Source organism: Leopardus geoffroyi, chromosome C3, assembly GCF_018350155.1.
Source record: "Leopardus geoffroyi isolate Oge1 chromosome C3, O.geoffroyi_Oge1_pat1.0, whole genome shotgun sequence".
Lineage (NCBI taxonomy): Eukaryota > Metazoa > Chordata > Mammalia > Carnivora > Felidae > Leopardus > Leopardus geoffroyi.
This window is the reverse complement of record NC_059338.1, coordinates 105,484,315-105,615,549: the sequence shown is the minus strand read 5'-3', so window position 1 is coordinate 105,615,549 and position 131,235 is coordinate 105,484,315. Positions and strand designations below refer to the sequence as shown.

The following is a 131,235-nucleotide window of genomic DNA, read 5'->3' as shown; positions in this document are numbered from 1 at the left end:
AATGGAGATACCAAAGATGAGAACAATGGGTACGAAAAGCCCCCACATTCTAAATAGATAGACAATTCATGCAAGGCTTGCAAATTTAGTGGCCCCAAAATGATTCTTCCAGCCTTACCCACTAACTACCTGCAGTCTGAAGAATTCACTAAGGGATGGGGTGCCTGGCTGGCTCAGTCAGTAGAGCACACAACTCTTGAATTTGGGGTCATGAGTTCAAGCTCCATGTTGGGTGTAGAGATTATTCAAAATCTAAAAAAAAAAAAAGAATTAACTAGGGAGTTGAAGTGGCCTGTGTTGAGGATTGCTTTGGATAGAGTTAGCAGTGTTGTTTTCCACCACATCCCCAAGCCATGATGGGAGGACTCCTTCCACTCACCCTAAACTTAGTAAAGGGGATTTTAAGAGGATCCTCAGAGAGAATGTTAGGTCATCCCTGAAGTTTGAGGGGGCAGGTGCATACTTGGTGACTGACACTTGAAGAAAGCACAAAGGCCAGAAGCGGGCTGGAGTTCAGGACAAAGAGTCAAGGTTGGCCAGCATTTCTGGGGATTAGTAGAGCAAGGATGTGGTTTTCTGCAGGCCAGATTGGATTCTGTGGAAAAGAGCTGCCAATAGGTGGCTCTCAAAAGTTCCCCACCCAACAGTATCACATGGAAGGATAAAAAAACGACTCCAACAAAGAGTGAACAACCAGAAGCCAAGCGCCAACTGGCGAACTGTCAGTGTGGTCAAATGAGGCACTTTCCAGCTAAAACACCCCCAGAGATGGAGGTGCTCCCATGAGTCAGCCTCCTTCAGACCTTGAAGGAGGGTACTCATGCGAGATGACAATCCTACAGGCCAAGAGCTTTCCTACCCCTCCTTTCTAGCCTTTCCATGTCTACATCTAACCCTAGAGGAGCCAAGGGCAGCAGAGTGAGCCAGATGGAATGAAGAAATGTCAATCCTCTACCTAGGGTGGCCAGATTTAGCAAATAAAAGTACAGGATGCCCAATTAAATCTGAATTTGGATAAAAATGTTTCTTTCTTTTTCTTTCTTTCTTTCTTTCTTTCTTTCTTTCTTTCTTTCTTTCTTTCTTTCTTTCTTTCTTTTTTAGTATAAGTACAGCCTATGTAATATTTGGGACACAGTTCTCCTAAAAGTATCTGTTGCATTCTGGAATTTACATTTAGCTGGGCGTTTTGTGTTTGATTTGGCAGCCCTCCCCACCCTTCTTGCCCACTGCAAATTTCAAGGCTGCGTCAGCCCCAAGCTGTGGGAGAGGAGAAGTATAAACTGGATAAGAGCTTAGTGTTCTGATATAAGATTACATTGGACTTTGGATAACCTGAAAAAAATTGAGACTATTCGTTAATAACCTAAAAGTACTTAGAAAACTTACAGAAATTGTCTGATATTTCATCCATGGGGCTGAAAAACTGAGAAGGCAGAGGAGCCTTCCACGTCTGTCTTGTTCAACAAGCTACTTACAGGTATATTAAGTTCAGCATTTAGGTTATTATTTTTATATAAATATTATTTGTTGCTGAGCCACGTTGTGAAGTACGATTGCATTTCTTTGACAACGTTCTAGTTTTTCTTTGAGTTAATAATTGCCTACCTAAAGCATTTTTCCGATTTGAAAGCCATTTGTTTCTTTCTCCGTGAACTGTATGCTGATGTCCTCTGTTGAACTGTTGAGCTTTCTCTTATTAATTTAGAAAAGTTATTTATTATTATTTAACTAATAATATTATAATTATTATAAAATTATAATTAAATTAAATTAAAATTACTCTAAAGGTTATATTATTATTTATATATTAATAAAATTAACCCCAAAGAATGCTCTTCTAAGGGGAAATTGGAAATGGCAGTAACAGAGGATGAGTGGAACTTTTCCAACATTTGTGTTGGGAAGCTTAGATTTTCACTATGCCCTGTTGTTAATATCTGGTCTTGCCCTTCCAAAACAGTTTTTCTCAAATCAATAGTGTCTTTAAATATTCCTTTAATGCTTACATGCTCAATTCTTGGTTAAAATTTTCCCAAGGAGGATGTATATGATTAAGCCACAGCCTATCAGCATTTCTCCCCTTTAGACATGATCATTCATCCCTGGGATTTATTTCCAAGAAATTAACCCACAGCAGGAAAATAGCTGCAAATCACACCTCACAGAAATTCCAAGAAATTTCTCTTAAGATACTATTACTATGTGGCTGGAACACAGAACACAAAGATTAAAATCTCAAATTTGTTCCTTCCTCTGTTCATGATTTCATGATTCTAATCTCATAACAACCCTCATTATTACTTTCAGTTTCTCATTAGGAAATCAGGATCTTGCTGAGATTTAGTCTCTGAGCTATCTTTGAAGTACTGGGAATTGCATGATAAGGTAAATGTTACATTCCTGACTACTGCCACCGCATAGAAATTTCCATTGTAAATGGCTGCAAACCACTCAGCTAATTTTCACATGTAATTCTTTTCCAAGAACCCTTTTGTTCTTTAGGGTAATAAAACATTCCAAAAACAAATACGTTAAAATAGGAATACAAAAATGATTTTAGAAAACAATAGAGAGAAAAATTGCATTTCAGATTCGATGTCAATGAGCCCCACATTTATCAATAATTCCTCAGAAGAGCCCAGGATGAGCTCCATTTTCTTATTTTTATTTATAAATTCAATTTTAAGACTGCAAGGAGGCATGCTGATCTTCGTCTTTCTCTAATTAACTTACTTCTTTAGAATGAATGACATGGAGGAAGGGCTGGATTCCAGAATCCCTTGGCCCTGGAATAAAAAAAAAAACTCTTTGCATGTCTTGCAGATGCCAGCCCTGTTTAGTCTCAGCGATGCCATTCTTAGCATATGTCATATTCTGCATTCTTGTTCTGCTTTTCTCTCTTCAATGGGAAACTAGCTTCTTGGGAACCCCCGCCTTAAAAATTGACAAATATTTCCTTACTTTGTCCCTCGGCAGCACACAAGTTCATCTATCAGGTTTTGTGCTTATTTGACACAGTAACAAGATAAAAAATCCAATCATGCACAGATGAATCCGTCAATCAAATATAACGCAAGATAGCCAAAACATGGTAGAGAAAAAACATGAGTGCTTGCTGAGGGACCATTATCTTCCAGGCACATGTTAGGTGCCTTTGTTTTTGCAGTTTTCTTGAACTCTTGCAATGGCTTCCTCAAAGTAGAGAAGAAATCTGAAGGCCAGAGAGTCAGCTACTTGCTGAATGCCTCCCCCTGGTAAATGTCAAGGTGTTCCCACTGCTCCCTGCCTCACACCAAACACTCCAGCCATGCTGAACTGTAGGCAGTTCCTAAGCTGGTAATCATTGTCCAATGTCTCTGGTTCGGGATACAAAAATCACCATAATGGGAACAACCCCGATGCAGAGTTTCATGAAATTGATGCAAGGGATGTAGGAGAAATGCTAGAATACAGGCAAACACTGATAAATAAGAGTCTTTCAGAGTGAGACCAGTTAACAATTAAAGAGGAAGAAATGGACATACTAGAAACATTTGAAAATCATAGATTAAGGGAGGCAGCTGAAAAAAAATGAAGGACTTCAACATAGCCCTCAAATGAGCTACCAGACATGTTTTGTTTTATTTTTTAAAGCATACTCTCAAGCCATAAATCAACTAATTTTGTTTATTCTAAAAATTAGGACTGACCACAGCTATTACCTAACTTACATCAAATATATATAACAACATAGATTGTATTTATAATTTTTCTTTTCACTTTTCAATATCAAATTCTAATCAGTTTTTCACCTATCTTTTTTTTTTTTTTTAATGTTTATTTACTTTGAGAGAGAGAAAGAGACAGTACAAGCTGGAGAGGAGCAGAGAGAGAGAGTGAGAGAGAATCCCAAGCAGGTTCCACACTCAGCGTGAAGCTTAACACAGGGCTTGATCCCACAACCTTGGGATCATGATCAGAGCAGAAATCAGAAGTCAGATGTTCAACTGACTGAGCCACCCAGGCATCCCAATTTTTTCCCTATCTTACATGAAACTTTTGTGTTGGGTTCCATTCATATCTTCTGTAGACATTAACTATCTTTGTGAGACCTCCTGTGCTTTGTCTTGCTGTTCCATGCTCTGAGCCTTTGTCCATGGCATTCTATCTGCCTGCTAGACCTTTCTCTGTTCTGTAGGGAAACACTCTTCATTGCTCTCAACCCTTTTCAATGTCATCTCTTGTGCGAGAGTTTCCTCTAACCTTTCCTGCCCCATCAGCCAAATGAATGAATATAGGAAGAAACACACAATTTAACAGAAAAGGTAAATTACAAATGAAGTAATTATTTGGTGTCAGGAGATAGTTTTCCATGGTGGTTTAGGCAACAGATTTCCTGGATTGAAACCTGGGCACAAATAAAGAACATTTCTGCCATCATAGAAAGTTCTACTGGGAAGAACTGGAACATACTTGTGAAAACACAAGCAACAGATTAAAACAATAACAAAACACCAAAGACAGGAATTCTAGATTTCTTTTTAAGTAACGGTAGTATCACAGGAATGATTATGCGCTCTGGGACCATGTTGGAGGAGTCCTTACCAATGGGAGAGGCTGGATGTTTACGCTAAGATTTGAGTAGGAATTAACTAGGAATGTATGTTTAGGAGGGTGAGGGTGCTATGGATTGGTTTGGAAAGACAGTCCCAGGGATAGAGAACTCTGGACAGGGAGAACCTGAAGAGAGGGGGCACAGGACACCTTTGAAGTACACATATCCATCAGGCTCTAATTCTGCAAACAAATTCATGGGTGACATTGTACCTGTATTGAAAAATAAAAGAGGATGTCCTAAATGTGAATTAAGTGCCATAGGCAATAAACTCTCTTGGTTATACCAGGTCAGGATAATCAGAAAGGATGATGTGTCAGGAGGTTTCCTATTAATTCCTTATTTTCAGTATTTGTTCATTCCACACTTATCACATGTCAAATGGTGGTAAGAATTCTATTAAGAAACTCATTGAATGCCCCAAATAGACTAGAGATGTTACATAATGAATGGAAGTTCGTGATCTTTTTATCTTCAGAAGGCTTTTGTTCCAACTAAACTCACATCTTATTGATGGACGTAGTAATGACGAGTAGAATATCATATTTGGTTTCCAGGGCAGTGTGTCTAAAATGTGGCATTTCAGAAGCCCTTGTAGTGTTTATTAAAAACGCATATTCCCTTTTTTCCTGCCATCAACAAGATGGTCAGAGGCAGAGGCTCAGGTCCTTTCAAGATTTGGCTTCACCTGTAGGGCGCTGGGGTGGCTCAGTCACTTAAGTGTCCGACTTCAGCTCAGGTCATGAAATCATGGTTCATGGGTTTGAGCCCTGCATCGGGCTCTCTACTGTCAATGCAGAGCCTGCTTGGGAATCCTCTGTCCCCCTGTCTCTCTGCCCTGCCCCTGTCCTCTCTCTCTCAAAAATAAATAAACATTAAAAAAAAAAAAAAAAGATTTGGCTTCACCTGTGATGCACCATCATGATTACTGGCGGTGAAATGGCCAGTAATACTACCTTCTAAGAGGTACTGAGGACTGCCCTCTTCCGCTGTGTCCTGGCATGTGGAATTTGTGAAGCTGCCCATGTCTTAGCACCAAGACCATCTCCGTGTGCTTGCACCCAACTCTGAGTCTATGTATGTCAAATTGGTGGGGGTTCTTTGTAGCTGAACAACAACTTAACCTAATTAAGGTTCAAGACAACAAGAAACTAGGGGGATGGGCAGACTCTTGTAAAACTGACAGAGAGGGGAAACCCTGTAGAGTTGTGTGGTAAAGCACAAAGGTAGCAAAGAATTTCGAGGATGTTATGAAGAATGCTTCAAATGCAAAAACTAAACAAATAAAACACTTGGCGCTGGCTTAAGAATATGTATATCTCAAGCCCACTATGAAGCTACTTGGAATTTTTCTGCTGGGATCTATGGAGCTAAAAAGTTCCCTGGGTGATTCTACTGCAGACCAAAGTTTGAGAACTTCCGTCTATTGATGTGATTCTAAAGTACTTAATGGCAGCCTGGAGCCACGCTGGCTAAATAACAACTGCCTGGAGATTTGTTTTTGTTTTTAATTATTAAGTTAATTCTATACTTTATGTGGAGTTCACTCATTTTTCCTACTCCGGGATCCTATCCAGGATACCACATTACATTTTGTCATTGCGTTTTACAGTCTCTTCTGGTCTGTGATAGCTTCTTCGAGTTTCCTTGTTTTGTCATGACCTTGATAGTTTTGAAGAGTCCTGGCTAGGTATCTTGTAGAATGCTCAATTTGAGTTTGTCTGATGTTTTTCTCATGGTGAAACCAGGGTTATGGATTGGGGGAAGAATACCTCAGAGGAAGCATCCTTCTTATCACATCATATCAAAGGTATATATCCTCAGTAAGACTTATCACTGTTGACGCTAACCTTGATCACATGGCCAACATAGTGTTTGCCATGTTTCTCTACTAGAAGTTACTCTTCTACTCCAACACTGTAGTCTTTGGAATCGTAAAGCACAACCCACAGTCAAGGGGGAGGTGGGAATTCAGCTTCACTTCCTGGAGTGGAGAGGATCTACATAAATTATTTGGAATTCTTGAAATCTTTTTGTAAGGGAGATGTATCTCTTCTTCCCTATTTATTTATTTATTTATTTCATCATTTATGTTTACCAATATGGGCTCATAGATATTTATTGTATATCCTGGGTTATAATCTAATAGTATGTTATATATTTTGTGCTCAAATTTTCCAGCTTTGGCCATTGGGAGCTTTTTCAGATTGACTCCTGTGTCCCTTTGACATAGCCCCATCCTTTTGTTTTTTGAGCATGTTTGTTTGTTTGTTTTTATTTTTTATTTTTTGATGTTTTATTTATTTTTGAGAGTGGGAGAGACAGAGTATGAGTGGGGGAGGGGCAGAGAGAGAGGGAGACACAGAATCTGAAGCAGGCTCCAAGCTCTGAGCTGTCAGCACAGAGCCCGACGTGGGGCTTGAGCTCGTGAACTGTGACATGATGACTTGAGCTGAAGTCTGATGTTTAACCGACTGAGCCGCCCAGGTGCCCCTGTTTTTTGAGCATCTTAATGAGATACTCCAAGTTCGTCTTGTGTATTCCCTGTCTCAACTCTAGAATCAGCTATTTCTCCCAGTAGAGTTTTTCAAAATATAAATTCCTGCCTCTCAACCTCAGTGACTGAAATCCAGTTGGTCTTAGGAAGAGAGCCCAAGAATATGTTATATATTTTTTTAATGAAACAGAACATGCTTATACATTTTCATTCATGTGTTAAGATATCACTATGTTGAATTAGCAAGAGTGAAACACTGGGCCAAAGGGTATACGCCTGTAACATTTTCATAGATTGACAAACTGCCATCCAAAAAGGTTATGGTAACATATATTCCCACCAACAATGTACGAGAATGTTCCTTCTTCACACTTGACAATGAAGTATACTGTTAAAAATTTTTATCTTTGCCAGTCTGATAGGTGAAAAATGGTACCTCAATGTTCAAATGTTCACACTTTGTGATATCAATTATATTTTCATGTTAATATTAGAATTTTTGTATGTGTATGATCTTCCTATTCATACCTTTTGTCCTTTTTTTCTATTGTTATTAGTACTTTTCTTACGGATTTGCAAAGTTCTTTCTATATTAAGAAAATAAGGATACCTTTACTTTCTGTGTTGTATTTTTTTCAGCATACATATTTTTGTAGTTTCTGGGTGATTCTGAGGACAGCCACATTGGAACAACTGCTAGCAAATAGTGTATATATATGTATATACGTATTACATATGTATACATATGTATATATGTAGTATATATATATGTATATATATATTTTGAGAGAGAGAGAGAGAGAGAGAGAAAGAGCATGAGTAGGGGAGGGGCAGAGAGACAGGGAGAGAGAGAATCCCAAGCAGGCTCCATGCTGTCAGCACAGAGCCCGACGTGGGGCTTGATCCCACAAACCATGAAATCATGACCTGAGCCAAAACCAAGAATAGGATGCTTAACTGACTGAGCCACCCAGGCTCAGTATATTAATTAGGGTGAATATATTCCATGTGTCAGCCACCTCCAGTCATACGAAAAGGTAACTACTGCCTAGCAGGTGTGGTTTCAGGGTAATGAATATCCCTGTCTGAAATCACCTCAGCTAGTGAGAGTAGGGATTCCCGGTATTAAATCCACCCTTTGAGGGGTAAGGCAGCAATTACCATGGAGATCAGCAGCACACTGACCCATTGTTGTGCAATAGCAAGACTGCCCCTCCCCCTTCCTGGGATTGTCCCTAGGATTGGAAACAGTTCAGTCTAAGATAAGGGACACTCTTTTAGCGTATTACTCCAGGACATAACCGTGGCATTGTTAATCAGGCAGCATGAAAGTTCTGATTATCTTGTATACAACCTACCCTGAGGACAGAAGTCATGGAATGCCTCTTTTCCCCTTTTCCACCTTCCGTTCCCCAGGTCCTGAAGCCTTGTGATATCAAGATGGAAAGAAAGAACCAAATGTGATATCAAGATGGAAAGAAAGAATCAAGATGGGGCCAAGTGGGGAAAGGGGACAGGACAGGATGTCTGGAAGAAAAGGTTCTTCCTCCAAAGGGAGGGCACTGCCACCTGGGTGCCTGAGGGTCACAATGAGGTCCCTCTTTAGTGAGAGAGCCCCAAGAAGGGCAAGCTGGTGGAAATGAGCATGTGAGTCACTCCAGACTTGCTTTGCGGTCTCCAGAATGGATTAGAACTTCTGCTGAACGTAAAAGGGCTGTTTTTCACGTAACTTTGAACTCCGTGTCTGGCTAACCATATCTGCACTTCCAAGTTTGTGTAGAGAAAGGCTGTGTGTTGAGGGCTCCATTTTGGGATTGGAACCAAGCTGACGAATTAGGGGCACCTCAGATGAAAAGCACAGACCGGTGTTTCTCAAAGTGTGGTCCTAGGACCAGTAGCATCAACAACTAGGAACTCATGAGAAATGCAACTTTTGGCACCCCATCCCAGACCTACCAAATCAAAAACCTTGGGGATGGGGCCTAAGAGACTCTGTTCTAATAAGCCCTCCAGGTGATTCTAAAGCTAATGTTTGAGAACCACTGCTCTTGATAGGAGCCACTGACATTTGCCTTGGCATCCAAGTTAGCAGAATGGAGCCTGTAAGCAAAAAGAAGGCACCTTGCACAGTAGGGGCACCCAGGAGATTCTCTCTGGGTAGAGCCACACAGTGTATAACTGCCATCTGGATCCTAAAACTTCTGGGTGTTTGTTGGAAATAGATATTTTCCCCAGAGAACTGGTGCCAGTGCCGTGTGCATTTCCCAGATGGGTTTCTAAACAAGAGCCTCCTTGGGGCGCCTGGGTGGCTTAGTAGGTTAAACATCCAACTTCAGCTCAGGTCATGATCTCACGGTTCATGAGTTCGAGCCTCGCGTCAGGCTCTGTGCTGACAGCTCAGAGCTTGGAGCCTGCTTCGGATTCTATGTCTCCGTCTCTCTCTCTGCCCCTCCCTTGTTGATGCTCTGTCTCTCTTCTCTCTCTCTCTCAAAAGCAAATAAAAACATTAAAAATAAACAAATGAATAAATAAAAAATAAAAATAAAATAAACAAGAGCCTCCCACAGGAGGTTCCAGGGAAGGCTTGTCTACAGGCAAGGAATTCTTATGTCTGCCCCCCACCTGCAGAAGTGGGACTTTGAAGGAGAGCAGTAAGGCTGGGAGGCTCATTCTTCTGTTTCAACAAAAGCAGAGTGGGGGCTCATGCAGGTCACTTTGCCTCTCTGGATTTCAGAGTGGACAGACAAACTGGGCTTTATTCATCCAACCCGAAAACGTTTGCCTTGGCAACACGAAAGAACGAGATTTTATGCATAGATCTTGATAGATTTTTCATGGCTCCAAAAGAACTCTGGGCCTGGATCATTTTTTCAGTTGTCTCTGTCAGCAAGTAACCTTAATGAGTACCATCTTGTGATTTATTGCCAAGTCACATTTTTTGCAAATATTTTCCTATAAAATATTTAAGGCTACATCTGACTTTGAGTCTTTGGAAGAGATTAAGTTTCCCCTAAACGTCTAATGCATTCTCTCGTGTTTTGGCCACAGTACTGCCAGTGGGAACGCGACGGTCGGGAAGCTGCCCTCAGGACAGCTGGCAGCTTGTCACCCTCCCCTCAATGGACCTTCGCATCAACTGGAAAAGATGCAGCCTACCTAAAATTTTCAAACGATTTCTCAATTACATTCCTCTATTTTAACTCCTTTGCTGGGAGTCCAATTCAAAAATGCCAAATACCAAAATGATTCTTTAAAAAAATGTTCAGTTTCCAAAGACATCTTAGTCCCTGCCTGAGGTCAGAGGGCCAAAGGGGGCTGCGTGGACCCTGCATGGGGAGACTCTGTCTCATCAGGGACACTGGGTGAAAGCCTGAGGCTTCCAGCAAGGGGCGAAAGAGGCTGGCCATGCAGCAAGCTGGACACCGCATGGTCCTTGCGGGAACAGACTTCGTGGTTCTTCTGCGAGACCAAATGGGTCTCTCTAAACTTCCGGTTTCAGGGTGAGAGAAGCTAATTCCAAGGCTGGGCTGCTGGCATTTACACTGGCATCACACTTCAGGATGCAAACTAAGAGCTCTGGAGAAGCTGTGCTTAATTTTTTAGGGTTTCAGCAGCTTACACACACACACACACACACACACACACACACACACACACACACAGGCGTGCGCGCGCTCCCTCTCTCTCTCTCTCTCTCTCTCTCTCTCTCTCTCCCCCTCCTTCCCAACTTTCTGCACAGAGAGCACTGTATTTATATTTTATTTTAACAAGTCTCTCTGGTCTCTTTACCACGCGTTTCTAACAGCTGTTCTGGAGGTCAAAAAAAGCTAACCTCTGGATCCCCTGCAGTCGTGCAGGCTCAGCGGGAGGCCTACGGACCCTGTAACATTATCTGCCTGGTTGTGTGTATGGACATTTCCCCTCCCAGAATCAAGAGGACACAGCTTTCATCAGAGGGTCCAAAAGGTCCATTGGTATTTATGTTGTTCAAATTTAAATGCCATGACACTGATTAATTTCTCTTGCCTGCAGGTGGACATTCCTCGAGGACCGAGTGAAGGCCATTTACCAGCACCTCCTCCCCCAACACGGCCCAGCACAACACACACATATACCCCGAATCAGACTCAAAGCCATGCCTTTGTTTCTGAGAAGAATATTCTCCTTTAGAATAGAGTTCTTATACCTTCAGCCTCAATTCAGTTGTTAATATTTGTCCTTTAAGGCTTTTTTTTTTTTTTAATTAAAAGAGAAAAAACATTATAGATACAATTTAGGTCTTCTTTTTTTTTTTTTTTTTTGTTTGTTTTCAACGTTTATTTTATTTATTTTTGGGACAGAGAGAGACAGAGCATGAACGGGGGAGGGGCAGAGAGAGAGGGAGACACAGAACCGGAAACAGGCTCCAGGCTCCGAGCCATCAGCCCAGAGCCCGACGTGGGGCTCGAACTCCCAGACCGCGAGATCGTGACCTGGCTGAAGTCGGATGCTTAACCGACTGCGCCACCCAGGCGCCCCAAGGTCTTCTTGATTCTTGACCAAATTCCTCTTTATAAAAGTAACGACTATGATGAATTCAGCTTCTATCCCTTCAGCCCATTGTTTAAAGCTTATACAGGTATGTGTTCCTGAACAATCTATATATTGCTCTCATACATTTAAGTGGTAACATTCTGAATGCATTGTTCTGCAACTTGTTTTCTTCACTCAAAATTACACGTTTGGAGTCCATCCACAGTGATGTATAAAAACCTAGTTCACGCCTTTCCATTTGCTATTTTAATGTTTAAATGCACATTTCATGTATTCATCATTGATGGATGTTCAGGTTGCTTTAATTCCTGGACCTGATAAACATCTCCTTGAGCGAGTCTCCTTGTGCGAGCGTCTTCCTAGGGCAGAGACCTAGAAGCAGAACTGCTGGGCCATAGGGTATGTGCATCTTCATATTTAATAAATACAGCCAAATGGATCTCCAAAGTGGAGATCAGTTTTCACTCCTCCAGCAGTATCTGAGATGACTCGAATATTTTCCACTGGGGCTCAGATGGGAACGTACCTGATGGGAGACCTCCTGTCTCCTCCCACTTTCTGTGTTCAGACAGCCCCTTCCCCAAGCACTGAGATGAGCGCCCCCCACAGAAAGGCTTGGGAGGAGAATCTCTCCTAAACTGTGTTCAATCCATAAGGCACTAGTAACATGCTGTGGCCTACACTGGGGTTGTGCCCCAGCCTAATTGTTAAGACTCTTAGCTTTTATTTCTCCTGATCTGATAAAAACAAGTGGAAACTCTTCACCTGCTTATACCGGTGTTATAAACTGACCCCGCCCAGGGCCTTGATACTGACCAGGAAGGGGACGAGTAGCATCCTGGTTTGACCTTAGGTTAGCTGAGGTCAATATTGCTGCTTGGTTTGGCTTGTCCATTCATTGCACAAATATTTACTGAGCACCCGAGTAAGGGGGTGCAAAGCTAAAGAGGACAATACTGTAGTTGCCATCTGTGGAGGGCATGCACCAGCCACTTGGGTTCTGATCTCATCCAGTCCTTCCAACATGCCTATAAAGTAGGTACTATTATTATCTCCATTTTACAGGGCAGGGGACTGAGGCTTTGAGTTCAGGGTGATCTTGTTTTCCCAGGCAGAGCTAAGATTCCAGCCCACATCTCTGTCTTCAGACACCACATCTAAATAAATTACATATTTTAATGGGAAATGACTGTGGGAAGGGGTAGAGGATGCACAAAGACTCAAGGTGGGAAAGAGCAGAACGTGTAAAGGAAATTGTAGGAGTAGAGTAAGATATACAAACAGAAAAACAAGTTGGGGTTGGATCACACAGGGCCTTGAATGACAAGTAAGGGCATTTTAACGTGATTCAGTGGAGAGGATGAGTCATAGCAGGCTTTGGAGCTGTGGAGTGATAATAATCAGAGTCAGAAGCAATAAAGAGAATGGAAATTGTGGGCAAGAGCAGGGAAACTCGAAGTCTAGCCAGTTGGTGAGGGAGGCAGTGAGGACCGACGCGCTCAACATCCATTCTAACCTGTACCATGAAGGCTGGCAAGCTGGAAACTATAATTCACACACTTCTTTGTAGCTGGACTTCTGGACAAAGATCCATTTTTCTGACAGTTGGCGGTACAGAGGCAACAAGGTGCTGGGGTCGCTTGCTTCCTAATCTGAGGACCTTCTGTAGTGACAGGAGTCACTTGCCACTTTGTGACAGAGATAGTAGGATTCCAAGGGTTGTGGGTGGGTCTCGGAAGCTCTGTTTCAAATGCCCTCTCCAGATTTGTCAACAATTTGCTGGCGTTCCAAACCCGAGTTCTGATTAAACAAGCTCAAGTGGCTTCTAGTTTTGTAAAGGAACCCTAAAGCAAGGAGGAAACAGAAGGAGTAAAGACTCCAGAGTGGTTGGAAGCAACAGGCCTGGAAATGAGGAAGAATGGGTGTGTACGTTTCAAAAGCAGAAATATGCAGGATGAGGCAGAATTCGGGATGGAGGGTGGAGGAAATTGTCAGTTGATGCTGAGGTCTTACCCAGCAATGGCAATGATGCAGGGAGCGATGAGGTCATTAGTGGGCATAAACAACAGATTGTGAGAAGCTGGCTTTAATCTGGAACTTTAGGGAAGACCAAAATTTTGAGAAGGGGAAAGAAGAGTCAGTTATGATGCAATTTCTTGTTTATAAGCTTCTTTCCATTGGAAGCTGGAGCCCCATGAGGTCAAAACCTTTGCTAGCTTACTCACCATCACGAACTCTAGGCCTGGTTCAGTGCTTGGCATATTGCAGATACTCAAGAAATCTTTGCTGAGCAATAAAGCTAGGTGTGCCAGGTGCAGGAAGAATTATGAAAGGAAACGCATTTTTAGAGCCAGAGGGTAGGAAATAATGTAGGAGGGATAAAAGAGGCAAAAGGTAAGAAAAAGGCTATTAGGTATGACAATTGGTGGTGGATAGCCAGGGCATTGTAAAAGCTTTTCTAAAAATAAGCTTTAAAAAATTTTTGAAGTGAAACATACATACAAAAAGCCTAAGTCATACGTGTGTGGCTTAATGAATTATCAGAGGTTATAATCACCTTCCCGATCAAAACCCAGAATATGCCCAGTTCATCCAAAGCCTCCCTCATAACATCTCTCAGTCATCAACACCCACTACTAGAATGAGTAAAGGAAACCACTCTCCTGACTTCTAACATAATAGATTCACCCATTTTGAGCTTTATATAGAGTCTCGCACTGTATATTCAGTTCTGTCTGGCTTCTTTTGCTTAAAATTATGCTTGGGAAATTCATCCATGTTGTTGCATGAAACAGTAGTTTGTTCGTTTTCATTGCTGCATTCCACACATGCACCAAAATGTATTGATCTGCTCTTTTGTGCATGGAAATTTAGCTTGCTTCCTGGTTTTGATTATTAGTAAAGTAGTTATGGACATTCTTAGATAAATACATTGGTAAACCTACATACATCTTTATATTGGGTACATATCGAAAAGCAAAATTGCCGGAATATAGGGTGTGAATATAGTCAACATTCGTAGACGTCATCAAACAGTATTCTAAAGTGGATGAATTAATGTATACTCCATCCAACAACTGTACTTTATAATCGTTCTACATTTTCTCCAAAAAGAAGTGTATTTTCTCCACAAAGAAGTGCTTTTGGGTCTTATTTAGGAAATCTTACCCAATTGGGGTAATGTGTCATGGGAGTTAGTCTCCTATTTTATCTTTTAGCAGATTTGTTGTTATGTTTTAATGTTTATTTATTTATTTTTCGTGGGGGGGGGGGGACAGAGAGAGAGAGAGCAAACACGCAGGGGAGGGACAAAGACAGAATCCCAAGCAGGCTCTACGTTGTCAGCGCAGAGCCCAAAAAGGGGCTCAATCTCACCAACCGTGAGATCATGACCTGAGCCAAAATCGAGAGTCGGATGCTTAACTGATGCTTAACTGGGGAGCCACCCAAGCACCCCAGCAGATTTATTGTTTTATCTTCCACATTTAGATCTATAATGTGCTTAGAATTGATATTTATATATGCGGTGAGGTAGAAGGTCAAGATTACTATTTATTCCATTTGGACATCCAATTGACCCAGAACCATTTATCTGAAAAGACTATCTTTTCCCCACTGTTCTGTCGTATATTCTGTGTCTATATATGTGTGAGTTTGATTATGGACTGTCTGTTCTAAAATTTGACCCTGCCATTTACCCAGATCCTACAACTTTTCCCTCTTTGTTCTTTATTCTTTGTTCCAAGAAGTAGAAATTAGCCATCAGCCATTTTTCCAATTTGCAGTGAATACTGAGATTCATAATACATATTGTACTGGATTGTTCTACTGGGAGCTGTTTCCTAGAATTCATCTCTCTGTGTGACTCTGGGTTGAGCTGGCCATAAGTGAAGTGGTATGAAATTTAGAAAGCAGAAATGAAGCAGGTACCATTACAGTCGAAAGGCGGTCATTGGTAAGAGGTGGTGAGAAATGGGCAGACAGACATGCTGGCAGGTTCCAGTGTGCTTCATCCTTCCCGGTGCTGCCTCCAGCCCTCCTTCCCACCTGCTTGCTCTGCCAGCAGCAACCCCAGGCCTGCCAGCAGATGCTATGAACATACAGAAGCAGCCATCACGAAGAGCCAACCATCCCCCGGAGACCTCTACCCAGGCCCCCGCCCCCCTCCCAATTCTATTCCAGTGGCTGGATTTGCCTGGCTTCCACATTTCCCAATAAGCCAGGGCTGGTTAGTGACTTTTCTCTGATTCTTCAACTCCCCTTTCCAGGCCTTTGCTCCCCCATTTCTTCTCCAAATTATGTAAGGTCCATTTCCTATAATACATTCCCTATCCCATAACTCATAGTAGTTCTGCTTCCCTGATCAGGTCCTGACTGATAGACACATGTTGAAATAATCAACACAGTGTAACAGTGGCAAGCCCTAAAACTGCACCATGGTAAACTTTCCAACAGACGAAAACTTGACAGAAGAACTGCATAATGGTATTCAGGGCTGACAACACTGGCAACATGATCACATTGCTGACTTTGACCTTCAGACCCTGAAGCTGGCAAATGTACCTCTTTGCTTGTCCCTCCTCCACTCATTTGTAGCTTCCTTGCGTCATTCCCTTTCAATATGCCTACATCTTTCTTTCCCTCCAGACTGTAAATTCATTTCAAGGCTGGCCTTATGCATCTGAGCACTCCTCCTTGCCTGAAGGGAAGTGTAAACCCAGTGCCACAAGAATGCGTGGAGGGAGGGAGCTAGACTGATTAGCTCAGGCTGGGAAAGCTCACAGAAGTCTCCACGGGGGTGCTGGCACTTGATTTGCACCTTCATGTCTGAACAGGACCTCAGTGACCAGGAAGGGAGGGAGCTAGTAAGAATAGGTGACATTTTCTTGTGAATCCTGTATCAAGGACTGTGCTAAGGACTTTACACATTAACTTACTCATCCTCACATCCCTTCTATGAAGCACGTGCTGTCATATTCCCATTTTATAGATGGAGAAACTGGGAATCAGAGTAACTAGAAAGCTAAACCATCACCATATTGCCCTACTAATTAATATCCTGACAAAAACTAGGATGGCGGTTGATTTGTCTTAGAATTTAAGAAAAGCCTTTTCTTGGGGGTAGTAATTTTAAAACTTCAGTGTGTCCTTGAATATGTAAGGGAGGCCCAGAAAATGGGAAGAATTTGTGGGGAGTAGGGGTGATTTTTGTGTAGTTTTGTTTTCTCCTGAGAGAAACGAAAAGAAGCAAGGAGAAGGAAAGAAAATGGAGAGGAAGTGACATAACCTGGCCGAAGGCAGCAGAATTGGCAGAGGATGTTTTTAAGAACATGACCAAGGAGGGGCGCCTGGGTGGCGCAGTCGGTTAAGCGTCCGACTTCAGCCAGGTCACGATCTCGCGGTCCGTGAGTTCGAGCCCCGCGTCGGGCTCTGGGCTGATGGCTCAGAGCCTGGAGCCTGTTTCCAATTCTGTGTCTCCCTCTCTCTCTGCCCCTCCCCCGTTCATGCTCTGTCTCTCTCTGTCCCAAAATAAATAAACGTTGAAAAAAAAAAAAATTAAAAAAAAAAAAAAGAACATGACCAAGGAGGCTATAAAGAATGGGTAAAGTAGGGGCGCCTAGGTGGCTCAGTCGGTTAAGCACCTGACCCTTGATTTCAGCTCACGTCATGACTTCATGGTTCTTGAGTCCCACAATGGGGTCTACACTGACAGAGATTCCCCCTCTTTCTCTGCCCCTCCCCTTGAGACACTCTCTCAGTCTCTCTCAAGACAAATAGGTAAAATACAAAAAACAGACAAAAAAAGAATGAGTAAAAGCAACTTGTCTGATTTTCTGTGATACCCAGCCTTCCTTCTTCCTGAATTTTTAGCAAAAATTACAGTCTGCCATACACCCAAAGATATGGCCATGTGAGTTTATAGAAAATAAGGAAATAGTGGAGTCTCACGTTTGGGTTACCCAAAGCAGCAAGATACAACCTAAGTTGAACTAATTCACAGGAACAGCAGGTCAGCACAAGAGGTAAGCCAGAACTTAGGTCCCCCCCCCAGAATGTGCTTGGAGAAGGCACCAGGCTTTCCAAAGTCTGTGGAATGGGGTACTTGAGACAATTCCTTCTGTGTCTTAAGGGCTAAGAAGGCTCCAGCTGACGCCTCCACTATGTAAGGAGCTAGGCAAGTGCACTGAACCTGAAGGCAGGAGATATTCACTGCACTTGGAGAAGAGCCTAGCAGTTGAGGGAGGATGGGGCCAGAATGAACTGCTGTAGGGCTTGAGATGGGAAAAATATGGTTTCTTCTCATGGAATGCAACATCTATTTGAGGATCCTTGCAGATAAAAGTAAGAGAGGGTCATACAAGACAGTATCTCATTCAGCGGGTGATGGACTTCTTTCAAAATCTATTCATCGTTCAGTTATTTTGAAGGAACTTCAGCAGCAAAACTGTTGAAAACAGGCAAAAGGATGTCTTAAAACACTAATCTCAATGTGTGTACATACCATGGACAGATGCACCAACCCTATGCCATCTTGCCCCACATTCCCCCCAAATCCCACCCTGGGAACTGCCCCCTCTGCCTTCCTCTTGATCCAAATTAGTAAGGGACAAGGAAATTCATGACTTTGATCAAGGACTTCATTATTCCAAAGTATTTTTTACCTTTGGGAATTTTCTGGAACTAGATCCCAGTTAGTCTCTAAGTGTTAATAATCTCTTACGAATGCCCAAGTCAACAAATATTTGTAGTGTATAGACCGTGTCAGGCACTGGGGTTACAGGGAGAGTCAAGACCCTCCCTTGACGGGCATAGTGACTTATAAGAAAGAACCCAGGCATGAGTTTTAAATGTGTAATGACTTGGCCAAATAGAGTCTCGGAGGAATGTTCAACATTTGAACTTCATAATGCTCTCTCCTCCTATCAACCCTCTTTCCTTTGGAGACTTTCTTTGTCAAAGGGGTTTTTGTTAAATATTAAAATATCAGGGATGTTCTTTAAGAGATTTTTCAATAGGGCTTTATGTTTCTTGGCAGAAAAGAGATGTACAAATCCAGTAACTACATGAAACAGAATGACGGGGACTATAATGTTGACATCATGCCTGAAGTTGAACGACATTAAATTTCTTTTTCAGAGCTAATTAAGCCTGCAGCCCCTGAAATACCCCATCCCCAATCATTATAGAAGAGGGAAGCAAATGACTTGAAATAATGAAGAAAAAGCAAAACAGCATCTTAGGATTTTGTCAAAAACACTAAATCCTCCAAAGACCGTTAAGAGCAAACTTCACTCCAAAGAGTTGGTACCCATCCTCTCGTCTGAAAGCTGCTTTTGGAAATTAGGACGGGCTTCGCCCCTCCCAGGTGAAGCCCTCTTCTGTGCATTGTGTTTAGTAACAACTCCAGGACAGGGCCCGCCTAATTGCTTCTTACAATTCCTTCCCCTTCCAAGCTCATGGAAATGTCATTGCTTTTCTCAAGATTTCTGATAATTCCCAGGGGCCTTCTGGCCTCTAGCATCCGCTTCTGTAACACAGGGTAAATCTGCAAATGGGCTTTATTGTCCTCAAGTGTGGTCCCTGCTTAGACTCCATCAACGGAGACCTGAAACTCTGCCCATTTCATAACTGCCATTAAAAGCATCTCACACAAAGTGGTGTGTGTGTGTGTGTGTGTGTGTGTGTGTGTGTGTAGACAAGTTTATTGGGGGCGCCTGGGTGGCTCTGTCAGTTAAGCGTCTGACTCTTGATCTTAGCTCAGGTCACAATCTCATGTCGTGGGTTTGAGCCCCACATCAGGCTCAGGGCTAGCTCAGAGCCTGCTTGGGATTCTGCCTCTCCTTCTCTCTGTCCCTCCCCTGCTTGCGCTCTCTCTCTCTCAAAATAAATAACAAAAAAAGAAAGAAAGAAAGAAAGAAAAAAGAAAAGAAAAGAAAAGAAAAGAAAGTTTATTGGCTTGGCAAAATGAGAGGGGGTCAACATCAAACATATTAGCAAGATCGTGTTCTCACAAGTCTTTGCCAGGCTCATGCTCCCTCTCTTCACTTCCTTTCTTTCCTTCTTCCCTTCACTTGACCTATAGTTCAAATTCTTCTCACTTGTTTATGTGGAGCAATCGTGCTCTCCTCAGCCCCTGCTCCTGAACCTCTGCATAGCTAACTTGACTTAAAACACCAGATTAAGTTCTTCGATGAAGGCCATCTTCTTCTCATGGAGTGTGGGAGTTTCCAATATGTCCACAGATTCTCTGATCCTTCTTTCAAAGGGTGACACCAAATCCCCCTCTCCCTTAGCGTGGGCTGAATTTAGTGACTCACTTCCAACAAATACACGTGGCAGAAGTCATGTGTGACTTCCCAGGTGAGCACCTAAAAGGCGCTATGACTTTCTTCTCACAGCTCATGCACCCTGGGGCAAGCCAGCTGCTATGTCACCAGGACACTCGAGCAGGTCTGGAAACCTCTAGAAAGAAACTTCTTTCTTCTCTTTCTCCGTTGCTTATTATTCCCACCAAACATAGTTCTGGGTCAGAGTGTGAAGTGTGATGGGGGTGAGAGGAAGGTGTCGGGTCACAGCAGAGGAGTAGAAAGGCAACACTGGGGTGACTGCGTGCAGTAGAGAAGGGCACAGGCTCCGGAGTCACAAAAACCTGGGTTTGAGTCCCACTCCACTTGTTATTACCAGCCCGTCTAGGCTTCTGAAACTTCAGTTTGCTCATCTGTAAAATGGGGCATTATCTCCTTTGGAGAGATACTGTCAGGAGCAAGAGGACTAAGGCAGAGATAGGCTTAGTCCCAAAGTAAGTACAGCACTCACTTAGCGATAGTAATTATTAAGATTATCACTGGTTGAGGGGCACCTGGGTGGCTCAGCCAGTTAAGCATCTGACTTCAGCTCAGATCATGATCTCTCGGTTTGAGGGTGGGAGCCCTGCATCTGGCTCTGTGCTGACAGCTCAGAGCCCGGAGCCTGTTTCGATTTCTGCGTCTCCCTCTCTCTTTGCCCCTCTCCTGCTCACACTCTGTCTCTCTCTCTCCTCCAAAAAGAAATAAACTTTAAAAAAAAAAAAAAAAAAAGATGACCACTGGTTGAGTACCTACTGTGCGTCAGGCTCTGTGGTAGCTGCATTATGTATATTATCATATCATTTTTAATACCCACACAGCAACTCAGAAAGGTAGAGAGGTTGTAATAATGGCATAGCGTGCCCCCCCCCGCCAAAAGATATGTCCAAATCATAGTCCCAAGTACCCGTAAATGCGAACTTATTTGGAAACAGGGTCTTTGCAGATGTAAGCCCAGTTAAGGATCTCGGGATGAGATCATTCTGGATTTAGAGTAGGCCCTAAACTGGAAGACTTGGCGACCTCAGAAGAGAAAGGAGGACGCGAGACAGGAGACACGGGAAAGGCCCCATGAAGCTGGAGGCAGACAATGGGAGTTACCGGCAACCAGCAACCAAGCAGCAACCTTCCAGCAACCAAGGAAGATCAGAGCTGGAAGGATTCTCCTCTAGAGACTTTGGAGGGGATGGCCTTGCTGACACCTCAATTCTTCTTGCCTCTGAAATTATGAAAAGAATCGATTTCCATTGTTTCAAGCCACTGTGTTTGTGGCCATTTGTCACAACAGCCCTAGGAAACTAATTCGTAGGCTTTTATCCCCACTTTACAGGGAAGGAAACGAAAGTGAACTAACTTGCTTGGGGTCTCTTTTTATGCAAAGCACCGATTCGTGCTACACAAACATAAAGCTACTGAGTGCCCACAAGAGAAATGATCAGGATCCAAAACAGGAAAATTAGGACGAATGCGTAGCTCCAGGTGTCTGCTGGAGAAAGGGAAAATGAGCGCACATCATTTCACTTAATGTGCAACTTCGTGCAAATACCGGAGCTTACTTAATTAGGCCAGGAGAAACCCTCTTGGAAGGAAACAGCCCGCAAAATAGAACTCAGGGTAACATGTAGAACAGCTCAGTGCAACTCTGTGGAAGAGACCAGAGCAGCCAGAACCGGCCAGAACTAGCCCTGAGGACCCATGACTTACACTCCAGGGAGACGCTGAGCAGATTAAATTAATAGAGCAATTAGGGGGCAGGAAGCAGGCTAAGCCTCTTAAAATCTAGGAATCGAAGGGGAAGTTTTCAGAACAATTTGGTTTGTAGAAAAGAATCGAGTCTCACGCTTTAATTTCTCTCTCTTTTTTTTTTTAAGATGCTGAAATGGCAAGTCCGAAGGGCAAGAAGTCATTACAGATTTCTTATGAAATGCAAACAGTGGGGAACCATTAATTTTAAAGGTCTACCCATTTCCCAAGGAGCCAAGAAGCCATGCCTAGTCTTGAGGGTTTAATCTACGTACACACAGGGGAAAGATCTCTCCTAACCTACACCACTCACTGTCCTCCCAAGAGGCTTCACGCGCCTTTCTTTTGAAAACTCGCATTTTCCATAGTTGCAAAAACAACAAATGCTCAGTGTACAAAACTAGGAATACTTGAAAAAGCACAAAGAAAATGAAAAAATAAACACCGTAATCCCACCTCCCACGTGTTGAAATATTTTCCTCTGATATTTTAGATGTAGCTAACACACACCTCGCTTGAAAACAAATTGATTATAGCGGCCACTCCCGAGTGTTTACGGGAGGGGTAGGTGATGCATAAAACATATCTGTGGAGACAAAATATATATAAAATAGCTAACATTTAACAGTATTAACTTGGTGCCAAGCATCCTGAGCACTCCTTACGTATTAACTCCAGGAAACTTTTGCCTACCACCAAATCCAAAGATATTCTTCTGCATTTAACTCATTTAAGACTCAGCACCCTTTTGTTACTGTCATATTTATTTGGTAGATAGGGAAACGGAGGCACATGAAAAACCGTGCCCCAAATCCCACTGCCTGTCGGTGGTGAGCGGGGATTTGTTCCGGTCTCTGCGGGAAGCAAGGACTCAGGTGCCCACCTGCGCCCACACGGCTCACTGCTTCCCTTTTAGAGACTAGCGGAGGGGAGGGACTCACGGTTCACTTTCCTCTGGTTGGTCGGTTCTGGCCCAGAGTGACCGCTGCTAGAGTCACCAAGGAGTCCTGGGCTGTAATCTTGCGGTGGAGAGCACCAGATAAACACGGGGTGGGGGAAACTGATGCGAGGGGAGCCTAGAAACAGGGCCTGCTCGGGCCTGGCGTCCAGCCTCAGGCTGGGCCCGTGGCCACACCCACGCAGGCCGCCCACGGCCACGCCCACCACCCGGTGCAGCCAGGCCCGCGCCCACTGCGGGCAGAGCCTGAGAGGCAGGGGCGCCTGACATCAGGGAAGGTAGCCACCAACTGCTCTGAACCTTCAGAAAAAGTCCACCACCCACACATTTGCCTTGTGCACGTGGTTTTGGAGAAATCCCAAATGTCTCCAATTCCAGAGAAGAGGCCGAGTCCCACGTCTGAGCTGGGGCAGTGAAAGGGGAAAAGAAACCTGAGTGGGCGGAGAGTCTGGAGAAAGTTGTGAGCCGCTGGGAATCCGGATAAATCTTGAGTAGGACATCGTATATTGAACTTCACGTAAACGTGAACTAGAAGATGCAACCTATTCTATTTCAAGCCCAAAGGACTGAAGTCCACATCTGGAAGAAATATACATTCATGCATGCATATACATATGCATGTATGGTTTCTATCATATGTATGTGTTATGTTATATATAATATACACGACATAAAACATGTACAATTAGATATGTAGATCATTCTTTACAAAAATGACATCATATCTAATGTAACAAATCTAAATAATATACAGTACATATTATATAAATGTGACATGATTACATTATATAACATGTTATATAACATACACGCGTGACAAAATAAGCATATTTTATGTATAAGATATACAAGCACATATAGATACGTTTTTATTAAAATGTAATATGTATCGTTTTAATTTTCTGCCTCATTAATTTTTTTCTTTATAGAAATGGGACATTATTATACATACAGTTTCGTGGGGTTTTTTTGCTTAGGAATGTACTGTGACTATTTTATCCTTTCGGTAATATTCTTTTACAATATGATTGTTAATTTATTTTTATGTTCTATGTGGAGGGACCATAATTTGCTTAACCAATGTCCTCTTTTGGTTATTTGGGCTGTTTTGAGTTTCTGTGATTATAAATAATTCTGCTAGTGAACTTTCTTATAAATAGGTATTTGATCTGACACGTACAGCCAGCACCAGTTAAAGCTTGACAGGAAACAGGTGGCACACTAAAACTGGGTAATTGAGGGACGTCTGATGGTACAGTGCCCGGAGATTACCCCTGGGCTTGAGGGGCAGGGAGGAAGCAGTTACCAGAAGCTAGAGAGGGTAGCTTATGGGAAGGGTCACCTGATAGGATCCTTTCAGTGCAAAGATGCAGCAAATCCAGGCAGCAGAGGAAGATGCTTCCCAGGTCCTTCCCATGATTCTCATTAGCAGGGCCCGGCCAGAGGCCAGAGCCCTGGGTCACACTTGGTTAGCCCCCAGAGGCACAGACAGTTGCACTAGGGTAGAGAGTGGACCTGGAGAGGCACACGGAGGTTAGCGTGCTGTGAAGAAATGTGTTAATAACTTCAACTCCGACTGCAGTGTGAGAGAGCACCTATTTTTTAGAATACCCATATAATACTGGGCATTACCACTTTTAGGAAGCTGTGTAATGGTTCTCAACAATCAGGTCCAAATCCCTGGACCCTCTAAGTGTTACCATCTACTGAAGAAACATCTTTGCAGATGTGATTAAGGATCTTGTGCTGGAGAGCTTATCCAAGTGGGCACTACATGCAATCACAAAGTATCCTTATAACAGAGAGGCAGAGGGAGATTTGACCCAGGAGAAGGCAATATGACACAGAGCAGAGAATGGAGTCATGGGGCCACAAGCCAAGAAATGCCACCAGCTGCCAGAAAGTCTGCCTTTGAACCCAATTTCAACTCTTATAAGCCGTGTGGCCTTGGACAAGTTCCTTCACCTCTCTGAGCTTCAGTTACCCATTTGCAAGGTGACAATAATACCTCCTACCTAACAGCGTTAACAGGATTAGACGCAACAAAGTCAATGTATTCAATGCAGTACCCGGACTCTCCCTCTTCGCTGATCTAGCAGGGGTCAGCCAATTTCTCTCTAAAGGACCAAACTATAGATATTTTAGGCGTCGAAGGCCACAGTGTGTGTTGCTGTTACTCAACTCAGTCCCAAAGGAGTCGCAGACAATTCATGAACGAATGGGCAAGGCTGTGCTAATAAAACTTTACCTATAAAAGCAGGCAGTGGGCAGGATTTGGCCCACAAGCTATAGTCTGTCAATCTTTTATCTAAATGAGAGAGGAGTCCATAAACTATGGCCCATGGGTCAAATCTTGACCGCTTCCTGTTTTTGTAACTTGTGAGCGAAGGATAATTTGAACGTGTTTTTAAATGGTTGGAAAACAAAGAGGAGAAGAATATCTTATGATACATGAAAATCATAGGGAATTCAAATTTCAGTGTCCATAAATTCAGTTTTATTGGAACACATTTTTTTTTGTTTATGTTTCAGCTATGGCCGCTCTCATGTTGCAAAGGCAGGGCTGAAAAGATGCAACAGAGACTGCGTGTGGCACCCTCACCGATCTGCACTGTGGCTCAGTGGCTGTTGTGTGGTAGAGGTGGGCTGGCCTGTGTTCCTGGTTCCTGGAAGTTATCCTGTAAATTCATGGAATTTCCCAAGTGATAGGAGCGTCTTTGTCATTCATGGTGTAGCCTGATAGTTTATGCTAGAGAGGTGACACGTGGTCCTCCCTGGATAGTTTGTGCTAATGAGATACAGATTGGGGACAGGCCACACCATGTGATTAGAACCTTTTGAGGAACCCGATATCAGTTTGACCTCTGGAGAAGGAAGTGGGGCTGGAGCTTGAATTAATTTGCTTGGCCATTGATTCAATCGTGTCTGTGTAATGAAACGCCATTAAAAACTCTAGACACGAACCTTAGATGGGCTTCCCTGGTTGCTGAAACACATTGAAATGCTGGGAGACTGACACGTCCTAAGAACATGGACGACTTCACGTTTGGGAATGGGAAAACCTCCCCCTGTGCGCCTTTGCATTCTGCTGGTCTTGATTTGTATCCTTTATAATAAAACAGTCATCGTAAGTATAGCACTTTGCTGAGTTCTGTGAGTTATTCTAGTGAATTTTTGAACCTGAGGGGATAGTGAGAGCTCCTAAATTTATAGCCGGCTGGTCAGAAGTGAGGATGACCTGGAAACCCCAGGGCTTGAGACTGGTGTCTGAAGTGAGAAGAATCTTGTGGAGAACTACGCTCGTGTGAAATGTGACACAACTCCAGGTAGTTTGACTCAGAAGTGCATGGCAATGGTGCACGACAAAATGCAGTGGCACGGTTATGTCTCAACAGTATTTTCAGAGTCAATCACATCGCAGTGTGGTGGCATTAAATGTATTTTGTTATTTTATGCATATATAATATGTGCATATATGTGTATACCAGTCATGTCAAAATAAACAACAAAAAAAGGACCATCTGAGTGGCTCAGTTGGTTGAGCGTCGGACTCTGGATTTCAGCTCAGGTCATGATCTCAAGGTTTGTGAGTTCGAGCCCTTGGCACCCACCTCCGTCCCCCCACCACCACCACCCTCGCTGAGTCAGGCTTTGCTAACAGCACGGAGCCTGCTTGGGATTCTCTCTCCCATTCTCTCTACCCTCCCCTCTCCCCGCAAATAAATAAATAAAATTTAAAAATTTTTTAAAAATAAACAAAAAAAGAAAAGTAGACTTGGAATGTCACATGTTTGAAGTACAGTGGAGTGTGGGTTATTGCTGAATCTGATGGCAAAGCAGAGGATCACACCGTAGCTGTGCTAAAAGAATATAGTACATACCAGCATTGCTAGATGAAGCACGCATCACAGCACTCCCAACTCACAGGAAAGCAACAATCAGAAAAGTCAGGAAATTTAAAATGGCATATCTCATGATAGGAAAATTTCGTCGCAGACATAAAACATGAAAACAGACCCGCAACCAAAGTGACTCATTTTTGAGTGGCCCATTGTTAGCCAAACAAGGAAAGACAACTATCGATAATGAGTTAATTAAATAACGTTTGGTCACAACCGCTGCAGAAATATGTCCAGAGAAAAGAAATGTGTTTGTTCGATTTTCTACAACTGCTTAGAGAATTGAGGACTTTGGGGTGACATAAATAGTCAATTAAAAAACAAAGCAAATAACGGTGAGTGGTTTTCTACGGCTCTTGATGAGTTGATGTTACTGATACTAGTCAATTGTTTATTTGAGAAGTCAGTGCCAAGTTTGAAAGGGTTGAGGAAATAGCCTCTGTGAATAGTCTGCCTGGAACACCTAGAGTGGAGAATATTTTCAAAGAAGTTAAGAAAATCAATTCAGTACAACCTGAAGTGGAATCTGCTAAGATGTGTCACAACTGAAAATAGGTATGGGGCAGAAAGAGAAAGTATTTGTTGGGAAATTTACAAAGCTTGTGGAAATGTAGGATATTTAAAAATCTGTGGTTATTCATTGTATTCTTCATCAGTTGGAACTTGGCAGAAAAAAATTCAATCTATCCTGTGGGATTGAAACAGTATATCATTTTTTGTGGACTTAATCATTGTCAGTTCTGTGGATTTTTGTCACAAATAGAAGTCAAACACCCTGACTTTCACCACTACAGTGCAGTTCTGGGACTTAGCACGGGTGAAGATTTATAGCAATTTTTGAACGTTGGGCCTGAGATTCACATTTTTCTGAATGAGAAGCATTTCCCTTCAATATTTATTTGTTTGTTTATTTACTTAGCGCTCGTTATTATCGAATACCGAATGAATGGCTTTGAAAACGAACTTCTGCTGCAGGCTTGATAATGCCTCTTGAGGAATTCAATACAAAATGAAAAGAGAAAACTGTGTGTGTGTCAGACTTACATACTGCAGCAATGTCATTTTGGTAATACCTAATGTTGCTTGAATCACAAGTAGTACCAACCTGCTTTATATACTTTCCATGCTTTCGAAAACTAAAATAAAGCGGGAGATTTCCCATTGCCGCGTACGTTTTCAGGGAAAATACTTTCAGAGCTCAAACCATAGTTCTAGCAGCATTTTTTGAGCCCCCATGGAAGTATAAAGGGAATTTCAGTATTAAAATCCAATTGCCTGCAATTGAGGGGCTTCCACATAACCTTCAGTTGGAAGTGATTATCGCATTGTAATGAGTTGCAAACAGGCCAATAAGAAGAGAATGCAGAATTCTAATAATGCCTCCCAAGCAATGAAGACGCTCAGTTAAAATTATGTTCGTGGGCTGATAGTGGTACTCGACAGTGCCCAGCTGTGTGAAAAGATATTTTCAAAGATGAAATATATGTGGGGAGCCTGGGTGGCTCAGTCGCTCAAGCAACCAACTTCAGCTCAGGTCATGATTTCATGGTCCGTGAGTTCAAGCCCCACATCGGGCTCTGTGCTAACAGCTCTGAGCCTCAAGCCTGCTTCGGATTCTGTGTCTCCCTCTCTCTCTCTCTGCCCCTTCCCCACTCACGCTTTGTCTCTCTCTCTCTCTCAAAAATAAACATTTAAAAAAATTTTTTAAAAAGATGAAATACATTATATTTCATTACAGATTTGTATCAACAGATGAACATTTGCAATGGATTTTGACGAGTGCTAGTAGGAATACTAAGTTTGAGCCCTAATTAAGCAAAAGGTTAGTTCTGAAAAAAGAATTGCATTCTTAGGATTAGTAGACCTACATCACAGAAAATTATCTGTAATTGTTATTTGTAATTATTTGCATTGTTGTTGTTGTTAGATTTTCAATTTCATCAGTAAGGATTTTACGGCAAATTGTATTCTCTCTCGTTGTATAAGTACCTACATAACATCCTCAGTTTTAGCTCTCGTCCTATACAGCCTGCAATATCTCCCATCTAATCCTTGAAGGAAGAATCTGCTGAGCTTAGATCTGGAGGATGTCTCCCAAAATGTTAAGAGTGAGTTTTCCTGAGTATTTACATTATGAATATTTTAATTTACTTTTCACCCCTGCTATCTGTATGTTCTCATTTTATTGGTAATGAACACATATTAACTATGTAACAAAGAAAATAAGCTATTTATAAAATCAGCTCTCTAAAGAGAAACTATTCCTCCAGTGATGTTGATAAACGTACCCCTGGTGGAAGTGCTCTGTTGCATTCTTGCTTGGGAAGTAGGCTCACTCTATGGAATTCATTCTTTCTCCTTAGGAGTGGAAAACTGCACTGACGCTGAAGCCTTTCTATGAAGAGAAGCCCTTGTGTTTTGCTCAGAACCGCATCGGAGCAGAGACTTTCTAGGAGAACACTTTCATCAGCCCCAAGTTTGAATCGGACTTTTCCGAAGTCCTGCTCTGCCTTGTGGGGACAGGCAGAATGGGGAGCCTCCAGGGTGACCTCCAGCCACAAAGTGTGACAGCCTGCCCCCTGAAAGTGCTCCAGAGCAGATGGCACATTTGATTGGAAGTGACTATCCCAAGACTGGGCCCATGATCACAGTTTAGAGGAGATCCAGGCAGCTGAAAAAAAGATGAAAAGTGAACTCTGTCCTCTTTGTCCAGTAATGGTCTGCACCAGTGGCGGTCTGGCAAACCTTTTATCTGTTTTCAAAGAAACTTTACACTGAATTCCAATATATATATATATATATACATATATATATATATATATACATATATATATGTATATATATGTATATATATATATCCAGTTTTAAATCTGTATTAATTTTTTTTTTTTCAACGTTTATTTATTTTTGGGGGGACAGAGAGAGACAGAGCATGAACGGGGGAGGGGCAGAGAGAGAGGGAGACACAGAATCGGAAACAGGCTCCAGGCTCTGAGCCATCAGCCCAGAGCCCGACGCGGGGCTCGAACTCACGGACCGCGAGATCGTGACCTGGCTGAAGTCGGACGCTCAACCGACTGCGCCACCCAGGTGCCCCTGTATTAATTTATTTTATAATTTCCAGTGGCAATATTTACTGCTTATAGTAATCAAACAACAAGGGAAATGGGTTGTTTGGTTAAAAGTTCAAATTGAAATTAGGTTTAGATTATGTTCGGATCATGTGTCTGTCGCATGGAATCAATAAAACCCTGATTCTCACTTGTGTGTGATTGCAAAGGGTAACAGCTTCTAACGGCCTTCTCTGCAACCTCAGGGTACTCTCCAATTAAACTCTCCAAAAGCTCGAAAGAAGAGTAATAGAGACTTTTTGTCTCCAAAACTGAATCACTAGCGTTCTCTTCTAACTGCTAATCTTCCTTATCGTGGGTATAAAAGGCAATCGAGTATCATCCAAAACTATGACAAACATCAAAATGATTAATACGTGTTCATGACTGGAGTATCGATTATTACACAACTCACTACGATGTTGGGTTCGGTTTGAAGGGAATAGAGATGAACAGATGTGAATATTTTTCAGAAATGAGGATAAAGCTATGATCTCCCTAATCGATACAGTTACAGGAAGGTCATAGAAGCATATCGTACATACTCAGTGAGCGTGTGCTAACGGAATGAATACATGAATGAAACTCTCTGCAGAGGGGGTTAGTCTGGCGGCACAAGCTTGTGCTGTGGTAGCATCCACCATGTTGCAATTGGACACGGAAAGTCAGAGTACGTGTTTGTGTTTGTTTATTAGAGCTTTTAGAGACACCGTAGTGAAGAAGCTACCAAGAAAGGCTCTGGAGGCAGAGTCCCTAACTTCGAATCCCAGCTCTGTCATTTACTAGCAACGTGGCCTTGGGAAAACTACGTAGCTTCTTTGTGCCTTGGTTTTCTCATCTGTAAAATGAGTGTAATAATAGCACCCACTTCATAGGGTAGTTGTAAAGATTAAATGAATGATTCATGTAAAGAACTTGGTGGAGTTTTGCTATTTGAAGCGGATAATTAAAATATACTAAAGAAATGTACATTGAAAGCAAATGATTCTTTTAAAATTTATCTTAAGTAATCTCTACACCCAACGTGGAACTCGACCTTACAACCCCGAGATCAAGGGTTGCATGCTCTACTGATGCGGCCAGCCAGGCACCCCAAAAGCAACTGTTTATAGAATTCTCCAAGGAGCTGTAAGACTTCAGGGAACATAGCTTGGAAAACAGTAGTTCGAGGTGAAAAGGGGCATGTGTTTGTGCATCTCAAAGCAAAACGACCTCCTCCTCTCAGTCTCCAGTTGCTCAGTTTACCCCAGAGGAACCCTCTAGTGGGTTTCCATACCCCTACTTTGACCTACTTCCCAAGTCTTCATTTCTATCCTGTGCATAACCAAGTTTCCTCCGTTAGAAGGGTGGTGGTTTTGGGGCGCCTGGGTGGCGCAGTCGGTGAAGCGTCCGACTTCAGCCAGGTCACGATCTCGCGGTCCGTGAGTTCGAGCCCCGCGTCGGGCTCTGGGCTGATGGCTCGGAGCCTGGAGCCTGTTTCCGATTCTGTGTCTCCCTCTCTCTCTGCCCCTCCCCCGTTCATGCTCTGTCTCTCTCTGTCCCCCAAAAAATAAATAAACGTTGAAAAAAAAATTAAAAAAAAAAAAAAAAAGAAGAAGGGTGGTGTAATAGTTTCCTAGGGCTGCCCTAACAAATTAGCACAAAGTGGATGGCTTAAAACAACCAAAATGTATTCTTTCACAGTTCTGGAAACTAGAAGTCTGAAATCAAGGTTTTGACAGGGCTGTGCTTCCTCTGAAAGCTGAAGGGGAATCCCTCCCTGCCTCTTCCAGATTCTGGAGGTTTACCAGCCATACCTGTCAGTCCATGGTTTGTAGATGCGATGCTCAGTCTTCACATTGTCTTCCGTGTCCACATTTTCCCTTTACAAGGTCACCGGTGAGATTGGATTCTGGCCCACCCTCATGACCTCATTTTAACTTCATTACCTCTGTAAAGACCCTATCACCAATTAAGGTTAGAAGCCCCGGGGGTAGGACTTCAACATATCTTTTTTAGGGGAGACACAATTCAACCCATAACAGATGGCAGTGAAGACTGTCCAAGCTGCTAAGGTTTGAGCAACTGCTAAGCAGCCTAGGTGTCCCAGAGGGACTGAAGAGACCTCAGGGATGTGGATGCGTTAGAGTCTGTACCGGGTTGGAGAAGGAACCTAGCATGAGTTCAGCGCTGTTACGCGCACAGTGCCATAGAAAGCATGTTGCCAACATCACCTGTTAAATCCACACCATCCCCTTGTGATGTAGGTGTTACTGTGACCATTTTACAGATGAGAAAACTGAGGCCTGGTGAGGCCAATAGACCAGGACTTGATCAATTTGGGATTCTAGCCGTGGTCTACCAGAGAGAGCGGGCTTTGCTGCTTGTGCTCGTGACTGCCTCATTTCCATTCCTCCTTTATTTCTGGACTGTGGGTGTGTTTAGAATCTAGTCAATGATTACAGAGACAGTGTCCTCTCTCAGTTTTAGACATGACTCATTGAGTCACATCCTTTATCTGGATTTACCCATGAGCATCATTTGAAAGAAGAAGTGAAACATCTTGTTCTTTTGCTCAAAGGTGCCGCAGCTCTGACTTTTCCAACTAGGCGCTGAATCGAAACGCTGATTTTCAAGTGCCCAGCATGTGCTGAAAGACATTTTTAATGGAAGACTAACCTGAAACCTCAGGTTACTGAAACACGTTCAGAGATGGTACCAAGAATCATTACCCCCATGCCAGGCCCCAAGTCTAAACACGCGTATCTACTTTCTCATTTAACCATCAGGAAATGCCCTATGACGTCGGTATTCTAGCTCCACTTCCAGATGAAAAATTGGAGGCCCACGCTCTAATTGAAACTCTTTTAAGTGGGAGAGTCAGGGTTTGTTTGGTTTGAAAACCCAGGCTCTGAATCATGACCGCCCCCCAGTTACACAACACACGGGCCTCCCCTCCCCCGCCCACCACGCGCACACCCCCATCACCACCGACAACAAATAAACCCTCAGCCGCCGTCGAGTTTAGGGAGACGCAGAGATCTTCACCTTGAGAGTGTTCGAGTGTTCATGCCCTGCTCTCCAGCACCGTTGAGAGGGGGCCTTACCCTCCACCCACATCGTACTGTAAGAAAGGCTCATGCACCCAGGGGCCCTCTCTCCCTGCTGGAGCAGGTGGCTATTTCGCATTGAATGTCAAAGTACACAGACTGAGGTTCCTCTTCACGCTGCGTTTCCTTTGTCTCCCACACCCACACCCACCCTCTCACTTTGTACTTATTAACGCTGCAGGCTTACCCGGCACCTTTTATTTTTAGGATCTCAAAATGTGGAAACAAGACTTTTTAATTATTTTCCTGTGCTCGTGACTAGGGAAATCAGAATCACAAAGACCGTTACGATCGTGATGACTTGGACGGTTACGCAACAAACCATACAAGATAAAAAGCATCGGAGGTGGGGGGGCCCGACCGGGGGGCCCGCCCCCGCCCCGCCCCGCCCGGCGCCAGCGGCGGGGACAGGGATCTGGCTCAGAATGGGGAGCAGAGCAGCCACACCGCTGCTGCTAAACCCGGGAGTCCGGGATTGCCAACGCGCGTGCAAGCGGTTTCTTCCTTCCAGGACCCTGGCCGCCGCTGCTGCAAGGGGCGTTATTGACAGGCAGGGAGGCCGACAGCCCGGCCGCCTCCAAGTGAGGCGCCCTCGCGTTAGCCATTTTACCCGTGATTTAAAATTCATTTCCAATACTAGGAATAGCAGTTTGTCACTTTCTCTGTTGTTTTTTTCCACAGACATATTAATATGGATGCGGCTGGCGGGTTCCAAGCTCTGAATTGTGCTCATTAAGTCACAGCTGGCTGGGAATACGTGTCAATCTATGCCTTTATTTCTCAAGCTGGTTTTGTAATGAAATTAAAATGGACTCCTCCAGACAGCCCCTTCCCAGCAAGCAAAGCAGCCTTACCCTCTGGGGAGTGGAGACCGAGTTCCGATGATGCTCTTTCCTCGGAAGGAACGCATATATAATTTCAGTAATTAAAACATTTAATTGGATGATTACCCTCACAAAAAGGAACCACTTGAATGAACCCTGGTGGGGGACCATTGCATCCAGCTGTTACAGCCGGGGCTTTCTGGGAGGAACAGCCCACCTGCTTGGGGGTGCTCCCTCGCCACTCACCATATACCGGTTTTCTGAGTGGAAGTGTCACTGGCCAGCCGGCCCCCAACATTACTCACTTCCCTCTGCGGGAATGCGTGGTTGGGTTTCTAGAACTCGGTATTTAGTTTTAAGAAAAGCTGTGGAAAAAGCTGATTCATTGTTTCTCCAGAGGAATTCCTTAAGGGAAGAGAATACCCTGAAGACTAGACGTTTCACGTAAAACTTTTTGCTGTAAATGAAACTAGCTAATATTAAATAAATCACCTGGTGAGCTTGTTGAACGAGGGGTTTCCCGGATCCACCCTGGACATTGTGTAACAGGAACCTGGGCAGGAGCCTGGGAATCAGGCTTTTTCACAAGCTCCTTGGGTGATTCATTTGCATCCTGAAGTTTGGGAGTCACGGGGTGGGGCGGGGGGTTGGGGGGGCACCCACTCATCATCAGTGCAAAACTGGGGTGCAACGATGAGTCAGGGCATGATGTGCCTGACCTTCGACTGGGCGCAGCCGAGCTCCCCTGGCAGCCTCTGGGCTTCATTTGGAAATGACAAATTAGAAAATGATGTGCAATTGAGCTTCTCAAGAGGCAGGTAATCAGTTCACCCCCTCTTGGACCTCCGAGCCAGCCTTTGTGTCCCTGGGTCATCAGGAAGGTCACTGAGACTCCCCATGTCTTCCGGGCTGAAGGATGACCGAGCAAAAGCCCTCATACGTTGCCTGTCAACCAGGAAAACCCCAGCTGGCTCTGAACAAACACACAAGCTGCCTCGGAGGAGCCCCGCATATCCGCAGACACTTATGCAGCGGTTTCCAAAAGTCTGCCCCACCCAGGTTTCTGGGCCTCTGCTGCCTCCACCAGACCCACCCAGGGAGCTTATTCAACATACAGATTCCTGGGCCCCAACCCAGAGCCACAGATAGGACTGTCTTGGAGGCTGGGCCTCGAAATCCGTATTCATAGCAATCCTCCCTAGGGCTCTGGAACCCCTGCGAGCAGACAGCCCTGCTTGTTGGCTCCGAGGGTTATTAGGAATAAACCCACAGAGAAGGCAACGTAATGAAAAGAACATGGCAGGGGAACTGTGATTCTGCAGTCAGCGAAGTCTACCAGAAATCCTGATAAGGGGTTGGCGATCGATGAGAACTGAAAAGAAAACGGGCCCTTCCAGAGAGATTGTGTAATTCACATTTGTTTTGCGCCCACTTAGCACCGGAGCTTCCAGAGAGGTGGGGAGTGGCATGGAGAAGATTCTAATTGCACAGGCTGCTGGTTCCTCTGAGAGATTTTTTTAAAGGGGTATTTCCAGTGACGTGCTGTCAGTGGGCGCTCTGGGGGGAAAAAAAAGAATTAGTCTTGATTTGTACTGTTTGCTGGCTTCCCTCGGGTAAATACTGCCCCCATGGCCGTACCGACTACCGACACAATATCACTGAGCATGAAAGTGAGAGGAGAGGCACAGATTAGGTCTCTCCACTGGCACAAGCCTGTTTCAGCACACCTCAGCCAGTCCCCAGATTCATAGGAGATCTTCCTGCAAAAAAAAAAAAAAAAAAAAAAAAAAAAACCCAGCAGTATCTGCAGGACCATCACCGAAATGTGCCATACTGGAACCCCCCGGGACCAGAACAGGCGGAGTAACTGGGCCCGAGGGCACACCGACCGCGCCATCAAGGGCGAGCTCTGCACCCAGCGGTGTGAACACCAGCTTGTTCCCCGCCAGGAGCTGATGCTTGATGCCTAGCACATGCTTCCTGAACAAAAAGTCAGCAGCCTGCCTACAGCGGAGCCCAGTTTCCTAGGGAAGTGGAGACATACAGAAGAAACGGGAACAAGGCATTTCAGGTCATGGAAGTGGCTAGGGTTTTCTTTTTGACCTCGGCTAGTAATCACTCAGTAAAGACTCAGAGTTCACACTAAAGGAAATGGAGATGTTGCCTGCAGCCATGGTATACGGATAGGGAGATTCTTCAACATTAGCTGCAGCCACAGGCAGGGGTGGGAGAGGTTGGTAGAACACATTCTGTACAACCTGAATTGAAGTGGAGTGCAAAATATCCAATTAATCATTCAGATTTGTGTCTAAGTAATCCCGATGCTCAGGTGTGGATTTGAAATACTTTAAAGAACCGCTCTGGGGAGAGATGTGAAACCCATGAGGGATATAAAATTGGCACATATTTTCCCAGGTAGGCTAACGTGTTGGGGAAATGGAAAGAAAGCAGAGGTTTCTGGGAACTACCTCTTTTGCACGGGTGAAGAAACAAGGAAGAGACGAAAATGCAGATCTCACGTTAGATGGGAAATATCCTTGCCACTTTCGACCCTCAAGGGGAACTGGTTCCATAAGTGTGCCAACCAGATTTCGTGCACAAGATGAGGAGTAGAGAGACAGCAGGAAACATGGAGGGCTTTATTTTCAAGCTACTTCTGGTTCTGAGAATCCTAGCCTAGGGGTGGGAATAAGGCAAAGCTAGTAAAATACCATTAAAAACAAAAACAAAGGGGCGCCTGGGTGGCGCAGTCGGTTAAGCGTCCGACTTCAGCCAGGTCACGATCTCGCGGTCCGTGAGTTCGAGCCCCGCGTCGGGCTCTGGGCTGATGGCTCAGAGCCTGGAGCCTGTTTCCGATTCTGTGTCTCCCTCTCTCTCTCTGTCCCTCCCCCGTTCATGCTCTGTCTCTCTCTGTCCCTAAAATAAATAAACGTTGAAAAAAAAAATTAAAAAAAAAAATTAAAAAAATTAAAAAAACAAAAACAAAAACAGAGCCTGGGTGGCTCAGTCTGTTAAGGCTCAGGTCATGCCTTTGGCTCAGGTCATGATCTCACGGCTTGTGAGTTTGAGCCCCGCGTCAGGCTCTGTGCTGACAGCTCGGAGCCTGCCTCAGGTTCTGTGTGTCCCTCTCTCTCTCTCTGCCCACCCCCCCCATTTGCGCACCGTCTCTCTCTCTCTCTCTCTCTCTCTCTCTCTCTCTCTCTCTCTCTCTCAAATATAAATAAACATTAAAAAAAATTAAACAAAACAAAACAAAATTAAGCAAACGAGATCCTGCTATACAATGAGCTACTATAAATATTTGCTCCTGGGATTGGCTGACAAACATTGGGCCACTAGCTGGTGGGACTGCTGGTGAAATTTAATGGCATACATCTCTTCTCGGCTTGGTAGATCATCAGTGATAGCACACCGCCACCTTAAAATGGGCCACGGTAAGGACATTTACACCACAGTGCCTGGCAAATCCTACAAATCGGGCCAGTTGTCGCTGGAGAAGCAGTCCTCACAGGTCTACCGCTGCTGACAAGTTATCCTGTTGAGAAGTCGGATCATAACCAAGTGCGTCGGTCTGGTTGGCTGCCGTAACAAAAGATCACAGACCAGGCAGCCGAAACAACACAAATTTACTTTCTCACGGTTCTGGAAACTAGAAGTTTAAGTTCAAGGTATCTGCAGGGTTGGTTTCTTCTGAGGCCTCCCTCCTGGGATTGCAGATGGCCGCCTTGTCACTGAGACCTCACGTGGCCTTTCCCCTGTGCACCTCCCTCGTGTCTTTTCCTCCCCCTTATAAGGACACCCATCATATTGAATTAAGGCCCGTTTATATGGCCTCATTTGACCTTAATGATCTCCTTATAGGTCCCAACTTCAAATAGTCATATTGGGAGAACTTCAACATATGAATTCCAGGGGTGACAAAATTCAGCCCATTACACTGTATGACAGACACTTGGGGAGGACGCATTTTATTTTCAGGGCAGTGTAGGTACAGGGATTTCAAGCCTGCTGGCATGGTCGGCCATGGGAAGGGGGTAATAATTTTGTGGATCAAAGGAACCTTCACTTTGGCCATGGTCCTACTAGCAACGTAAGTGTCAGGAAACACTCGTCTGCTCCCCGGGAGCCCTGGGAGACCTCGGTGCCAGGTCCTGCATCATTTACAACTTGGTGAAATAGAGAAGAAAGGGCAGCAGCTATCAGCCTTGTTCTTAAAGATGGAATCCCAGAGAAGCGCAGACTTTGAAATTTCCAGACCGAGTATTTACACAGGACGCGCTGAGCACTATCATAAGAGTAAAGACTTTTTACAGCAATAAGGACTAGGCATGTGACATCAGTTGGTGCCATCAGAACGAAGCCCGGGACTCACTGAGAGCTATAGTGCAGACACTCTTTCTCATCCAGGCATAACTCAGGAAATGTGTATCCTTGGTTACTATTATTAGCCATCTTGTGAGCATAGGGGAAGAAGGCCTGAGCAGGAGGCCAACCCTCTGAGGAGGGCAGAGAGGGAAGAAGCCCAGAGAGGTGAAGCCTTGATCACACCATGCCTGCAGCCCTCCTGTACACACATGCAGATTATATGTGTTAATTATCTTAAGGTAACAAATCCCTTTTATTTTCTAGCCTCGTTTTCACTTTTACTGGGCTTTCTGTTACAGTAAAAATAATCTTCTTAGGGGTGATAATACAAGAGCGCTGTGTGTGTGGGAGGTGTGGGAGGTGGTTCAAGTAAGCTGTAGGTACCAGTTCAGTGTTTCAGTCACATTATCATACATCCATTCAAATCACTCACTATCCCCATCTCGACCAACGAACGGTTCAAACGTGCATATGCACGTATATATCCCACGAGAGACAGGAGGGGATGGTGGGAGGAGCAAGAAAGTCCTGCAGGACGGTGCTGTGGCAATAGAACTGGACGAAGTCTCCTTCAGTCGTCCCCTTGAAGGTGCCAGCGGTGTGGGAACCTTAGAGCCCCCCCACAAGGATATGCCTGGGCTCAAAGTCGGGGAGGCTGGTCTCATCCTTTGGTGGTGCTGGCTATCGGCTGAGCAGTCCACAGCCAAAGGGGAGGAGACAGGTCCGGGGGGCGGAGCGGGGTGGGGGGGGTGTGGGTCTAACAGACACCCCTGCCTGCCTGGCGCTTCCTCCCCGCCTCTGCTTGTCTGCCATCAGCTGCAGCCTCTTGCGTGTTCTGTCAGTCCCTTCACCCAAACGATCCTCTCTGTCGTCTGTGGTGTGACAGGCACTGTGCCGGGCGCTACGTGCACAGGGGTGCACGAGGCAGGCTTAGGCTCTGGACATGGGAGCACACTGTCACCACTGTGATGCATGCTTGAGGCAGGACAAGACACAGGAGGAGAGAGGAGGCGGACGCCCAGGGCAAGTGGTGTTTGAACTGAGATCTGAAGCCTGAGTAGCGTTAGTTAAGCAGAGGGGCTCGAGCATGGGTGACACAGAGCAAGCCGCTTGGCCAAGGCACCGAGGAAGAAGGAGCGAGGTGCGTGTTGATGTCTGCGGTCACGGCTCCCCTTCACTTTGGGAATGTGTCCTGTCACCCCCTCACCCAGCTCAGATGAGCCCCGGAGTCCTTGTTCGGTAGGGAGGGGGCGAGAGGCGAGGAGGAACTCATAGGCTAGAGGGAGGGGGATCAGGGGTGGCTGGGGGGATTGTTCAGGGACTTCAGTCCCCCATGAGTGTAAAAACTAAATAAATAAAACCTTCAGGAGGCACCTAGGTAGCCCAATTGGTTAAGCATCCAACTTCCTTCCACTCAGGTCATGATCTCATGGGTTCGGGTTCGTGAGTTCGAGCCCCACATCTGGCTCACTGCTGCTGTCGGTGCAGAGCCTGCTTGGGATCCTCTGTCCCCCTTACTCTCTCTGCCCCTCCCTTCCCTCAAAAATAAATAAACAGTAAAAAAAAAAAAACACACACACAAAACAAAAAACCTTCAGTATATTGTTGAAAAAAAAAAAAAAAAAAGAAAGTTAGAGACTGAGGGACTGAGTTGAGAAAGTGGAGTTTCCCGAATTAAGATCAGAGAGACGAGGCAACTCCAGGAGATGATAGAACCATCCCCTCACCCCCCACCCTCACCATCCCCCCACCCCCCACCCTCACCATCCCCCCACCCCCACCCTGACCATCCCCCCCACCCCCCACCTGCAATCATCCCCCCACCCCCCCAACCCACGACCATCCCCCACCCCCACCCCCCACCTGCAACCATCCCCCACCCCCCCACCCCCATTTCTCTGCTTCTGGCGGTGAACTGTACTGCTGTGGGGGATGGTGTAACTAGGACCCTGTGAAAAGCTGGGGCTTGGGGACAGATCTTTGAGAAACATCAGGAAAACAACACTCCAGTTTTGTTTATGTAAAAGATAAACACTTGTTTCCAAAACTAGGAGTAAATACAATTTAAAAAGAGAAACATAAACTCAGGCATTATTAGTATTCTGACTATACCCTGGCTCTCTGGCCACCCAGATGCACCCCTGGAGGAGTAACTTAAACAGTAACAAACCACTCTTCTTTGGGTGGTGCCCACCCATGGTTGGGCACCCCCAGCCTTCTGCTGAGCCTTTCCTAGTTATTTAGGGGAGCTCTGCACAACTCTTCCCAGAAGCTCACAATGGCCCTCTCCGCCCCACTGCGAGTCTACTGCTCCAGCTCATTCTGTGGATGTTCCTGGTCCTCTAGCCTAGAAGCCACCTGCAGGTTTCTCGTCACCTTTCCCAGGGCAGTTCTGACATCCTAGCTAAGGGTGCCATCTCCTGGGACTCCCAGCACGGGTGCTGCCTCTGGCAGCTTCCTGGAACCGCACTGCTCTTGGACGCCTCTGTTAGCACTGCTGGGACCTCCTCGAGGCCTCCTGCTCTGGGCACATCTGGGGCCATTGCTGGGGAAGGGTGGAAGGCGACAGGGCTTTGCTCTGTGTCCCGGAGCCTTTGGCGCAACAAAGCCGTCTCCTGCTTCGTGTCAAAGTAAGCAGACTATTTCCCTCCTTTTCTGTGTGTGATCCAAAAGTCGGCTGAGGTCCCTCTGGCCCTGGCTACTTCGAGGCCGGGTCCTTCTGCGCATGCCCACGGTGCCCTCTAAGATCCCTATAGAGGACTGGCATTCTCATGGTCATCCCGGGGCTTGGGCTTCTGGTGTCACCCACAGCTCATGGGTCCCTCACCCGCTCCCACGTGCTATTTTCTGTTTTACATCAGCGTGGCCCTGCCACGAACCTCAGCTTATGCTTTGATTTTTGTCAAAAAAAAAAAACCCCTCCAATCACATAAGCGATCTGTGAGATGTGCTTGATATTACTGAACATTGAGGAGGGGGTGGAAGTTTCTATCCCACTAGCACAAATGCGTCCAGAGACTGGACATTCTCTGGTCCTAAAAATAACCCACTCCCGGGGTGCCTGACTCAGTCGGTTAAGCATCCAACTCTTGATTTCAGCTCAGGCCATGATCTCACAGTTTGGGGGCTCACGCCCCGCACCGGGCTCTGTGCTGACAGTGCAGGGCCTGTTTGGGATTCTCTCTTCCCCTCTCTCCGCCCCTCTCCTGCCCTCTCTCTCTCTCTCAAAGATACATAAACGTTAAAAAAAAAAAAAAAAAAAAATAGCCCGCTACTGATTGCATACGGGTACACACACTTGGCAAAACCGTTCAGCAGCGTCTGGTCGAGTTGAACATGTGCATACCTTGTACCCTGAGCCAGCGATTCCATCCCACAAAAACGCTCTAAGTGTTCGCCCAGGTGTGTGTGAGAAAGACCACACATGGCCTTAGTCCCAACAACAGCCCCAGATGGAGAACGCCTACGTGTCCACCTACACGTGCCCATCCACGGAGGAAGCACGCGTTGGCGCGACGCATTTAGGTCCCAGGTTACCACACGGCGATGAAAAGGAACAAAACACAACTGCAGGTCCCAACGGAGATGAGACCACTGGAACGTTGACTCAGAGAAGTGAGACGTGAGAGGCAGATTTTTGTATATTTCCCTTTACCTGAAGTTCAAAAACAGGCAAAATGAGTGTTTGGCAAAACCAGAGAGCAGGCGGGGAGGCTAACGCCAAGAAAGAGGCAGGACAGGGACTTCTGGCATGCTCAGAACGCCCTTTTTCTTGATGTAAGTATGCGTTCTGTGGGTATGTTTACTTGTGAAATTCACCCGGCCAGATGCTTCTGATTTGTCACTTTTCAGTATGGATGTTATTCTTCAATAAAGAGTATGTTAAATAAAAGACCCTCCTGCCCGAGGAATTTTCTAGTGACCATGTTGGCCTGCGCCTCACCTTCCTCCCTCTCCTCCCCCTTCTGGCTCATGTCTTAGACCCTGCAGATCCTGTTTGTTGGTTTCTAAGGCACAAGGAGTGAACGGTCTCTCCGCCCTGGCTCCCGATCCCTCAGCGTTCTCTCCTCTGACCCCTCTCCCCCTCCCCTTCTTGAACAGAGAGAGTTTCTTCCCTAAGGGAGATCCTTGTGCCCGCTTCCAAGAACGCCATCTCCCACTGGAAGTGTTAGGGGGGCTGGTGGAGGGGCAGGCAGCCCTGAAGGCCTGTGGTGGTCGTGCCTGGGGCCGCAGGGATGGCCCCAGGCACACCCTTCTCCTCTGGGACTTGCCAGCTGGGCAGTCGCGGAAAGTGCCTTCACTTTTGGGTGCTGCAGATCCCTCATCTGTGAAACAGTGACAACAGCCACCCCAAAGGGTTAGCAGTGGGGACAGAATGCACAAACACGTGACCAACACCTCGACTATTGCCCAGGATGCGTAGTTATCATTGCTGCTTAGAACCCTATCTGACAGAACAGCTAACAGAGAGAGCTGCTTTTTCCTTTTTTTGGGAGAGAGAGAGAGAGCTGAAATGACCAAGGGGCAGAGAGAGAGGGGGAGAGAGAGAGAATCCCATGAGGGACTGAGAGAGAGAGAGGGAGAGAGAAGTGGGGCTCACCCGAAGCAGGGTTGCCATTGACCTTTGGAAGTTTGCTAGAAGAACAAATAAATGGGATAATAAGTTAGCAACGCATTAAAACAGGAGTCTCACCATTGGAGATTTGAAGGAGGACCTAGAAGTCATGGACTCCACAGCTAAGGAGGTTGACCCACACTGTCAGCCTCGATTTCTTAGTTCAAATTCCCTTAGTCCGTGTCCCCAAATGCTCAAGTCCTGGAAGAAAGAACCCGGCTGAGTAGCTATGGTTGGGGACCTCACTTGGTGCAGAAATTTAGACCTAGGAAGGGAAGCAGGTCGCTTCTTAGAAGGACTCTTACCGGGGTCTCCCCAGATGTTCCCCCTGATGGGTGGGAGTGGGCTTTAGTTCTTTGATTTTGAGAGACAGAGAGCAAGCACAAGCAGGGGGCTAGGGGGGCAGAGAAAGAGAGGGAGCGAGAGAGAATCCCAAGCAGGCTCCGTGCTGTCCGCACAGAGCCGAATGCTGGGACTGAACCCACCAACCAGGAGATCATGGCCTGAGCCGAAACCCAGAGTCGGACGCTTAACCAACTGAGCCACCCAGGCGCCCTGGGGTTCGGTTCTTTGAGAAGGGGACCAACAGGTAGGCAGAGGCCTCAAAAGCTCTATAATAAAGTTCCACAATGTGAGGCTGACTTAAATGCTTTAGGGAAAGTGTAGTTATTGTGACTTTGAAGCGCCAAGGTACTGAATAACCTCCAGAACTATAAGTAAAGCAGCGATTCTCAACATGTGATCCTAAGACCCTTTCGGGGGTGTGAAGTGTTCTTCCTTTTTCAACTACACATTTGTGCAAAGCCAGATTCTCTTTTCTACTTAATGCAAACGTACGGTGACAAAAGAGGACATATCACAACAGGCTGAAAGGCAGCAGGAGATATTTTAGCCATCCTCTATAAAGCCGAACATTGGAAATATTTGTAAAAATGCAAAATATTGCCACCATTTTCATTTTTTTTTTGTTATGGAAAACAGAGCTCCCATAAAAACGCATTACTTGTATTAACATGTAATGGGTTTGCTATTACTATTTTTAAGTGATTACATAGTCTGTAATAATATGTACATATTGATGAATAAGACCCACCTAACCTCCTCCTTGGGCTTCCTGTCCCTCAGCTCAGAGGGACCCTGGGTCCTGGCGTCTCTCCAGCTCTGGCATCGAGGGTCGTACCTTGTCCTGTCTTTGCTGGGTTTCTGCAGGGCGTTGAGAAAGAGTCAGGAATCTGGATATATTTCAGCTCCCAGGAGCTTTCCCTGCAAAGCCAAGTCAGACGAACATTAAGTCAAAAGAGGGATTTCCTTTTCATGTTCTTCGGTTAAAAGCAACCCCAGCTAGAGGCAGAAAAGCCACTGCCTTGTGGAGAACCATGGCAGAAACAGGTGGCATCTCCTTTGTGGGAATTATTTGTTCTGCATGCATCTTCCTTGGCATGAGTTGACAGAGAAAGTTCTTGCTTCTTTACAAAGTAAGCCCTCCATGCTGCGTGAGGGAAGGAATTCTTGGTAAGAGGTGTTCTTTTGGGAGAGAGGGGAAACTTGTTTCCTGAGGAAACAAGTCCTCCTGAGGACTGCATCCGCGTCCCTGAGGAGGCACTCGGGAAGCCGTCACACCCATGGCAGGGTGACTGTCGGTGGGACCCCGGGCGAAGCAGTTTAGCAAAGCACATTACTCCGTTTGAAGGACAAAATGTGCAGCAATCAAGCTACAGGCGTATGGCTAAAGACAGAAGCAGGAAATCCCCAAATCCTAATGTTCAAATTGAATTTCTCTTTCATCTTTAAGGTGAAGAGAGAAGAGAAATTGTCTTAAGGGCCACTGGTCTTTGAAGACACAGAGACTGGAAGCCGACCGCCTGGGTGGAACCCTAGCTTTGCCACTTGGGGGTGAACTCTGTGCCTCAGTCTCATCTGTAAAATGGGGATAGTCTCTACTTCATAGTGTTGTTGTGAGGATTAGCCTGACACAGACAGACTCACGTACTCATTAAATGTAAACTATCATTACTGTTCAAGTAAGCATCTGTTAGGAGTTAGGCACTTACGTGGTGGTAGATGGAGAATAAACATTCTCGACCCCCTCAAACTAATCAGGACACTGCCTGCGGTAGAAGCAAGCCCTTCTGTGTCTGGCAGGCGTCCAAGGAAATGTCCTCTTACGTGTGAATGATTCCAGCGTGAAGTTCAAGGAAATGTTTTGGTCTCTGTCGTCATCAAGAACAATCCAGATTGGAGCTAACCATTTGTCTTGCAGAATTCAAGGGGAAGGGGAGGAGAAGGGAGCTGTGGGTACACGAGAGGGTGGGGGAAAGAGGAATCAGAGCCTACCGCTGTCACAGACAACTCAGCGCTCAGGATGAGGCTCCTTAGTAGCCTTTAAAGCAGAAACACAGGACTGCACCTTGCTGAGGCCAGCCCCGCCATTTAAACTGGGCATACTGTGGATGGACCACCACAGGCACTTTGTATTCCCACCTTCTTCTCCAGCCTGCATCCCCTGGCCCAGTTTTGACATTAAAGACCCACATCCAGGAAATTATTCAGTCCCAGGCAAAGCAGGATGGTGATCACGAATACCATATCCACTCCTCAAATCTTAACGAGGAAGTTTACTCATGTATATACGCAGCCTATAAAAGTCCCATGGTCCAGGTTCTATCTGGACATGAGCCAGGGTAGATGGGAGCCTCCACAGACATACTGCTATGTGGGAAAGGGCCCCCACCTCCATGTTAGAGCCCATGGAAGCTCCTTGTGCTTATGCTTCAGGAGACTGACTGTAGATCACTTCTGTGGGTTTCTGTAGAATCTGGTGAGTTTCTACTCCTTCTGACCTGAATGGATCCCGTTTCCATATGATCTTTAACGGAGCCGTTAACCTTTGCTAAGTCACTTGAAATGATGTCGAAAATATGCTTTAGGATGAAGAGTAAAATCACGGGCAGAATAGGGTCACAGGAGAACCCTAGCTAAAATAAAGCTGTAACCATCTTCATAATGTGCCCTGTATATTCAGGCGTGTGTACTTAAATTCCTGAACCTGTGTATTTAAGAATCGAAAACCAAAAGCTCGCTTGTTTTAACCTTTGCTGACATTTGCTAAGGGATAGAATTCATCATGATATAAGAGTTCAGAAGTCTATCACTTGGAGCTAGAGAAATCTGTAGAATTCCTACAGTGAGCCCTCAGGAAAAAAGTGGGCCATATTCCTATTAACAGAGTTCACTCTTCGGAATTGGGTGGAATCACTCTTGAAAGACTTTAGCATTTGTCTATAGAGGAGGATGATTCATTTTTGCTTTGGCATATCCCATGTGAGTCAGGGGCCAGCCTCCCATTCTAATACCTCCAGGGAAACTTATTTTCTTTACTAAGACATCTCATCTGCACAGAGAGGGGCCCCCTGGCTCATAGCTGGAGAACACTGGGGAATACTGGGGAATACTAGGCTTGGTCTAGTCATACACAAGGGACTTCAGTGTAGGAGGCTCTCACCTCTCTATGAGTCATCATGAACTCCATCACTTCCTCCGTTTCTTGTTATTGTTCCTTGAGTGATTCTACCTGAGCCCTCTTCTTTTCTCAATCTATTTCTTCTCCTGAATGATCTTGGCCACTCCAGGATTCCGACTGTGTATGGAATTGTGACTCCTGAATTTCTATCTCTGGCCAAGCCTTCTTCGGAGTTTCAGACCCACTTATCTGCAGGCTATTCCACATTGCCACCTTAAAGTTGTCAGTACCTCGTATTCAGCATATCCCCCCAACTTACTTTTCTTCCTCAGTCAATGGCAACGATCCTGCCAAGCTAGAAACCTAGGAATCATTACGGATTCCTCCCTCACTCCGTCCTCATTCTGTTCACGAAGTTCTGTTTAATTCACTCATTTGTTCACTTAGTGAGTAAGTCTTGAGCCCTGGGCATTGCATTAGGTATCTAATGGTGAGCAAAAGTAGACGAGGTCCCTGCCTTCATAGAGCTCACAGTCTAGTCGGGGAAACAGAGAAACGATGTTATGAAAGGAGTACGCAGAGTTGTAAGTGCTTAGTTGGGGGACCAGGAGAGCTTCTCTGAGGAAGGGACCTTTAAGAAGAGATTTAAAGAATGCCTCAGGAGTTAACTAGATCAAGGGCACGGGGTGGGGAGTTTAATTTCTAAGCAGAGAGAATAGTGTATGCACAAGTCCTGAATGAGGTGGAATGAGTGAGACTTTGAGAAAGGCCACTGTGGCCGAAGCATAATGAATTATAGGAATAATGATGGGGGTGGAGATGGGGAGGTAGGCAAAGGCCCTATTATTCAGCATCTTATAAGGATTTTGGCCCTTGCTCTAGGAGGACAGAAAAGGGTGGGTGGGGTTGGGGAGGATGACAGATTTACACATGAAAATCACTCTGGCTGCCATGCGGAGAGTACACTGGATGGGCCTGAGTGGATGGGAGGGGAAGGTGACCCCACTGGGTTCCTTCTTGCCATCCTACAGCCATGATCCCCAGTCCAGACTTCGGCAGTCCTTGCTTTCCATCAGGAGTCACCTCTGCTGTTGTCCCCTTCCAATGCTGGGGACTCTATGCAGCTATCAGACTTTCCTTTCAATTTCTCTCAACAGAAAAGAAAATTAGTCATTCTTCACTGTGCTCAGTGTTCAAACTCCTTAGCCGGCCCACAAGTCCCTTCAAACCTGGCTCTTACCTCCTTCTCTGGTTGCCACATCCAACCGCTTGTCCTCAAGTACCCTACGTCTTAAAAGGGGGATTTAAGAGCTGGAGAGCAGGTTGAGGGGAATGGCCCAGAGGAGTAGAAGTACCTGAACCAAGACTGAGGCTGAGCCCAAGGTCCAGCATATTGATCCAGCTGAGAGCACAGGAAACTGGCCCAAATGAGGGTTTCAGGCAGTTGACTTCAAGCAACTTCAGGCAGTTGGCTACAAGAGTATCAAGGGTCAACACTTGGGAATCCCTTGGGGACAAGGCATCTAGAAGCCTGGGCACAGAGCGAGGTGAAGTTGCTGGGAGGTGGTGACGGACAGGAGCCTGAGCACCAGGAGATGGGAGTTTAAGAGCAGGACCCCAGGCACTGGAGAACTGAGGTTCTGAGACAGCAAGGATACCAGATAGCAAAGAATGGGCAGGACTCAGAGACTTGGGGCTAAGAAGGTCAAGGACAAAGGCTGACCTGAGATGACTTGGTAAGAAGAACCGCAGGAAAGCTCTGTGAAGAAAGCAAGCTTTTTACGTGTAGAAATGTAGGGGTCAGAACAAATCCTAGAGTATAAGGGGCAAGGCTAGATGTCAAGTCAAGGCTGGAGCTGGAAGGGCATAGAGAAAGGAGCCAGGCAGCTCCTTCCATCACCCACACCAAGACCTTTGCAGCCGTAGCCAGGCCTAAGGACAGACACAAGCCAAGGACATTGACGGTGACCCCCATGAACCCCAAAGGGCCATGACTGCTTGAGGGGACCCATCCAACTTCAAGGTAAATGAGATCTCAACATTAGGATGGTTCTGCGAGTAGCTCTGTGACTCTAAGGAGGGCCTCTGGAGACCGTGACTGTGTGCAGTTCACATGGTAACCAGAAGACTATGACATACTTTGGAGGGTGGTGAGGTCATAGAACACAAGCTTTAAAGTAAGTGAATCATGTGGGCCTCATTTATTTTTAAAAGAAACTTCTGAGAAGAGCTTAGAACAATTTTTTCCCCCCTGAGTGCCATTTCCCAAAGGTACTCACAAAACAATAAGGTGTGACTGTAATGGCTGCACTGAGTTGTCTTTTGGACAGTGTTAGAAGGGACATAAAGAAGGTGGACCGAGAACTGAGGCAGTTGAGATGCATCGACGAATGCACGCGATGCCTCTGCGACCTGTACATGCACCCATACTGCTGCTGCGACCTGCACCCCTACCCGTACTGCCTGTGCTACTCGAAGCGAGCGCGCTCCTGTGGCCTGTGCGACCTCTATCCGTGTTGCCTGTGTGACGTCAAGCTTTACTGCCTGCGACCATCTCTCAGAAGTTTGGAGAGGAAAGCCATTAGAGCCATAGAAGATGAAAAGAGAGAGCTTGCCAAGTAAAAGCACGTTTTACGATTTTTCATAGCTGGTGTATTAACCTTCTGAGCTGAAATGGGGGAGGGGATGCCACAGCTGGTACTCGGACAAAGACGAAAAGGGCTCAAGATAATAACTCTGGTAATTTTAGCAAAGATTTAAGAAAAGAAGAGTAAATGGGTCCAGGACAGGAACTGTAAGATTCTCAAAAGACAACGGAATGATGTCGATTGCCAAGGTTGTGTTGGTTTATGGTAGGAGGGCCGACATGATAAATAATGCGGCTTTAATGAGGGAAAGAAATAGGAGGTGTCATTAAAAAGCTATTGGAAGGAGCAAACTAAACATTTTTTCTGGTTATGAGTAAAGTGATTTGAGTAGATTTGGGCTTACAGAAATGACTACAGGAGAAGCAATAACAATTGATCAAATCCTTAATGTTCGCCAGAGGCTCTAAGAGCAGGGGAGAAAATTGAACAACAGAGGCGTTCCCTCGGTTTTGTAGGAGAACCCTTCTCCCATGCCCCAACCCCAGGCCCACTTAAAACCCATCCGGAGCTGGGCCTGTTACCTCGGCGCCCTCTCCGGCAGTAGCAAAGGTTGTGCTCGTGAACTACAGACCTGAGAGTCGCAGCTTTCAGAACAGAGTCGAGAGGGTTTTTTAATTGAATTGGGTAATGTTTAAAGCCACTTTTTACAATTTTGTTTGATTGCATTTCCTTTTATGGCCTGGAGAAGGTTTTCTAACTTTCCGCTACATGCCATCCGGTCTGGTACAACTGACGAAAACAATTGTTGAAAGTACTGTCCTCTGGTTAAATAAATTATGGTACGTCTATACACTAGGGTGCTAAGTAGATGTAAAGCAGGCTGATGAAGTATTTTATGTGTTGATGTATTACGTGAAAAAGGCAAGAAAAACTACTTAATATGCTACTACTCTTAAAAAGATGGGCACAAATGGATGATAGATTTTTTGATTGAAATATACTTGACACGTAACATTGTGCAAATTTATAGCGTGTTTGATACATTTCTATATTCTAATGATTGCCATTGTAGTGACAATTAGCACCTCTCCCGTGTTCCATAATTATCATTTCCTTTTAGTGGTTGGAATATTTACATTCTAGTCTCTTAGCAAGTTTGATGATTATAATGCAACATTGTTGTCTATATTTACTATACTGTGCACTAGATCTCTGAGACTTATTTACTACTCGTTGCAAGTTTCTATCCTTAAACAACATTGTTCCTATCCCAACAATCAATTAATAGGTTTTGAGACTGACGTGCTGCCTTCTGTGCTAAGGAGGCAGGTGATAGATTAATAGATTAGATAGATAGGTAGGTGGATGGATAGTTGGATGGACAGATGGAGAGATAGAGCCTGAGACAGAGACAGATACTTGATAACAGTGACCAGGATGTTCCAGAAGAAAGGACAATAGGGCAACTATTGTCCAAGTCATCAGTCACCAAGATCAGGAATGGACCTCTGACAATAGTCTGGGATGGGGCTATTGCGTTTAAACAAATCTACACTCAATTTGAAACAGTTTTTTTTTTTTTTTTTTTAAGATTTTATTTTAGGGGCGCCTGGGTGGCTCGGTCGGTTAAGCGTCTGACTTCGGCTCGGGTCATGATCTCACAGTCTGTGAGTTCGAGCCCTGCGTCGGGCTCTGTGCTGACAGCTCAGAGCCTGGAGCCTGCTTCAGATTCTGTGTCTCCCTCTCTCTCTGCCCCTCCCCTGTTCACGCTCTGTCTCTCTCTGTCTCAAAAATAAATAAACGTTAAAAAAAATTTTTTTTAAAAGATTTTATTTTAACGTTTATTTATTTTGAGAGAGAGAGAGAGAGAGAGAGAGAGAGAGAAAGAGAGAGCAGGGGAGGGGCAGAGAGAGAGAGAGGGAGTGAGAGAGAGAAAGAACCCAAAGCAGGTTCCACACTGCCAGTGTAGAGCCCAACTCAGGGCTCGAACACATGAACTGTGAGATCATGACCTGTGCTGAAATCAGGAGTTGGATGCTTAACCGACTGAGCCACCTCTGTGCCCCTGAAATAGTTTTTATTTTTACTGCTCAGAGTATCAAGTTATATAAGTTTTGCACACTGGGAGTTAGGAATTCCTTCTTTAATTGGTCTACATGAAGGGTTACTTGTGAGCAGGCCTGTATCTACCATCTTTGTGCCTCTGAATCCTTGAATACCCTTGATCCAAGTTCTTCCAGCCTTAGTCTCCTGACTGGCCCTCCTCCCCAGGCTCTTCAGATAAGGGTGCCTCTCTGTTGTCCACCCCCGGGTGCCCTCCACCAGCTCTAGGAGCCCCTACTTCTTGGCATGCAATAGACACAACCTCAAACTTACTTCTCAGCAGTGTGGTTTATATAAGAGATGATGCTTTCTATGCGTTGTGATACTTCTCCTGACAATGTCTGGATTGTGCTGACTTTTTTCCTGTGCCTGAGGCAGTATGTGAAGCTGGTGATGTCTTTACATTAATTCCCTGGTCTCTGAACTGATAACGCTGAGTCCTTTCTGGAAATGACCTCAGTCTTGCCTGCTGTGTCTCCTCCCAGCCACTTTCCTCCCGTTCATACCACCTTGTGAAACCCTCCTATGCTCTATTTCTGATAGCTTGACATTTCACTATCCAGAAAGGCTTTGTGTTGTTACCTGCAAACCTAAATATTCAATTTTCCTGACCATGGATGAAAATGTTAAATCCTGATCCAGCCCCAATCCCAGAGGACTCCTACTATTAATATTTTTTTCTTCCAGTGAAAAGCTTCTTTTTCCTTATTTCTCAGCTAGCTCCCAATCCATGACTAAGTAGATCCAGAAATATCATGTTGATTCACTTTTTTTAAACAATCTTTGCTGTGAAAACTTGCCTGAGGCTTTGTGGGTTTAGAAGTCATATTCACATGATCTTCTATCCCTTTAAAGAACGCTAACAGTTTGGTTAGGTATGACATGCCCTTTCTGATGCCAGGCTGCATTGTCCTGAAGGTTCTTTGTCCAACGGGAAAGATTCCCTGGTCTATAGCTGCCATTACCCCATTGGAATTGTCTTTCTGTCTGAGAGTCAACCTGCTCTTTTCACAACTGGTTAAGAAGGCTCATTTCTCCCATAAGTTTCCTGAGCATTCTTGCGTGTATGTTAGTTGATTGATGAGTGTGTGTTGTACGTGTGTGTTTTTAGACCAGGTATAGAAGGTCCAATCCATTTCCATTGTTTACCTAGCACCTTGGCAGTATCTTCCTTAGTAGAGACTCAAGTAAGTACTTCCATTTTTTTTTTTTTTTTTTTTTTTTTTTTTACCTTCTTTGATATTCTCTTTTCCTCCCCCAACTACCCTTTGCACCGCAAGCACTAGCAATTTCCCTGACTCTTCCTTCCTCTTCTGGATTTAGAGGGACTACGGTGACTGAATCTGGTTCCCTTTGTAAGAAGCCATGCCGCTAGCCTGTCTTAAGTTTGCGCCCGATTCACTACCACACTTCGTGGGCTTCCCTTTCCTCTATACCGAAGGGGCACAGACAAATGCACACCAGCCCTTCCTCAGCCCTGCCCTTAGGGGTTGACCATCTAATGGACGGAGCCCCCTTCTCAGCTCCGACCCCCGGTGCCTTGCAGACAAATGCTGGATTTGCAGCTGAGCTGGAGGGGCTCATTGGGCTCAGGCTCGCACCCTTTGCTGCTTAATACCCAGAAACTCAGCCTGATTTCCTCCACTTACCCAACTATCTGTGATGGGTCTCAATTTCTCTTGAAAATCCCCACATGAGGGGCACCATCTTCTGCAAACTTCAAAAACTGGCCCTCTCATTTCGTTCCTTGTTTACCCCTTCCTGTTCTAAGACCAAGGTTTTCACCGACTGGCTCTTATTTGGTGAGGCTAATGACAGCCTCTTGGTGAGTGCTTTGTGGGCCCAGTCGTACCTCAGGGAACTCTTTCTATCTCCCCTGCTCTGATCCACAGGCCAGGGCAGAGCAGTCTCTCCCTCAGAGTCCCTGCAGAGGGGGAAGAGAGTGTGGCCCCTTGTTACCCCTCCCCATAATTCCTTCATACCCACAGGTCTCCGAGCCCAGTCACCCCAGGGGGTAGGGGCAGGAATGGCTGTCCATCTAGGCCAAAGGCATGTCTATTATCTGGTTTCACCTTATTGGTTAATGACACAGGACTTGAGGCTGGGTCACTTAAAGCCTCAGGTTTCAGGGAAGTCTGAGGAAGGTGGAGCCCGGTCCAGCCTGATAAAGACACTCACCCTTTATCGAGCGAAAATTATGTGCCGCCTTTCGTCTTCACCTGATCCTTGCGACGTCTTGGCTGTTTTAGAGATGATGAAACAGATTCAGGAGCAGTGTTCTTGACCACTAGGAGCTGGGAAAGCCAGATTTGCCTGAGTCTGGGATTCCTGTGCTTAACCAGCCCGTCAGTGGTTCTCAAAGAATGGGCTCGGGACCAGCATCAGGTGGAACTGCTTAGAAATGTGAATTCTTGGCTCCTCCCTCAAGCCGCTGAGTTGGAAACTCTGGGGGTGGGGTCCAGCCACCTGTGTTCCAACAAGCACTGCTGGAGCCTCTGATGCCCCTGTATTTGCTACCCTGCCCCCGCGGAGTGACACTGTTCTTCAATATCATCCAAAAGTCAGAAGAGAGACAAGGCAGGAAAGGGGAAGAGACAGAAGGAAGAAGAGAAAGGGAAAGAGCAGTTGAAAAGGAGGAATAGAGTTTGTGGGTCTTTGGAAGGGGTCTAAACTTAGGAGAAAAAGCACAGTACTCCAAGGCCTACCTCCCTTTGGTCCTGAGTGGAGATAGGCCTCTTTTTGACACCTTCATTATTTCATTCAGCACCAGGCTGAAGCTCACTTACGGCTTTGTGAAAATGGCTGACCGTACAGCTCACCGTTGCTGAGGGCAGCGTGTTGCACATTCGGGAGCTTGGTGATACACTCAGGTGAACTGCAGCTCGAGGAGGGAGAAGACGCATATTCCCGAGTGGCAGTCATGGACCCCATCTGTCCACTCGCTTTCCCTCAGCTTCCCTGAGAGGATTCTGCAACGAGCCAGGGGGCTGATTTCCCTATGTTTGCTGTGGCCAAGCTCCAGCCTCACAATAACAACTATAGGAGGCAACCTCCCCCACCCCCACCACCTTTGCCCAGAACACTACAGAGCCATGGAAAATCCCTTGTGGGGTGATAGGTACCTGGCCAGACAGGAGTCAGTTAAATCTGACAAGTAAAATGTGGCTCCTGCAATTTCTCCTAAAGCCACCCCACCCCGCAGATCAGCCCCGACCAAGAAGCAAAAGGAAGGAGACACCTCCCTTGGCCTAGAATTTTTAGGCAATTTCCCAAAGACTCAGATTTGTGAGACCTCTGTGCAGCTGCCGCAGGGGCAAAGGGGCCAGAGTGACCCGGCCAGAGAAAGAGGGGGAATCTGAACAACAACAACAACAACAACATGCAATTGCACTCCAAGACTTCAGATTGATGACAGGAGGAGAAGGATCTGGAAGCCCACTTTGGCTTGTAGAACTGGCTCCCAGATCCATATCTGGGAGGGCAGGAGGCCTTCAGCAGAATCAGTTTAGCAGTAGTGAGGGGTCCTGGCACCCCTGCCTGGGGTCCTTGGTCCTGTTTTGTGAGGACCTTCGTGGTCCTTCGTGCCAGGGTTTGAGGTTTCTCATTCCACGTCCACACCATGGGAGGTTCCGGAGAGATCCAGGGGCACCCATTCTGCTCTCTGTTTCACTCTTGCCTTTGGCTGTTCAGGCTTCCCAGCCCTGGCCCATCCAGAGAGGGCACGGGACATCTTTGTGAGCTCCTCTCTGCCCATCCAGGGAGAGTAGAGTGCGTTTTCTCCTGTTTTGTTTTTTCCACAGAGATAAAGACCTTTTTTTTTTTTTTTTTTAATTTTTTTTTCCAACGTTTTTATTTATTTTTGGGACAGAGAGAGACAGAGCATGAACGGGGGAGGGGCAGAGAGAGAGGGAGACACAGAATCGGAAACAGGCTCCAGGCTCTGAGCCATCAGCCCACAGCCCGACGCAGGGCTCGAACTCACGGACCGCGAGATCGTGACCTGGCTGAAGTCGGACGCTTAACCGACTGCGCCACCCAGGCGCCCCTTTTTTTTTTTTTTTAAGTCCAGTTCTCTTCCTTTCTCCTTAGTATGGCCCGTGGGTACCCTGGCACACCCAGGGCATGAAAGACATCTGTACCCCATGCTCCCCAGGTTCCTTGGGGCCGGAGGCGGAAATGCAGCTCAGTGACCCTCACAGTCCTCTGGGTGCCTTGCGCAAGTTGTTTCTGTTGGCCTTGGTGTCTTCCAGGACAGCAGTCCATTGCGTCATTTTGCAAATTAGCTTCTAAGAGCCTTGCTTCGGAACCTTTGGTACAAGGGCTCACGCTTGTTAAGCCAACCATGTGAAAAATACAGATTCAGATCAGTACGTAGAGGATGACTTCATAAGAACACACACAAGAATCTACATATGTATGTAGAAATACACACACACACAGAGGAAAATCGAGCACCAAAATGTGAGATGCTCTGTACGATTACCGGTATTTTGCGACCTATTCCATTTTTTTTTTTTTTTTTTTTGCTTATCTGTATATTTTCTAAGTTTTCTACAATGAACTCATATAACTTCTTTAACAAAAAGCAGGGTACAAACAAAATTCAGCCTAAAAGGCAAGAACTAAAAAGGTATCTCAAACCAATCATCCAACTGCAAAGTTCAGACTTGTCAAACTGGAAGAAGTTCTAGAAATCACGTGCTCCAAAACCTTCCTTTGGAGGCCGAGTGTTGCAAGATGTGCCAGGAGTGTCTCTTAGAACACGGAGTTTAAAAAAAAATTTTTTTTATGTTAAAGGATAAAAAGAAGACCATTTCAGAACATTAGGTTGTCTTTGGAAGGATCGCCAAGTAGAAAGAAAATGGACCCTAGGGAAAGCCAGAGCACATAAGGCTAATGCCGGGCTGCCCAACCTGTGTGCCAAGCACTACAATAAATCCTTTTCGTTCATTAACTGATTTAGACCTCCCAACAACCCTAGAAGTAGGTTACTACGCTTGTCCCAATTTGACAGATGAGGAAACTGAGGCACAGAGAAGCGAAGTAATTTGTCCACGCGGCAGAACCAACGCTTGAACCTAAATGCTCTGGCTCCAGAGCCTGTGCCCTTAGGCACTTTGTGTTACTAGTTCTCGACACACCACAGGTGTTCAATTAGCCTGAGCTGCTGTTGTTACTTTGTTATTATGAAGGATTCACACAGGACTGTTGAGCGGCAACAAGGCAGCTCTATAGGGACCCCGGGGACCCGTGTTTGCCGCTCCAGGGGCCGCAGACAGTGGTATTTAACAACTAGCCACGTGGGAGTGGGAGACAGGAGATAAAAAGCCCTCATTTGTAGAGTTTTCCCATTTCCATAGTATAAATACCCCATCACATGGATTTCAAGCTGTCAACAGGAGGTCAGGGGGTAGGAGGGGGCCAGGGAGGTACACAATTAGCCCTTGCACGCTGATGGGACCCGGATCCGGTTCACGACCCCTCCAAGCTCACTGTTCCAGAGGGTGCCAGCCATCCAGCATTTGGAGCAGTCTCACAGTGGCAGGAAGAGACAGGCCCCGGTGGGCAGGGCAGAGGCAGGGCACTTTTGCCTTGTCATTTGCTGATGGAACTTTCAGGCTGGGTCTGTGTGACGGCCCAGTGGTGGCTCTAATCTTGTGGGTAGCAGGGCTGGGTTCTGAGGCTGAAAGACATCTTTATAATGATTTTAAATGATATCTTATTAGTTGCATCCCCTTAAAGAAACTCTTAAGAGTCTACATATAATAGTAGTAATAATAATGATCACAGTAATAATTAAGCAAGATTTCTAACGCACTAAGCACAATCTTAAGCAACGCTCATCATTTCATCTAATCTTCCAAAAAACCTATGGTGTTGGTACTGTTATTATTTCCATTTTACAGATGAGGAAACTAAGGCAAGTTTCCACAATTAATAAAAGGAGGATCTGGGATTTAAATGCAAGAGAAAGATCTGGAACTTCAAACAACCATCTGTTGTTAACAGAGGTTTACCTGTGGCGGAATGCGATTTACACGGGTGGACTCTCAGTGTTTCCTTTATACACTTGGGGAAAAGTTTGACTTTTCAGAATGACTAGTGTTCCTTTTACTATTAAAAAAAAAGAGAGAGAGGGGCGCCTGGGTGGCGCAGTCGGTTGAGCGTCCGACTTCAGCCAGGTCACGATCTCACGGTCCGTGAGTTCGAGCCCCGCGTCGGGCTGTGGGCTGATGGCTCAGAGCCTGGAGCCTGTTTCCGATTCTGTGTCTCCCTCTCTCTCTGCCCCTCCCCCGTTCATGCTCTGTCTCTCTCTGTCCCAAAAATAAATAAACGTTGAAAAAAAAAAATTTAAAAAAAAAAAAAAAAGAGAGAGAGAGAGAGATCAGGCGCCTGGCTGGCTCAGGTGGTAGACTATGTGACCCTTGACCTTTGATCTGAGTTCAAGCCCCAAGAGGGGCCCAGGGCTAACTTAAAAAAAAAAAAAAAAAAAATTATAATAATAATAATGAGAAACAGATCAAAATATTGCTTCTCAAGCTGTGTCTGAGATCTGAGCTTCTTCCCCCCACCCTCTCCTTTTTTCTAACTTCCAGATTGAGAAGAACAACAAATAGAATTCTGGCCTCCTCTTGCTGTAGCAGTAACATTTTAGGATCAGTAAACGTGTGCGGCTTTGAACCGGATCAAGTCAAAGTTCGGGTGAAGGACGGAAAGGTGTGCGTGTCGGCAGAGCGGGAGAACAGGTACGACTGCCTCGGGTCGAAAAAGTACAGCTACATGAACATCTGCAAAGAGTTCAGCCTGCCGCCCTGCGTGGACGAGAAAGACGTGACGTACTCCTACGGGCTCGGCAGTTGCGTCAAGATCGAGTCTCCCTGCTACCCCTGCACCTCTCCCTGCAACCCTTGCAACCCCTGCAGCCCCTGCAGCCCCTGCAGCCCCTGCAGCCCCTGCAACCCCTGTGACCCTTGCAGCCCCTGCTATCCCTGCGGGAGTCGCTTTTCCTGTAGGAAGATGCTTTTGTAAAGCGTGGGAACGCATGACTTAGTGAAAGGCACCTACTCCAGCCCGGCAGCTCTTCCAGTGTTTCTCTCCCCTCTTCCCGCGGCCCATGTTAGTTAAGTCGGTAGGAAACTGAATACATAACTGCAATCCACCCGCGCTGTGTGCAGGTCTCTTGGTTCAGTCGCTGCGGGAACCCTGCCTGGTGGGTGGGCGTAGGACTGGCGGTGGGGCACGAGACGAGCTGCGGAGGTCTGCCCGCTCTGAGTCCTCCTCCGCACCAGCTACCGCCAAATCCCAGGAAGAGATAGTTTCTGGGTGGGCATCCCCACACTGTTTTTCCAAAAGATCCAGTGAAATGGCCTAGCCCACAAACCAAACTGGGAAAGCAGACACGGCGACTAGGTAGGTAGAAGGCAAGCACTGTTAAAGCTGCCGCAGTGGGGAGCACCGCAGAGTGTGGCTCGGCCCGCGAAATGGGCCGGGGTTTTACTGGGGCAAAGATCGGAGTGCCAACGCGCGGGACTGAGGGGAAGCATGTCCACGGACCGAGGGTGGGGTGTCCCTAGGCAGCTTTCGTTTCTCAACATAACTGATTGGGGAGAACGGCCAGCTCGGGTTCAGGATGGTGTGCAACCTCCCTGTGATCGATTTCAACTATCTGCTCTTCTCAATCCCTGAAACTTCTTGGAGGCACAGAAGTTCAGTTCAAAGTTCAAGAGTGGAGAAATAACAGCTTTCCCAAAGTGCTAGCTAGCACAGAATGATAGCCTAATTCACCTGAATCGGATCCTCATGGACATGCCCATGAGCCATCCTTGATTGCCAAGACAGAAATAAGTGTGAAGGAGGAAGGAGCCCTTGGGGAGGGATCAGAATGAGACACGGGCGGGTTGCAGAGCGGACTCCTGCAGGGAACACAACAAACACCCTCACGTGTGCACGGTGAGTCGTTCAATGGTCTCAGCTGTGGGTGGGTTGAACAGTGGTTCTCAGCCTTTGGCCGCACCTTTAAAAATATGGATGCCAAACAAACAAACAGAGGTAGGAAGAAAAAGGAAGGAAGGGAGGAAGGAAGGAAGGAAGGAAGGGATGGAGGGAGGGAGGGAGGAAGGAAGGAAGGAAGGAAAAGAAAGATTTAAAAAAAAGAAAAAAGAGAACTTTTTAAAAAAAAAAAAAAAAAAAAGGTGACGCTTGGGTCCCATCTCCAGAGACTGTAACGTAGCAGATTTAAGGTACAGCCTGAGCCTCAAGACTTTAGAAAGCCTCCCCAGGTAATTCAAACATGCAACTAAGGTTAAGAAACTCTGCATGGGATCTTAAAGCTCTCCCAGCCTTTTTTCTTTAAAAGCTTCCTTCAAGTGCAAGGTTAAAGAATATTGATGGTGATAGCAGACCCATTTTGCTTTCAATTGAGGGAAGTAATGGCCCTCTAATACAGGTGGTGAAGAAAAAACATTGAACATCTCAAAAACTGATTACCCAGGAAGTAGGTATAAATAAGTATGTTTGTGTGGACCGAATCGTAGAGTTACACTTACAAGTGTCTTGCCATGATTTGATTTATAAATACTCTTGTTTCTCAGTCACAAATTTTTGAAAATGATTTTGGAAACATTTCACCCGTAGAGTCCATGGAATGCCCACACGGGTCCTAAACAAACAGGAATCCCTGTCCTCTGGAAGGCGCCACCCAGGGTGCTCTCGGCAGTGGTACGTTCCTTCATTTCCCCACTTACCTACTCACCCTCTGTTAGTCCAGCAGTTTATTCATTCATCGCACCTGCCAGCCAGACTTTATGATTTTATTTTATTTTTTCAACGTTTATTTATTATTGGGACAGAGAGAGACAGAGCATGAACGGGGGAGGGGCAGAGAGAGAGGGAGACACAGAATCGGAAACAGGCTCCAGGCTCTGAGCCATCAGCCCAGAGCCTGACGCGGGGCTCGAACTCCCGGACCGCGAGATCGTGACCTGGCTGAAGTCGGACGCTTAACCGACTGCGCCACCCAGGTGCCCCAGACTTTATGATTTTAAGTGCCCGTACTGTGCTCTGCGGCAGGGATGGGGAGAAGAAAATACCCCTTTCACAAATGCCTCAAATTGAGTTCAAGGAGGGGTAGCGTGGAGGGATTGGGGAAGAAGTGCCAAAAAACTGAGTTTACAAGGGCTAGGAGAGGCCAGAGGGGCCTTCCGGGTCTTGGGCATTTCCCTGGAATGCATTGTGGACATGAGTGCCTCGCGGGATGCTTCAGGGAAGCAGGAGGCCACCCCTCAGCCCACAGCCCGGCCTGTAGTGGGTTGGTAGCCTGACTCTGCTCGCCCGCCCTCACCATGAAAGACTCTATATAAAGGCAAGTGTTTGGTGAGTACCTGCTATGTGTCAGGAGCTATGGTCAATGAGCAGTACCTGTCCGGGAGCTTCTCATAGCAAAGACAAGACCAACACCCGTGATCTAATTGTCATGACACCTGGCAGCGTGGAATCAAGAACTAAATTGTGCCGTGTAGGTGTTAAGTGCCTTCCGTTCAAGGGGAAGGGGTGGGGGAGGGTGAAGCCAGGCAGAGGAGGCAGAGCTTGGGTGTGGGCCTTGTCTGCATCCTTGAGGAAAGGCATAAAGCAGGGTGCGTTCCGTGAACTAACCAGGCTCCGGAGAATGAGGAAAAAGCAGAGACGAGCGAGGAGAAAGAGGGAACATTTGCTGTTCTCAGAACTGTCTTTCACTGGTCAGACGGGCCACTGGGGCTTAGATAGCTCTGCTGCGGCCTTTGGTACACTTGCAGCTCAGAATCTAACTGAAACACCGTCCTTCATCCACCAGGGTGGGAGATGGGAAAGGGGGAGACTCTGGAGTGAGCAGAGGTGAGAAACTGGCCCAGGGGATAACTGAAAGATGAGGGAGCCTCTGGGCTACTTCACTGTCCAGCATGTTCTGGCGAATGGACGTACAAATTAATACACCACCTTCTAATACACGTGCTTGGTAAATATTGTAGAACTCAGGTTGGAGATGAAGATTGTTGCATTTCTTAGTGGACACCGAATACATTCTAGAGCTAGGGAGCTGTTTAATAGTATTCTCCTGAAAAAGCTTCTCAGGGACAGGATTGAGGGGAATCCATACCCCCTGGCTACCATGGACTGAGCGTTCTCTATTAAAACTTGTGTAGGAAAGGATTGTATAAAGTGACATTAAAGATCTTCAGTTGACTGTTCTTCAGTCATTGTAAAGTCATCTTATTTACAAATTGTTCATGTCCCCAGAACTAACGGAACAGGCACACACGCACAGGCCCCACAGGCACGCACACAACCCCGCTCTGTTGGGAGTCACTTCCGCCCTTAGTAGAATGGGGACCACCAACCATTGGAGCATCTGGAATCCCAACTTCTCTTCCCTGCACAAAAATTCCTTCTGTCTCTGTCTCTCTCTGTGTCTGTTTCTCTTTCTCTGTCTCCCTCTCTCCCATACAAACCTAGGAGTGTCACACACTGGAAGAGGTTGGGACACTCCGATAAAGCCTTCCGGCTGAGGACATTATGCTGAAAGTTAAGGGAAAATTGATACCCGAGCCAGAAGAAACTGTGGGTTTGTAAGAAAAGTAAGGGACGGAGGGTCTTGCTGGGTGACCTAGATGAAATCAAGCGAAGTTTGTAGGGTTGTGGGCATGTACCGGAGCATTCTCAACGTTTATTTATTTTTGGGACAGAGAGAGACAGAGCATGAACGGGGGAGGGGCAGAGAGAGAGGGAGACACAGAATCGGAAACAGCCTCCAGGCTCCGAGCCATCAGCCCAGAGCCCGACGCAGGGCTCGAACTCACGGACCGCGAGATCGTGACCTGGCTGAAGTCGGACGCTTAACCGACTGCGCCACCCAGGCGCCCCTGTACCGTAGCATTCTCAACAGACTCTCGGAGGAGTTGCATGATTTGTGATCATGGGTAGAAGATGAACTCTGAAGTTGCCCTCAGGGAGCACCTGCTTTCCACGCTGACCCAGAAGCACTTCTTTCCAGTCTGGAGCTGTACAGTAAGTATTGGGGGCTGTTTCTAAAATCATAAAACAAAAACTAACTACATCACTGCTTAGGCCACTGGATCTTGATGAATGGCTAAAATTTGACAATTTTAAGTACTCTTCTCCCTAACCACGCCCAAGTTCTGGTACCACTTTTAGTCACCCAAAGGTCAATAAACCTGGCTTTGACAGGGGATGAGGCCCATGATTCGAGGGCCTTGGGTGTGTTTCAGAGAACGTGTCAGTAACGGAGGACTCCTAGAGCCAGGATGCAAGAAGAGATGTTGGAAATCCAGAATTCACTGTTCCTGAGGCAACTGGTCTACCAGTTAGAACCTTTTCCAGTAGGGTCATCTTTCTCTTTGCATAGTAGAGAGCTCCCCTACAGGCATGCACATAACCCTGCACAGCTGGAATAACTTCTTCCCTTAGTAGAACTCGGACCACCAAGCATTAGAGTATCTGGAATTACTAGCCTGGAAGGTTCTGGGGGAAGATACCCCTTCCCTTCAACTGAAATTTGAACTGTATAACTGTTTCACACACTAAACTAAAGAAAATGATCTGAAAAGAGTTTTACCCTGGTTTGTCAATTTATTTTTTACACTCATAAATTCATAGGTAAGAAATTCAGACAGAGCATGGCAGGAACCTTCTGGAGGCTTCTTCACTCACTCTCTGGCACCTGGGATGGGATGACTGCAGGGTTGAGCTTAGCTGATGTGGTCACCTGGTCAGTGATTTCAGGTGAAAAATCTTAAACAGCGGTATACAAAATGTCATCATATGTGTAAACAATTGCTTTTATTGAAAGCAATACAGCAATATTAAAACATAATATTCAACATTTAAAAATATTTTTACTCATGGAACATTTGAAATTAATACTGCATTAAAAGATTATAGGAATACAGTCACCATGCCTGTGAAAATAACTACTAGAGTCAAACACAAATAAGTTTTGTCACTAGTTTCTTTCCCATATGTTTGTGGTTATTAAAACCATTTAGATTGAAAATGGATCAAGGCTTACCGTTGTTTCTATAAATATAGTTTCTATAAATTATACAAATATAGTCTGTATCCCAGATTTTCCAGGACAGCCCGGTGACCGAGTCCTGGTTTGGGGATGGAATATTGTGGTTCAGGAGTATTGCCCGTGTGGGAGTCGGGGTCTGCTGACTGAGGTGTTAAGGGCCTGGGACAGGTTATTCAGATAACAGCAACGGAGTGAAAAGGCACAGTAGCAAAAAAGGTGTTTGAGCCAAACTGGCAGCCCTTGAAGAAGCTTTCAAAGGAGGCAGGAATGCCTGAGACCAGCATGTATCTGGGCAAAACAACTCGATGATAGAGTAGGCAACTATTTTGGAAGAGGAAGTTGGTTTTCTTGAGTCAGCAGCTTAGTCACCTTCCGGTATTATCAGGATCCAATATTTTTAGCCTTCAGGACCTGGCCAGGGCCTTCTGAGGCGGATCCACCTCCTACGAAGGGGTGGGTTCTGGAAGAGTAGGCCCATGGGGTTCAGCTGTGGGAGGAGCCTTCGTTCCTCCTTCACGTGAACCCTCACAAAGACGCGCTCTGTGCCCAGCAGCCTGAGAGAAGCAAGCAGGCTGCAGAAATGGCCCACACCCAAATCTTTGCCTTTGATGAGTTTTCAGTCCAGCGTGGGAGACACATAAAGTGAAAAGTTATAATTACACCTTATCAAGGATTCCTATTCAGACAGAACCAAGCACTGAGGGACACACAGAGGACAGCTCCACTAGCCACAGGGCAGCTGGGGTGACTCAGGTGGCCCGTCGGGTGGCAGGCCTCACACACGCCCTTTCTAAGTCCTCACTCCCTCAGTGGACAAATGAAATGCTCCTCCTGGGTCTGTGTGAGCTCTTCTGAGGAGCCCCCTTATCTTTCCAAGCTCTTTTGCTTCTTTCCCTATTTTCTGCCCTTTAGGGATCTGTCAGAGTCCAGGCAGGAAACTGAGCCTACACTCAGCTGGAATTTTTTTAAAGCCTTAAGTAATAAGGGATGTTGATGCCCACGGTAACTACCAACAGAGAGAAGCTGCTCTCAACCTGACCTGCAGAGGCAGGGGAAGAAATGGGATCACCGGTGTCCAGATGACATCTGGGACCCTGGGCGAGGAGCTGCTTGAAGGGTGTGGCTATAGAAGGGTGCGCCTGCTGCCAGAAGGACTGCCCAGCAGGTGGGGAGTGAGAGGAATAGATACTCTCGCCCACTCTTTCCTCCCTGAGAGTGCATCCCATTGACCAACCACAGTGGAAGGTGAGAGAGCCCTGGTGATGTGCTTTGATGAGGTTAGCCACTGAGGGGTAACAACAAAACAGAGAAGACCTTAATATGAAACTTCAGGGTTAATGGAAAATAGCCAAGGCTCTTTCCTTTTATCTTTCCTCCTTACCTGCTTCCTGCTAGGCTTCCAGGGCCTCATGCCAGGCATTAAAGGATCAGGGATCAACAGGCCAGACCGGGATCTCCACTTTATGGAGCTCATAGTCTAGGTGGGAGACAAATATAAAGCATACAAATAAAGGGATACAGGAATGGGATGGACGAGCTCAGAGAAACAACCCTGAGGTCTGGTTTTGATTCTCCAAAGGCGGCCACATAGCTCCTTGCTCCTAGAACTACAGTGTCTGAAGAGACCCCATGAAAACTCTCGCTGAGAGCAGGTCCTAGAAAGCCCACATGATAGACCACGCAAAATTCAGGGGCAAAACGCTTCTCAGCCCCACAGTCACTGTCCCCAGATCCTCTGTTATCCTTCAGCATCTCTACCCCTTTGGCTTAAACCTATACACTCTTCCATAATATGTCACAGAAGAGAAATTCAGGAGGACGTTTTTTAACCTTGGGAGAAGGAAAACCATCAGAGCAAGATGGGGTTCCCAGTGCACAGTGAAGGAAACCATCAACAAAACGACAAGTCAACCTACTGAATGAGAGAAGATATTTGCAAACGATATATCCAATAAGGAATTAATATCCAAAACAGATAAAGAACTTATACAACTCAATACCCCCTTCCAAAACAAACAAACAAAAAAAAAAACCACCCAGACAATTTGATTAAAAACCGGGCAGAGGAACTGAACAGACCTTTTCCCAGAGAAGACCTGCCAATGGCCAACAGACACACGAAAAGATGCTCAGCATTGCTAATCAGGGAAATACAAATCAAAACCACAATGAGATACCACTTCACACCTGTCAGGATGGCTAGTGTCAAAAAAAAAAAAAAAACAAGAAATATGTGTTGGCAAGGATATGGAGAAAGGGGAAGCCTTGCACACTGTTGGTGAGAATGCAATTGGTACGGCGACGGTGAAAAACAGTACAGAATTTCCTCAAAAGATTAAAAGTTGAAATCCAGTGCGATCCAGCAACTTCACTTCTAGGTATTTACCCAAAGAAAACGAAAACACTAATTTGAAAAGATACCTGCACCCCTATGTGTATTGCAGCATTATTTACAATAGCCAAGATATAGAAGCAATCCAACTGCCCATTGACAGATGATTGGATAAAGAAGATGTGGTATATATATACAACGGAGTATTACTCAGCAATCAAAAAGAATGAGATCTTGTCATTTGCAACTGCATGGATGGAACGAGAGGGTGTTATGCTAAGTGAAATAAGTCAGAGGAAGACAAATACCATATGATTTCACTTATATGTGGACTCTAAAAAACAAAACAAATGAACAACTAAAACAAAATAGAAACGGATGAATAAATACAGAGAACAAACTGGTAGTTGCCAGAGGTGAGAGAGGTAGGGGGAAATGGGCCAAATAGGTGAAAGAGATTGAGAGCTGCAGACTTCCAGTCATAAAATAAGTAAGTCATGGGGTGGACAGTTCGGCATAGAGAATATAGTCAACAATACTGTAATAACTTTGTAAGGTGACAGATGGTGACTACACCCATGGTGAGCTTTTCATAATGCATAAACGGATATAATATTGTATATCAACGTTTATTTATTTTTGGGACAGAGAGAGACAGAGCATGAACGGGGGAGGGGCAGAGAGAGAGGGAGACACAGAATCGGAAACAGGCTCCAGGCTCTGAGCCATCAGCCCAGAGCCCGACGCGGGGCTCGAACTCACGGACCGCGAGATCGTGACCTGGCTGAAGTCGGACGCTTAACCGACTGCGCCACCCAGGCGCCCCAATATCAACTGTAAGTTTTAAAAATATATTTATAATCTGACAATACCTCAAAAACGAAGAAAAAGCAAACAAAAGATGGGATATCCAGTAGCCATAACAGAAAATACAGATGTAGTCAATTACATTTTACAATATTGAGGCAAAAATCAAGTCAAAAGAAAAATAATAGACTAGAGAAAAGTAGTTGTAACTTGACAAAGCATATATCCTTAATGGACAATGTGGAAAACAGAAGACAAGCAACTTAAAAATGGGCAAGAAGAAGGCTCATGGCAGCTTTATTCATAATCTCCCCAGACTGGAAACAGCAAAGATGTCCTTCAATAGGACGCTGAGTGGATAAATAAACTGTGGTACATCCACAGATTAGGGTGGTAATATTTTTTAAAGTATCAAGTCACAAAAAGACACAGGTAAAACTTAACTACATATTTCTCAATGAATGCCTATCTACTGTATGATTCCAGGGATAGGAGCTCTGGTAAAGCCAAACTAGAAGAGACAGTAGAAATGGTGATCGCTGGGGGTTTGGCAGGAGGGGGTGGAGGCTTGGAAAAATGAAGCAAGGGACTTCAACAAACCAAGGCCTGAGCATAAGATAAGCCCATTGCTAGTTGAGTGTTGCTGCTTCTACGTCCTCTCAGCTGACAAAGCAAGGAAATATATGTGTGCCATAGAAACTAATGTTTATATACATATCGATAAGCATTTCCATATGAACATGGGTTCATTCCTATGTCTGCAACTCTAGTCCATGGCCACTCCAACAGTGAGAAGCCTGGCTCTTCTGTATGATACTGAGACTATAGGCACAGGACACTACATAATTTGTTAAAACCCACAGAATTTTAAAGCACAAAGAGTGAACCAGTATATACAAATTTTAAAAAACCATTTAGGAGGTCAAGGGATACCAGGATAGAGCATAGACCGTGGCAAAATAATCTGTATTATAAATGTATTAAAACATCTTACTGATGTGGCAAAATAATCTGTATTATAAATGTATTAAAACATCTTACTGAAGTAGGTGGGAGAAGAAGGTGGTGACCTGAGTAGCTTTGGAAATGAGTGGAATTATAAGACTGAAGGCAAAAAGAACTGTACATAAAACTTTACTCTTGTTGATGAAGTTTCCCATCAGGGGATGGAGGTTAACAATTCTGATACAGTGAGACCTGTCTGCTGGAAATGAACAGTTAAGTAAATATTGGGGGATGGCGGGAGCCAGGCTTCTTACTGTTGGAGTGGCCATGGACTAGAGTTGCAGACATAGGAATGAACCCATGTTCATATGGAAATACTTATAGATATGTGTATAAACATTAGTTTCCATGGCGCACATATATTTCCTTGCTTTGCCAGCGGAGAGGACGTAGAAGCAGCAACACTCAACTAGTAATGGGCATATCTTACGCCCAGGCCTTGGTTTGTAAAACCATTCTGCAATAAAGAAACCAAGACTGCCTGGAGAAATAGCTGATTCTAGGATAAGGGAAGGAATATACAGAGGAACCTGTAGGATCCTGTGGTGGCACAAAGCAAGGAAGTACTCATAAAAACAAAGCAACCAAAATCACATTGGTGGGGGTATGTCGAAGGGACATGGGAGCCAACTGAAAGAGGTCCCAGTGGTCAAAGCTGAAACAACCAGAATATCTAAAGTAGTATTGCATTAAGCCCAAAGTGTAAAGTAAATATCCGTGCATCTACATGGATAGAAATGAATGCTTACATAATTAAAGAAGGGAGAGGAAACAAATCTCTCCCGCAGAAGAATTCCAAATTATTCACAAAGACTCTGTCCTCAAAGAGGCAGAGCATAACTCCCCACTCCTTAGGTGTGAGGTGTATACATGACCTCCTTCCAAAGAGTATACAGCACGGAAAAGGCAGGTGGGAAGAGTAACTGGAGTGGAGAAATCTGACAAATACAACCTCAGCCAGGTGATCAAAGTCAACACCAACAGTGATGAGTCACGTTGATGGTATGTGCTCTAACACCCGTCTCGTCACGAGAAAAAGCTCAGGCAAATCTCAGTACAGGGACATTCTAAAAAAACAATGCCTGACCAGTACTCCCCAAAATTGTCAAGGTCATCAAAAACAAGGCAAGTCTGAGAAGCTGTCAAAGCCGAGGGGAGCCTGAGGAGATACAGCAACCAACCGTAAAGTGGCCTTCTGGAACAGAAAAAGTACATTAGGTAAAAACTAAGGAAGTCTGGATAAAGTATTCACTTTAATAAAGATGTATCGATATTCGTTCATTCATTGTAACAAATGTACCATAGTAACCTAAGATGTTATTAGTAGGGGAAATGGGTTTGGACTATACCCGAGCTTCACAATTTTTTTCTGTAAATCTAAAACTCTTCTTAAATACAAAATGCGTTCAAAAATAATAAAATAAAAAAAAATTTAAACGATAAGCAAGAATATAAGCAGGCAATTTGTGGAAGAGAAAATGCAAGTAGTCAATAAACACGGAAAAAACCCCACGACGCCTGTGGTCTTCGTGGAAATATGAATCAAAATAACAATGGCACACTCTTCGTTCGCACATCCAATTAGCATACGCTATAGAGAACAATACTATTTAACTCTGGCTGAGAGGCAGTTTTGCAGGAAAGTGGACACACTCATTTCTTGATGGTAAAAGTGTAAATGACTAAAAATTTGGGAAAATAACCTGACATTGTCCCCTAAGAATGTGCTTATCTTTGGAGGCCCCATTCTACTTTGGGGAATCTTCCAGAAATAAGAGCAGTGGTGCAAACAAACAAAAGGGCACATTTTGAAGCTGGGTTTGAAGGTGGGGCTATCAGAACACCATCTGAATATCTCCCAACGAGAGAATAGCTGAATCAATTGGTCTACCCATCCTGTGGAATATTTATTTGGCTAGTTAAAAGAAATGATGGGTGAGGTCCCTCTGGGTCGGCCTGGAGGGATTCCATGACACATGAAGAGGAAAACGTTGCAGGTTAATGTTTATGGTCCTGGTTCTGTACCACGCAGCACAACATGCAGATCTGCATGTGTGAGGTTAGGCATGGACGCAAGGCTGTTTCCCCACAGGAATTATCAGGAAAGGGTGGGCCAAGCCATCATCTTTTTCCTTACGCAGCTCTGTATCGTTTGTAACACCGAACAAGCGTGTGTTACATTTTAAGAAATTTAATGACGTTTAAATGAGAAAGTTTATGGTCACGTAGTAGGCAGAGTGGTTTTCCCACCCACCCAAGACACCCAGTATTAATCCCTGGAACCTGTGGATATGTTACTTTACATGACAAAGAGTTTTAAGTCATATTTGCAAGTGTGAGTAAAGATTTTGAAATGGGGAGAGTATCCTGGGTTATCCGGGTGAGCCCAATGTAATCACAAGGGTCCCTCGAAAAAGGAGGCAGGAGGGTCCCATCCAGAGTAGGACAGAGCAAAGGTTGTAGTGATGCAAGCCAAGGGGCCACGAGCCAAGGAATGCAAGTGGCCTCTGAGAAGTGGAAAAGGCAAGGAAATGAATTCTCCCCCAAAGTCTGCAGAGAGAACACAGTCCTGCGGACGTCTTAATTTTAGGACTTCTGACCTCCAGAATTGTAAGCAGATAAATTTGTGTTGTTTTAAACCACCGAGATTGTGGTACTTTGTTAGAGCAACAATAGGAAATAAACACAGGGTCACATTTAAGATATGACCCGTCATTTTTACTTTAGTATTCTGAGTTCCCAAAGGAAGATTTTCATGGGGTAAAAACGAAGTAGCCAAAGTATCTCAGATTTCAGCTAGGGAGGAGTCAGTCCCATAGAAGAGATGTGTGAAGAAGGCCTTCAAAGATCACAAAGGTTGTTGAGGAATGGCAGTGGTCCTCACCCCTGGCTGTGCATGAGATCAGAATCAGTCACAGATGCTTAGAACACTCCTCCCAAGGGGAGTTCTCACCCAGGCTCACGAGGGGACGTGCGTGAGGACGCTCGCTGCAGAACTGCCGGGGCCAGAGGCCAGCTGAAGGCAACACAGGCGTCCATCCCTAGGCGACGGACAGTCAAGTGCGAGGGATACCGTGAAGAAATGAGAAGCCATGAATAGACATTCATACATCCATCAGCACGGAACCTCAAAACATAGTATTGAGAGCAAAAGGTAAGAAAGCATACAATTTATGAATGTACGTTAAAAACACAAAGACTCAGAACACGATCCATTTACAAACACAGATGCGTACTTAAGAACGTATATAAAGTCCATGGGGTACCTCGGGTGAGAGTAGGGCTCAGGGACCAAGAGGTCAAAGAAAATAAAAAGCAGGACTCTTTGAATAACTCAGTGCTGGTAAAGCGGTATATATGGTAGAGTCTGACCAATTCAATTCTGCACCCGGACCCCCAAATAGAAGAAGAATAGATTCAGGTTAATGAGATCCAGCTCAGGCCTGGGCCCTGGCCATTTTTAAAAGCTCCAGAGATGATTCTGATGTGCCTCCAGGTCTAAGAACCTGAGGTTCATGCTGAACACAGGCAGTTCGGTGAACAACCGTCTAGACAGGAGGAGGTTCTGGAGAGAAGGGAGGGTAGTAGGGGAGACACGGACCCCTAAAATGGCAGCTATTGTGTTTGGATGGGTGGCATTATAAGAAACCTCCTTCCTGTCTCTTCGACACTACTCTGAATGATGTTGCATTGCTTTTATGTATTTTCAATGCCATTGACTTTGGTTTTTAAGTAGTTCAGAGTTTCTAGGGAGAGTTAAAGGTCATGAGGGAACTCAACAGCCACTTGAGATTTTAAAGCTCAGAATGAATAGTAGCAGTTGCCAAATTCAGCAAAAATCAATGTTCAAGTGCAGTTGAAACGACTTAACTCTTGAAGGTCGGAAGAAGTCTTAACAGTTATACTGAAAACATTTGTCCTTATATGTTGCATTTCACAGTTCAAATGAGGAAGTACATTTAACTAATATTTGCTATCTAAATACATGATACACTTATAAAAAGGAAAGTGAGCGTACCGAATGGGGAGAACAGGTTCGTCTGGGTCCTCCCAGGAGCAGATGTGAGATGATAAAAGGAGAAATTTATTAGGGGAGGCATCAGAGAGAGCAAACTTGGAGGGAGCCAGAAGAGAGTGGGCGGGCCTGGCTTCGAACCATAATGTGTGTCTGGCACTGAGCAACGGAAAGGGGGAAGGCACTCTGGGGGAGAATTGACTTACATTGCCTTGCAATCTAAAGAAGGACTGATATGGCTGTCAGGGAGTTCCCAAGCAGTCACAAGGCAGAGGAGGCCACGCCCTCTAGCAATGGGCACGCCCCCTAGCACTGGGAAGCATGGTGGGGAGGCGTGGCCTTGGCGTGAAACGTGAAAGATTTTGGAGCGGCGGCTGAGGCCTTTGGTCAGTTGCACTACCCGCGGTTGCATATGAGTGATGCATTCTCGTAGCCACCACTGGCAAACTCAGTTTTGTCCACAAATGTTTGTGAACTGGCCTAATGTCTATGCTTGGACTACGGTCATGACATCATTCAGGGAGTGGTGGCACTTCTATTTAAATTTTTTCTAGGACTTGCCTGAAACTTTCACTCAGCTTGTTTTTTTGTGATGACAAGATCAAGGACCGTGGAAAGCAGAGGACAAAGACGTGTCATAATGACAGGAAGCTTGAAGATGCGGCAAGATTCCTGAGGTTGGTGCCTTCCTAGGTAGTTAATGGACCTGGTCCTATTCTTAGAACTGTGCCCAGAGAACACAGCAGGGCTACTGAGGACTTTGGGTACTCCCTTTACGAATATCAGCGCTGAATCAAAGACCATAGGCCTTGCCTTGTTTGGGGACACCACGCTGGCCTCCCGCACGCTATGCGACATTGGGGAGAGGGTTGGAGCGCCAATAACACCTGCAACTGACCTTCCACCACTTTGGCAGGGTGGAGGCTTAGAAACTAAATTTAGTTTAACAAAGTAAAAACGTGTGATGTTTCTGGCATACCCGTATCGATGGAGCACAAGTCACTGCAATTTCATATAATTTTTCATGTGGGTGCTGGGAAGTCGTTTTCAGTCATTTTGGGGGGCACTCTTCTCTTACGGTTGTACTTGGGTCCTGGGGCATACAGGGTCAAGAAGTCCTTTGGCCCGCAGCTCTGCTCTTCCTCGGCCCATTTCTGGCTATGGAGACATCCGAGTGGGTCACCCTTGTCCGGTGTCCTGCGGACAGGTCTGAGCCAGGTTTTCTTTGGTTGAAAGATGGCTTTCAGAAACCCAGGTGCCTTTCATCCTGTGGCTCCTTTCTCCTGCAGCCTTAAAGATCTCCATACCCACCCAACAGCTTGTGCATATGAGAGGGAAAACGGGGAAATGGGTAACTTCCTTAGCCAGAAAATGCCACAAACTTATAGCCAATTGGCAACTAGTCACATGGCCCCATCTGGACGTGGGGGAGTCTGGGACGTGTAGTTCCTAGCTTGTCTACTCTAGAATACGGAAGGGGAAGGTGAGGGAGCATGAGTCTTTGCTGTACCAATAGCCAAGTTTGTCTGCCTTCCATAGCCTCAGTTCCAGCTAATGACCATACTTCACACTTCTCTGAAAAATAGAACCATTCAGACATTTCCTTATCTTCCTACTGCCAAATCCACCAGGAAATGTATGTACCCACGCTTCTCTCTTGACACGGGTGTAACGGGCTGTCACATGGTCCTTTCTTTGTTGTCTACATCTTGACTGAAGACAAAGACAGAAAACAGTGCCACAGGTGCTAAGTACCCCTCAATCCCGAAGTGGAGTGCCAGGTGATAATGGAAAGCAGCCCCTAAGATAGCTCCCCATGGTCCTCATCTGCTAGTATTCGTGCATTTGCCTCGTTGCCTCCTCTCGAGGGTGACCTAGGCCTGGCGATTCACTCCTAATAAACAGAATACTGTAAAAGTGGCACATGTCCTTATGTGATTAGTTATTAAAAGACTATGGCTTCTGTTGGGCTCCCTTGCTCATTCTGAGTTAATCCAGCTGCCGTGTTCTGAACTGCCCTATGAGGAGGCCCACCTGGCAAAGAACTCACATCTCTGGCCAAGTCAGTGAGGACCGGAGGCCTGCCAGCAGCCATGAAAATGAGCTTGAAAGTGGATGCTCCCAGTCAAGCCTTGAAGTGACCGCAGCCTGAAACGACATCTTGATTGCAGCCTTGGGAGAGAGCCTAAGCCTAAGGCCCCCAGCTGAGCTGTGCTTTGCTGACTCATAGTGTATCAGTTTGCTGAGGCTGCCATGACAAAGTCCCACAGACCGGGTGGCTCAAACAACAGACATTTATTTTCTCACAGCTCTGGAGGCTGGAAGTCAAAGTCAAAGCGTTGGCAGGTTCGGTTTCTCCTGAGGCCTCCCTCCTTGGCTTGCAGATGGCCACCTTCTCTCTGTGTCCTCACAGGGCCTTTCCTCTGTAGGCAACAACCCCTGGTAACTATCCCACTTCTTACAAGGACACTAGTCATATTGGATCATGGCCCACCTTATGACCTCATTTAATCTTAACTACCTCTTTAAAGGCACGACCTCCAGATCTAATCACGTTCTAAAGCACTAGGGGTTAGAGTTTCAACCTATGAATTCTGGAGCCACGCAGCTCAATCCTTAACACACAGAAACTGTGAGATAATAAGTATTTGTTGTTTAAAATGCTAAAATTTGGGGCAACTTGGAACACAGCAATAGATAACAAATACAAATGCCTAGGTGAGACTTTCTAAGAGACTGTGAAACTGTCCATGACCCCCCTCCAAGCATCTCCAAGAAGACTGGGGGGTTTCACTGGGCATGGAAGCAGGCACTAGTGAGGCTTTCCATAAAGAGAGATGTATGTCAGTGTGCGGAGCTGTTACCATCCTCCCCAACCCCCATCGCTGGAAGCAAAGGAACATATCCACCTCACCTCAACTGGTGTGGGAAGTGACAGATGTCAGGACATGCTACCCCAAAATACAGCACCTTGGCATTGTTAAAAAGAAAACCACAGGTCCAAAATGGAGTCGCTTGTGCTAGGCCCATGCCACCAAAGCACAGCTTAATTCCTAACCTAGTTACAGTTTCAACCTTTCCCTGGAATGTAATCTTAACCAGTCAGTCTGGAATTTCCTGGTCAGCACCAGTGAGGTCATCTACCTAATAAGACCCTTTGGTCTGCTGAAGGGAGGTGACCTGGCCCAAAAGAATCCTTTTGTTGTTGTTTACACCGAGGTCTTTGCCCCACCTCACCTCTGCCTTAAAAAAAACCTTCCATCTGGTACAGCTCTTCAGAGCTCCTTTCTGTTTGCTAGATGGGGATGCTCCCCAATTCATAAACTGTAGAATACAGCCAATTAGATCTTTCGATTTACCCAGTTGAATTTGTGTGTGTGTGTGTGTGTGTGTGTGTGTGTGAAAATTAATAAAAGGAAACCTCATTTACAATGGAGTAGGGCAGCCAGCAGGGGGAGCTCTCACACCCCATCACTCCTCCCTGTTCATCACAGACCCTACAGAAGGCCATGACCATCTGGACACCACTTTACTCTCCCCCAAGAGGAAGGAAGGCTTTCCTCCTCCCCAGCAATAGCCCAGCCAATGAGACACTGTCACAACAAAAAGCCACCGTACATCAAACTCCCATTTTACTCCAGTGGACTTTTTGTCTACACCAGCCTTGCCAATTTCTCCTTTCCTCTATCACAGAGCCTTCATCTCCTTTGTTCCCTGCACTTGCCCGTGGTTTTGCCTTAGCTCGCTTGTCCGGGATTGCAGCTCTCTGCTATTCCCGACTAAACTCATTTTTGCTGGTAAAATAACTGGCATTTTTATTCTTTTTTAAAAATTTCTTTTTTTTACGTTTATTTATTTTTGAGACAGAGAGAGACAGAGCATGAACGGGGGAGGGCAGAGAGAGGGAGACACAGAATCGGAAACAGGCTCCAGGCTCCAAGCCATCAGCCCAGAGCCCGACGCGGGGCTCGAACTCACGGACCGCGAGATCGTGACCTGAGCTGGAGTCGGACGCTCAACCGACTGAGCCATCCAGGTGCCCCGGCATTTTTATTCTTAAGGTTAACTTTTTACAACAGCATATTGAATATGGGGCGCCTGGGTGGCTCAGGGGGTTCAGGTTAGGACTTTGGCTCAGGTCATGATCTCGCGGTTCGTGAGTTCGAGCCCCACGTCGGGCTCTGTGCTGACAGCTTGGAGCCTGGAGCCTGCTTCCGATTCAGTGTCTTCTTCTTCTCTCTGCCCCTCCCCCGCTTGTGCTCTATCTCTCTGTGTCTCTTAAATAAATAAATAAATAAATAAATAAATAAATAGTTTAAAAAATTTTTTTAAACAGCATATTGAATATTTTAAACTGGAGGAGTTTGAGAAAACAACAGAAGCAGGATGTTCACTTTGACCTTTCCCTGCCCTTCTCGGAATGGGTCATAAAACCCTCCTGTGAGAGGTGGTCTCCCTATACCTGGAGGAAAGGAACATCCTAATATCGAAAGACAACAGGACACTGTAGGAGCAGAAAAGTTTTCCTTTCTTCCCTTCTAAATTCTTTGGCTGGTCTAATAATTAAATTGACATAAGACAGAGTAACATGAAGAAAACAAACAAAATTTAATAACTGATATACCTCCGGTATACACGGGACAGATCCAGGAAAAGGAGGTATAACTCTCCAAAATGGCTGAAGCCATCACTTTTAAGTACCATCTCAAACTAAGGACAAAGCAGGTGTTGGGGTGGGGAGTCAGTTATGGGAGATTACCAGGAATCGCAATAAACAAGGAAGCACAATAAATAAGGATAAGGTTATTATGCAGATTTAAATTACTGCCTCCCTCATCATAAGAGTTTCTAAAGATTTGTTCATCCTCCTCTTCAAGTTACAGATGGGGAGACACCCTTGCTAATGGAGCTTTCCTTTGTAAATGTAAATGTCTTTTACAAAAGGGGAACTGCTCCATTTTCAAAGCTTCTTCTGTGTCTGCAGCTTCTTAAAAAGAACCAGCTTAAAATAATCGATATGCTAAAGAGGCATTCCTTGGGGTGGCAAAATCTGCTCCCCTTCAATGCCAAGAAGAACCCCAATAAACAGGTCTTCTCCCAGCTCACTCTGCTTACCCCATACTCCTCAGTCTATCATATTCCTACACAATTTCATCTGTACCACTCCTCGTCAGACACAGCACAAAAATACACAGATCTTCATTTCCTTATGAAGGCTCCCATGTCATGTAAAACTTACAGCAAATAAATCTGTATGCTTTTCTCCTGTTAATATCTTTGTCAGTTTAATTACTAGACCTAGCTGGTACCCTAAGAGAGTCAAGGAAAACTTTTCCTTCTCTACTGAAGCTTTGAGAGAACTGAAGAGTGTGACACGTGTCCCCTGGATTTAGGGGGAAGAGTGGCGGGTACCTGACCCCACCTCGGGAACACCCTTCTGCCTGAGGGTGCCTCTATCCGGCTTCAGATCTGAGAGGGAAAGAGGCGAGCAGGTGAAGAGTAGCAGAAAAGGACACCCCCAACATTCCACTTTGATATAAGGATTATTTTGAGCTAAAGGCAACCGAGAAGACGCAGATACAAGAAAAGGTCTCTGCCTTCCCCCTATTTGCCTAAAAGCAGGACGTTTGTAAAGGTATACCCCCACCCTCTCTACCAGGAAGGACAGAAGTTTATCACTGGAGTCAATTCTAGACTCTTACAAGCACCAAAACCTTGCTAAAAGTAGCCCTTATCCATTCGTTTCCCCATATATTTGCTTTCCCACAACCTGCCAGCCTGAGGAGCTCAAAGGTTTTTTTCCTTTGTCTTATCACTTCTCTACAACTTTTTTGTTCTTTTGTCATGCTATATAAGCCCAAGTTCTAACCAACCCTTTGAGTTACTCATGGCTGAATGCTCCCCTTGCAAATGTACATGTTAATACACTTCTGTTTGTTTCCTCTTATTATTCTATCTTTTGTCAGTCTAATTGGTGGGGCCCTAGCCAAAGAACCTAAGAGGGGCAGAGGAAAAAAGGTTTCCCCCCCACCCTCCTACACATGTTTCCAGGGGCCAGGTGTAGATGGGTGGAAGGGGGCTACACTTGGAGGCCTGAAAAGGGACACTGGTGAAGGATCTGTCTGGAGGGGAAGGTGACCCAGCAAAGAGGGATGCTGCTGGAGGTTGGGGGCCTGGGGGAGATGTACGCCAGAGCTCCTTAAACTGGACTGCTGATCACATCACCTGGGCCTCTTGTTAACATGTGGATTCTGATTCAACAGGTGAGGTGAGCCTAAGTTCTCCATGGCTGACGGGTGATGCCTGTGCTGCTTATCAGCAGAAGGCTGGAGAAGGTACCCGCTGTGGGTATAATACCCCTAGAGATGGGGAAAGAATAAAGGGTTTCCTCCCTGCACTGAGTCTAGCTGGTGCCATAAGCTGGGAGCAAAGTGGATGCAGTAGCCCCTGCCATCAGACCTTCCCAGGGACCTTGGTCCTGTCCCCTCTCTCTGACTCCCAAGGTTGCAGCCCCAAACCTTCCCTCCTTCTCTGATATCATCAGTTCCTTTCTGCCTGTTAGATCCTCCCCAGCCACACACCAACATACACATCTTCTTTAACAAAGCAACGTAAACCCTTTGTCCACTCCTGCCCCCTTCAGCCACGGTTCACAGTAAAATTTCTCCTCAGAGCATCCACATTTTCTCCACGTCCTTGCCATCCATTCACTTTTTTTTTTTTTCAACGTTTATTTATTTTTGGGACAGAGAGAGACAGAGCATGAACGGGGGAGGGGCAGAGAGAGAGGGAGACACAGAATCGGAAACAGGCTCCAGGCCCTGAGCCATCAGCCCAGAGCCTGACGCGGGGCTCGAACTCCCGGACCGCGAGATCGTGACCTGGCTGAAGTCGGACGCTTAACCGACTGCGCCACCCAGGCGCCCCCATACGTTCACTTTTTAAAAGCACATTTAAATTGGGAAATATGTATACAGAGGAGGGTAAAGAAGGTTTGTTTGTTTTTTTATTCCTTGGACAAGTAACTAGTTTCTCTGAGGCTTCTTTTTCTTATGGTAGCAAGGATATGGCCCTGCTATGCTTTGAGAGCACTAAATAAGAATCAGAGGCACAAAGTAGGTCCTCAATAAACCACCTCAGTCTTGGCTGAAGATAAGAAGAAACCCCCATGGCGGATGCGTGGGTGACTCAGTCAGTTGAGTGTCTGACTCATGATTGCGGCTCAGGTCATTGTCTCACAGTTCGTGAGACAGAGCCCCACATCAGGCTCTGTTGCTGACAGCACAGAGCCTGCTTGGGATTCTCTGTCTCTCCCTCTCTCTCTGCCACTCTCTCACTCTCTCTCTCTCTCAATAATTAAACATTAAAAAAGAAGAAAGAAAGAAACCCCCATGGGTCCAGGTACAGCAGGGCTGGCGTTGGCCGAGATGTGCCCAGACACGTCCAGGCATGTCCCTGGATTTCTCTCTGCTCCCTGCCCCCATGCAGTCATCACCTCATGGCCTCCATTCTCTGTGGCCTGGGCTGGAGCTGAGGATTGAAAAATGAATCAGCCAGGAAAGGGCAAGAATGAGAGGCCAGCAGACTATGCATTCCACCCCCCCAACCCCTGCAAGCTCCCTAAAGTACAATCTATCCCTCAGGTCCCAGGGGTCTGGTGATTTCTGGATCTCTCTCCTGTTAAACAATGAAAACTCAACTGAGTAAATGTTAAAGATAATGATTGGCTTTACTGAATCATTCATGAATCGGGCAGCATCCCACCTAGCAAATAGAAAGAAGCTCCAAAGGGCTACAAAAAGGAAAATGTTTTTAAAGGCAAGACAAGGAAGTCATTTAAAAAAAAAAAAAAGAAAGAAAGAAAGAATTATTTCGGGCAATATCACCTCCCTTTGGAGGACGAAAAGGCCTGTCTTATTAGGTGAATTCCCTTACCCATGCCAACCAGGAAATCCCAGACTGACCAGTTAAGATGACATTCCTGGGAAGGGTTGAAACTGCAATTCGGTTGGGTATAAAGTCCCAGGGTGGCGACATGGCGTTAGCACAAGGGACTCCATCTTGGGCCTGTTGATTACTTTTATTACTCCCTTATTCCATATATTCCATACCCTGTTCTTACTGCCTGTGCCCTGAGGGGCTAGGATGTGCCAGCCGCGGGGCCAGGCGCCAGAGGGTTTCAGAGACTACGACCCAACACATTTCCTGTCCTCCAGGAATTCATCAGAGGGGAGAACAAGGCAATCGGTTCCAAATCGGGACTTCATGGGGGGGGGGAAGGTTATGTGACATTGACTGAGACACTTCCAAGGACACTTCCCATCTCTTCAGCCACAAAATAGGGGGAGTAACATGTACCTTTCAGGGCTGTTTTGAAAGTGACACGGTGCAATCTAGCTCTTCGGATTTACACAATAAGAATTTTTCTGTTTTGTTTTCTCTGTCGAGAAAAAAATGGAACAGCCTCGTAAGGAAGGGAACTTACTTCTTTCTAAAGATATGCAAACACATTGGAGATAAAAATAAGAATAATACATGGTAATACATATTATAACCTGACAGACAGAAACGCTGTTTGGGGAATTTTTGAGTTTTATTGAGAATTAAACCCCACCTTGCTGGGTGAAAGGTGAAAGGTGAAAGGTGGAAAGGTGATATCCTTGTCCAGGCTTTGGTGTCGCCACTAGGTGGCATCAGTCTGTGGAAACTAAACTGTGGCCTGATTGCAAAGTGACTCTGCTTTCCCTGTGGAAGGTAGAAAAGAGAGAACACAGCTAATTGTCAAGAACTAAGCTGAGGCAGGTATTGAATTTTCATCTCATTTCTAAATTTAGTTCTTAAGCCGTGTGACAAATAGAATAAAAGAGACCGAATTACAACCGAGTGAGAGAAATGTACATATTGGTCTTTCTCTTGTAAAATACCTCCTGGAGGAAAACAAACAAACAAACAAACAAACAAACAAACAAACAAAAAAACGTGTTCTACTGCAATGCTGTTAGATGGTCAGGGCTTTGCAGATGCGTTCTTAGAGGAATTTGTGAATGCAGATCCCACAGTAATGAGTGGACACGAAACATCTTGCTTTGGGAGGTTTCTTATTTGACTTCCTGAGGGATTTCTTTCGATTCATATCTACCTGGAAATTCATGGAAAATGTGAAAATATTGTTTGCCTTCATTTCTTTCTTAAATGTTGTCTGTTTTATTTTCGCTTCTGCGGGGCTGGGGAGCACCCTGGGAGCTGTCCTCACCCACTTTATTCAGGATTAAAAAGAGGGTTTTCACTCCCCTCTAGTGGCTGGCTCTGGTCTCCTTGTCAGGTTGAAATCGCAGAGGAGCTGGGTCAGCAGGGGTGCGGGGCACGCGTCCACTGGGAGGAGAGCCTGAGAAGGTCTCCAGGCTGTGCAGGGGAGGGACAGAGGAAGATTCCTGCCCCAGGGAGGCCAGGCTCTTCTGCCCCACTCCCCGCTCCCAGGCAGGAAAACAGGCCTGGCCACCGGCAGCCGCAGGAGCTCTCCTGACTCAGGGCAGCACCCAGAAGGTCCCTGCCCTGGGGACGGCAGGAGGGCCCAGCCCTGCAAGGGGAGCTGGCGTGGAAGCCACTCAGGCCCTGTGGTTTTGTGCTGTGAGAGGAAGGAAGAGGCCACAGTATGGGACAGTGTAGTTCTAGACAGTGGGAGAGGGAGAACTTTGTAACCCCAGTCGTGTGCATGAAAAGGGCAGTCACAGGACTGGATTCACGATGGACCGTGCAAGCTCGGAAGTGAAGGCAGGCATCAGACAGACGCAATCAGACGCATGCATCCATCCAGCCAACAAACCTCTTCCCCCCACTTTTATGATAATGTCCAAATATGACTTAGTGCCTCCCCCACGAGTCAGGCAGCTGGACCGCTGCCACTCTGCCCTGTTCATCCTACTCATTTTGGTTTCCCCAGCACCAAACACAGCACCTGACATGTAGCAGAATCTCAAAAATTATTTGCATTGAAGGAATGGAGAGTGCTAGGCCCTTGGTCAATCAGACCCAGATCCTACCCTCAGTGACATTATGGCCCAATCATAAATACGCAATATACTAGATGCGAAGACCCGTGTGAAAACGCTGGCGTCATGCCTGGCACAGAGCAGGCCCACGATAACTATTTGTTCTTTCCTCCCTTCCTTTCTTGTATTCTCCCCAGAACCCACCCTCCAAGATTGCCCAAAGGGAGGAAGTGCTCAAGGCTTTAGAAGTGGCAAAGATGAATTTTGTCTGGGAGAATCAATGAAGGCTTCCCGGAGAAGGGAGCATTTGATCTGGCTCATCCAGGACTCTAAGCAGCATGAACACGGACACAGAGATGCGTGGGAAAGTAGAGACGTGCGTAGAGAAATGCACAAAAGTGCAGCTTTGTTTGTGGAACTATATGAAGGGGAGAAGGAGAAAACAGGGTAGGAAAGTCCCTTGGTTACTAGGTGAGGGGCCCTAAAGCATGGTGTGAAAAATCTGGATTTCACTACCAGAGAGATCAGATAGCCCCGGGCCTGGCCCAGACTCTGTTGTCTGACTACAGACTATGTGATAACTGTGGGCAAGCTACCTAAGTTCTCTGAGCCTCACTTTCTTCACCTGTAGAATGATGTACTTACTCTTTAAAAACATGAATGAGGGCACGCTGCAAATACACACTGTTTGCATCTTTTTCCACTTTGGGAAAAATCTGCATATTATCACATATAGGGTTAACTCTGTACTCATATGCCATTATCACATTCTAATTAACAACTTTTCTATTTATGGATATTTAGGTTGCTTCCGATCTTTAAGTAGTTTGTGTCTGTGTATCTACAAGATGAAATTCATAAAGTAGCATTGCTAAATCAAAGTGAATACGAAATTTAAATGTTGACAGAATCACCAACTTAGTCTCCATAAAAGAGGGAATCGGGTTCCACTCCTATCAGCAACATATGTAAAGGTCTCTTTCCTTATGCCTTCACTAATAGGGTTACCAAATTTTTTTGATCTTTGCCAATCTGAAAGGCTTTGCGTGTGTGCATGCGTGCGTGTGTGCGTTTTAAGTTTATTTATTTATTTTGTGAGAGAGAGAGCGCATGCAGGAGGGGCAGAGAGAGAGGGAGAGAGAGAGAATCCCAAGCAGGCTCCATGCTGTCAGTGCAGAGCCTGACGTGGGGCTCAAACTCACAAATCGTCAGATCATGACCTGAGCTGAAATCAGGATGCTTAACGAAGCTACCCAGGCACCCCTGAAAGGTTTTAAGCTGGCATCTCATTGTAGTTTTACTTTACATTTTTATTATTAAAATTGAGGTTGGGCACCTTTTCAACTTTTAAAAGCCATTTGCTTTTCTTCTCTGGGAACTGTTTGTAGCCTTTTATCATTTCCATTTGGTTGTTAGCTTTTGTCTTATGGATTTATAGGAACTATTCATTTATTAAGGAAATTAGTTCTTCAGGATATGGTCACAAATGTTTCCACAATTTGCCACCTCTCTTTCACTATGTCTATTTTATTCCCCTGGAAGATATTTTTTCTTATCTTTATGTAGTCATACTGACCATTTCTTTCCTTCACAGTTTCTGTATTTTGAATCCTGCTCAGAAAGGCATCTCACTCCCAGATAATGAAAGAAATCCTGGCTTTATTTGGGGGTGAGGAGAGAGGCAGGAAATTCTGCTTTATTTTTTTCCAGATGGCAGTCACACTAACCCCATTTCTCTGGATTCCTTTAAGCAGCAAGAGCCATTCAAGAACCAGTCAAGGGGCCCTGCTGAGAGGAAGAACACAGATTGACGCAAGTGTTCTAAATGTCATTTCATCCCCACAACCACCACATGAGGTGTCAGCATCTTGTTTCTCAAATGAGGGAGCCAAGGTTCAGAGAGATTGAGTAAATTGCCCACAGTGGCACAGCCAGCAAATGACAGACCTGGGATTTGAACCCCAACCAATGTCTGTGTTCACTCCACCCAGGAGAATTAAGAGTCCGACGGGAGGCATGGTATATACCATACAGGGCTTTCTGGAAGGATTAGATGACAGCTTTTCAGTCTCGTCCTCCTCGTTCCTTCCTTCCAAAGGCCTCCTACACTCTGTGGCCAAAGCTCCCTGCAGCCAGCAGACACGGGTGTCTGTCCCGGCAACGCTGCCCCTGTTCGAAATGACCAGCAAGGAACAGTCACAGGAGCCAGAAATAAACCTTCGTCGTGTTCACTGAAAATTCTTCAGTTGATGGGTAGCAGCAGCTAGCATTAACCTGAGTATTCGAATTGTCCAGTCACAACGGATCCTTGAGGGAACCACAATCGAGGGCAGTTCATCTCTGAGACCATCTCCTTCTTTTCACTTGCCTGGAGGCAGTGGTCCTTCTTACCTGCGGTGTCTCAAGAGCATCACCCACTCCATCCCTTCCCTTCCCTCCCTGTTTCCTCTCTTTTCCCACAGCCCTAGTCTGAACCATGCTTTGAGAGCTGAAAAGCTCCCTCGCAAGCTGGCAACACTCACTCAGGTCTCAGGCTGTGCACAATCTTTGTATCTATTTTGGAATGGGCTAGAGCAGTGAGAGCAGGGAAATTCATAGGAAACACACACGGGAGCGCTCCAAGGTAAACCCTTCAACCTGCCCGGGCCCGCTGCGGGTGCTGCATAACTAATTCTTCTCTGGTCCCTCCAAGCAGGACACAGGCCCAGTGGGGAGTGCCTTGGCCTGGTTATAATATCCAGCTTTTATTACTGCTCTTTCTATATCTTATCAGTGGGGTAAAGGGCAAGGGCCTTAGGCATGTGTCCAAGGACATGCACCACGCTCACAGCAGCTCGCTGGCCCAATTCAGGCAAGTTGTGCTCTGAGAGGTCTGATTTCGCAAAAGGCAGGTTAGGCTGTCTTGCAGATGGTGGCGGTGGTGGCAGCAGCAGGGGCGGTGACAAGGGTAAGGGGGGGGCGGTGATGTCTGAGAGGAAAAGACTCCAAGGGAGGTGGTCTCTTGGTAGCAATTTTAAAATGCCTCTGTGGGGGCGCCTGGGTGGCTCAGTCGGTTGATCGTCCGACTTCGGCTCAGGTCATGATCTCACAGTCTGTGAGTTTGAGCCCCGCATCGGGCTCTGTGCTGATGGCTCAGAGCCTGGAGCCTGCTTCCGATTCTGTGTCTCTCTCTCTCTCTGCCCCTTCCCTGCTCATGCTCTGTCTCTTTCTGTCTCAAAAATAAATAAAAACATTAAGAAAAAAAATTTTTTTTAATGCCTCTGTGGGATGAGTGTCTGGGTGGTTCAGTCAGTTAAGTGTCTGACTTTGGCTCAGGTCATGAACTCACGGTTTGTGAGCTTGGGGCTGACAGGTCGCAGCCTTTAGCCTGCTTTCAGATACTATGTCTCCCTCTCTCTCTGCCCCTCCTCCACTCACACTCTGTGTCTCTTTGTCTTAAAAATGAATAAACATTTAAAAAAATGCTTAAATGCCTCTGTGGGAAAAGTTACGGACTACCCTTGAAATCAGATTTTACTTTTTCTGTTAATAACAGGCGTCTCCTGAAGTAATGTCTTTGACATCAGCCATAGAAACACTTTTCTACATCCGTCTCCTCAGGCAAGGGAAACAAAAGCAAAAATAAACAATTGAAGCTGAGTAAAATAAAAAGCTTTTGCACGGCAAAGGAAACCGTCAACAAAACAACAAGGCAACCTACTGAATGGGAGAAGATAGTTGTGAATGACAATATCCAATCAGGGGCTAATATCCAAAGTATATAAAGAACTCCTACAACTCAACACCAAAGAGAACGCCAAATAATCGGATTTAAAAATGGACAGAGGAACTGAGTAGACTGTTTTTCCAAAGAAGACATCCAGGTGGCCAACAGACACATGAAAAGATGCTCCACATCACTCATCATCAGGAAAATGCAAATCAAAACCCCAATGAGCTACCACCTCACACCTGTCAGAATGGTTAGAATCAAAACGATAAGAGATAACAAGTATTGGGGAGGATGTAAGCTCATCCGCTGTTGGTGGGAACACAAATTGGTGCAGCCACTGTGGAAGACAGTATGGAGTGTCCTCAAAAGAATTAAAAATAGAGGGGCGCCTGGGTGGCGCAGTCGGTTAGGCGTCCGACTTTAGCCAGGTCACGATCTCGCGGTCCGTGAGTTTGAGCCCCGCGTCGGGCTCTGGGCTGATGGCTCAGAGCCTGGAGCCTGTTTCCGATTCTGTGTCTCCCTCTCTCTCTGCCCCTCCCCCGTTCATGCTCTGTCTCTCTCTGTCCCAAAAATAAATAAACGTTGAAAAAAAAAATTTAAAAAAAAAAAAAAAAAAAAAAAAAGAATTAAAAATAGAATTACCATGTGATCCAGTAATTCCTCTGCTGGATATCTACCCAAGAAAATGAACACACTAACTCAAAAAGATAGACGTACCCCTATGTTTACTGCAGCATTATTTACCATAGCCAAGATATAGAAGCACACGTAAATACATATATGTGTGTATATATATATATATATATATACACACACTGTAATATTACTCAACCGTAGAAAAATGAGATCTTGCCATTTGCAACAACATGGATGCCTAGAGGGTATTACGCTAAGTGAAATAAGTCAGTCAGAGAAAGATAAATACCATGCAACTTCACTTATGTGTAAAATTTAAGAAACAAACCAAATGAACAAAGAAGAGCTAAAAATACAGACTCTTAAATGCAGAGAACAAACTGGTGGTTGCCAGAGCAAAGACAGGTGGTGGGATGGTTGAAATAAAGGGGATTGAGAATACACCTAAGGGGGCCGCCTGGGTGGCTCAGTTAGGTAAAGTGTCCAACTTCGGCTCAGGTCATGATCTCATGGCTTGTGGGTTCGAGCCCCGCATCGGGCTCTGTGCTGACAGCTCAGAGCCTGGAGCCTGCTTCCGATTCTGTGTCTTCCTCTCTCGCTCGACCCCTCCCCTGTTCATGCTCTCTCTCTCTCTCAAGAATAAATAAAACATTAAAAAAGAAAATTTTTTTAAATGAAAAAAGAATACACTTAACTATGGTGAGCACTGAGTAATGTAGAGAATTGTTGAATTATTATTTGCTACACCTGAAACTAATACAACACCGTATATTAATTACCAGAAAAAAACAATAGTGTCTTCTGTCATCCCAGATGTTGAGGGGCATCACAATGGATGACGTGATCTACTTGGTGCTAACTACTCACTGACCTTCTTGAGTAACCACTAGAAAGTCGTTGGGTCTTGAATTCCTCAAATTTTAAATTGATCATTCTCACTGCCTAAGCATTGCCCGGTGTGCTGCGAGGAGAAAGACCTTTATACCTTCCCGGTTCTGGCTACCTTATTTTTTCTCTACAACTCAGCTCGAATGTCATCTCTTCTGGCAGAATGTCTCTAAGCCCAGAGTCGACTGGTCTAAACTCCCATCTCTGTGCTCTCAGCAATCCATGCATTCTTTTAACACATCCCCGCTGTCTGTTCATATCTTGCCCTCTCATCGGATGGCAAACGCCTTTCAAGTAGGGATTGGGATTGTTCCTTGCCTGAGTATGGCCAATTCATCCCAGTGCCTGGCAAAAGGGCAAGTGTGTTCAGTAGAAATCAACCTTCTTAGCCAAAATGGAATATTTTTCAACAGATGGTTTTGGAAAGGGAATCTTAGGACTTGGACACTGCACAGACCTAAACCTTCAGAAGAGGAAAGGAAGGCCCTGAAGATGAAATGGCTTGCCCAGAGCAGAGCCACATGTCAGCAGCCCGGCTGACACATGAGCACCTTTCCTGGTGGAACAAAGCTTGTTAGTGACATCAGAAACCATCCCCAGGCTGAGGTCTGCTGGTATGAAATACCCCGAAACACATTCATTAGTCGGTATGGTCTTTCACCCCAAAGTCTAAAAAATTCTTTGGCCTCTGTATTTTCTGTCCTTTTCATTTCTACTAGATATTTTTCTTTTAAAAATTTTACCTTTTATTAATTTTGATTATAAAAGTTTACATGCTTATTGTAGAGATTCTGGAATATGCTAAAAAGTAAAAGAAAGAAAGAGAGAAAATTAAAAATACCCTAGAATTCCATAAGCCAGAGACAGCCGACATTAGTATGGGATATTGCCACCAATAAATCTATGTGACTGAGATCAGGTTATATGTTGAATTTTATGCTTTTTCTTGCTGTTGGGTTGTGAGTAAAGTCCTTAAAAATGAGGTTTTCCAGGGCACCTGGATGGCTCAGTCGGTTGAGTGTCCGACTCTTGATTTTGGCTCAGGTCGTGATCTCACAGTTCATGAGTTCGAGCCCTGCGTCAGGCTCTGTGCTGACACTGTGGAGTCTGCTTTGGATTCTCTCTCTCCTCTCTCTCTCTGCCCCTACTTCATTTTCTCTCTCTCAAAATAAATAAACTTAAAAAAAAAATTTTTTTTAATCAGGTTTCCTTTGTAGTGTTTGTGCTGGAAGCTTCTCAATCAGTACACTTTGTACTGAGTTAATTTATAAATAAAAAGGAGCCAATAATGAAATAAAAAGGACAGATGATACATAATCTATTATTTGTAATAGCTATACTTTAGCCTATCGGAATAGATCACCTTTTCCTAACATCTGGGTGGCTCACAATTTTTTCCTGCAATACATGAAAACTGTGTTTATTTCATCATCTCACTGTGATGAAACATCTCAATATGAAATCTCGATCTGTATTTCTAAGTATTGCTTTATGAGTCCTATGTTAGGTCCTCAACTTTGAAGGAAAGGTTTTAAAAAGGTGAATTATTTTAAAACTTAGGATCGGCTCAAAAGATCATGCTGTTTTTCAAGTTGCCTTAAAAGCACTGATCCCAGGGGCACCTGGGTGGCTCAGTCAGTTGGGCATCCTACTTTGGCTCAGGTCATGATCTCACGGTTTGTGAGTTCGAGCCCCACGTCAGGCTCTGTGCTGACATGTCAGAGCCTGGAGCCTGCTTCGGTTTCTGTGTCTCCCCCTCTCTCTGCCCCTCCCCTGCTCATGCTCTGTTTCTGTTTCTCAATAATAAATAAACATTTAAAAAAATTATAAATGAGGCTGAAGAGGAAGAGACAGATCCAGATGTGGTTCAGTCTTCTGGAGACACATGAAAAAAAAAAAAAAAGCACCGATTCCATTTCGGTAGAAAAAGGAAAGATAATTCAATAAACAGCAAAAAATATATATAATAGGGTCAAATGGTGTTAAGTTTAGCCTGTAACATTAGACACTTGACTCTTAATATCTGAGGGAGGGATTGATTTCTTTTTTTACCTAGAGCTATAAATTACATGTTAATTGCAGTTATGTAATGCTAAAGAAGAGATACTGCTTTTTGAACTATTTATGCCATCTGTATAAAAGTTAAATAGTCTGAGGAGCACCTGGCTGGCTCAGAAGAGCATGTGACTTTTAATCTCAGGGTCGTGAGTTGGAGTCCCATGTGGGGTGTAAAGATTACTAAAAAAAAAAAAAAAAAAAAAAAAAAAAAAAAAGTGAAATAGTTTAAGTTCAAAGATAAAGTAACTAGAAAGACTATCTGGTTCTTAGAACAGGGAAGCCAGCTCCTGGATTTAAGTTTGTAGCCATAGGAAAACTGAAGTACAAGAAAGCTGTTTCCCTAATAATCTGTTTACGGAAAAAAACATACATCTTAAGCTTCATCACATAAAGTTTAAATATCTGCAGATTCATAAAAAAATATTTTAAACAAGGTAAAAGCTAAAATAAAATTCAGATTTGAGAGATTAAAAATAAAAGCAAGCAAGAAAAATAGACCCCTAAATGTTTCTATTTTTCGGTTTTACATGTATTTGTGTTGAGGACATTATATCGATACTAGCTTATGGGGATTATACTTTCATTTCACAAACATAAAAATGTATTTTAGGGGGCGCCTGGGTGGCTTGATCGGTTGGGCGTCCGACTTCGGCTCAGGTCATGATCTCACGGTCCGTGAGTTCAAGCCCCGCGTCGGGCTGTGTGCTGACAGCTCAGAGCCTGGAGCCTGTTTCAGATTCTGTGTCTCCCTCTCTCTCTGCCCTTCCCTGTTCATGCTCTATCTCTCTCTGTCTCAAAAATAAATAAACGTTAAAAAAAATGTTTTTTAAAATGTATTTTAGTATATTAATATGGTCCAACTCTCAAATTTTTGCTTATTATGAAATGAACAGTAAAAATAATTATAAAAAGGCAACCTATACACCTCAAGACAGCTTTCAGTGTGGCACGTATTTTCCAACCTGCCCTGCATCATTTGTTCTTTTTTAATCGCTTGAGGAAACTGCTTAAAAACAGGATTAAGGATGGGCAAACAAGATTGCTGTGGAAGTGATTTCAAGGCTACAAAGCAATTTTTGAGCCCCCAGGGGACTAAACCACTGAGACTCTTCAAAACAAAGACTTGTGTTTCAGGGGAGAGCCCCCAGTGAAGACGGGCTATGAGGCTGTAACGAACCTTCCACGCAAATCTCTCACTGATTTCCAGGAAGCAAGACAATCACCCACTTTCCTGACATATTAATCACTATATCCCAGGAACTGTGCAGGGCACTTTGCAAACATCCTTCCTCCTAACCTCCACCCCCGCCCCACGCACAGCCCCGTGAGATAACTGTCATCATGATCCCCATTTTACAGAAAGGAAAGCTGATGTCCAGAGAGGTCTACTCTCTCTTCCACAAGTCACATGGCAAGGGGGTGGCTGGGATTCAGTTGGGGTCTGTGTGATGCCCTTTTAACTTCCCACCTCTCACACTGTCATATTAGGCATGTTTTAACACTGAGACAAAAAAAACCCAGTAGGAATCAATGTAGGAAGGAGGGTGGAGTCCCCCCAGATTGGATTTCTAAACTAAAATGCAAGAAAGATTCAGTGCTTTGACAGAAGAATATCTAGGTTCTCAGAGGACTCTCCATGGACATGGGGCTTAAGGAGATGAGGACCGTTAAGGCAATAGTGAGTGGAATATTTGAGCTGGCAAACTCCCTTCTCCCTTCGCTCAGCCTCCCCGTGGAGAGGAAGGGCTGCCCTGACTGCTCCCCAGTCCTACAAGTTCCAGGTTCCAGCCTGGCCTCATAATACAGCTTGTCTGCCGGAGGCCTAGGGCAGCACACCCACCCGCAGGCTGTGCTGGGGCCACTCGTGCGGGCCAAAGTCCAGGCAGCTCCACCCTGAGGGGAGAGAAGAAGCCCCGTTTCCACCCAAGTCCCCGTTTCCACCCAAGTGTCCTGAGTCATTCGATCTAATTGCACTCGTGGTGAAACTCACGCTTCACTTCGCCGCTGTGGCTCCTGCTGTCTATTTGACAAAGCCCAGGAGGGGAACAGGATGGGGCAGGGCAGTCAGAGATGGGGTGGGGGCTCCCACCACCCTTGGATTTCAGGTTAAATCTCTTTACCCTCCCTTGACCCTCATGACCAGAAGGAGTTGGGCTGGTGGGGACCTCTTAGATCACTTTGGACCTAAAATCCTATGAAATTGATTCAAAGAAAAAAAAAAAAAAAGACTAGAGAAAGGAATGAGGGCAGGTCTCCTACCAAAAAAAAAAAAAAAAGGTCTCCAAGGATTGTCACAGATAAATCTTTGGATAATTTGAACTTATAATTATCTTTAGCTTCCAGCTTTATTTACTTCAGTAAGTAACCCAAGGCAGAACCACTCGTGGATCCTTTTCATGAATTGTAGCACTGTTTAAGCCTCCGCCCCCCAAATTCCCCTCCCTGATTACACTCTCCTACCCTCCTAAATCTAGCCTTCCACCTCACCCAACAGTGAGGTTTTCCATTCCTGCTGTTCCAGCCCTTTAGGAACATGGGTCACTCGTGTCCCTGGGATCGATCTCCCCTCTGTCCTATACCTGCCATCCTTCCCACACAGTCACTATGGTCTAAGGGGGGAAGTTACGGGGCCTATGACTCGGGCCTGGTCAACAGATACTTGCTGCTTACACTGACCGAGGCACTCTTCTAAGTACTTTTTTAAAATATATTTTTTGGGGCGCCTGGGTGGCGCAGTCGGTTAAGCCTCCGACTTCAGCCAGGTCACGATCTCGCGGTCCGTGAGTTCGAGCCCCGCGTCAGGCTCTGGGCTGATGGCTCAGAGCCTGGAGCCTGTTTCCGATTCTGTGTCTCCCTCTCTCTCTGCCCCTCCCCCGTTCATGCTCTGTCTCTCTCTGTCCCAAAAATAAATAAACGTTGAAAAAAAAAATTAAAAATAAAAATAAAAAAAATAAAATATATTTTTTAAGTGTATTTTTTTGTTTTGAGGAGAGGAAGGGCAGAGAGAGTGGGAAAGAGAGAATCCCGAGCAGGCTCCACACTGTCAAGGCAGAGCCCGATGTGGGGCTCGATCTCATGACCTCAGCCAAAATCAAGAGTTGGTTGCTTAACAGACTGGGCCACCCGGGCATCCCCCTCCTAACTACTTTCTAAATGTTAACTTATTTAGGCTACATGACAACCCTATTGGATGAGTACCATTCTCATTTTGGAAGGGAGAACACTAAGAGAACTTAAATCACTTGCCCAAGGCACACAGCTAATAAGCTGTATTTTCCTCTCACTAGTATGATTGGTTCAGCATTGTACCGGGGAGCAAATAAGAGCCTATATGATGCAATTGCTGGGGCTTCTCCATAAGAGACTTTTGTTCTCACTTGTGCTTGAAGTAGGGTAGATGTGAGGAGCAGTGCAGCCAGCCCCCTGGTGACCACATTCTTTATGAAGGAAGCCATTATAGGACTGAGGGAAAGAAAGAGAGAAACTAAGTCTCAGCAACAAACTGGGAGCCCCTGATCAAACTGTGCCTGAAGGCAGGCCTACTTCTGACTTTTTCAGTTTGGTGAGCCAGTGAATTACTTTTCTGTTTAAAAAAGACTGGTTTGACTTATCTTTGACTTGCAGTAAAAAAAAAAAAAAAAAATTCCTAGTTATGGGGCACCTGGGTGGCACCTTCGGTCGAGCATCTGACTTTGATTCAGGTCATGATCTCATGGTTTGTGAGTTTGAGCCCCCAAAGCAGGCTCTCTCTCTCTCTTTCTCTCTCAATATAAAGAAAACATTAAATTAAAAAAATTCCTAGCTAGTGCAGCTTAGTGCATCAACTGCATAATTCTGCCTATATAACTTCTCACTATTACAAAGTCAACTGACGAGAAAAATAAGCATGCTTTGATGAATATAAACACTTAAATGCTTAAAAGTTTTGTGTGGCATCATATTACACCACCAAAGTCATGATTCATGCAGATAAGCACCAGTATGCACACGTGTATCGCCTCGATTGTTTTTAAGGCCAATGCAATGTTTAAAAGGCCAATGCAGAACTAAAAATGTCCAAATCAGTGACACCTTTACAAAAAGTCTGCCGTCTGCACAGGGATGGCCTAAATGTGACTCTTCCCTCCATTCTGGTGTAAGCCCCTAGCCTCACTTCAGCCCCTGTCAATCTGCTGCGCTGCAGAGCGTCTCTTGATGACCTTTGTTTTTGTAGACTTTTCTGCTGCATCTAACCCTATTTGCCCTCTGCTTTTTTATTCTCTTCCTTTGGATACCTGTTAACAGTTTACTTTGTCTTCTTTCTTTTTTTTTTTTTTTTAAGCAATTTCTTAAAAATGTTTATTCATTTTTGAGAGAGAGAGACAGAGTGCAAACAGGGGAAGGGCAGAGAGAGAGAGAGGGAGACATGGAATCCAAAGCAGGCTCCAGGCTCCAAGCTGTCAGCACGGAGCCTGATGCGGGGCTCGAACTCACGAACCACATGACCTGAGCCCAAGTCAGATGCTCAACCGGCTGAGCCACCCAGGGGCCCCTCTCTTCTCTTTTTTATCTCCACTTTCCCCCACTTGCACATCACAAGGGTTGGCATCTCTCAACATTTTCTTCTCCACAGAATGAAACTTAGTGGATCTTAGGATACAGGCTTAGCTGCTGTGGCAAAAAAGACACTCTTGCCCTCCGGCTTCCCCACAGAGTAACCCACGACACCAGCTCCCACGAGAGACAAGTGTGTTTCCCTTTCACTTGCTAGGCGTCTGTGCTCCACAGACCATCCGGGAGCCGGGTTATTTCTGTCTAGCTCTCCCACCATTCCTACGAGGGATATCATTGTTTTGGTGATCAGAGCTGCCTCCACCCCCCCCCCCCCCCCAGCCTGTTGACAGTGGGAAAAGAGAATGACAGAAAGGAAACAGTTTCCTTTTTAAAAGGCATGCCCTAGGCGTCGCACACATCGCCACTTCCACTCACATCCACTTGGTCACGTGGCCGCAGCAAGGTGGGGTGAGGGGGGCGGTCAACCTGGGAAAGAAACATCATCTCAAGCTGGGTGGCCATGTGCCCGGCTCCAACTAGGGACAGTGGATCCCGGCAACAATGAGCAGTCTCTGCCAGCATCCCTGGCTTCTTTCTCTGTCTTCTCTCCCTGGGCACCTCACCCTGTCTCCTTGCAGTGGCTCTGTCCTCCACACGGTGACCCGCAAGGTTCCAGCCCGACTGCATCCTGGGCTGCCCCCCACCCACATCCACCTGCACGCTCTCCCCACGACCTCCCTCTGCCTTCCCTGTCCTCTAGAGGAGCCACCACACTCCTGGTCACTCAGGCCCCAAATTTGGTATCATCAACTCCCGTCCCCAAGCCCTGGTGCCTCGTGCTCCCACATGACTGAGTGATCCCCAGATAAGGGCTCCTGTCCGTTCCTGTCCATTTCCTTCTTCCCACCACCCGAGCTGCCGTACAAGCCTCCTGCCCAGCCTCTCCGCATTCAGGCTCTCCCCTTCCAGCCTGGCCTTACTCACAGCCATCCAAGAAGCGTTTCTAAAGTGTAACTCACCACGATACTCCCTGTTCAAACCCTTCTTTGACTCCACCTGCCTATGGCTGAAAGTCAGAGCTCCTGGGGAGGCAGTTAACAGTATACCCTCTGGAGATTCTCCCCGGACTCCCAGAGTTATAAACCATAGGTACAAAACCTCTCACCAGCGGGCCCAGAGCCCTCCTATTTCTGGCTCAGGCTATTTCTTCTGTGGCTCTTCCCGCCTGCCCCATACCCCGTGTGCCCAGCAAATCCTACCCAGCCTCCAAGGTCCAGCAGTCAACCTCCTCCCATGTCCCTGCCTCGAGTTCCAGCTCCCACCCCACCCCACCCCACCCCAAACACCCAGGCTTCTCTGCTTTTGTGGCCCTTTGCTTATAAACTCTTGTTTGGTCCTAGACCCAGCCTGCCTAGATGCGTCCAGATGCCTTCTCCTTGACGGACAGCCCTGAGCTTTGTCCCTTGGCACACTGTCTCCCCTACATGCAGGGTCGCAGGCGTCTGTTCCTTCCTCTTGCCGCGAATCTAACTCTATGACCACTTTCTTGCTAAAGTGCAAAACTTCCTGAAGGGAAAGGGGACCCGCGGAGGGAGCTAGGTTGCTGCTGAAGCTCAGGGCTCCGTGGTTTTGCACTTGAGCTGGCCCCCTGTGTTGGCAGCTGTCCCTGTCAGCGTGACCTAAGAATCAGCTGCTGGGCCCTCTCCTGCCAGCTCCTGCCAGCACAGTGGTCTGCCTTCTAGAGCTGTTCAGCCTGTGGGCTAAATGCTTTCTGTAACCTGATCCAGAGTTAAAAATAACTCAAAGGTCTGACCCACTAAGAGCCTCCTTGGATCTTCCAGGTGGGGTAAGCTTTTCCTGGCAGCTTAGGTACATGCTTTAAAATGACCACCCCCCTCCCCCCACTTCACCTCACTTTCACCTACACTGCCGGGGGCCTTGCCTCTCTTGGCCCAGGTTTGGTGAAGGCCTCTGGCTTTCTCCCTCCCTGTGGGGCTGGCCGAGTGCAGTGGGTCCCACCCGCCCCTGGGCTTCCTGGGCCTTGGGTGGAATTGCTGAGGTCACAGCCAGATGTGCTTCTGCTAACAGACGCTGGGCAGACACCAGTCCCTGTGAGTTCTCTTGGCTGAGCGCCCCTTCTCCCCCCCAGCCCCGGCCAGCCTGCCAGAGGCCTGCAGCCAGCAGCCACAACAGGGTGAGCTGAGGACAACCACTTTGCCCTCCCGTCAACCAAGAGTGACACTATCATCTCTGTTCCCTTGGCCTTCTTTCCACCCAGAATCAAGGCCAGATGGAAAGTTCCAAATGGTATTTCTTCAGGAGGTTGCCTTTGGTGGGTAGCAGCAACGTGGAAAATGGGCTTCTCTTCCTGCCCAGGGCAACAGTCTCATCTTCAGCTAAAGGGAAGCTTCAAGCCTCTGCCATTTGGAACTTGTCCCCAGGCAGCCAATGGAACCTGCAGCTGGGACTGAGACCAGGACAGCCAAAGGGAGGCCTGGCAGCGATCCGGACCCAGGTTCTAGGTGTTCCTAAAGCCCAACGATACATCTGCCCTTCCTGGGGTCATGGAGCTCAGACATTCCACTTTTAGCCATTTGAATTGGATTTTTGCCAACTGCAACAAAAAAAGGACCTGATAAATATATCTCCTAATTGGTCTTCCTGTCTCCAGGCTTGCCAGCATCCAATCCAGATGGATCTTTCTAAGCTGCTGATCTAGACACCATCTTCCTGCCTAGAACTCTTCAGTGACCCCCAGCCATTGAGGAGAATGCCCAAATTCTTCAGCATGGCCTTCCTTAGACTCTGGCATCTGAGCCAACCTTTCCAACCTCATCTCCTGCCGTTTCCATTTCTTCAGTTTACATAAGACCACTCCTTGGTGCCAGAACCACGGGCCACGTGCTCACAGCTCCAGGGCTTGCTTAGACTTTTCCTTCTGCATGAGTGCCATTTCTCACCAAATGGACACCCACCTGTCTTTTGGGTTCCATCTCTCACGATGATGATGGCGACGACTTTCTCAACAATACCCATACCAAAAACAGTTGTGTCCTTAGCTTCAATTTCAAAACACTTGATTAATCCATCATTCAACAAATATTTGTCGAGCCCTCCTATGTGCCAGGCACTGTTCCCAGAGCTGCTGGACTCAAATGACACAGCCTTTGCCCTCATAGAACTTAGGGTCTAGGTGAATGGGAGGTGGGTAGGAAGCATAGACAAATTAGAGTGCTCTTGGCTCCAAGAAACAGACTAATTCATTCAAAGTGGCATAAGCAGGGGCGCCTGGGTGGCTCAGTCGGTTGGGCGTCCGACTTCGGCTCAGGTCATGATCTCACAGTCTGTGAGTTTGAGCCCCGCATCGGGCTCTGTGCTGATGGCTCAGAGCCCGGAGTCTGCTTCCGATTCTGTGTCTCCCTCTCTCTCTGCCCCTTCCCTGCTCATGCTCTGTCTCTCTCTGTCTCAAAAATAAATAAAAACATTAAGAAAAAAAAAATTAAAAACAAAAAACCAAAAAAAACAAAGTGGCGTAAGCAGTGAGTGCTATATTATGTAGCATAAGAAGTCAGGAGGTAGGCAAATTGAGAGTTGGTGGATTCAGTGGGTCAGTGATGTCTGGGACTGGGGATATGAGGTAGAATAAGGGACCTACCTTACAGGACTGCTGTGGGATTAAATGAGTTTACACATTTAAAGCAATAGAACAGTCCCAGGCACATAGTAAGTGTTCAGTGAGCACTAGTTATTTATGAGCTCAAAGACGTATCAGCAGTGCATCGGTGGGTGAATGGGTAAGCAAATTGTGGTCTGTTGAGCCATAAAAGGGGATGAAGTGCTAATACATACTACGATCACGATAAATGTCAAAATTATAATGCTAAGTGAAAAAAAGTCAGGCACAGAAGGTCACGCAGTGTATGACTTCTATTTACATGAAATATTTGGAGTAAGTAAATCCATAGAGACAGAATGCAGATTGGTGGTTGCCTGGCGCTCGGGAGAGGGGAGAGTGGGGAGTGACTGCTTAATGGGTAAGAGATTTCCTTTTGGGGTGATGAAAAGTTTTGGACCTAGCTAGAGGGGGTGGTTGTACAACACTGGGGGTGCCCTAAATGCCACCAGATAGTCACTTTAAAATGGTTAATTTTATGCCGTGTGAATCTCACCTCAGTAAAGTAAACATATCCACGAGGCTGTTCACGGAGACACGGTTTGAAAAAGCAAAACACTGGACACAATCTAATATCCATCAATGTCAAATAAATTAGGGTCCACCCACACCATGGCATATCATTTAGCCATTTAAAAGAATGAGCTAGAGCTGTATATACTAATTTGGAAAGATCCCTAAGACATACAGTTACATGAAAAAAAAAAGTCATAGAACATTCTAGTGCGATTCTATTTTTTTTTTAAGTTCATTTTTTTATTTTGAGAAAGAGAGAGAAACAGAGCACATGAGCAGGGGAGGGGCAGAGAGAGAGAAGAGAGAGAGAATCCCCAGCAGGCTCTGCACTACCAGTGCTAAGCCTGACCCCAGGGCTCGAACTCGCAAACCGTGAGATCGTGACCTGAGCCAAATCCAAGGGTCAGACACTTAACCGACTAAGACACCCAGGAGCCCCAGTGTGACTCTATTTATTAATTATAAAATGATATGTAATGGGGCGCCTGAGTGGCTCAATCAGTTAAGTCTCCGACTTTGGCTCAGGTCATGATCTCACAGTTTGTGAGTTCGAGCCCCATGCCAGGCTCTGTGCTGACAGCTCGGAGCTGCTTCAGATTCTGTGTCTCCTTCTCTCTCTGCCGGTCCCCTGCTCGTGCTCTGTCTCCCTCTCTCAAGAATAAATAAACATTAAAAAAATTTATAAAATGATATGTGTATGTGTATTAGTTTATAAATGCATTCAAAGGGACCTGGAAACCCAACTAACTGTTGAGAATGGTTACGTCGGTGACCTAAGAGGTGAAAGGGATCTTGTGCTTCTTAACTTGTATACTCAAGCATTATTATTAACTTTTATGATGAGAATCTTCCCAGGAAATACAAATTAAAGTAAACATGAGAAATCACTTTCAATGCACCAGATTGGCGAAATCAGAAAAAAAAAGGATAAGACCTACTGCTGGTGGGATGTGGGAAGAGGGTGTTCTCATTCAGCGCTGGGGGAAATGGGAAGAGCTATTGCTTCTTTGGGACCTAGTCTGCCAGTATCTATTCAAATAAAAATACATATACATGTTGACCCAGTAATCTCATTATTTTCTTTTTCTTTTTTTTTTTTTTAATTTTTTTTTTCCAACGTTTATTTATTTTTGGGACAGAGAGAGACAGAGCATGAACGGGGGAGGGGCAGAGAGAGAGGGAGACACAGAATCGGAAACAGGCTCCAGACTCTGAGCCATCAGCCCAGAGCCCGACGCGGGCCTCGAACTCACGGACCGCGAGATCGTGACCTGGCTGAAGTCGGACGCTTAACCGACTGTGCCACCCAGGCGCCCCTCATTATTTTCTTAATAACAGCTCTCCTGAGCTATGGTGTATATGCCATACAAGTCACCCACTTAAAGTATACGATCCTACAGTTTTTAGTACATTCAGTGTTGTGAAACCATCACCACAACCAATTTCAGATTCTTTTCATCACCCCCCAAAAGAACCCCGACCCTGCCTGGCATCCATTAGCAACCAATCACTCCTCTTTTCCCACCCACCCCTAGGCACCCACCAACAATCTATATCTGTCTCTTTGAATTTGCCTATTCTGAACACTTCATATAAATGGAATCGTATTTATAACTGGCTCCTCTCACACAGTGTCATGTGTTCAAGGTTCATCCTTGTTGCAGGAGTCTCATTCCTGCAAATCCATTCCATAGCAATAAAAGCACCTGTGCCTCAGGACATATGTACGAGGATGTTTATGGCAGAAATGTTCGCGACAGTAAAAAGAGAGAAAGAAAAAAGGAAAACTGGCAGTGTCACGGATGGTCATTAATCGGAACGGGGCCCGGAAGGTGACACCACTAGAAAAGAATGTACGAGCACCAGGCCACTTGGACTGAAGGGAATTCCCTGAGCAAGAAAAAGGACGATAGAGAAGGATGCACAAAATATTCAAATCCAATTTTTGATCTACAAACTCATTTTAAAATACTTTTTTGGGTAAGTTTGTTTATTTTGAGAGGGAGAGAGAGAGCGCGCGCTAGTGGGAGAGAGGCAGAGAGAGAGGGAGAGAGAGAAATACAAGCAGACTCCGTGCTGTCCGCACAGAGCCTGACGTAGGGCTCAACCTCACAAATCGTGAGGGCGTGACCTGAGCCGAAATCAAGAGTCAGACGCTTAACCGACTAAGCTAACCAGGTGCCCCAACTTACAAACTTATTTCATTTACTTACATTTTTAAATGTCCGCTTGTTTTTGAAAGAGAGAGAGATTGAGGGCCAGAGCATGAGCAGGGGAAAGGCAGAGAGAGAGAGAGGGAGACAGAATCTGGAGCCGGCTCCAGGCCCTGAGCTGTCAGTGCAGAGCCTGACATGGGGCTCGCGAGAGAACCGCAACATGAACCGCGAGATCATGACCTGAGTCAAAGTTGGAGCCGCCCAGGGGGCCCTATACAAATTCACTGTATAAACACTCCTCCCTATTTAGGCCTTATACCTGAATCTGAGAAGACCTGAACTGGATTCAAAGATGGCAGAGATGAAGCTCTTTAGTATTGCTCAGTCCTACTCACAAGCTCCACCGAGTGTAAAAAGTTACGAGAACAGCACAAAGAGTGCATCAGAGAGAGGGAGGTTCCCGGGATTGCCTTCTGTTCCTCCTACAGAAGGCCCCAGCCAGAGGAGGCTGCCCTAAACAGAGGCCTCCTGGGCTTTACCATCCACCCCCACGAAGGCCTGGCCAGCATCTGATTATGTCACATGTCACCCAGCAATTCAGGTGCTCTGCAAACCCGGCCGGCCAAGCCCACCATCCACGACTCATCCACACCGAGCGACTCCCCTTTGCGGTGCCCGAGTCTCAGGTCCTATGGCTTCCCAGCATCTGTGTCTGCATTTACATGATCCAGGGCTTTACCATTCAGGTCCACATGGGAGCTTTCCGTGGACAGGTCTGGCTATAGCTTCTTACAGTGTGTGTAGACGGGGAATGATAAGGACGGACACGTAGTTGGTTGTAATCATGCACTACGGGAGTGCGTAGGTAGGGGGTAGGGACCATGTGGTGAAGGGAAGACCAGAGACGGAAGGGGGGGCCAATAATAAATGGAAAAGCAAACCAGAGTGGAACCACATACAATTGCATTTATGCATCTGGAGAAACTTTTGCATATGCCAAGGCATATAAAAAGAAATTAAATTTAAAAATTAAAAAGACAAAGAGAATATCCACGCTACTTGGGCGATTAAAAAAAAATCAAAACAAAAAATGCCAGCTGCCTGACTGCACGAAGGACTGAATTCTTCCCTCCCTTCTTCCAGATCTTACCTCAGGGAAGGGTTTTGTGCAGAGGACTGTGAGCTCACAAGCTGCTGTTTGCTTCACGTGTTCCCTTAACACAGCTTCCTGGAACACATTAGCCGCTTTCCTACAAAATTCTACAATGAATAATTGAAATTAAACATTCCTGGTCAAAATAAATCAACACTGAATGACACATTGCCCTGATTGTTCCTGTTTCTCACATTGTTCCTAATCCACCAAATGTGGTAATTTAAATTAAATCGAATTTCCTTGTCTTCTTGCTGAATTTGCCAGGTTCCACTAAACTGACCACCAGGTGAAAGCAGCAAATGAACTACAGTGAAATCCTGAGCCAGAGACCTGACTGACATGTGTGTGTATGAGGAAGGGTTGTTCTGAGGCTTCTTGATTAGCTGACACAAGGTGACAGATCATAGACTCGAACGAGTGGCTCAAAAACCATCCATGAGTGGATGATATCATTGAGAACCCTGGATTTCCAACATTCTTCTCTTGCATTCTCACGTGTTGACTTTCCATCCTAGATTTGTTACCTCATTATCATGAGCGAATGGTGGCCTCATGGGGTGCCTGGGTGGCTCAGTCGGTTAAGTGTCCAACTTTTGATTTCAGCTCAAGTCATGATATCGTGGTTTGTGAGATTGAGCCCCACATTGGGCTCTGTGCTGACAGTGTGGAGCCTGCTTGGGATTCTCTCTCTCCCTTTCTCTCTGCCCCTCCCCTGTCATGCTGTCTCTCAAAAAAAAAAAAAAAAAAAAGAAAAGAAAAGAAAAAGAAAAAAAGGTGGCCTCACAAAAGATATGTCCACCTAGAACCTGTGACGTTGACCTCATTTGGACCAAGAGTCTTTGTAGATATAATTAATCTCAAGACAAGATTATCCTGAATTAGGATGGACCCTAAATCCTATGACAAGTGTCTTTAGAAGAGAAAGGGAGGAAAAATACCAAGAAGGAGCTGTGAAGACAGAGGCACAGAATGACAAATTCTCACTCAGAGGTTCTGGAAGAAACCAACCTTGCCGGTGTCTTTTTTTTTTTTTTTTTTTTTTTTAAATTATTTATTTATTTATTTTTTTTTTTTTTCAACGTTTATTTATTTTTGGGACAGAGAGAGACAGAGCATGAACGGGGGAGGGGCAGAGAGAGAGGGAGACACAGAATCGGAAACAGGCTCCAGGCTCTGAGCCATCAGCCCAGAGCCCAACACGGGGCTCGAACTCACGGACCGCGAGATCGTGACCTGGCTGAAGTCGGACGCTTAACCGACTGCGCCACCCAGGCGCCCCTTTGCCGGTGTCTTGACTTCAGACTTCTGGCCTCCAAAATGACGAGAAAATAAATTTCTGTTGTTTTAAGTCACTGAGTTTGTGGTAATTTGTTACAGCACTTCTAGAAAACTAATACACTTCTGGTCTAAATATGGCTGCTACCTCACAAGCATCACATCCTCACACCCTTTTATTCACCGGGGAAAGAAAGAGAGCAGGGACAGGAAGGAATTTTCTTTTTCATTAGCAGAATTCTACTCCCCTTATTTCTTATTAAAAAATAAGAAAATCTTGGAAAACGAATACTTGTCAGAAAGAAGTAACGAGAGTTTGAAAATGTGGGGGATGACAGTGGACAGTGAGGAGGGCCTTTTTAGTGGTCAAAAATGGTTACTGTCATTTAATGAGTGGGGACCAGCTATCCTAAAAGTCTTGTAATGTGTCCTCTGTTGAGACATACTAGGGATCAATTATGAGTTATCCTTGCAGGCTGGATCCTGGTTGCCCTGTGAACGAGAAACCAGGTGGGGGGCGGGGGGGGGGGGAGGGAGGGGACAGGAGAAGTGGCAGACCGGCAGGCAACTAACAATGCCTGTCACACATGGGAATGACTCACTGTGATATAAAGCTATGGCACAGAAACTGACTAGGATGGCAGCAGGTGCTCTTGGTTTTGTTGGTGTGTGGCCAGATTCATTCATTCATTCACCCACTCATTCACTGATTCAATGAGCCCAACTCAAATAGACTTAAGCCAAAAAAAAAAAAGTATTATTAGTACATAAAACCAAAGTCCAGAAGAAATTTGGGGGAATCTGCAGGGGCTCCAGTGCTGTCATTAGGACCTGGTCTCTCTCTACGTGTGTGTCCTTTGACTGCTTTCTCTGTGCTGATTTCATTTAAATAAGCTCCTCCCATTCAGAGGGGAAATGGCTAATAGTTATTCCAGGTTCACATTCCAGTCAAAAACATCCCCCCCACCCCGCCCCACCTGCTCCAGGAAAGAGAGATCCTTTTTACAAGTGTTCCGTTAAACCTCCCGACACTAAGTGTCATTGGGCCATCTGGACCAAGTGCTCACTCCTGTGCCATCTCTGTGCCTGAGGGTAGATTACACAGCCAGTTGAGGTTGGATTGCAGGTGGCCCATGTTGCAAAGGGGAGGGGACATTGTGAGGGGGCTCGTGGATTTAGCCACTCCAAACATATGCACTCAGAGTGGGGAATTGGTTTCCCAGGGAAAATCAGATTAAAAAAAAAAAAAATTAATGAATTTAGAGCAAGCAAATGTGACAAAGGCCTGCTGCACTCCAAGTCTGTGAAATGAATGTCATCGTACATGAGCATAAGATAGATGTGTATGGTCCAGTGCAAATTCATCATTACTCTTGATGGGAGGAGGGCAATTTAGAGTACAGGAAGGGCCTTCTAAAGGGGGAGAGGGTCAGTAGCATCATCTAGACGGATAGTAATAATTGAGTTCCACAAAGGGAAAGCTGAGGATGCTATAGGAAACTATACTGGCAAAATTACGTTAACTTACGATTTGTAATACTTAATCTATCAGGTGTAATATTGGACATTGATCAGACCATCTGGTTTGATGTTTAGAGAGCATTCCAAACATCAAAAATATCAAAATGAGGTCCAAGATCCCCTTCTATTTAACTACTATGTCTGGTCATACAAACTACACAGCTCATTTGTGGAAAATGATGTGAGGTATGAGTGTTTTGGAAGATTTTCAAGGTGACGCTTTGGTTTCCCCTTAGATAAGGAGGTTAACCTATGGCTAAATATGCATTAACCTTACCAGATGAAGAGGAGGAAGAAGAAGGAGAAAAAGAAGTCCGAAAGAAAGAAAGAAAGAAAGAAAGAAAGAAAGAAAGAAAGAAAGAAAGAAAGAAAGAAAAAAGAAAGGAAGAAAGAAAGAAAAAGAAGTCCTGTAAAGTCGCTAGTAGCCACATGGACCCATGGGCAGGTCACCAAGCAACAGCGTTAACTAGCACTGCTCTTCATGATTTCAGAGTACAAGCCAATTGCTGAAATGATTCGGTCCCATCAATGGAAATGGTCTTCTCTGTATAGTTCTGTATTATGTGACCATCTCACACCAAGATCCCAAACGTTGGCCCTTGAGTACAACCGGAATACGAAAACCTCCCTGCGTTCTGTTAAGCCAGCTCTAGGCACTGGCACAGAAGGCTGTTGTTCACCATGACTTGACTTGGTCTCATTCTGGGGTTGGAGCCCCAGCAAAATTCTGTCTTGCCCTCAAAGATGACCCACGTAAGATAGGTTAAGGAATATAGAACACTCCATCCAGCCTGGTCTCCCAGAAGTGGCGTGGTGGTGGGAGCACCGTGTCAGATCCGTGTTCTTTGGAGGGCAAGTTGCAGAACTTCAAGTTCTCCGCCTCTGGTTGCCTCCTCAGACATGCAATTCAGTGCCAAGTACGTGCGTTTAGTTACCGCCCGTTTGGACGGTGAAAAATCAAGTGCATTTCTGACATTCTTTCTCCTTCTGTGATTCCCTAAAACTTAGGGACGCGTAATCTGCCTGGAAATGCTCAGTCTTCCAGATGTCCAAACAGCACGTGCGTGGGCTGGGCACCCAGGTGTTTGGAGAGCTGTGATACTGCAAAGCACTTCGCAGAGTTCTGCATTCTCAGACGGTCATGTTTTTCTCCGCTTTTTACTACACACCGATTACTAAAAAGATATATAGACTGGGCATGAAAATGTCTTAGAAAATATTACAAATGAAAGTCATGCATAAATACATTCTTCTGCTTGAATGTCAAAGTAACAATTACCATAACTAGCATATTCTGTTGCAGACACTGCTAAGCACTTTATATGGAGCATCTCACGTACCCCTCACAATATCTCAGTGAGGTACCTACCTAGTATTCCCATTTTATAGATACAGAGAATGAGGCTAAAGAGGTCAAATAACTTGCCCAAGGTCACACAGTAAGTGACAACACTGGGATTTGAACCCAGGAAGATTGACTTTTCGTTACTTTCCTTTCTAACCCTCACCATGTATAAGGTCGTACTTGGCATATTAGTTTTGATAAAGAATATATTCCTTTACAGGGGTGCATGGGTGGCTCAGTCGGTTAAGCATCCAACTCTGGCTCACGGTTCGTGAGTTCAAGCCCTGCGTCGGGCTCTGTGTTGACAGCTCAGGGCCTGGGACCTGCTTCAGATTCTGTGTCTCCCTCTCTCTCTGTGCCTCCCTCACTCATGCTTTCTCTCTCCAAAACAAATAAACATTAAAAAAAAAATTTTTTTTTAAAGAATATATTCCTTTACAGTAAGATCGGGGCGACTTCATACTGGCTATTTCCAACAATCACAGGAAATCCCTAATTTCCACATACTTCAGGTTTCCAGAACTTGGAAGATTGAGAACAGTGCGGGATGGAGGCGAGCAGAACTCATCAGCCCAGCCCAGTCGGAGTGTGCCCCTAATACCCAGGAGCAACTCTGACACAAGCTCATCTTAGGTTTCTGGCACTAAGGAGCATTCCAGACAGAGCAACAGGGGATGAAAAGGTGACAGGAGCATTAATTATCTCCAGGCTTAGCCAGTTGGGGGCTGTCAGACACCCTTTCCTATCTAGACCAGGGTCAAAAGTTCTCCTACTAATAATAGCTGGGCCAGGCCAGCTTTGCTGCTTCAAAGGTTTATCAAAGCTCACACAACAGCTCTGGGGTGGCCAAAGCGCTCTCGGAGGGGTCAGCAAAGAGTCAAGAAATGGCGCCTGTGTTTCTTTAAAACTTATTCAAGTAGGTGCCCTCCCTGCCCACCACCTACCTAGTTGGGTTCAAAGTTTGGTCCTTCCTGTAACACGGATGTGGGTGGAAGAACTGGGAGGATTGTTCCAGTTCACTGATCTTTCCGGAAGCAGTGGGCGGGCTGAACCACAAGGTGATTGACAGGCCCCAGGAGTCCAAGAAGGCACTGCATCCTGTCTGATACCAGGACCCCCGGACCCTCTGAGGCAGGAATGAGACTCTGTTTTTCCTGTCAGTAAAAACGCTGTCTCTTTGATAATTAACAGTTGTTCTAGTAGCTAAAGAAAAAACACTGCTAGGGAAAAAAAAATATGCAAAATTTCCTGCAACAATTGAAGCTTTCTGTGAACAGAAGTTGTAGCCGGTGGTCCAAGTCTCCAGGCTAACAGGAAGTACCTGTTCTCACCCCTCTCCTCCAAAATAATCCCTGAGGCTCCCAGGCCTGACATCCAGCCGAAGTGTGTGCATATAAACCTCACACAGTGTTCTGACAAGGAGCTGGCTTGGGCTGGTGATAGGAGAACGGTGCGTCCCAAGCTGTGCATGTTGCCAGATTTACTTTTTCTTGAGAGAAGGGAGGTAAAATACACATAACAGAATGTATCATTTTAAGCACTTTTGAGGGTACAATTCAGTGATATTACACACATTCACATTGTTGTGCCTCCATCACCACCATCCATCTCCAGAAGTTTCTCATTTCCTGAACTGAAACTGTTCCCATTAAACAATAGCTCCAATCTCCCTGCCCCCCTTCCCCCTCCCCCGAACCTCCAGTCTACTTTCTTTCTTTTTTTTTTCATGTTTATTTATTTTCTCTGAGGGGCAAAGAGTGAGGAGAAAGAGAGAATCCCAAGCAGGCTCCATGCTGTCAGCGCAGATCCTGATGTGGGGCTCGATCCTAGGAACCGTGAGATCATGACTTAAGCTGAAATCAAGAGTCTGACACTTAACAGACTGAGCCACCCAGGAGCCCCTGTTTTACTTTCTGTATCTACGAATTTAACTACTCTAGGTGCCTCATATTAGTGGGATCATGCGGTATTTATTCTTTGTAACTAGCCTATTTCATTTAGCATAATGGATTCAAGGTTTATCCATTTTGTAGCATATGTCAGAATTTCCTCTCTTTTTTTAAGGCTACTATTCCATTGTACGTATATACCGGTTTTCATTTATCTGTTCATCCATTCATGGACATTTGGGTTGTTTCCACCTTTTGGCTATTGTTATAATGCTGCTATGAATGTGGGTGTACAAATATCTGTTCAAGTCCTGCTTTAAATTCTTTTGGGTATATACCCAGAAGTGGATCAGGTTTACTTTTTAAAATTAAGTGTTATTGACTCAGACAGCTTGTAGTGTATGCTCATCCCTGGACTTTGCACTTCCTCTCTAGAAGAAGAAATAAAGCTAGTATATAAATAGCAGCCTCACACAGCAAAGTGTGGCATAAGCATCTGTGATATTGTAATTTAGAATAAGAAACATATATTTGGTCTTCCATCCTGGAACTAGCTCCTAAAACCTTTTTAATTTCCTAAGTGATATGAGCTAAGGAGGCATCTCTTTTTCCTGGTTCCTGATGTAGCTGCAGAGCCTTAAAGGCGAAATGGATTGTTATTTTGTTATTCATAACAAACCCCTTTCAACCACACCCTATGTTAAGGAGGTGACTTTCGGAAAGCTGCTAGTAACCTAAGGATGGGGGCTGGTTGCCAGGGGCAACAGTCTTGATTAGAGGATTGGATGGGGGAGCCTGAGTGGCTTATTTGGTTGAGTGTCTGACTTCGGCTCAGGGCATGATCTCATGTTTCGAGGGTTCGAGCCCCATGACGGGCTCTGTGCTGACAGCTCAGAGCCTGGAGCCTGCTTTGGAGTCTGTGTCTCCCTCTCTCTCTGTCCCTCTGCGGCTTGTGCTCTCTCTCATTCTCAAAAAATAAAAAAATAAACATTAAAAAAAAAAAAAAGAGGGTTGGAGCGTCAGAAGTGAAGCAGGTTGCAGTAGAGCATTGAGTATAGAGGAGACGCACAAGAGTGGTTTTCCTTCAGAGTCTGAGCGGGATCGATCAAGTATGGAAGGGAGAGCAGAGGGGCGAAACTCCGTGGCCAGACTGTGAGCACTGAAGAACAGGGACTGCTCGTTTCCAGCGGCTCATCCAGCCCCGCACACAGTGGGGCATCAGCAGGTGTCTGTCGACTGAATGTATGACTGAGGGAGTGAAATGACATTTTGTGGGGCCGTAAAAGGACAACTTTTATCAAGGACAGGGCACTGTGGGGGGAAGAGGTGGGGAGCATTGCAAGGTTTGGGTGTGGGAGGAAGACATCCTCAGGAAAGATACCGCCTAAACCAAGGTAGAGACAGAAAGCCCAAGGCATAGTCTGGAAGGAGGGGCCGTGATTTCGATAGTCCCTAAGAGATACGCATTGGCAGGGAGAGGCCGGAGGGATGCTCTCCTCTCTGGTTCAGCTGGACATATGGCCCCTGATGTGAGCTGAATTATGTGCTCCCCGGATTCCCATGTTGAAGTCCTAACTCCCAGTCCCTCAGCATGTGACAGAGAGCCTTTACAGAGGTGATTAGATGAAAACGAGGCCCTCAGGTTAGGCCCTAGTCCCGTAGGACTGGTGTTGTTTTAAGAGGAAATTTGGAGACAGACGCACGGAGGAAAGACCACGTGAAGACACAGCAGGAGGATGGCCATCTGCAAGCCAAGGACAGAGGCCTCAGGAGAACCCAAACATGCCGACACCTTGATCTTGGACTTCCAGCCCCCAGAAGTGAGAGCAAAGAAACTTCCATGGTCTAAGCCCCCCAGCCTATGAGAGCCTCAGCAAACTAACACCAAATCCCTGCGGTTAACAGGCTGCTGAGGGCAGAGCATGTGCAACTTTCAGATCATGCGCTTACGAAGCGAGGACCTCGTGCTTCCCTTTCGTCTCTCCTTCTCGTGGGCTGTGGCTTGGGGCTGAGCCATGTTTGTGCAGGGAAGGCAGCATTCTGGAGGAGCCTGCAGGGCAGGATTGGGGGGAGCCTGGGTCTCTGACACGATCAAGCCCCCCACGCCAACCCCGGAGTGTCGGCCAGAACTGTTCTGTGAGGAAAGTAAACTTCAGCCCCCTGTTGCAGCCACCTAGCCTTTGTCCTAAAGAACACAGCAGGCAGGCTACTCGGGTTCTAGCCTATAACCAGGACCTGAAGAGTGAGCCCAGTGGGACAGACAGAAGGTAGATGGAAGGAAGTCTGCCATGGACAGGGTCCCAACTGACAGCATGAAGTGAAGGAGTCCCAGAGTGCCTTGAAGCATGCATTAGCAGAAAAAGGGGAGGGCACCCTGCTTTTCAGGTCACTGCCCTCATCTCCCCTCGATTTTTCCTTGAGTTTTTCCCTCTGTCCCTCTAATCTCTTCCCTCTTCCAACCCCTGCTCAACTCTCCAAATATTCCTTGTCACTCCTCATTTTTCTCCTGCAGTCTTCTGACAAGAGACCCCACGGGATAGAAGGGACCATCCGTGCCTAGGGCCCTGCCAGCTCAAGGTTATTCTGTGGGACAAGCCAGGCAACCGAGAAATTGGAGGACACTTTCTCAATTACAAGACCCCTCAAGAAGCTCAAATTCATTCAAGTAAGAAGAAAGTATTGAGCACTTACTCTGCATGCCCCTTGGTGGGTCCTTTCGGGTGACTGATGATGGGACGGTATGCTAAGGTATAAACAGGAGGACTTTGACATTTCTTAAATGACTATAATATGCTAGATGCTTTATAAAAATGTGCTTTCTCATTTAAATCTCATAACCATCCTGCATTTTCAAGATGAAGTGGATAATTTCAATTTCTGAATAATTTATTGATCATTCATAAATTGCTCTTATCAGCGATCCTCTATTTTTCTATATGGACAAAGACCAGAGTTCATAGTGGTAAAGTGTTTCCTCAATGATAACGGTAAACGTAGACTCAAATGAAAGAGCTAGTTTGCCCCGTAACAGCTGGGCGACCTTGACAAGTTCCTTATCCTCTCTGATTGAATTTCCTCATCCACACTCATGTTAACAACAGAGGAATCTCACCACGCAGGGGTGTTGAGAGAATGGAAAGAGAAATGGCATGTAAAGTTCAGAACCTGGCATTACACTATTCAATAAGTCTCGCTTTGGGAAAAAGTCCCCAAACGCTTAGCTAAATGACAGAACTAACGGGGCTACTACCTTAAGGATGAGAGAAAACTGTGTTCCTTAAAGTGGCCACATTTTACTACAGAAAGCAACCTGGTGAACTCTAACACCGAGAGATGTTGCTGATGGTGATAAGGAGGCTGATGGTGAAGTAGATGGTGAGGAGGATGGGGATGGGGATGGGAGGCATTTATTTTATTACATCCCAGTGTCAGGCACTGTACTGCTAAACTCCACACAAATTATCTTACTTAACCTACGAGTCGGTCCTCGTATCCTCATCTTGCCAGTCAGGAAACTGAGTTTTTCAGAAATTGGGAAGCTTGCCACGTTGCAAATAGTGGAGCCTGAGGGGAGCCCAGGCAGAGAACCACTCTGGTTTGTTTTCCATCCTTTCCAAATCACTGCAGTCAGCATTGGTGCTATTTTCCCAATGGTACAACAAACCGTCTAAACCTTTCTAGAATATGGAAGCTTCACTTTTTGCGTTTTCATTCTTTTCTTTCGTTTTACTTTCTAGAACCTTTCCAGAGACTGCCCCCCTCCCTTTATTAAGCACTAGAAAAACTCTTAAAAATAAGTAGAATTGAGAGACCCTCAACTGGAGATGCTTGCCCCAGACACAACAAAATTCTTACACAAATGTCTTTTTGGACACAAGATTCAAGACCCCAATCGGTTTTCCTCCAGACTAACATTTTTCTTAAATCTGGTTATTTTCCTTTTAAAGAAGTGCTCTAGTTTTGATAATAACATTTTTAAAACTTGCGGCAGGGGGGTGGGCAGGTGGTCGTCAGAGAATAGAGTCCTGATTCCACTGTGCATTTACTAGGCCTCCTAATCCAGATTCTGTGTTAAAATGGATTTGAGGGTGAGTAGGGTTAATTACAGTAGCTTTCTGAGTCTGAACAGAGAGATAGCGTTTAAGATTCTAGAATGCATGAGAAGTACAAAGTTACCCAGGCTCACAGTTTGCCAGAAAACCAGGATGGAAAATAATCAAGGGGCAAGGTATCCAGAAAAAAACCCAAAAGGCACCAGCCAGGCCAGCTACAGACAATTACAGAGCACAGGAGAATCCAGCCCAAATGAGCCTCCAACCAGGCAAAACATCTCACCTCATAGGGTGCTGAAAATCCAAGGAAGAAGGAGGCTGGCTGGCAAGGGGGCTTGCCTGATGGAAGGTGGGTAACCCAATGCAGAGAAAGTGCTTCCCCAACTCCCAACATCAGCCTTGTTCACCAGTGTGCACCCTCTCCTTCCCCGTCTAAAGCTACCTATGGGTAGTCCCCATGGAACAGGCAACGTTCTCCAGGCTGCGTTTCACCTCGTTCTTCCCCAAAGTTTTGGGCTACAGCAGCGTGTCTCCAAACCTGGTGAGAAGACACCCCCCCCCCGCCCTCCCCAGGATAATCACGTGAGATGCTTGGTGCCCCTTCCAGCCTTGCGAAGTCAGAATCTTGGGGCTGGGGCTCAGGAATCAGCCCTTTGAACAAGCTCTCTAGGGATTTAGATCCAAACTCAAGGGTAAGAACCACTACACTGTAAGCAGTTTGAAAACAGGAGCGGTGTATTGTCCACTGTGGTTTTCTTGGAGCCTGGCACAGGGTCTGTGACTGGTGAGTGATCGGCAAGTATTTAGCAGACGGTTGAATGAACACCGGGAGCTATGTCACCACCATTTGGGGTGGGGGTCAGCTCACGGAGGGGTCTCCTGGTGGGCTCAGGCCTGCCTAGGCCGGGGCAAGGCCTCCTGGACTCTTGCTTGGGGACTGGCATCCCTGCCCCTCTTGCCTTCCTTTGCCCTGCCCTGTGGCTCAGCCACGTCTGAGCAGCCCCAGCCCTGGCCCAGGGCCCAGCAAGGCCACCCTGCAGTCAGACGCTTCTGTCTCCAACAACTGCCAGACCAACCAAGTCGGACTCTCAGGATTGGAATTTGACAGAACAGGAACCGACCTCAGACTTGGAGACAGCCACGCCACCCTGAGCCTCGAGGGTGGTGCTGGGGTCAGACTGAAGAGAGGCCGCAGGAACTCTTGGCGGTTTAACCCCATGAAACCACACAGAGCCGCCCTCCAGCCTTCCCTGGAGTGAGGTTTGCCCTTCCTGGACCAGGTCTAGTTTGTTAAAGCAGTACAGCAACCCCCCCACCCCGCCCCATTTGCTCTCCCCCAGAACACTGAGTTCTGAACTTTCTAAGTTGATGAAATTATCTGATGTGGTCACGCTGCCTCATTTTGCAGAGCACTGTTAGCTTTCAGCGCGCTTTCATTTCTGTTATTTCTATTATCTCAGTTTGTCCTCCAGGAAGTATGGGGGTGGGGGAGGTGGGGGGGGGTGGATATCTGACAGTACAAAGAGGTGGAGCCAAGAGCTCAGGGTCACAGACCTGCTGAGTGGCAGAGCCAGCGTGGAGACTAAGGTCTGAGTCTTTGCTCAGAGCTCAGCCAGCAGACCTGGGGAGGCAGCTGGCCACCTGCTTCTCCAACATGGCTATGATGAACTCCCCCTGGGGAGTGTCTATGCAGCTCTCCAGACCCTCCTCTGAGCATTAAGCAGGTTCAGTTCCCCTGGAAATCTGCATTTGAATCCGCACCTCCAACTGAAGCGAACATAGCAAGAGGCCTTTCAACACACTTCATGGAGATCTCACTGGTTTATGTGGTTTGACAAAAATGAGTGATTTTACTGGTGAGAATTTGAAAGCCCTTTGAAAGGAAAATTGTGCCTGCAACCCTCAAGCCCTTGGCTCAAGCTACGTTGGAGGCCCTGTCAGAGTGATGAACCCACCAAAGGAAGATAAATATACCCTAAAGCCCTTAGCCCACTCTCGGGTACTTTGGCAGCGCCCAAAAAGTGTTGGTTTCTTTCTTCCCTCTCTTCAATGCCAGTAACTTTTGGCTGTATATTCTTAGGCTAATGTTGAATTTTGTCCCACTTTTGCTTGCAGCTGTTTGGGTTTTTTTTGTCTTTTTCACCACCATTAATTGTCACTTTTTTTTTTTCTCCTGTCTCTCAAACTCCTCAAAGCCTGACCTTTTCTTTCTCACAAAGGCTCCCTAGTTGAAAAATGTCTTGGGGCTCACAGTGGAGCCATCAGTTTATTTCCACCTGTGCCCCACTTGGGTATCAACAAACACCCTTCCCACGGTCAGACCTTGGGTCCAGAGCCGGCGCCGCACCCCGCAAAGAAGCCACCTGTGGTATTTATGTATATTTACTGTGTTTCCTGGGGCGGGTGCAGAAGGGTGCCTCCAGGCCAGCAGGCCACCGCCTACGTAAGAGCCTCCTCTGGGGGAAATTGACGAGTTGAGCGTTACAGACAATGAAGACCGTGGGGGCGTCTGGGTAGCTCAGTCCGTGTCGGACTTCGGCTCAGGACCTGATCTCACAGTTCATGCGTTCAAGCCCCACGTCAGGCTCTGTGCCGACAGCTCAGAGCCTGGAGCCTGCTTGGGATTCTCTGTCTCCCTCTCTCTCTGCCCCTCCCCGCCTCTTAAAAATAAACATTAAAAGAAAAATAAGTGGCGCCTGGGTGGTTCAGGCGGTTAAGTGTCTGACTTCAGCTTAGGCCATGATCTCATGGTCTGTGAGTTCGAGCCTCGCGTCGGGCTCTGTGCTGACAGCTCAGAGCCTGGAGCCTGCTTCGGGTTCTGTGTCTCCCCCTCTCTCTGCCCCTCCCCTTCTCATGCTTTGTCTCTCTCTGTCTCTTAATAATAAATAAATGTTAAAAAAACACATTTTTTTTTTAAAGAAAAGAAAATGAAGACTGTGTCTCCTAAGGTCTTGCAGACTTACAGATGCTGGTGTGTCTGAGGTTTTGATGAAAGTCTGCTGTCATTTTTTTCCAAGTGAAGGGCTAGTGTGCTCCTCAAGGGCTTGTTACTAAGATGTTTCACCTACCGTTTCTGTTTTGCTCAGTTCTAGTCTCTTGAAAATCTTTGCATTACTTGTTTGCTAATTATAAAAATGCGTGCTCATTCAGAAAATTTGGAAATCCCGGAAAGGTATAAAATAGAGAAAACTCACAAAGCTCCCTCCACCCAGACTCCCTCTATTAACATTCTGCTGTATACAGTTCCGTTTTTATGTCTGTTGAATTTTGAATAATGTATTTGGGATCACACTATTTTATTTTTTTAACTAAAAAAATTTTTTTTTAATGTTTATTTTTGAGAGAGAGAGAGAGAGAGAGAGAGAGGGAGTGGAGGAGGGACACAGAGAGAGAGAGACACAGAATTCGAAGCAGGCTCCAGGCTCTGAGCTGTCAGCACAGAGCCTGACGTGGGGCTCGAACTCACGAACCGTGAGATCATACCTGAGCCAAAGTTGGACACTTAACCGACTGAGCCACCCAGGTGCCCCTGGATCACACTATTTTATAACTCAAGGTTTTTTTTTGTTTTTTTTACTTAAAGATCATGGTACTTCCTTGGGTCATTATATTTTCTTCCAAAGCATGATTTTTTTGTAAAGACTCCCATGGAATGGAATTGTTTGTGCCACAGTGCACTTACTAATCCTTAGGGAACACTGTAATGGATGTTCATCATTCTTGTGGTACTTAGTACCTAGTAGACTTTGTATCTGAACCCTTTCCTATGTTTAGAGACTCCCCTCCCAGTGAGACAGAACCTGCCTCCCACAAGGGAAGTTGGAAATAATACTTTTCCAGGCTACCTTGCAGCAAGAATGTGGTCACGTGTCCTAGGCCATGCCAGTGAGATGAATTTGCCCCAGAAACTGGAGTATGAAGAAGCAGAGGGATCACAGGCCTGCAGTCAGGTAAAGGTGAGGCAGGATGACAGCTCCATCAGGTTCCAGAAGCTTCCAGAACCCTGTCATTTAGCAGCTGTGGTGCTGACAGCATTAGCTGCAGTGTTTGTGCCCAGGAATGTCACCAGAGTGTCTTCATTAGACATACTGTGGCTTATTCTGACTGTTTTTTCTGACACCCTCCATGTCTGATTTCCTGCTTTTCCTGGAGATTCTGTGAGCTATCCACTGCCCTTTAATAAATTCCTGTTTTTTTTTGCTTTTTTTGTTTTTTTGCTTAAAAGAGCCAGATTTGGTTTTTGTTGTTTGTAACAAAGATCCCTGCCTAATTTAACCAAAAAAAAACCCCAAAAAACAAACAAACAAAAAAAAACCCATACACGTCTTTGTTACAAGCAACAAAAACTAAGTATGGCTCTTTTAAGAAAAAAAAAAAAAGGAATTCATATATATACATTATATATGTATTATTATACAGTTTCAACATTTGCCATTTTATTTATTTTAATTTTTTTTAAGTTTATCTATTTATTTTTGAGAGGGAAAGAGGGAGTGTGGGAGGGACAGAGACAGAGAATCAGTGGAGAGACTGATGCAGGGCTCGGACTCACGAACTGTGAGATCACGCCCTGAGCCAAAATCAAGAGTAGGTCACTTAACTGACTGAGCCACCCAGGTGCTGCTCAACATTTGCCATTTTAAAAAATGTTGGCGCTGACATCCCTAGACACAGCTTTCTACATATCTATCCATTTCCATTGGTTAAATTCTAGAACTGGAATTCCCGAATTTAAAGTATAAACATTTCCCGGGCTCTTGATAAATGTTGCCAAATTATGCTCCAGAAAACTAGGAATTTTTAATGTCCCATTTTTGCAGTTCTCTGGGGTGTTTTTTTTTTAGCGGTGATATTTCTTTGTAGTGTTTATCATTTTCCCAGTTTTCATTCATTCCCTCAACAAACACAAACACCGAATGTGTCAGGGACTATCCAAGGCCTTTAAAAATAAATGTGTATTCAACTAAGTAATATGCAGTTAAAAAGACTGTAGTAGAGATATCAAGTCTCAATCAACAGCACCCCTCTTCCCAGCTTGATGCTAAACCAAATGAGAAATACAACAAAAAGAATAAGGTGTTTAGGGTCAAAAATATCACCTTTGTTAAGCTGATATTGAAAAATCTGGCTTACGTCCGCAGGCAAATCAGCTTCCTAATTCTGAAGCCCCAAACCAGGCAGGCTAGAGGACCGGAATATAACTTGCAGTCCTTATTAGAAACTAGCACCCAAGAAAAAGGAAACAGGAAAAGTCTGGGTTCTACCTTCCAAAATTACCAACCTGGTTTGTCTCCCTCCAGCCAGTAAGTGATAGAAGGTTACCAGGAGTGCCTAGGCCGAGGGAACACTCTCCCATGGAAGGAAGCAACTGCAATGAGGAATAAGTATTTTCCCCTGACAAGAGGTATAACGAGAGGAGGGAGAGACTGCCTAGGAGGATGGGGAAGAATTTGCAATGGGCCCAGGTAATCTAGGACGCGAGGGCCTTGAAGGATTTCACCTGAAGGACAAGCTGTGAAACCAGCTCTGTTAGCTCATACAAGCACCTGGAACAGACCTTGAAACTTGCAAATCAAGGAGAAAATGTCTGATGGCAGATCAGCCAGTGTTTGCCACAGGCAAGGGGACTAGATAAGAGAGATGTCAGTATGTAACTGGTTCTGCCTAAGGGAGAGTCATTCCTTCCCCTGGGAGCCTAGGCTTTCTGGTCCTGGACAAGGACCCTCCCCTCTGTTCCCTAAACCAGTTTCCTAGTTGTTCTGGGCACAGATCAATTACAGTTTCCAGTGTCTCTCATAATTAGGTACATCCATGGGACTAATTTCTGGCCAGTGGAAAGTGAGCACAAGAGGTGAAACATATCCAGGTGTGCCCTGTAGTGTGGGATGCAGTGTCTCCCCCAAAATTCATGTCTACCCAGAACCTCCGATGTGACCAAAAGAAAGACTTTTTCTGTACCTACAGAATACTTCTGACCCCAAATATGGGGGAGGGGAGTTCCCTCATACCAAACAATTCTCCACTTCTCAGTGGACACCAATTGGGTATCCTCCAAGTTAACTCAATTGGGACGCTAACTACCTGGAGTTAGCACAGACCCCACAGGTTCAGGGCTCAATCCTACATGACTGTCCCTACTTCAGACACTAATCTCAAGCCCTATGTTGTCACCTGTACTTCTGACCAATCAGATGTACCTATCCATTGGGGGAATCTCACAATCCTCTCCTCAGGTTGAGAATTTGTTAGGACAGCTCACAGAACTCAGGGAAATACTCACTTATATTTACTGGTTTATTATAAAGGATATAATAAAGGATACAGATGAACAGCTAGATGAAGAGGTGCAGGGGGCGAAGTCCAGGAGGGTCCCGACTACAGGACCTTCTGCCCCCTTGGAGGGGGAGCACATGGAAAGTCCACCCACCTGGAAACTCTCCAAAGCCCATCGTTGAGGGATTGTTATGGAGGCTCATCACGTAGGCATGATTTATGATTAACTCATCTCCAGCCCCTCTTCGCTCCCTGGAGGTTGGGGGTGGGTCTAAAAGTTCCAAGCTTCTAACCATGACTTGGTCTTTCGGGTGACCAGCCCTCATCCTGAAGCTATCCAGGAGCTCACCAAGAGTCACCTCATTAAAACAAAAGATGCTCCCGTCACCCAGGAAACCCCTAGGGACTTAGGAGCTCTGTCAGGAACTAAGGTCAAAGACTGAATATTAGAACAAAAGATGTCCTAGCACCATTTTTTTTTTTAAAGGAAACATTTTTATTTTATTTATTTATTTATTACCTTAATTTTTTATTTTCTAAAATTTACATCCAAATTAGTTAGCATATAGTGCACCAATGATTTCAGGAGTAGATTCCTTAGGGCCCCTTACCCATTTAGCCCATCCCCCCCTCCCACCACCCCTCCACTAACCCTCAGTTTGTTCTCCATAATTATGAGTCTCTTCTGTTTTGTCCCTCTTCCTGTTTTTATATTATTTTTGTTTCCCTTCCCTTATGTTCATCTGCTTTGTCTCTTAAAGTCCTTATATGAGTGAAGTCGTATGATTTTGTCTTTCTCTGACTAATTTCACTTAGCGTAATACCCTCCGGTTCCAGCCATATAGCTGCAAATGGCAAGATTTCATTCTTTTTGATTGCCGAGTAATATTCCATTGTGTGTGTGTGTGTGTGTGTGTGTGTGTGTGTGTGTGTGTGTGTATGTACCACATCTTCTTTACCCATTCATCTGTCGATGGACATTTGGGCTTTTTCCATACTTTGGCTATTGTTGATAGTGCTGCTATAAACACGGGGGTGCATGTGTCCCTTCAAAACAGCACACCTGTATCCTGTGGATAAATGCCTAGTAGTGCAATGGCTGGGTCCTAGGGTAGTTCTATTTTTAGTTTTTTGAGGAACTTCCATACTGTTTTCCAGAGTGGTTGCACCAGCTTGCATTCCCATGTCCTAGCCTCTTTATGACTCAGATCATAAGCGTTTTAGGAGCTCTGTGTTAGGTACTAAGGGGCAGAGGCCAAATATATATTTCTTTTTATGTCCCTGTGACCTTATTTGGAAGAATGGTCCATAAGATCATCCTGGATTACCATGAACCTTAAATCCAACAACAAGTGTCCATATAAGACAACAAAGGAGAAGTCACAGAGAGACACATAGGGGAGCAGTTCATGGGAACGGAGGCAGAGAATGGAGTGATACAGGTATAAGCCGAGGAATGCCCAAGATTGCCAGCAGCCACCAGAAACTGGGAGGGAGGGATGGAACAGGTTCTCCCTCAGAGCCTCCAGAAGGAATCAATTCTGCTGACACCTTGATTTCGGACGTGTGCTCCCCAGAACTGTGGGAGAATACGTTCTTGATATTTTAAGCCAGTAGGTTGGGGTGGTTTGTTACGGCAGCCCTAGACAATGAGACGGGCCTTAAACCCCTCCCAATCAGTCTTCCCTGCTCTTCCCCTCTGGCCGGCTGGCATGGGGACAAGCCCCTGGTGATCTTGTTGAGGCCGTGGGGGCCACCAGATGGAATGAGCCTGGGTTCCTGCATCACTGTTCTGAGGGAGCAGGAATGCCTGTGGGGCAGAAGCCACTTGGGCTTCTGGATTTATCTGTTATCGGCACAGGTCACGATCTCACGGTTCATGAGACTGAATGCCACGTGGGGCTCTGCGCTGACAGCACAAAGCCTGCTTGGGATTCTCTCTCCCTCTCTCTGCCCCTCCCCTGCTTGTGTGTGCACGTTCTCTCTCTCTCTCCCAAATAAATAAACATTTAAAAATTTCAGTGTTTTCCTCCCCATGTAACGTATTTCAGTGTCTCTCTCTTATACACACGCACATGTCCCACCAGATCCTAAAAGCAAGATGTTATGTGGGTGGCTAGTTTCCAGTGGACTCCCCTGAGAGCAGGCTGCGTGCAAAGTTCTCCTGCCCAAGAATGAGCCCACGAAGACAGAGGTCACTGAGGGTAAGGATTGGAAGTGCCAGGTCCAAAGTCAGAAAAAAGGCTACTTCAGCCATACAGATAACATCACATCACCCTCAATTTGTGCTCCATGAATGTAAGACACCCTTGGACAAGATCCCAGCCAGTGGCGGAGTCAGCCTCCCAGCTACCGTGGAGATTTTAGGCTAGTGAGATTTCCCTGGAACCCAGAGTTTTGTTTCCTGTTTGTTTTCCCCTGTCTCTTTTCCTTTCCTCTCTTCCTTTTCTTGTCTGGCCTGAGAATGTTCTTGGAAGCCTGTGGTCCAGAGAAGTCATGGTGGGTCATTTGTGACGACGATAAACCCCTCACTTCAGGTAGGTGAGTTGAAGGAGAGTCCTGGGTAACTCGGTGGGGTTGACTCAATACCAAATACGTCCAGCTCAAAGCTCTGCCCAGGGAGTGAGATAAACATTGCATCAGACACCGAAGCTGCCCAGAGAAGGTGACGGGTCATAGACAGGTCAGGACAGGACAGGGTTTAGCCAGGGGCTGAGGAGCTTGGGAGAGTGGACACTCAGGAAGGAGAGAAGGTGGCGGGGAGCGCAGAGGATCCTAGGAACACTTTATGGAAAAGATGGGGCTCAGCCCCAGCATGTTAAGAAGGTATGGTATCCGAGATGCCAAGGGGACACGGACCCACTGGAGAGAAACCCAGAACTGTTCCAATTCCATCCTTCTCAGCTCACGAGGCTTGGGCTCCGGATGCCCATCCTCCTCCTGGAGCCTCCATGCTCCTTTACTCTGACCTGCTGCTTGCTGCTACAGGTCCTGGTCCTAAACCTGGTCTGCCTCAGTTGTAATGCTGGGTTCCCCCTTTATCCCCTGAGACCCTCTGGGAGGGACACTTGGCCACTGCCCAGACTGGGCCTTTGGACTGAGCATCTGCGGGCAATGCCCCACACCTCAGCTTCCCACGCCTCTTGATTGCCTCAGGGGATGAGGCTTCAGAGTCTTTTCTCTAGGCGGGGCACAAAGAGAAGGGGATTTTTGATAAGCCCCATTCTCAGAAATAAACACGGAGGACAGAGGTTCAAATGGCTGCCTGGGACCACCTTGGGAACAGGAAGGGGGCTGGGGGAGTCAGGAGCTGTAGACAAGGAACCGAGCGTGAATGCCTGTAGACATCACACCCAATACGGTTACAAACCACTCCAGGCCTCTAGGAAGGCAAGAAAGGTCACATTTGATCAATCGGATTCAATCCATTCCAGCTTCAACTTGCCAGCGTGGGGAAAAACCCGAAGTCTGTCCCTTCAGAGGCTCCCTTCCTCCACTCTACACAGGAAACCCCAGCGCTTCCTTAGTTCAGACAAAAATGTCTTCTATATAACACCTGTGCTAAGTACTGGCCCGTGAACTTGGCAGCTGCTCCTGTGGGGGGCCACTCCTCTGAACGGTCACCCCTGCCAGGCTTTGCCTCGGGGCTCCGGGTTTTGGGGCCTGTCTTGCCCACCATTCATGACACCTTCACCATCCCAGGGCCAAAATAGCAAATAATCACTTCCTGGGCCTAGGAGTTCCAAACTGGCAACCTGCCAACACAAAAGGTTTATTTTTATATGACTTACATGCCAAAGTTAAAAATCAAAACATTTGATATAAAAATCTAGATTTCCATGGACCGTGATGATGAGTGTGTAACATTGTGAATGTACCTAATGCCACTGAATTGGATTCTTAAAATGGCTGAAATGGTAACCCTTTATATTACATATATTTTATCACAATAAAAAAAAATCCAGATTTCCAGCTTCTTCAAACAATCAGATTCTTCTGAAAATTGCTTTTCCACATAGCAACATTGGTACCTCAGCCATCTCTGCTCATTTTCTACATGTCAGACTTGGTTCCTCTACAGAATTCACCCAACCCTTCCTATAGATATTTGGGTTTGAGACCCTGGACTCTCCCTTCTCAAAGAATCTCAGGGTTGGAGGAAAGTTTCAAGGTGGCCAGTTTCTACCTATACCTCTCGCCATAGACGTTATTCTACTCCCCCTATATATTACTTCCTCCCAAGGGAAGGGAGCCTGAACATCAAGAATCCAGGGTCTAGTGTGCTTCTATGGGGATCCCCAGCTGCCTCAGGAGCTCAGATCTTTCCTGATTTGTTAACAGCCATCTGTTTCTCAGTAGTCAATTACATGGGAAGCCTGTCCTGTGAGTCTGTCTTAGAGGACAGCAAAGAAGGAAGGAAGTCAGCAGTCAAACCAGCAGGGATAGAGGGGTAGGGCAGGCCCAGGAAATGAGAACAGATGGGGTCCCTGGTTCACAGAGACTGGGAATCCTGGGGAGGAATGCCAGGGTTTAGAACTAGACCCTGTAGGGGGCCAGTTGTGTCCCCACCCCCTGCCCAGTTCATATGTCTGAATCTCTAATACCTGTGAAGGTGACCTTATTTGGAAACAGGGAGGTCGTTAAGATGAAGTCATTGGGCCAGGCCCTGATGCAACATGACTGATGTCCTTATATAAGGGGGAAATTTGGACACAGAAACATGCCTCCTGGGAGAACACCATGTGAAACGCCATGTGAAAATGAAGGCAGAGACGGGGGCTGCTTCCACGATCCAAAGAAGGCCAAAGATTGCCAGCGAACCACCAGAAGCTGGGAGAGAGGCATGGAACAGATTCTCCCTCGCGGCCCCCGGAAGGAACCACCATGCCAAGGCCTTGATCTCAGACATCTGGCCTCCAGAACTGTGAGACAATCAGTTCCTCTCGCTTAAGCCACCCAGTTTGTGGTACTTTGTTACGGCAGCCCTGGTAAACTAACACAGATTTGATCCAAGTGGTTCCAGGATGGGCCCTTCCCCCTTCCTGCTCGGAAATGGACGTCAATAACGAACAAGACTTGTGTATGTGCAGTGGAGAAAAAAGAGATACTTCGAGACGAGAGACCAGCGAAGTAATGTGAGCAGAAATGAGCATTGGCGGGATGCTTTTGCAAAGGCGGGAGTGCAGGTAATTGCTAGCCGACATTTCTCGGGCGCCTCCTGTGTCAAACACGTTACGGAGGCCTGTCCTTAAAACACATGAGAAAAACGTGGTTCAGAGAGTTTAAACAGTATGCTCAAGATTAGGTAAGTGAGAAAACCACAGTTTGAAGCCAAGATCACGATGTTTTCAACTTTTCAAACAGAGGAGAATGGAACTGGTGCCTCAAGGCTCCCTCTGATCTTCCACTTGGCCTGGGATCACTTGGGCACTGAGCCTGGGGCCGGGCTGAACTAGGACAAGCTTGACATGAAGTAGCTCCTCCCTGTTATCCCCAACCCAGACGCGGCCACTGGGCAGACTCAGCGTTGAGCCAGCCGAGCCAGAACAGAGGAACCAGCACTGGGGCCAAGTTCTTGTTCCAAGTCTCTCCCACAGTGAGTAGTGGCTACTATGAGGCCACCCAGGGCGCCTGCACACTGGCCAAGAGATGCAGGGTGGTTTGAGTACAGCCACGCTCACTCCTGCTGAAAAGGATTTACTTCACAGCTGCCAACGAAAGCCTGAAAACAAAACCGAACAATCCCTAAAACATTCAGACTCAGAAAAAAAAGGTTAAACACCTCTTCACCCAAGCACCAGGCCCGGGGAGAAGAAGCCGGCCTGTAGTGCCAGCTTTAGCTCAAAGTAGGGGACAATCAGGGAGCCGGCTGTCTTGCCTAACCTGAATCTTCAGGATTGAAGAGCCTAGAAAGTCCTCCCTTAGTCCAAATGCTTATAAAGTCCTCAGTTAGAGCCCCCCCCCCCCTTTTTATTTCCCCTGAGAGCAGAGATCGCAAATGGATCAACCTTGTACCTGACAGGATGCCGGTGGCTGGGGCATTTGAAAGGTAGAAAATCATCAACTCATCAACACTTCAAGGTTGTGCTCACTAGGTGCCGGGCATTCCTAGGGCTTTATAGATGCAGATTCATTTCATCATCATACTTAATCCTAGCTTGCCCTAAGTCACATAGTCACTAAAAGGTAGAGCTGGGATTTACAAGTCAACAGTCCAGACCTCATGTTCTGGGCCACCATGATACTCTGCCTTCTTAAAATATTTAGGGAAGAAGATCAGCATTTTACCCACTTAGCGTTTGTGATATCCTCACCATCAAAACCAGGCACGAGGCAGCAATGGTCAGCCCAATACTCTTTCTCCCCTACTCTTTAGAGCTGCAAAGTGCAAAATGCTGGGAGAGACCTGCTCACCCTTCTCTGTCACCTTCCGAACTCCTCGGAGGATTCCACTCCCCAGCTTTCCTCCCTACACACAAGATACTTCAGGTGAAGGGAGTAGAACTGTCCCCATTAAATACTTGTGAGTCTCAAAACCAAGGCATTAATTCCAGGATGTCTTGTGTGTGATCTAAGATGGCGCCATTGCACTATTTAAACAATGGTTTCTAACCTTTGCTTTGTCTCCACCAACTCAAGCAGGGCACTGGTAGTGTGAAGGGGGATGGTGTGACTGCTGGTGCTTTTCTCTCTAGGTAGACTAGGTAGATGTGACCAAACACCTTGTAGAAGCGCTTCCTTGTTCAGGATCAAAAATAGGATATGGCCCCATTTAGTTATGCAAATATAAGGCACCCAATGTCATGGGGGAAGTGTAACAGGTCTTTTTTTTTTTTTCCTTTAAAGTCATACATGTCAGGGGCGCCTTGGTGGCTCAGTCAGTTGAGTGTCCAATTTCAGCTCAGGTCATGATCTCACAGTTCATGAGTTTGAGCCACGCGTCGCTGTCTGTGCTGACAGCTCAGATCCTGGAGTCTGCTTCTGTGTCTCCCTCTCTCTCTGCCCCTCCCCCACTCACGTGCACATGCTCTCTCTCTCTCTCTCTCTCTCCCTCAAAAATAAGTAAACATTAAAAAAATTAAAAAAGAATTTAAAGTCATACCCCTCAATACCACATGATATGTTGAAATGATCCCTGGAGGGAGGAGAATAAATTCATTTGGAGCAAAGTAACCTCATGGGACAAAAGGGCTTGTATCTGTCAGCACACCTTTACAAGTAAAGGCTATGAGGTGGCAACCAACGATCCCCCAAATCACATCTTAAAACTACAAAAGTTTCGTTCTCGCTCCTTACCACACTCATTCCAGAGCTAAGGTTGACTAGCTGGAATTTTGCTGGTCACCATAATAGAGGGAAAGACAGCTCTGGAGGGCCTAACACCGGCAGTTACATACTCTGGTCCAGAAGTGACACATATCATTGCTGTGACCAGACCAGAATGCATGACCTCGCCCAGCCACCAGGGAGAAGCGTAACGCTAACATGTGTCTGAAGTGTAGAGAGAGGCTGAACTATTTGATGAACTCACTATTATGACCCCTACAGGGATGAAGACCCAGGCTCCCTTTCTGTTGGAAGATCACTGTTATTAGAACCACACTGACACAGAACAGAATGGATGTGATAAATGGAATTGGAAGGTAACACGGCTGGGTTATGTCTCCAGCCTGCAAGGCTGACTACAGGCTTGACTGAATTTCCCTAGTTGAACTAAATGGAAATTTGGGAAGAGAATATTTAATCTCGTAGACAAAATAAAATTGAACAAATCCTGGGGCGCCTGGGTGGTGCAGTCGGTTGAGCGTCCGACTTCAGCTCAGGTCACGGTCTCGCGGTCCGGGAGTTTGAGCCCCGCGTCGGGCTCTGAGCTGATGGCTCAGAGCCTGGAGCCTGCTTCCCATTCTGTGTCTCCCTCTCTCTCTGCCCCTCCCCCGTTCATGCTCTGTCTCTCTCTGTCTCAAAAATAAATAAACGTTAAAAAAAAAAATTAAAAAAAAAAATTGAACAAATCCAAACATGGGTATCAAAAGACCACCATTATACCTATTCTGTTCACGATACTGTTGGGATCAGGCAGAAGATGCTGTATCCGCTTTATGTCTGAGGCAGAACAAGCTTATCTTTAGAGATAATTAAGAGAAAAAAGGGGATTGTCAAATTACATTGCAAATAAAGTTTGTAAGTATGTAATGAAGGAAAACTTTGTCGAGGATAAAGATTATTTCATGACTAAGAAATACCTGGGTGCATAATAGAATAATATGTCTCCCTTATGGCTAGGAATTACACACTGCACTGGGCATGATGTCTCTACCACTGTGTGACACGTGGTAGAGAGTTGAGGGTACTTAGTTCTCATGGGAAATTTACCAGATACTAAAAATAGGAACTTAAGACCAGTTCACTGCTCTCTGTGTATTAAGATGGGGCAGTGTAGACTGACATAGGTTGCCCAATGAGTCACATTGCGTTGTCTCAAAATTCCAGGACCTCAGAATGTGACTGTGGTTGGAAATAGGGTCTTTAAAGAGTTAACAAGGTAAAATGAGGTCATTGGAGTGGGCCCTAATCCAATATGACTGGTGTCCTTAAAAAAAGAGGCGATTAGGACACAGGCAGATACAGAAGGAACACCACGGGGAGACACAGACAAGACAGCCGTCGATAAGCCGAGGAGAGAGGCCTCAGAAGAAACCAACCTTGCTGAGACTTGATCTCAGACTTCTAGCCTCGAACTGTGAACATTTTTGTGAACATTTGGAACTTGACCTTCCCTCGGAACAGGGACCACGCCATCACAATTTCTAACTAACGTTAGAAACTTTGGAGCCTGGGGCGCCTGGGTGGCGCAGTCGGTTGAGCGTCGGACTTCAGCCAGGCCACGATCTCGCGGTCCGGGAGTTCGAGCCCCGCGTCGGGCTCTGGGCTGATGGCTCAGAGCCTGGAGCCTGTTTCCGTTTCTGTGTCTCCCTCTCTCTCTGCCCCTCCCCTGTTCATGCTCTGTCTCTCTCTGTCCCCCCCCCCCCAAAAAAATAAATAAACGTTGAAAAAAAAATTAAAAAAAAAAAAAAAAGAAACTTTGGAGCCTGTTCTGTTTTCACAATTGGTCTGAGTTGTGACAATTGCAGCTTGTACTGGGGCAGCTCCCTTAGCATTTGTTTGCTTGTTTTGTTCACAGCTTTCCCGCCTAATTCTCTCTTGGGAAGCAGGTCAGATAAGCATCAGAATCCCCATTTTAGGGCTAACAGAGCTAACAGAGCCATGAAATACATTGCTGAGCTCATAATTACAGTCAGTTCAGAGCGCATAGCCCCACACAGGCTCCCTGACCCCAGGAGATGTTTCCTGTTCCAGGACCACACTGCTTTACTTTGAACAGTGGTAATAAACACTTGATGCTTGTATTTATCTTTTCAGTGAGACTGTGCAAACTAAAAGGCTGCCTTTTTAAACTATGGTCAAGGTTTGGATAATTGAATTTAATCAGAGGATCCAATCTCATCTACCGACACCTACCAGTGATCATCCCTTCATCACTTTGGTTTATTCCTAACTTCTCTCTTTCTCCCCAGAACCTCACACGGATTCTTCCAAACCTAGGCTGTGCCTCCACTGACCAGTAGCTATGCTTAGAATTAAAATCAAATTATCCTAAGAAAATCAAACGATGATCAGGTATCATCTTATATTTGGGGGTATTTCCACCCTTTTCACATCCCACTTCCACACTGGTCAATCAAGATCAAACTGGGATTATTGGCATCCACAGGGAAGAAAGCCACAAATTTCTAAGTCTCTGTCAAGATTAGGATGCCAGCCGGTGGGGGAAGCTTAAAACAACAGACCTCATTTATGTGGCCCTATTTGGTTTTATTCCTTCTGCTGGAACAACAAGCCGAAGATGAGAGAATTTCGGAAGGTGCCTGTCAATAGAAGGAGGTCACGTTACCTGGGCAGACCTGGCAGAGGTGTGACCTGATCATTTTCTGGGAGGAAAGATGTTTTTATCACTCCTGCTGACCCTGGGGCTCCAACTCCTAGAGGTCTGTATAGCATTTTTAGCCATTGCTGGATAGAACATCTGATGTTGGGCATCTATCATAACTAATCCCAGATACGGAGAATTCACACAAGCAGGGGTCATTACAAGGGGAACAAAGGAAGCTCCATTAACTGACTCCATAAAGGTAGTTAAGTTCAGATACTGGGTGCTTCTATGGTAACTCTGTCCAAGTTTGTACTTTATAATCAAATGACAATTGTCCATGCTTTAGCTATGCTCAGCAAATAGCCATGGCTTTCCACTTTGTGCTTTCCTTCCCATTAGACTGGTCTAATTGTAATGACAGTTACTGCAAATGGGTCACCCAAATAATTAGACACATCGAGAGAAGTATGGAAACCCTGGATATCAAAATTCTCTAATTTCCCTAGCTTTGAGTGGCTTTCCTTTCCCAGAATAGGTGGCCACCTTACATGGGAATTTTAATCCATTTACTGCCATATATATGTTCCCACACATGGGTGCTATACAGTGCCAGGAAATGTAAAATGTATTATATTTTCCAAGAGCTTTTGTATACAGAGCCTTGTTTGAGCTTGCCAGTAGCTCTATGAGTGTGTTCAGCCCTGTTCTTAAAAGCAGATGCTGAGATGCATAATGATAAAAGCAATTTTCCCAAGTAATAAACTAGTTATCAGTTTAACCACAACCAGAATTCAGGTGTGATGGTTAATTTTGTGTGTCAACTTCATGCAGCCACAGAGTGTCCAGATATTTGCTCAAACATTCTGGTTGTCTCTGGGAGGGTGTTTCTGTATGAGATGAACCTTTGAATAGATAGACTGAGTAAAGCAGATTGCCTTCCCCAATGTGGGTGGGTGTCCTCCAATCAGCTGAAGGCCAGACTACAACAAAAAGGCTGAGTTAGGGGAAATACCTGCTATCTGACTGTCTTCAAGTTGGGACTTCAGTTTTTTCCTGCCTTCTGACTGTGACTGAAATTTCAGCTCTTTTTGAGTCTTGGGCCTGTCCCCATTTGGACTGGAACCATATTATTGGCTCTCCTGGGTCCCCAGCTTGACCACTGCAGATCTTGGGACTTGCCAGCCTCCATAATCACATGAAGCAATTCCTCATAATGAATCTCTTGATATGAATCCTACTGATTCTCTTTCTCTGGAGAACCCTAATACACCAGGTCTTTTAATTTGATCAGTGCTCTTTCCCTATACCTTCTCTAGAGCACAGCTACCTGTGTAGAAAATTAGAGGTATTTCTATTTGAGAACCACCTCTAAGCCATTTCTCAAACTGTTGTTAAGTTGGTCAGAAAAATGCCAGAACTGGATTAAGACAGACAGACAGACAGACACACACACACACACACACACACACACACACACACACAATCAGTGGGACATCTCTAGAGACAAGGCTTCCCTTAAGGTGTCCCTGGATTTCATTTCCTCCAAAGAGAAAGAACAGGTTAAGAGCTGAGCCATTATAGGCTGAGGAATTAGACTCACTGAGAGGGACTTGGTGAGCCTTGTATATGTCCGTCTTGATCAGATTTCTTCCCTGCCCAGTTAAAAATGCAATGAAAAGAACCTAAATTCCAGTGGCGCTTTGAGAGCTTTGAAGGTGTAGTGAGAAGGCTTCTAGCACTAGCAGAGATTGATGGGAATAAGAAAAAGGCAGTCTTCAGCTCCTCATTGCCTTTGTCTGTACCCTGCATGTCTTGTAACAGCTCCCTAATTGTTCTCTCCCTAAGCTGCACAGACCTCTCAGTTTTCAGTCTGACAAAATTTAGTGAGCCCCTGCAGTGCGTCAGACACTGGTGACAGAGCAGTGAGCGAGATTCATGGAGTCCTTGTCTTCATGGAGTTTTATAGTGAAAGGGAAAAAGATATTAAGCAATTTTGGCAAAGTGTAATTATTAAAGCAGAAATGTCAAAGCGAAAGGGCAGGAAAATATTTCCAGCAGGAGAAATCATGTGTATGAAGGCTCAGAACTTGGACATGGTGTAGAGAATAAGGTGGAAAGTGGTGTGAGAGGTTGTTAGAAGCGTAACCGTGTGGGGCCTTCCAGCTCTGCTCTGCCTTCAGCAGCCATCAGCCACATATAGTTACTGAGCACTTGAAAGGTGCTTAGTTCCAACTGAGATATGCTGTAGACATTTAATTCATACTGGATTTTGAAGTGTAGTGCAGAAAAAGATAATATCTCATTAACAATTTTATATTGATTATATGTTGAAATGATAAACTTTGTGGACGTATCGGGTCAAATAAAAATATGAAAATTAATTAAAATTTTTTCTGATGTGGCTACTAGAAAATCTCACATTACGTACGTGGCTCACATTATATTGCTATTGGTCAGCACTGTTCTGGACCATGTTAAGAAACCTGGACTTGATCCTAAGAGCATTGGGAAGGTTGTGAAATGTCTTAAATGAGGAGGTGACATGGTCAGGTTTGCCTTTTCAAAAGACTGGTTGAGGGGGCTGGATGGTGCGAGACAAGATGAGACCCATTAGGGATAGCTGTGGTTGTTCAAGTGAGAGAGGGTGGTAGCCATGAGGACAGAGAAGACTTCCAAAAAGTGAGATGACTAACACCAAACAGTTCTCATTCCGGTGAAACATGAACATGATAGGTTGAACCCAGATAAAATTTCCATCTTTGTCCATCAAAAATGGTTGAATAGTGAGAGAACTAACAAGGGTCAAAGTTGGATCATAAAGAATGATGTAAATATCCCTAATTCCACAGTGACATAAATAAATGAATACATAAATGGGGGGGGGGAAGCGACAACTCTTTTCCCCAGAATTCCAATTAATAATGAAGAAAATATGAAATCGCTATTAGCATATCACAGTAATAACTGCCGTATGCAAGATCTATTTAAGCATACTGAGTGGGCAAAAGTTTAAGCAGAAACAGGTTATCCATCTTAAAGTATATCTGCCCAAATAGTTAATAATTATAAGGAGAAAAATAATTTCATCGGAAAATTCTAGCAGACATCCCTAGCTAAGTGATCAAGCTTAGCATCACCAGTAATACAGACATCATGTATTTCCTATGATGCAGTGAAGACATTATCACTCTGTGGTATCTTCCCAATTAACACATAACCTCATCTAGTCATGAAAAAACATCAGACAAACCCAAAGTGAGGGTCATTCTACAAAATAACCAAGAAGGACTATTCAAAGAGATGAGAGAAGACAAAATGAGTGAGCATAGATTGGAAAAAATTGGATATGACAAGTAAATGTTTGAGATCCTGGATTAGGTTCTCTGATAGAAAAAAAAAAAAGACATTGGTAGAAAAAAAAAAAAAAAAAGACAGTGGTAGAAACACTAGTGAAACCCAAACAGGTTCTAAACTTTAGTAAGTATTGTAGCAAGGTTAATGTCTTACTTTTGGGCTCCTGGGTGGCTCAGTTGAGCATCCGAGTCTTGATTTTGGCTCCCGTCATGATCTCACGGTTTGTGAGTTCAAAGCCCCACGTGGGGCTCTGCGCTGACAGGCACGGAGTCTGCTTGGGATTGTTCCCGCTCTCTCGGCCCCTCCCCCGCTTGTTGGCTCGCGCTCTCAAAATAAACATACATTAAGCAAATTTTAATTTCTTGGTTTTGATTAATGTTCTATGGCTATGTTACCAGCAGAAGCTGGATGAAAGGTAAATGGGAACTCTATTTTTGCAACTCTAAGTCTAAAATTAGCTAAAAAGAATGAACTATTAAAATAGCTTGAATATCAGTAATTTCATACAGTCCAACTTATACAGAAGTTAGACAAGAAGCAGCCAAAACTACTGCTAACGCTACACTAATACCGTAATTATCATTACATGCTGCAAATGTTCTTGTCTGGGGGCAACTTTTGCACCAACATCAGTTTGCGTGAACATTCAACTCAAATTCATTACTCTGTTCCAATGATTTGATTTACAAAATTTTGAAGTTAAAGTCTGATGCCAGCTAGAACTGGGAAGAACACAGCCACGGGTGGCACATTTCCACTGTCCATGTCATCACAAGGGTGTGGGCACTAGGGCAGCTACCTTCCTCTACTCCCACTTCTGGAGACCTACCATCGTGAGGAAACCATTAGGATGGTCCAGGTCCCAGCACTGAGACTGCAGAACAATACCCTCCCCAGCGGCTGTGCTGTACATTCACAGTGTTAAGTTTCCAAGAAATAAGTCGTAACAGGTGCACAGATGACCCGAGATGCTGGTCTTATAACTGGTGCCAAGTGAGCACATTGCCCCTTACCACGCGTGTTCAACAGTGAGCCAGACTTTAGGTCAATGGCTAAGTTGGATACTGTGGACAATGTTCTCTCATGACAAGGGGATTTCAGAGCCAACTAAAATAGCAACCTCCAAAATTATACTCAATACACCCAACTAGCATTTACAGCTCCTAATTCCACTGACAAGTGACTAGCAAGTGTTTCTCCTGCCAGGTGTATTACCTTTCATGCAGCTTAAGCATCAGCATGTTTATTGCATTTAAGGTTTCACTTAATGGCCTAAGCTAATCTAACTTCCAGAGGTAATTTACTCTCCATTTAACAGGTCAGGATTCT

General features: G+C 45.6%; 1 protein-coding gene and 3 long non-coding RNA genes across 9 annotated transcripts; 2 read left to right on the top strand and 2 right to left on the bottom strand.

Annotated features, from left to right (window-relative positions):
* Positions 1-35,242: 35,242 nt before the first annotated feature.
* On the bottom strand, positions 35,243-48,107 carry LOC123585644. Of its 5 annotated transcripts, none has more exons than XR_006706339.1 (6): positions 47,273-48,107; positions 46,075-46,209; positions 43,666-43,835; positions 42,651-42,773; positions 36,061-36,268; positions 35,243-35,352 (listed from the first exon to the last, which is right to left on the bottom strand). It is a non-coding gene; the product is annotated as an uncharacterized LOC123585644 (long non-coding RNA). The 5 variants fall into 5 exon arrangements; XR_006706338.1 differs by having other exon boundaries at positions 36,112-36,268; XR_006706341.1 differs by lacking the exon at positions 35,243-35,352 and adding an exon at positions 46,352-47,179 and having other exon boundaries at positions 35,444-36,268.
* A 96-nt stretch (positions 48,108-48,203) lies between these two features.
* ODF1 (outer dense fiber of sperm tails 1) lies at positions 48,204-57,882 on the top strand. The gene is made up of 2 exons (XM_045454012.1): positions 48,204-48,650; positions 57,320-57,882. Exons 1-2 carry the CDS (start codon positions 48,334-48,336, stop codon positions 57,750-57,752), a joined length of 750 nt encoding a protein of 249 aa, XP_045309968.1. The 5' UTR covers positions 48,204-48,333; the 3' UTR covers positions 57,753-57,882.
* Positions 57,883-71,330: 13,448 nt separating this feature from the next.
* LOC123585641 lies at positions 71,331-82,752 on the top strand. Its single transcript, XR_006706334.1, has 3 exons — positions 71,331-71,626; positions 81,136-81,385; positions 82,693-82,752. It is a non-coding gene; the product is annotated as an uncharacterized LOC123585641 (long non-coding RNA).
* On the bottom strand, positions 79,572-105,434 carry LOC123585642. 2 transcript variants are annotated; one of them, XR_006706335.1, is made up of 3 exons: positions 105,352-105,434; positions 100,261-100,370; positions 79,572-79,694 (listed from the first exon to the last, which is right to left on the bottom strand). It is a non-coding gene; the product is annotated as an uncharacterized LOC123585642 (long non-coding RNA). The 2 variants fall into 2 exon arrangements; XR_006706336.1 differs by lacking the exon at positions 79,572-79,694 and adding an exon at positions 82,578-83,212.
* Positions 105,435-131,235: the final 25,801 nt, after the last annotated feature.

Coding starts and splice junctions, on each gene's coding strand:
- ODF1 (XM_045454012.1), top strand. CDS start 48,334: ATGGCTGCACTGAGTTGTCTTTTGGACAGTGTTAGAAGGGACATAAAG. Junction 48,651..57,319: donor GAAAAGAGAGAGCTTGCCAA/GTAAAAGCACGT, acceptor TCTAACTTCCAG/ATTGAGAAGAACAACAAATA.